Source organism: Molothrus ater, chromosome 6 (assembly GCF_012460135.2).
Source record: "Molothrus ater isolate BHLD 08-10-18 breed brown headed cowbird chromosome 6, BPBGC_Mater_1.1, whole genome shotgun sequence".
In the NCBI taxonomy this organism is placed as follows: Eukaryota; Metazoa; Chordata; class Aves; order Passeriformes; family Icteridae; genus Molothrus; species Molothrus ater.
Window position 1 is genome coordinate 51,495,636 of NC_050483.2, and position 144,179 is coordinate 51,639,814.

Here is a 144,179-nt window from a genome sequence, read left to right on the forward strand (position 1 = left end):
TGTATTTTACAGTATTTTTAAAGTTTCTTGAACATAAGCAATGTGTTTTACTCAGCAACATCATACCATTTGTTCCACAGTTTGAAAAACAAGTGCTCCTTTTAGCCATTGCTTTTTCCAGACCATGGGAAAATACCAGCAGTGAATTTAAGATTCATGTTCCTGAAGATGTATACATGTTGTTATGATCTCAAGTATGCTACTGCTTGAGAACTTGATTACACACTTTATGACTGTTTGTGGAAACAGTGACATTTTCCTCCAAAGATGAGGATTTACTATGAGTGAAAAGGGTTGCCTTGCAGCAGCTTAACCAAAACAGAAGTTCATTATCATGGCTATTGAAAGGCTAGAAAGAGACATTTTAAAAAGCAAAAATAAGAATCATACTCTTCCCCATTTCTCTCTCCCATTATTACTCATTCCCATCTTCTGTAACATCTTGCCATCTGTATTCAAGTTCCTGTTTAGCCCCCTATTTCTCAACTTATCAGTGTTTCTAACTTATATCCTCTATATTTTCTTTCTTCCTCTCAGCATCCTTTGCTCATTGCTTCTCTTCTTAGTATTTCACTTCTACATTTCTTGTGGTACTGCCTTTGGATTTCAGGCTCCTGAATCAGTTTGGTCGTAGCATTAGAGAGGTTTTATCCCCAGGTGAGCATTTGTCTGAGTAGCAAAAAAAACACTAAACCTGGGCATAAAAGCATCTATTATTTACAAAAACACAAAGTTCATCTGCAGGTAACATTCCCATAATAAGACCTGGAGTTCGGTTTCACAGCAAGGAATGAGAAAACATGAAGTGAAATTTGTCATCTCATATCTTTAAAATGGGGACATTTTTCTGGGTTCCCTGCAGCATAGCCTGATCTTCAGCTTAGCTTTGTTATTTTTAGAGTACATATTTTTCATCAGCTGAACATTAGTTATCCCCAGTCATGCTAAGAATTATCTAATCCTAATTTTACTCCATTTTTCTTATATTTTGAATACTTACCTACATTTTTGCAGGATTTTTCCTCCTGAAGTTGTGAATAATCCCACTACCATTCTTTCCCAGATGTTCAGATGCTTGTCTCTCAGAGAACCCACAATTCTATTGTCAGAGATTTTGTCAATGTGCTTCCACAGTCCTTTTGAGCTTTTTTTTTATATATGACCTAAAACCCTAGTGCTGAAGATAGCCAGCATAAGACAAGTGCTCTGTGACATACTTATTTATCATCCCTCCAATACAAGCTGAGGCAGCAGATGCTCTCTAGAGTTTTCTCTAGGCTGATGTCTCCTGCAGGACACATGCCCAGAATCAGTGAGGACTGGAACTTTCAAAGTTCCTAAAATGCTGTGGCTTATCTAAACTTGCTTCATAATTAGCAACACTATTTAGGGATGAAGTTCCTTTGTACTGAGTGCTGTGGTAACATAAGTAAAACATACGTACTCTATCCCAATGAAATTACATTATGGGCATAGAACAGTTGAGAAACAAATACCAAAGGCAACAACACAGCACCAGGTAGTCCAATGTGTAAGGAACAATCACTACAGACCTAGTTTTTACCAAGGTTTCCTTTAGCCACCCTAAAAATCAAAAAGAAAAGTTTTAGAGTGTAGAGTAAGACTACATATTTGTTTAGTGGCTGGTTTCAGGAAATTCTTTTCAAGCATTGGGAGCAGTAGAAAGAAAAGCCCAAAGGTAATTGCTTGAAATAAAAAATTAGAAATGAAGATTGGAATCACTTGCAAAATAGAAGGCCAGTTTGGAGATAACATCTGAAGGTGAAGCTGAAAATACAAAAAAACCAAAGCAAAATACAAAAAAACCAAAGCATATTTGTTAGGAGACATGTGGATGATTGCAGGTAAAGGAGAATAGCTGATCTTAGATAATTCTATAAAGAAAGGCATGAAGATCTGAAAGTGATGACTTAGAACAAAACTTCTGTTTGATATGAATTTCCAGGTCAAAAGCCTGAACATTAGGAAACATGTTGATCAAGTAAGGATGTATAAGAAAGGGTTTGGGTGAAAAATTAAAAAGCCCAAGTTAGGCCATGGTGGACTTATGCTGGTGGCAAATACACTCAGGAATTTCTAGATGCAGGCTAACATGTTTGTTATCAGCTATGGTAGAGGAAAATAAGTATGTTAATTGTCTGGGGAAAAAAATCAGAAGTTAAATTCAACCCTGCATAAAGGAATAGGTCCTTCTAATTTCAGTCTGTTAGTTTATATGATTCTTTTGCTTTCATTGTAAAGTATATAACTTCTAGTCTATGACTGACCACTGCTACATTCAATTCATGAAAATACCAAAAAGAAATAAAAAAGATGATATCTGCTGAAAAGGATCATCAGCAGATTCAGTGAGAGGGATTTTGCAAATGAGAAGCATGGCATATATTGGCAGAGATCCATTGATTCTAAGGGAAACCTGTCATTCTGTGTCGAAGCATCAGCTTCTTCCTGTTTCCAAATAAATGGAAGTGTTTCTGACCCACAGGTTAACTCTGAGATTCGAGCATTCATAAAAATGTTCAATATGCTGGCTTTCTCTGTGCCTAGATATGTATGGCAACTCACAGAAATATCTACAGATGATAAATGGACACATGGAGGGTATCTGGAAAAACTGGACAGCTCCAAAGGCTTTCAGTTGTTCCTGGTCTTTTTCTCTCTTCAAAATACCTGTCAGGATGTATGGTAGAAAACAGAAGATGCTCCTGGTAATGAGCAAATATAGTGAACCATCTGGAAAAATCTGGCCTGGCTTTTTTTTTTTTTTCCTCTTTAACATGTACAGATTTAGAGATCAAAAAGTGTTCCATGTAAACAGAAGAGAACCATTTATAGCATACATGGTTCTGGTGTAGTATCTCTCCAAAGAGCTGTAAAGCCAGTTTTTCTTGCAGTACTGGCATTTTAAAGATATTGCCTTATGAATTATCAATAAAACAATGGGGAGCAAAATTGAGATTTTTTTTTTAACCCGTGGTATATTGAAAAGAGAATATTTCCCTTCAACTTAAATAATGAAGGCCACCTACTAAAATAATCCAACTGAAAAATAAGTTAGCTGAAGATTGAATTTCATTTGTCTCTCAAAATTAATGGCCTAGTCCCAAGCATATTCAACAGTGGCCTGGAAGAAACAGAGTTGAACCACACATTTTGAAGCAAACAGGAAAACTGTCAAAAGTATCTACCTAATCAAAAGCATCTACTAAACAATAAGTATTATGACAGGGTATTTAGCAAGAATTTATGAACCAAATGAATCTGCTACTCCACAATCCTGAATGTTTTACAGTTGTCTACATCTGTGCAAAAAGATTGCAAAATGTGCAGATAAGATCACTTTGCACTGATGCTGATTACTATACAATACATAAAGCAGCAAAAAATCAACCCTTGTGTCTCCCAGTTACCCAACATGGATAACCAGTGATGTTGACTCTGTGACTGTTCTCCCTAAAACTTTAATATATTTGTAAGACTGCTATATGAAAAACACATTCCCCAATGGCATAATACTTAAAAAGATTCAACAAATAAATTAATTTAGCATGTTATGAAAGAATTAAACAATGCCAACATATTTTTACTGTTCCCATGAGAACTACTATTTTCTTATAGTCTTGCTCTTTGCCTCTCGCCAGAAGTCAAGATGGCCCCAGAGAAAGCCAGGATAAACCTGCTAGTCCTTTAGTGAATGGCAATTGCCATTTCTGAGCTTACATCTGGTAGAGGCCACCTTCCTAAAAAGGACAAGACAGGGTGACATTTCTTCTGACACCAAGGGTCAGTGAGTTAACTACAAACACACTTACACCTTGTTTTAATACTGTTTTAACAAGCAGAAGCAAAGTATTCATATTTTTAAATATATATTTCCTTAGTAAGGTTAAAATTCTTCTGTGATTGTTCTAGCATTTAAAATAATAATAACAAAAAAAAAATTAATGGCATTTAGCTCATCCTACAAGTTTTTAAAGGGTTTTTTCCCACAGAATCATGCAAGATAATAAAATGTCACTGTACTGCTACAAACCAATGTCACTTAGCTAAAACAATTGGCATATTTAGGGATAAATTCTTAAATACTTTATCAGAAGTTCTAAGATATACCAGATAACATGATTCATCTTCTTACTGGTATTTTCAGAAATGCCTGTTGGTTTCTCTGGTCCAGAAAGGAAGTTTTCCATGAACTTCTCTTGGCCCTTTGCAAACTCCCTCATCCTGAGTCCCAGGTCACAGTGCCACTGCAGAAGAGACCCATTTACACATATGTTCTGAGAAAACAGATCTTTGGACATACTGAAAAAATTTTTACAAATTCTGAATCCAACAGAGTCAGCAGCAAAACTATCACTGACTTTAACAGAGCCTAGATTTGTCTCTGAAGTCTCTTCACTGCACAGCAACTTTGCTGGTTGACCAGAGGTGACTTCTGTGAGATGGCCACCTTGACTATCATGGTCAGAATGGCCAACACACTAGGCAGTTCACTCACAGGTAAGTGAAATTCCAACATTTTAAATTGAATGCACTGCTTAAAATAGGTAGAAATTAGCTGGGTTTGGATTTTGCAACATGTGAGGAAAGGGTCATGAGTCCATGAGGGAAGTATGCTACAACATGATTCCCCCTCCCTTACCTACTCAGCATGTATACATCAGCCAAGTGACACAGTGGCATCCCATAAGTACACAGTGAAATGTGAATTAACTCATGGAAATGCTGGTTGCAAACGCATTTGTACTTTGTTCTCTAATTCACTTCAGTTTGCCTGTTGTGTTGTTGAGAAGATAGCCTTGACACAATAGTTAAACTTTTACTCAGTGTGATTCTGGCAAATAAAGGGCCTGATACATTTTCCTAAATTTTTTGAAAACTGGAGACAATGTTAAAGCTACATTTGTAATGCACATAAGTAAAAACTAATCACAGAACCACAGGAAATGGTGGTTCATTGCTCATGGCATCCTGAAATGATGAATACTACATTTTTTTGCTTTGATTAGAGACACCAGTTGTTTTTGTAGCCTAATACACAATGGTAGGAGGAAGGTAGGAAATGAAAGCATACTGAAAACATATTACTAATATACTGTGATTTGACACACATGTCCTGGAGCTGTTGTGAACAGCCTGGTAACAAATTCTAATGTGATTCATGTCTTTTTAAAGTGATTTTGCCTTCCATTGACCGAATATACAATAATGATCAGAACTAAGTGCATGAATAGGAAGAATATCATCACAGAAAGACACGCAAATCTACAATTTCAGTTTGAAATATCACTACAAGACAATGTCAGTAATAGCAGTATGTGTATTTCCTATGCAAGAAGATGTATATGTTGCAGTTAGATGCAAAACAGGAATGTTTACATTTAGAAAAAAAATTACATACTTTGAGCTACACAATCACAGAAAGACTTTTCTTTGCAAAAGTAACTTCACTACAGGAACAATAACAGAAGAATAGAGAAAGTGCTTTGAGTGCAGTTGGAGAAAAGGCAGAAAATTGATTATGTTTCAAAAACATGAACATTTTTCCCTGGACACAACATAATTAACATATGCCATATACTTGACTGCACACTTTTGAGGCACTGTAGGTTATTTCTTCCTCAGAGGAAAAAGAAATCATAATCAATGCAACAGTACATTAATCCATAAATTAGTAAAATCTGAGCACAAAAAACTTGATAAACACAGCACCATGGTGTCTTACAGAGCCAGTAAAACCTATGCATGTGAAAAAACCATGTAAGACATGATACTGCCCTTTAAAATAACTTGGGAAAGATTTTTTAAACTATGTGATACACCAAAGCTCTAATAATTTCTTAGAAATTAACCTTCTGACTGTTTTGTACTCAGAAGCACTAGCAGCTATAAATGTGGCTAGATACACAAACACCTACCTTATGGGTAGGTTCTCTACTGTTGCAAAAAATAGTGCAAAGCATAGCACAAATCTCTCTGAGATAATAGTTAATAAATTTTAATAATATGAGCAATTATTTATATCTGAATATTTTGGAAGCAGGATAGCTTTGGCATTTCTGAACCACAAAAAATAATTTCCTTTGCACAGGCCTAATCAGATAGACTTCAAGCAGGCAAAATATAAACTGATAAAATCACAAATTAAAAAACAAGGACATTACGTTGTTGAATTTAGTGACCTGAGCAAGTAAAATCCCCATTAAAAGAAAATTTGTCACCAGATTTGAAAAGATGGTGGTTACTAAGCACAGAATTAAATATTTTAGGCATTCATTGGAAGATTATTCTTTTCAACAGTGGCTGCATTTTTGTTATTAATTCAACAATCCAACCACAGAAAAAGTAAACAATTTAAAGTATTCCTTTGAAAAAAGGCATCAGAGAAGAAAGATGTACTAATTACTGAACATTTCTGCCTCATCCATATATGTGGCTCCTTGACTGAATCCAGCCCAGCATAAGGAAAAATAAAGAGCACAAATTAAATACACTCAGGAGAGCTGGGCTTGGCTTCATGCCCACCATCATCATAGTTAAACTCCATTTCCAAGATCCACCATAACACTTTCCTCTTAAGCTTCCTCTGGGTCACAGTGACCTTTGTTAAACGTTACAACAAGTGATAAAATGAAGACTGGGAGTACATTTGTTGTACAGTTAAAATTGAAAGGAACCAGGGGATCTGAACCAGATTGCAGATAAATATAAAATATTGCTCAGCTACATTCCTCTTTGTTCCAGATGTGTGATTTGTTACTAGTTATAACAGAAGGCAAGCTGTGTTTTGTAAAGACTAAAACCAACACATTACAGAATGCAGAAGCACCATCTATCAATTTTCTAAAAGGAAATTGCACCTGCCTGCAATCTTGTCCTCATTTGACTGAGCCCTCTGAGAAGCACAATGATTTAATGCAACAGCTCTTCACATTTGAAGGGTGTGGTTCAGCTCTGGCTTTGCAGAAATGAGTCTAAGAGTCTAAATTTAGCAGGTAGTAAAAGTTTATCCATGAAAAATAAATACAGAAAAACTCTCTTCACGTTAACTGTGTACATCAGTGCAATTCACAGATTGTGCCCTGCCACTTCCCTGGGACTGACCCACATCAGCTCTATTTTCAGTCCTGCAGTTCTCTCAGGCAAAGTGGGCAGCATAGTCACTGCTTTGCACCAATGCCATCCTTCTCACACTTTCAAAGACGTTGACCCCCAAGTTCTCATTAAAAAGTATGGGAGTTTAGCCACGTAGCTGTAGCCCTAACAACTGGCTGTGATCAATGTAAAAGTAAACAGTTATTCAAAGTTACTCTGTTAAAATGTCCCAGTTTATCTTCAAGCAAAAACGTGAAGCTTTGTTTCTATTTGCTCTTTCCAAAAGACAAAGATAAAGGATGTAGTAAAAATAATCATACTGCAAAAGGAAACAAGGTCTGCCATTCACAACATCTCAATTCCAGAAAAAGGGAGACAGGTGACAGGGAAAAACTCATTTCATTTGTTATTACTATGGACACTGTTACAATTTTCATTCTCATCTACTCTCAGCTACTGACATTTTTTGATGATTTAACACAGTCATTACCAAAGCAAAATTTACATGGGGTTCAGTAACATTCTTGTGAGAGCAAAATTAAGTAAAACAAGGAAGAGCTGCGCATGCAGATGATGATGGTCTGGCAGCTGGGTTACACTCAGAGCCATGTACTGCAATGAATGGGGCTATTTGTGCCCCAAGGAGCTATTCAAAAACCTGTATTGGCACATTACCCTGCATCCCCAAGCAAACTTCAAACATACACATGCTGTCTCCAAAGCACAGCAGGAACTACCCTCAACACCAATACAGCTCAGTTCCTATCCATCACAGCTGCCCTCCCGTTCTGTGCAGGGCTCACACCAGGACAGGACCTTCTATTTTGTGTACCAGCATGTTGCCACTCTGCAGGGAGAAGTGCTGCACGCAAAATACTTGCAGGAACTCAGCAGGAGCCACTGCCTCATGCAGAGTCAAGAGACTGGCTAACAGTGGGGCTCACTGAGGAGCTGCTTCCCAAGCCCTTTGCAGCAACCCACCTGTCCCTTTCTGCAGATGCAGAGGAGCAGACTGGTTCATGGGGAAATTTGGAGCCAGATTTTGAATTCCCATTATTCTTCAGACTGTGTCATTTTCCAAATGATTTTCTGTGGAAAGAAACACACCGCTGATCACTTATTAGGGCAAGCATTATGCTGGAAGTCTTATGCAGAGCTACTTATTGGGGAGGCCACAAAGAGGCCTGCCAGAGGAAAAGACATGGGGCTGCTTTCAGCCTACATGAAGCAGATCCTTGAACAGGAACCAGAGAATGAGACAGTAACTCTGAGGGAATGCAGAAGTCAACCTCAAAAGATCAGGTGACTGGTGGCATCATGTACTGGTATGAAGCAAAGTCAGCCAGCTCTCACCAAACAAAAATCTCAGCAGGAACACCCAGGCAGGAACCCCTACGCTGAAGAACAAGACACCATATCCCAGTAAGATACCACATGGGCAGAAATTGCTGCATTATATAATGGTGAGCTTGGCTCCTACCTCTCTGCATGGTAGGGATTCTCAGCTCCCAAGGAGTTCACAACTTGGAGGAGCTGTGAGATGTTGCCTCTGGCCATGGGTGTGGCTTTAGCACTACCATAATTTCCTGGCTCTTCTGTCTCTGTTGTCCATGTCAAGCGTTTTGAAGTGGCACTGTTACTTATTTCTAAGCGCAGTTGCCACTGATGCTGAACAGTGATCCATTGTTCTTATTGTTGCTTCTTCACTCAGTGGTTCATAAAAACAATGCTTAAGATGCAGCTTCAGCACAGGGAGTCCTAAAACTGCCGAGTGTCAGAAGCTGGAAGAATCACTCTGTACTTGCCCTGCTTCTTGTGTTTCTCCCTGAGCACCTTCTGCTGGCTGCTATCAGGAAAAATGTGCTGAGACCTTTGGTACAAGCATGTACTGCTTCTCTTATACCCTCTCTCTGATATTTCCCCACTCAACACTAATAGCTAAGGTGCAATTCTTTTGACTGACCACATTAATGTTCTTCTCCTGTTGTTTAAAAACTGCTTTCACAGTGTAACACCTTGATTTTCCATGTCAGCATCCTTCCCAGATTGTACTGCATTGACTGAAGTAACCACATCATGGGAGTGAAGCAATCTTTGCTTCACAAAGAAAAGCCTGAAATAAATATTGGAACATATTGATATACTCTGGTTTGGACATAACTACCTAAAAAAAATCAAACATATCCTCCCCCTCCCCCCCGCCAATGGAAAAAAAAAAATGAAGACAATCCAATCTGCATTCTGTCACCAGGTTCTCACAAGGATTTACAAATTCAACAATAACAAGAGGGATTTTTGAGGAAGGGGAAAATTAGCAAAGATAAATTTTACCAGCATTTTCCAGCTTTTGATAAAATGTCAAATGGGTGTTTATTTAATTTTTTTTCCCATTTTGAAATCCTAATTTCACCAGCTGTTTTCTTTCTCCCCATGGGAAAATGAGATAAACATTTCAAAAACATAAGCAAGTGGCACTGTTTTCTACCAACAGAATTCCCCATTTCATTAAGAAATTCTGAATCAGAGGGTTTCTAATTTTTAAAAATAAAAATTAAAAAGTCAGAAACTTTATATTCAAGAAACAAGTAAACAAGAATTTTTCTTTGCTCATAAAAAAGTAAGAGTATAATGTACTATATGTGGAATAGAAAAACTAATGATCAGAGCTGCACAGCAACTCTGAATTTTAAACATATGGTAGAAGAATACATAGATTTCAAAGCAAAATAAAGCTTACTAAAATGACCTGATAATTTTGAAGGCAGAGACTTAAGATGAGAGAAATCAATACCCACAGGACCCAAACAGGCACACCAGAAAATGTGAGGACTCTGGGGAAAATCTTCTATGGTTTCTGAAGGGAACTTTTCTTTAAGCTATTTAATAAAACAATTGTTCAATAGATGCTTGCCTTTCTCTTGAGTAAGAGTTATTCCCAAAGAAACAAACCTCAATATGATTGAAAATATTTGTAAACTTATATACTTTGAACAAACAGAGGAATGTATTTACTAAGGAACAGATAGCTTATCTATAAGGAACAACTAATGAAATATGCTGTATCATTTGTTATCACAATAAATAGCAATACTTGAATATAAAGCATATTCAATGCTTTGACACAGTATTTTTAACAATATAACTGTAAACTGCATATGCCACAGCAAATTGACTGAAAAAGGAAGATACTGTGTTATTCCTGAACTAGAAAACAAAGCTAGTTTTTAAAAAATACATGAAATTAATGACAAATTAAATCCTAAATCTTGAAAAAGGAATTCATAAATATTTCACATCCATTTAATATTTTTTAAACAACTAGATTTTTAAGAAAGATACTTGCAAACAGATATTACGTTTGAGATTAAATTTACCAAAACTATCTCTGCGTATTTAAATGCTTGCAGAGGTTTGTTTCTGGCTAACAATTCAAATCATACGTCATACCACAGTTTTGGATAAACAATGATCAAAACATACTAGAAGAGCAATCATGAAAGGACTAAACAGAGAGAAACAATAATGATGAAATGTTGATTTGCCCCTGTATGGGAGATTAAGGAACCTGCACAGAGCGGATGTCACATTTTTTTAGCAATGCATGTACCCAAATTTGCTTTTGGCAAACATTGCTTAACTGCTGCTGTTTTTCATGAAGCCAATGAAGACTGGGTTAGATAATGAGCTGGCATGCACTTTTGAAATGTTTACTGTGTTCCTTAAAGTAAGGGGAACATGCTGGTTCTTAAACTAATTTGTTTTTTGTTGTTGGCTTCCCCCATCTCTCCCCTAGTATTCTGTTCTCCCTGTCTTTGGAATAAACAGAAAATGACTGAATCTTTTTATACTTTTTTTTTTCCCCTCTTACAATTATACAACCAAAAAATCTGTAGTTTCCAAATGGCAAACAACTGAGCCATGTCAAGAGCCATGGTAATCTCATGTGTTCACTCCATTGTTAACAATGAAGGAAGGGGGATGGGGAGGACAAAATAAAATCTGGCTATTCTGGCCTAAATGCAGGACATGAACGAGGAGACATTCCACAAACAATGTAGTCTTTTTCTTCTGGCAGGGGGAGGTGATGGGGAAGATGATGGTAGCTGGACTTTTGTGGAAGGAGAAGCTGCACCCATCTTGACAGTCAATACAGCATTCAGAAAGCTTACATGGTGGGAAGAATTTCCCACCCTTTGTTAAGTAGGAACTTGATTTGAAAATGCAGTTTTTAATTAAAATTGGCACTTCCAAGCTTCATGCTGGCATCCACCATCTTGCTAAACACTGAGCTCATTTGTGGTTCCAGCAGTTTGCAAACGCAGTCTCGGAGGTGACAAATCATTTCCCATCCTGCCACCCTTACTCAGTCCTACATCCCCATCTTATCATGAGTACATGGGAAATTTACTCCACTAAGACAAAGCAAGGACTGTAGGATGTGGCCTCATTTGGCTAGAATCCACAGATCCTAGTCTTTATTACTTTTAAGGCCTTATTAACAGAACAGAATTCTTCAGAAATGTTTGGAGAAAAACAGGGTCAGTTATTTTTGAGGCTTCTACATGCTTCATTTCACTCAGACATCCACAGCCATCATAATGGATAGAGATTTGTTGCTTAGCTCACATTTCATTCTCTTCCCACCTATGCTCCAGACAGTGGAATTCAAAGACAGAAATTCCAGACTATTACCACCACCAACAAAAATTTCTGGGTAGATAAGATGCAGAATTTATCTATCTGTTTCACATGGATGGACAAAATGGCTTATTTGTTTTATTGATTTAATGAATAGATTTGCATATGTAATGCCTTCTGACTTGAGGGATCTCAAATGAAAATTCAATTTACAGGACTACTGAAGAAACCAGCAAAGCATCTTCATAGTATCTTCATCAGGAGATCACATATCATTATTTAGGACCTTTTTCTAAATAGTCCTCTGGGGGAAAAATACTATTTTTTTTTAAAGTCTATTTTTTCTAGCCATGCATATTCTGAGATGATGAATAACAGGCTGGGAGGGTAATTTTTCTGCTTTTTAAATTTTATTTGGATAGATGTCTTTACAATGTCTAACATTGTTAGGTTCACTACAAAGGATTTCACTTCATCTTACAGTAAAAGAAAAATATTATGCAAATTGCATAAAGGACTTCACAAGACTATCCAGTTCATGTGAATACTAGCTAGCAAAGCAAACTGTTGTTGGCTTTTGAAAAATCTGTCAACAATTAAGCTCATCAAAAGGAAATTCATAAGCCGATTTAGCAGAAATGTCTCACAAAGCCTGAGCCCTGTAAGGTACATTCATGTATTTATTTCTGTTAAAGTTATATTCAAGAATTAAAGTAATTACCAAAGATCCATATATTTGTACTAAAAGCTTGCAGAATGTACAAATCCAAATATAGAAAGAACCTCAAGATTTCTAAATTACTGCAATTTGGAGTCATTTGCAGAATGATTTTCCAACAGGAATAAATCAGTGTTCCAAGCCTTCTCACATTATTCTGAGAAATATCATCTTTCAAAAAGTAGACCAAAAAATGCAATATCTAACACCTACACTCAGTGTCCACTTACCAACATACATCCTATGTACCTCTGTGCAACAAAACCCAGATCTTCATTGCTGCATTTAAAACATTCTAAAGTTTTTATTTAAGCCAGAGGACAAGGTTTTAAGAGGGTTCCACAGAAAATGAGAGTTCCTCAATCTGAAACCAAAGGAAGTAATCCAACAAAAGAATATGTCTGCACTGCAAACTGTCTCTCCATCTCCCAAAATCCTATTACAGAGCACACAGAGCCTTGCAAAAAAACAGGAGTTCTTTTGTCTTGTGACTTGTCCAAACCATGCTTAGCAATCTAGAGAAGTCTCTTCAGGAAACTACAGACTTCATTATGGAAATTCTCTCTTCACTGCATGTTAATTTGATTATTTTTATTCAGAATTTTGCACGTATACACCACTTGACCAGATCTGACTCATCACACTTGCCCTGTGCTTAAGATTTTATCCTAGCTTCTTCCAGTAATGAATTTGTGTTGATTTTGTAAGATCCTGTTCATGACCTTAAAGCTAGTTCATAGGGTCAGACCTTTCATTTTTCTGTGTTCAGCTATTACTTTCTGCCACTGCTCTTCCATTATTCAACCTCCAGTCTTACAGGAATAGGACTTGGCTGATACTTATTTTTGCGAAATTCTTTGCCTTCCGATCTCAGGAATTTTGTAACTCTGTGCTTCAGAGTGTCTGATTAAATCTGCATTAGGATTCTGTCCTTAATCTAGAGTTCAGCAAATGCTTTAGCTTCGGTCTGAGGAAACTTGCAAGAACAAAAACTAAAAACATTTATGTTTTATTTGGAGAAATCTATTGAGAGCATCTGCTACACTATCTTTCTACATTTGTAGATGACACTTACTCATTGGCTACTGTTTGTTTCCTTTTACATATGAGCACAGTGCAGATATTGCCAGAAAAAAATCAATGTTGAAGTGAATTCAAGGTTGCATGACTGTACTAGAAGTTTTAAAATTCAGTAGTAATTGTGCCATTTCTCCCCAGATAAGCAGCCCAACACTTAACTTTCTCTGACTGAGTCCAAATATTAAGATAGAAATCATATAGGTGTGAAACAAGCAATTTCCATCCCATCCTGTAAAAATACTAGACATGAGCTGTACAGTTCTGATTAATCACAATACTGTTCATCGTTCCAAATCAGACTCAGTGATTTTTATAGACATCTGTTTTCTTTCACATTTACCACATACATGGATGTAGTGTCACTATTACAGAGATTTGACTCATTGAAAAACATCACAAGTCAACCACTAAATCAGTGAGGAATACGCAGCCCATCAGAAGCCATGAATAATATAAGATCCATATGGGCTTGGATAAAATTACCAAATTTGTGAGGCCATCAGGCTTTTTGCACCCTGCCTTGCTGGAGATGAGGTGGTGCTCAGCAAGCAAGCTTTCTGAGCAGCCAGCAGCCACAAAGCTCCTGGAAGCTGGTGGACATAACTATCTTCTACTCAGTCTAAGTGAGGGAGCAAGAAAATACTCCTTTTGTTTAGCAATAAATATAACAATAGAAGCTACAGGCTAAAGCACGAATCAGCATGACAAGGTTGGAGGAGGAACTGGGCGGTGCAGCCTGAGGGATCTCCTCCAGAGTCAAACACAGAAGCAGGAGTTGGACTTTGCTTGTTATAACTACTTCTTGTCAGAAGAAAGTAACACGCAGGAGAATGAGAAGACAGTCCAGAGAGGGGTTTGCAGAGGCTGGTCAACACAGCAATAGAACCCTCAAAGAAAAGCAGAAGGCTTTTGGGGAAAAGTGATAGCTGCTGGAGGACTGATCATGGCTGGGACCAGGGACAGTACAGCCATTGTGCTGGTCACAACAGGGACATGCTGTGTTAGAGCCAGCAGTACTATAGCACTAGAGTACCACAGTGGAGCTGCTGCTCCTGCCTCCACAGTGCCAAACGTTCTCTTCTGCCATGACAGAGGGCCTGGGCTGCAAAAGTGGGACACCAAAGACCCAGGAAATTCACAGCTGGCTGTTCCTGCCACACTTTTTCTCCCATGATACTGCCCTGTACGATACAAGAGGATGAAGGCAGGCTCAGCTCAGCAATGCCAAGCAATAGGACAAGAGGCAATGAGCAGAAACTGAAGCACAAGGGGTTCCACTCAAACATAAGGCTGAACTTCTTTATTGTGTTGGACAGATTACCCAGAGAGGCTGTAGAGTTAGTTTCCTTCTCTGGAGATATTCAAAAGCTGTCTGGACACAGTCCTGAATAATGTGCAGCAGGGCACCCTGCTTGAGCAGGGAGGTTGGACTAGATGACCTCCAGTGGTCTTTTCCCACCTTACTGATTCTATGTTTTACTTCTTTGCCCAGAAATGTTCTCATACCAGGAGGAGGAGCGGGCACCAAGCATATGCTTCCATTGGAACTGCTCATCAGGGTTCAAATCTGAATTCAAAGTGGGAATTCCACCTTTGGAGCACTCTCCTCTCAAGAGAGACAGCATGGTTATTACCAGCTCCAAGGCAACCAGCTGGCACATAGCAGCAGGGGATACCTGTGTACATCCTTCTCTGGAGCACTATATCCCCCATGTCCCTCCGTGGATCCAGCTGATATTTTGCAATTTGTGCTTAAAGCAACTGAAAGACTCTCACTGACTTCACTAGGTTTAGATCAGATATTTAATAGAAATTCATGATGGAGAATGGCTGACTAAAGGCTGCTGGATTTAGCAAGTATTTTTATGAGGGAATGCACAATTGCTACTTGCTGTGTACCAAAATGCATACCTGAGAAGCATAAAAGTAACAAAAAAACTTCAGGCTCCAAACCCCTATTTTATCTCTGAATTCAGGTATTTTAACCAAAGGGACAGAAAACAAGCTTGAATTTCTTTTCTTTAGCTTTTCCTACTGACTTTTCTCTGATTTTTTCTGCTGTGCATCCCAAGCTGAGGTTCATCTCTCTGCCCCCAGTCAGAGTATAGTGTTGGATACATAATTTTAAGTTATTACCTTTGTGATTCTTTACTGCCATAATTTTATTTCCAAATTAGTTATTTTAATGTGCTTATACTAGTACAACAGTATTCAATTTTTACAAGACACCTATTCGATATTTAAGCTGTGTGCAACTCTTGGCAGCCTACTGACATAGCAGAGAGGCCAGGTTTGCAGAAAACTGTCTCCTCCTGCAGACCTTCTAAGTATCTCATATTGAGCATACTAAAAAAAAAATGTTAACATCTTCTGAAAACTAAGCAGTTATGAAGGAAAGAAAAAACAGATTGGAGTTACTAAAGAACAGAGAGAAGGAAAGTAATTTGTGCTAAGGCAGTCAGGAAATCACAAGCCTAGAAAGACCATGCAGAAAACTGTCTGTGTTTTGCCAGTGCTACTGAACAATACCCTACTGCCTGGCTTTTTAAATAGTTTTTAACATTTAGCCCTTTTTAAATGTGTAATTGTGTTATGGATACTAATTTCCTCAGAACTAAGTATAATTATTCTTCTAAATATTTGCTTCATCTCTATTGTAAACTCTTCTTACGACAGCTACAAAATATTGCTAATATTTTTGAGTTAATAGTGTATTTAGAAGGTCGTGTCAGGTTATTGCTGGGAGGATTAAAAGATTTTCTTTCCTCCAGAGCCCTTTGTTATAAGAAACCAAGGAAATTTAAAACAGGATTTATTCCTTAGAACCACGACAAACCAACAGAGTACCGTGGCAAGAGCATGAAGTAAGAGCACTCTGGGCCAGGAAATTTACAAAGAGAGCTTTCTTCAAACTCAAAAGTTGAGTTGAAATTTTAAAGCTCTTAATGGTTCTACATTAAGAGCAGCAAAAGACAACTGGTTTCACAGTCATTCCCACTTACAAATTCTCTTTCAAAAGACTCTGGTACAATAACTGGTAAGCTAGTGGCTGTCACTAACACAGGCAGACATTCCTGGCACATATAAGCTTCATTTGGTGCTTGTCAAGCGAAGCCCAGCTGGCTGCTCCCACTGCCACTGTCAGGAAGAAAGGATAGAGCATCCCTTCAGTGGAGAAACAGGAAAGATAGGCAGGAAGGAAGAAAATAAAAAGGAGAACCTGGGAAAGTTTGGTCTCAGATGTCAAAACAAATCCACTGACAGATATAATGGATTTTCCCAACAGATGTTACTCAGAAACAAACAAGTCTCCCAAGCCTTAGGATCATGCCTGTAGGAGGTTTTAAGTCAGGTCTGCATCTTTATAGGAGTGCTGTCATTACATTAATCAACTGCTTAGACAGAGTAATGATGATATCAGGATGAATGGTAGGTCAATTGAAGTGGATGTGCCCTCTGACTTAGTTTCAGATTAGAATGCATCAGCCCTATGAAGTAACTGTGGATGTCCCAAAATCAGAAGGAATTTATTTGGACCATGCCAAAACCCCCCAAATCCTACCAAAACCAAGGCATTAGGTATTGTGGTGGCTTCCTCTTAATCTTTTAGAATGATCTCTCAAATAGAGATAGCTTAGACCTTGCTTTCTACATTACCTTATTCTGTCTACATTACCTTCTACAGTATCTTATTCTGAAAAAAAAATCTATGTAGATATTTTTTTCTCTCTGTCATTAAAGTTACTTTAGCATGAGAGTGACTTCTAAACATTGCATCAAACTGGTTTTTTGAGCAACTGAAAGTAAGAGCATTGGTCACATGCTCATGTTCTACTGGAACTGGGCCTATAAATACTCTGACCATTTCCAAATGTATGTGACATGCCATAATGGATATCCTGAAAAAGAACTGATGCAACAGCACCAACAGAAATATTTACATATCATTTTTAAAGATTTCATCAACAGGTGGCTTTCATCTACGACACAGTATTCCTAGCTTAGCTACTGCAACACTGTGAACAGATGTTTTTAGGCATCATCAATGGGATTACTCTAGAATTTGCTCATCATAAATCAGCACACTGCAATGTCCTTTGTGGTGGGCAGTTAATATATCCTGCTTCCATCGGTTCATCTATATGATAGTTCACGGGAGGATGAATGAGCTCACTCCTATTTGAGATGACAGCTTGATGCAGCATTTCAAGGCTTAGCCTAACATGCCCTTACTTGAGGTCAGCCAGCAACCAGTCCCAGAAAACATGTTTGTTAGATGTAACTGAAAACAGTTTAGCACTCGCATTAAAGTAATAATTAAACATGAACAGTGTGCCTTGATGTTGTTTAAATAAATGACACATTCCATGCCCAGAGCAGTTTTCAACCCAGTTTTGTGACAGACAAAACACAATAACTGATCCAAGAAAGAATTAATGAAAAGAGTACCAAGAGGTTAAGCAGCTATCATTCTGACTGAACCATATATTATGGTGTCTCACATATAACGTACCTCAAAAAAGAAGGTGGAGCTCAGTCACATCCAGCATGCCTCCACTAAAACAGCTGGCACAAACAAGCAGATGGGCTTGTTAGCAGCTTCCTCTTGAGAGCTGTTATATAAGCATGGAGACTGTAACAAGAAAAAGAGAAAGAAATGGAAAATAACTAGATAAAAATTTCAAGGAAAAACATTATTTATATGCATCTACCTTTGTAATTCTAACTTAGACAGAAAAAGGAAACAGAAGTTTTTTCCTCAACTGTGTAAACTCTACTTTAAAATAGCTTTTCATAGAGATTTGTTTGCACAGTTTGTGTCAGCTAGATATTTCCCAGAAACCCAGAGCAATTGATACTATTGACATCTGTACCCAGGAGTTTCTTTTCTCTCTCTAAACCATATTGCTAAGATGAGAACCCTAAGTCAAGTGACTCTAGACACACTGCAAAAATCCACTAAGCAGTAGGTGAGCACTTAGAGAAATTAACTTTTATTTGGGCTGGAGGCAGCTGCAAAAATGGGGCAGGAACAAACAGGTTAGAATGCCCCATTACTTGGCCTATTTGAGTCATTAGAAATGCTCTATACTGTAAAAGAGAATCCATTTCTCCACTTAGAGTTATTAAAATAGTCTAAAAACAGGTCCAGAAGCAGAGACATATTTAAGTGACTGAATCCCAGTCTCTGGTGTGTTCCTTTCCCAGTGACATTCCCGAGGTGCCCATTTTCAGGTACACTCCAAATGGGCTTTCCTCATCTTAACAATGCTCCCCAATTTAGCATCTGCAAATGAGGCTTCTCCTTTTACACAGAGTTTAGGCATTTTCATTCAGATGAACTATACTAGAATGGCTACCTTCAGCACTGTAACATTTACTTCTTGTGTATCTAAGCTATATTCAAAAGGGCACCTGGCCACAGAACTGCTTTGTGCCTGGTCTGTGCCATGTGAGGGGACACTGGCTAACATGAACAAGAAGAGATGGCTCAGCCTCAGGCAGCTGGTGAGGTTACTGTGCCCAAGTGTCCCCCTCACTCTCCCTGAGCTGATATTTGAGCTGTTCACAAACCAGCTGCTGAACCACTGGAGTTATTTAGCTCTTTAAGAGTGGGGTAAACAGCTAGAGGTGATAACCACATTAGCTGTCTCAAGCTGGCAGTAACACATAAATCAATCAGAGGCCTCTAGGCACATTGAAATGGAATACACAGACACCAGCAAACTAAGCAGGAAGCTGCTTAAACCAGCCCTTAGGAAACACAAAGACAAGTGCAGTATAGATTGCACACACACATACCACTCACAAATGGCCCCATCTCAGCCTTGGTTTTCTGCTCTTCCTCTGCTGAGAGACTTTTAACCTCCATCTCCCAGCAAAAATTCAACCACCAAGATGCCAGAGCAGGTTCCCACTGTCCTGCCCACCATCTGTACACACACACACACCCTTTTATTTTCTTCCTTTTTAAAAAATACTATTTCATTTTCTAGATGCCTATTAGTTACATCTACCTCTCCTTCCTCTGTAGTAAATATACTAAGATAGATTTTCTAGAAATCATTATTTTTCTTATCCCTCCAGAAACTGCATAGGGAAAATTCAGCAGGAACATAAGTAGGAGGGCATCAAGTACAAAAACCCAGCCCTGGATAGTGTTACATCATTCTCCTGGTGAAATGTTTTAATTCACCAAAACAGGCAAAAAATCTCAACATCTACTGACTGAAAGGTAAGAACCCCAAGGAATGCTTGATTCAACACCACAAAACAGGCCTTTTTCTGATGAAATTATACATATTCTCTACACACTTTTTTTTTCTGTAACCACAAGCAAGACAGAAAAGAAAGAGGATGAGAACACATTTCCCTCAGTTTTAAGATGTGGGCTGAACCCCACAGGGATTGATGTGGTCAGGACACAGGCAGGTGGCACAAACTCAGAAACAGACTGATAGGTTCTGTGGGTATTTCACTAGCAGAAACTAGCCCAGAAAGGATTGGCATAGAGAGACAAAAGGTAGGTGGGAAGGCAGGCTAATGCCAGTGACACTAGAGATATCCTAAGCACTAAAGAGACATTTAAATATAATTCCTCACATTAACAGATAAAATTCCTCACATTAATCTAGCCCACTAGTTCTGGTGATTCAGTTGCCTGCACAAAGAATTGTGCTATTCTGCCAAAAAGCTGCATATCTATGGAAACATATGGAGAATTTCAGCCATCACCTTATCTGCACTGATCATTTATTTTCTTGAGATAAAAGCAGCAGCTGTAATGGCAAGAAAGTAAAAATATTATGCTTGTTCATACCTTCTTTTCATCCAGTTTAGACAGCACTTCCCCTCTTCTTTATGCTCAGCACTGGCAGATAGTCTGACTTCCCTTCTAGAACCACACACACTGTGTGTACAGTTGTGTCCAACACTAACCTACAGAACCATTCTAAGGAAAAACACATAAAAGAGAAGTGTACTTAAAAATAGAGTCATAGCCACGTGCTGTACTCAGCGTGCTTAAACAGGGCACGTAATACAGGTCAGTGTAATAACCACTCACTACTCAGGTTTCTAACATGAAGGAAGATACAGAATGGAACCATAATTCAGCCTGGAACTAATTCTGGAGTACAGCCAGACTCATGCAATCCATAAAAATTCCTGTGTCAAAATGATGCGTCCCATTGTCTTGATGCCTTGATCAAGGTTTCAAAGTTTCTCATTTTTCTCCCATCTCCCACACTAACAAACTTACGGTGAACATATGTTAAACTAACTGCACCACCACTGAAGTTCTGCTCAAGAATCCACTCCTTTGAAATTTTTTAACCAGCAAATGTAGCAGTGAATGCTGTCCTTCTCTTCTGTACAAATTAAAGAGTGCCTTGAAAAGGTAGTGAAAATGCAAACATTATTGCAAAAATTCCCTTTGCCTGCAACACCTTACCAAGTTACATTCTTTACTTATCAGCCACTGATGAACTGACTACAAGAAAATAACAGTAACACCTAGCCCTCCTGTAAATAATCTAAACACATGAGTTCTCAATGATCACAGAGGTCTTCAAAAAATAAATCACCATCACCTTGTTATATACTTAATACTTCCACATTTTTACTTAGGCTTCCCATTGGAACAGAAACAAGGAAATCAACTTTATTAAAAGGATTTTTTAAAGTTTATTTTCCCACCTCTTGCAGTTATTTGCATGACAGAATCAGAATGACAATTTACCAGAGCATATGGAATATAGGTAGAATGCACAAGTACCCTGTATTTTCATGAAGTCTTTCCTAATCTCCTAAAAAAGACCCTGAAATAATAAGAAAAAACAATTAATATTGTAACACAGTAAACCTTCTTAAGATTGTTAAGTAACCTCTGCCCTCCTGGTGGGATATGGGTTCCCTCTTCCCCCAGCCATCAGATGGCAGATGCTCTCAAGCAGAGCAGCAGCAGTGCCCCTGGCAAGGGAGGAGCCTTGCTGGGAGATGTGTGCAGTGCCACACCTGCCTGCCCCGCTGGTGCACCAGCCAGGGGGGATTGGATTCCACAAGACAGGAATGCGTGGTTAGAGACCTCCAGTTCTCAGAGACTGAATACATATGAGGGCTATGATTTCTGAAGCCAAATTCTTATTAAAAACAATAGAAATTTGGGTGTACAAATCCCTCAGTCTCTGTCCAGCCAAAGCAATTCCTCTCCCCCCAGCCTCTAGCTGCTACCCATTGGTTAGCACTGCTGGTACCATTTTTTAGAAGGATTTGTTGCACAAAGAGAGAGACTTATTAAAAACAGAAAAGAATGTGTTGTGCCTCTGTAGCCAGAATCATAGTTTAAAAATCTGTGTGCCGTATTTTCCTGAATGCTCAAATGATACAAAAGAGTTATAAAGCCATAGGAACCACCTAAGCTCAAGCATATGGCTGGTTTTCATCTCCAGTGATTCAAAGGAGGTATGTTTACTACTGCATCTGGCACAGCACGCTTCCAGAAGAAACATTTTAAAAAGTCATGTTTTCGCTAGTATTTTTTTTTTCTTTTTAAACACTCCATTATTTATTGGTTCAAATTGGTCGTGATTTGTTTCAGTATAGCAGTCTAAAACAAAAATATTTTCATCTTATTTTGTGATTATTCTCTTTTGCTATAAATAACCACCGAGTTATCAGGCTCTTCAGAGTCCTCTTTTGTCTTTCCACTTCACTCTATAGCTGGACTGACTAAAATACAAGAAGGATGGTTACTTTTTTTGAGCTAACAAGGTGTAATTGTTTTCTCTGTTCAAGGTGAAATTCACCCAGGAGAACCAGCAGCCTAGTGCATATTTGTGACCAGACCCTGAACTACTTGTACGACCATTTCTTCTATTACTTTCTATTTAAGTAATGTGAGTTCAGTTAGATATTTGTGATTTTGCCAGGAATGAAGGAGAGGAAATAAAGCAGCCCTTTAAAAACTCTCAAAGCCGCTGGAGGACAAGTCAGCTGATGAGTATGTTTATTGCTCTTAAATAATTTGGGAAGAAAAGAGGAACCATTTCAGTGTTGAGAAACCTGTTAGTGAATAGACCAGACACTAGGTAAATTGCTATGTTTTCTTTTAATTTTTTTTTTCTGCTTTGTAGATGACTATCACACCAAGATTTTTTTTTCTGTTACAATTATTTCTGAGATGAACAGAGACGTCCATTGTCAAAGCAGTGTCCCAGGGTGTCAGCTGCCTGCCTGCCAGAAGCCCAAATCCGTGATATTGCAGACATCCTGCCAAGTTTCAGCCAGTGATCCAGCCATTGCCCAATGCTGTTCATGAGCACTAATAAAACTGTCAGGTGTGACTCAGACCAGACCAACCAGAAGTGACTACTGGCTCTAGGGAAGGGCTGGGGAAACAGGGACACAGGAAGTATTCTGGACAATCTTCCTAATGGAGATGAAAAATAAATCATCTCAGACCATCCTATTTTGTTCCATGTTTATGGCCCACAGGTTAAGGGAGAAAAAGAAAATAGGATCTTAAGTTTAGAAAGATTGTGACACAAGCTGCACAACATGCCCTCAGCAATTTCATCGGGAAACCAATAGAAGAAAGTTCTTCAAAATACATTACCATATGATTCCTGGATGAAAACTGTATTATTATCACTTTGTTTTGAAAAGATTGACTTAAGCCCAGCAGAATGGTGGAATACAGACTTCAAATTTGCAGAGCATCTGGCTGTGAAAAGTAGAAAAACCTTCACAGGACAGGTTGAAAGGGTTGTCAAGTAACCCATTGCCTGTGAAACTGGTGGGATGAAATAAGAAGACCAAGCTCTGCCCTTCAAGAAAATCAAATGAACAGCTACAAAGTAGAAAAAAGCAAGTTAGCTAGAGAGCTGTAGATGTTTGAAGTATAATTCTCTTGAAATATGGTGTTCTATGAGAGGTAACTAATCCACACCTTCTGGCACTTGTGATACCTCAAACCAAAAATAAAGCCCAGTTTTGAAATACATCTTTCCAGATTCATGCAGATTTAGTCCAGAAAAGAAAAAAAGAAAAAAGGTTGGAATATATAATCTAGGAAGAAAAGCTGAAAGATTTGGGTTTGTTTAGTCTAGAAAAGAGACTGAGGGAAGACATAAGTCTTCAAATATGCAAGATTCTGTAATAAATATGACAGTGATCAACTGTTCTTCAGGTTCAGCAAGGTTAGAAGAAGAGTCCTGCTTGCCGTGTGGTAAAAGAAGATTTGTTGGCTATTAGGACAAACTAACTAACAAAAACAGCTCACCAAGGCTGGTCATGGAATCCTCATCACTGGAGTCCATTATGGAAAAGTTAGACACATCACTGTCAAAAATAGTCTTGGCTCAGCCACAAAACAGAGAGATGAACTGGTTGCTTGAGCTCCCTCCCATTCCTACACTTCTATGATTTACTAGGGAATATGCAGTTTCTTGCACAAGTCACTCTTTTTAGGGGTTTAGTAAGTCACATTGACTAATATATTGCATGCAAAAACCTCTATCCCGATGCCAAGTATTTCAAACTCTATTTAAAACTTTACCACTGTAAAAACTGTTATGTTCTAGCAGGAAAATACAGGAAGTAGTACTCTGCAATATTATCGTACCAAGGGAGAAGCCAAGTAATTTCAAAAGACCTTTCAAAATCTCATGTGTGACAACAAGGCAAGGTCAGAAAAGGCCAATGACATTTGTCTCAGAAGGTAAGAAAACCCCAACACAGTTGGGGTTGTCACAGTCTGACAAAAGCCAACACACAGCAGTGGCTAAAGGCTACATGGAAATTGATTCAACACACTGCTACAGCAGAAACTCTCTGGTGTCCAGGACATCTTGAGTATAAAAGCTAACATCTAACTAGGCTGACACATTTCAGAAGCTTTCATCCTAAAGGTACCTGGGGATAACCCTGGTGAATTTATTAAGCATGTCAGACACTTAATAAGGAATCCCTGAATATTTAGAGCATTGCATTAGAAAAGTAATACTATTTTCTGCATCAAACTAGAACCAGCTCTTTGCAGAAAAGCACAGGAAGCACTCACAGATTTTAAGACCCAGCAATGAGTTCATTACAGACCCACTGACAAAGGCATTGCTTCATACCATGTGTGACACATCTACTACAAAGAACAAAATTCCTGTCTCAGACCTTACACATCACTGAGTAAACCAAAAAAAAGAAAAGGAAGTCTTCTCCTTTGCCAAGAATGAGAAGAAATGTTAAAGACAGCCATACTACTGACTCTGGCAGAAAATACTCTTTGAAGAAGCGTGGTGACTCCACTCTACTCTAACAACTAATGAAAACATTAGCAAAGGCCACTGAAGGCACAATATCATACTGTTAAATTCTAGGACAAAAATCAATTAAAGCTAAAATCTTCAACACTTGAGAGATGTTATCAGCTCCACAAAAAATCCACTGAAATATCCATGATTATCTGGCGAGGCATAATTCATAAAAGTACTTCAAAATCTTGCAAACTTCAGTGGCAGCCAGGCAATTGGTGTATGCTGCCTTGGTCAGAAACTGTCTCCTGAGTTATTTGCCTTCAAAAGCATTTCACAAAAGTGTCTGATGACAGTACGGAAGAATGCAAGCTACCTGCAAGGATAATTCATAAAAACAATAGCCAAGGGCCTGAAGGAGCCCAGTTTTCTTGCTAAAATGTTTCAGGCAAGCTTCTGCAAAACATCTTTCAGTTTTAGAACATGTCTACCATACAGATTCTGTTTTTCAGAGATCCCATTCCTGCATTCCTTGCAAACCCAAAAACACCTGCTGACATCACTGGGCAATGCATTGGCATCAGGAATACAGGACAAAGCCAACAGAGGTTGTGGGTAGCCAAAACTGCGCTGGAAACAGTTCATCCTGGTTTGGTAAAATCAACTTTTGAAATCACAGCTGGTTCAAAAATTCCTGGGGTGACCTTCCTGGGGTCCTAGCAGACCCCGCTCCCTTCCGTGCTCAGTGCAGATGACAGCTCTTCTCACCTCCTCAACCCTCACAAGCTTGGACCCAGAAATCCCTTTACCTGCACTTAGGGAAGCAGTTATTCCTGCTTCCTGGCCCAGCCCCATTCCCTTACTCCCTGGCCCCACTCCCGGAACCAATTCATATGCAATGGGCTATGCATCCTGCTGGTGAAGAAGGACTAGGAGGGACTGTCTCAAAAAGATTTAAAATCTTATTAATGAATACAATATGAACTTCAAAGTCCTACTGGGGAGCACTATTTGTGTAATGGCAAGAAAGAAAAACAAATGTATCCTGAATCCTGACACTACTAAAGGCAGTGGAGAGAAACACCCAGGGAACCAAGATTTCAATCAACAATTGATTTGAGACTTATTCTTGTAGTGGATGGAAGGAATCTGCCTGAGAGAAGCATAGAAAAGAAAACTCTGGATGGAAAGAAAACAGAGATCACAAAGGCAAAGTGCAAGGGTTGAGAAAAAGCCAGAGTGAATTATAACAAAAGCAGCTAAAACAAACTAACAAAACCATGTTAGTTAAAATGGAAAAAATAGCTTTGTTGGTATTAGCTTAATAGGCTTCCTGTAAAGAGTCAATGGGCCCTTAATTTTCTGTTATTAGTGCTGTGCTTAAAGAACCTTATTCATCTTTTTACAACCCAGACATAGGACCACCATACAACCCCGGGCATATAAAGAGCAGGGACACGGCAGATTCCGGACTAACTCTGCTCTCAAACTGGCGAACTAGTTTTGGCCACTAGCTTGCAGGGGAGGGAGCAAATCCAGCCCTTGGCATGAAAATGTCTTATTCAGGTAATCAGGGTCAGTTGCTCCCATGCAGCTGTCAGAATCTTTGGGAGGTTAACCACCTCTCTGTCCTGAGCATGTTATGATCAACTACATTTCTGAAAAAACCCAATTCTTAGATTTAACAGGTCTCATCCAGCTAATTACTGCTGAAGATTGTTGATGTGTGACCTGTGATGAAACCTGAGGAAAACACAGACTCTCAAACACAAAACTCTGTTGAGAAAATCCCTTTAATGCAGGGGGATCACTCTAAAGCAAAAGTCCTTTTCCTTTTGTATATTAGAAAAGAGTTGGCAGATCAGTATTATATTGTAAACTTGGTTTCTCCCTACCCTGCACAGCACTGCACCAGTCTTTCAACTATAGCACACTCTTACCCCGTGAAGCAGGAAGATAGAAACATGATTATTACTTTCTTTACTTTTCAGGCAATGATAGTACACAGGGAGAAAGAAGAAGAAGACAGGTCAATGTCAGTATCGTTAAGAGCTTTAAAAAGATCAGTTACAGTTCTGAGTATTTTTTCTGCAAAACCGCCACCGAAATACAAGGACCAATTCTTGGTAATACAAGCTGTTTCCCCAGACAGCGTATCACTGGTACAAACTCTGTCAGACTTCCTGCCAGTCTCCTCAGATTTTGGATGATGCTCAGAGATTGAACCCTCTGGATTACAAATATTCATAGGAAGAAATCCCATTTTGCAGTTTTCCTCCTATTTGCCTTCTCTGCAATTAAATGTCTTCTGCTACTTAGTCTCTTCTCTACCTGCAGCAGAACATTCGTTTTCGTGCTTCAGTAGAACCAGTGTTCAGAGGTTCCAAAGAAAGAAGTTAAGACTCTAAAACCTCTCAAAATTTCTCTATTGTACTGTTTGATGGACAAGGAAAACAAGTTTTGACACTACGGGTGTTTTTCATTATGATGGGAAGAAAAGACCTGAAACTATATTTCCCAACAGGCATGACAAATTGATTTTGATGGTGCAGAAGACTGTCATTAGCTGGCCATGACATTATTGTACTCATGTCATAATAATCATTATTACAAGTGGATCAAAAATAAATCACCTAAAAATTAACTAAATAAAAAAACCTTCACATTTCAAAAGCCAAATCAAAATCAGCAGAGGTAATACCATATTCCAGCAGCCTTGCTTTCTATGAATACATTTTATGCTTAATATTCTATTTCCATATTTATTTTTACTTAGTTGCTATATTCACTTGCAACTGAAGAACAGGAAATAATCCTTCAAGCCTTCTTAAAGTCTAAAACCAATTGTGCAGCTTTGCTTTTAACCATATATTTGGCTTTGGAGAAAGAAAAAAATCAAAATACCAGAGTGTTTTCTTCAATTTTTTCATTAATTTCACAGAATTTCTAAAGAAATGCAAGGCACATACCAAAACTTTAAATAACAAAGTTCCATCTTGGGATCTGGAAGAGTCTGCAGTTAGTATTCACTGCAATTAGAATTCTTCATTGTGCAGTGGAATCTGTGTTCAATGGCTCGGTTAGAAAGCATTTTTTACATGGACTCAGGCAAAATTTTCATTAAGTATTTGATAGTCAGAGGAAAATGTTTTTTGAATTAAGCAATAGATATAAAATTTCACAACCTTCTTTGACAGCAGATGAAATTCACCTTGTGCATCCTTGACCAAATCTGAAGTAAATGGGTTGATACCAATGGAATGAAACTGATGTCAAAACACTTGGGGCAGTCCTACCTCTTTTGAAATTAGTTGCAAAACTCCCAGTGACTTCAGATCCATCCCATACATGTAGCTCACAGGCACAGTGCTGCTCTTGGTTGGCCTACTAACCTTTGTGACTCTACACATGCTACGCTTCCCCTTCCAGTCTCTGAGGAAAACCCTCTGTCTGTTGAAGGTTCCTGGCCTAAGGTATCTTTTTCTTTGTTTACTGTCTGGCTGCATAGATGTCTGGCACAGATTTCAAAGTACAGTAGCTCAAAAATATGCTCTGTGCATATGTGCATAAAGCCTGTAGTGGATTGCATCACACATCCTGCATCTGAAACTAAAAACCTTTACCTGGTTCTCCCTGCTATTTGTGGTTTACGAAGCAGGTAATAAAATGCAGCTGTATCAGTAACACACCTCAGTAGTTTAACATCATTGATTAAAGTGGATTTATTACAGAATTACCTCAAGTAAATGAGTTCATTATATTTTTCTTCATGTGTGCAAGAAAAAAATCCAAAATACTCTGAGTTCAGCACTGTTCACCTAATCCAGTTTCAATCTGTGCCAACATTCACAGTACATACAAGAAATTCTATACTGTACAGTTACTGAATTACATTTCTTACAGTTTTGCAAAGCTTGGCACAGTCAAATGCTCCAAAAAAATTCAAAAGCACATTAAAAAAGTACCAACTTAGTATCAACAAGTCCCTCAGATCAATAAGAAAACTGTTCTCTGAGCTTCCAAGGAGGTTGCTTAACGTGGATTGCACTGAACTTGCTGAGGTCAAGAATTTAAGCAATACTTATTTTACATAACCTAGTGATACAGAATCAGAATTAAACTGCCCAAATGAATGAAGGCAGCAATGGGAAAACAGCAAGTTAGATTCTAGCCCACCCTTTATATATCCTTTTATATATATGGCATAAATATATAATTTTATATCTATGTCCAGCTTCAGCGAAGCATTGTAATCACTCCTGCCACTACTGTCCTGAATTCCTGGGACAGAGTTAATTTTCTTCCTGGTAGCTGGTGCAGTGATGTTTAGGTTCAGTATGAGAATTATGCTGGTAACACAGATGGTTTAGCTGTTGCTGATCAGTGCCCACCTGAATTCAAGGACTTTTCAGTTTCCCATGCTCTGCCAGTGAGGAGATGCACAAGAAGCTGGGAAGGGCATGGCCAGGACAGATGAAGCAAACTGGTCAAAGGGACATTCTATAGCATAGAAGGCTATGCCCAGTATATAAAGCAGGAGAGCTGGCCAGGAAGGGCTGGGCACTGGTCAGCAGGTGGTGAGCAACTGTATTGTGCATCACTTGTTTCTTTTGGATTTTATTCCCCCTCCCTCTCGATTTCATCACCATCAACATTATTATTATTATATTATTTTACTCTTTTTTTCAGTTTTTAAAGTGTTCTCTCCAATTTCTCCATCCCACCAGAGTGAGGGGGCAATTAATGAGGGGGAAGGTTATGAGGGAAAAGTCAGGTCCATGATACTTACTTGCCAGCTGGGATTAAACCACAAAACAACCCCAAAAGCCACAACAACCACAAATTTATTTTTCATTAAATATGAAAAAAAAACCCTATTCATATTTAATTGTTGATTTTTTACTGCCGTCTACTATTGCTTACCTACCAGCCTTTCTAAAAAGGCTGATGCAGCTATGGCACAACAGCAGTACTGGAGTCACAGCAAATCCTAAATTGTGATAGACTGTTGGTACAGGTGTCTCTTCTCAGACCTTGAACTTCTCACACATCATGGATCTTGTCAATTTAGACACAGGGAGAGGCGAGTTCCAGCCTTTTTATTCCAGGAAAAACAGGACAAACAGAGAAAGTACATGGTCCTGGGAGGATTAACCAACTCCTCCTTTACTCTGGACAGTATGTGCTGGCCCAACAAGAAAAATCCGACCAACAAGACTGAAATCTGGCTTTTACCCACTCCCAGTGAAAGCAAAACTATTATGCAGTCTAAATAGATGAATACATTTCTTTCAAGTCAATTAACATCCTTGATTTTAAAGCATTACCACATCATAAGTTGTTATTACTGTTACTCAAAGAAAAGCAAAAATCTGGTAACTTTTAGAGAATAGCTGGGGTTGGGAGAGACCTCTAGAGATCACCTAGTCCATCCCTGCTGCTAAAGGACCTATGGCAGATCCAGGCAAATTTTCCATACCTCCAGAGAAGGAGACTCCACAGCTGCTCTGGGCAGCCTATTTCAGTGGTCTGTCACCCACACAGCAAAGAAGCTTTCCTCATATTTAGATGGAACTCCCCTGGTTTCAGTTTTTGCTAGTTGTCTCTTGTCCTGCCACTGGGCATCAGTGAAAAGTCTGGCCCCATCCTCTTGGCATCCACACTTAGATATTTGTATGCACTCAGGTCCCCTCATCTCTTGTCAAGGCTGAACAGGCCCAGCTCCCTCAGCCTTTCCTCAGAGATGCTCCAGAGTCCACTCATCATCATTATTGCCCTCTGCTGGACCCATGCCAGTAGTTCCCTGTATTTTTTGAATAGAGCCCAGAAGTGGGCACAGCATTCCAGATGTGCCTCACCAGGACCGAGCAGAGGGGCAGGATCACCTCACTTGACCTGCTTGCAATGCTCTCCCTAACGCACCCCAGGAGACCATTGGCCTTCTTGGCCCACAGGGCACTGCTGGCTCATGGCCCTTGTGGTCCACCAGGACCCCCAGGTCCTTCCCCTCAGAGCTGCTTTCCAGCTGGACTCTGTGCTGCTGATCACAAAACTCTGAGCTCTGACATGCATTCAGTTCTCAGTCTACCCAACTGCCCACTCATTCAACCCACACTTCCTGATCTTGTCCATGAGGATGTCAGGCAAAACAGTGTTAAAAACTTTGCTGAAGTCAAGGTAGACAACATCCACCACTTTCGTCTCATCTACCCAGCCACGTAGTCCATCCTAGAAGCCTATCAGATTGGTCAAGATTTCCCCTAGGTGAATCCATGCTGACTATACCTGACAACTTTCTTCACTCCCACATGCTTAGAGATGACATTTAGAATGAGTTGTTCCATCCCCCCCCCGAGGTGAGGCTGACTGACCTTTAGTTTCCTGGATCCTCTTTCTTGCCGTTTTTGAAGACTGGAGTGATATTGGCTTTCTTCCAGTCCTCGCATGTTTCTCCTGTGCTCCATGACCTTGAGAGTGGCCTGATCTCAGGCACCTCTTCTATTCTCCATCACCATGGAGAGTGCCTTAGCAATAACATCTGGCAGCTCCCTCAGCACTGGTGGGTGCATCCCATTGGGGTCCTGGGATTTGCAGGTGTCACTTTGCCTAAATGATCTCTAACCTGATCCTGCTCAACCAAGGGAAAGCTTTCCTTGCTCCAGACTTTTCTCTTGCCTCCATGGTCTGGGATTCCTGAGAGCTGGCCTCAGCAGCAAAGACTGAAGCAAACAAGACATTCAGTAACTCCACATACTCTGTATCCTTCATCAGCACAGCACCCACTCCATTCAGTAGCAGGTCCACATTTTCCCTAGTATTCCTTTTTCTACTGATGCACTTGAAGAACTCCTCCTTGTTGTCCTTGACACCCCTTGCCAAATTTGATTCCAAATGGACCTTTCCATAATCCCTACTACACATCCGAAGTTGGAGAGAAACACAGTACATGTTTGTGAGTGGACATGCATGGATTTCCACAGGTAAAAGGGTTAAGGATGCTATGTTTCCCATATTTCTTGATCAGCTGATCCTAGAGAGGAGCTCTAAAGCCTGCAGTCCAATTCTGGCTTCAAAACATTGCCAGTATGCCCTCACTGCTTGGCAAGAAACAGCAAAATTGTGTTAACAGTTTCTTTCAAGAATACATGTTAGTAAGTGCCAAATGACAGTTGTAATGACCCTGATGCATTTCTCTCCTTAGGGCTTTTTTGTTTAGAAGCTGGTTGCCGCCCACGAAGAAAAAGATCATTCTTTGTCATGAACTCTCCCATCACCCAGAGCTTTCTCCACTGCCACCAGCACTATACCTAGTAAAGAGAGTAAAGTAAGAAAACACCTCCTATTTAACAAAGAGCTACTCCCCCCTGGGATTATAAACACCAGAGTATGCATTAAAGACCTGCTAAAATTCAAGGAGTCTTTCCATCAATTTTAACAGGCTCTTGGTCAGGTCTTGAGAGTCTATTTTTATGAAATCACTCATTTCTTCCCTTGTTTATGTAAAGAACCTTTTTTAAAATCTATGTAGAAAGACTCTACTTGGACCTGTATCAGGGCAATGGTTTAATCATAAGTTAAATTAAGAAGTGTCACTGTCTGCAGCCAAAAGAAAGAAGCTAAGTCTGACACGGCACCTGTGCACTGCTTCTCTGGCTCAGCATTGACCTTGGTTGACAGGAACATGTGCCTGAAAAATGCACCCAAGGGGAAACTCATCACAACATGAACAATCACAGTAGAATGATAAACACCCACACTGCACAAGAAAGCTGCCAAACCCTCACAGCAGCCAGGACTCCAAGTGCATCTGGAAGGAGGTGTACCAAAAGAATATGTGTGTAGGCACACATATGTGTTTGCACACAATCTCTTGCCCCACTTTGTGCCTAGAGCACGATGTTTCATTATGTAATAAAATGCAGGCATAAAAATACCTTTCTGCTCCCTTATGACAGAGACAACTAAAATTACTGAGTTCCCCACATGCAATCACAACAGAAGGTTATGATGTCCTGCAGTGATTTAATCATACCGATCCATTCACATACATTTTTCTCCTTAACAAGATAACTGATGTATTTAGCTTTGAGCAGCTTAGCATTCCTTTTAATAATTTATGATTACATGCTCCCACAAGATCATCAAAGCTGTGAGAAAGCCATAAAAACACATTCAGTAAGAAATTAGTCTGTGTTTCCTCTTAACTAATGGAAGAAACAATGGTTTTAAATGTTGCATGGATGATTTTCTTGCACATGTGGTCTTACGCAAGATCCCTGCTGTAAAAGTCTAAGGTTGGCAGGCATCAAGGATGAACTGAAGAGCCAAAAGAGTCTCTATGGGCTCAAATCTGTTCACCCACACAGGTAATTGCACAAGCAGAACTCAATGCATTCATGCAAAGATCACTTAAACCATGAAAGATCAGGTGCATTCAGTGTTCACATTGTCAGAATAAGCCTTTCTTAAAGTGAAATGCAGAAATGACCTGCTGTGCCAATGAAGACTGAAAACAATTCTTGCTTTCTTCTATCATCTTTCATCTAAAATATTTGCCGTCTCCTGCCACATGCAGCTATCCACAGACCAAGAGTAATGAGGGAAATAAAAGAAGTTGAAGGTGCTTAGTTTTTCAGCATGAGAAGTATATTTGTAGCAACCCAAGCAAGAACACAAGAAATCCATTTCTTCTGATCTGTATGTCAATCACAGGAGATCTGTATCACTCTTGTAAGAAGGAGGATTGGAAAAGAGTTGCACCTCTGGTGAAATGTATGGATATTCAGGGCTAAAGCATAGGTGTAATTGCAATCTGCCTGTAAGAATGTCTGATAAACTTCAATTTGGAATGCCAAATCTGACACCTTTTAGGTAGCTTTCACATTGCAAATGCCAACTCTGCTTAAGATGTGTGAAATCCTTGATGTGGCTAGAAAAAGCTGTAGATCAGCTCAAGCAGCAGATCCTGCAGGGTGCTGAGCCACTAAAGTCCCTTCACAAATCACTGGTGGAGTGCATTCTTCCTGCTCCTGCCCACATGTGTGCATTGCAGCATTTAGTCATGTAAATATGGGGAGAAACAGTGCATGATCTTGTTTTTGTTTCAAAGACTGACTGTGCCTGCAGCCTTGCCAGAGCCAGATGCTGTAACTCTGCATAGTTGCTATTCTGCAAGATGGGCCAGAATCTTCCAGTCGCTGGGTGTGGTGGGTGCGAGGTCGCCTCATTAGCATTGTTTGAAGCTGCGTGGGTAGTTTCCATTGTGGTCTAGCAGCCATGCAGGACACACCCAAAGGAGCTGGGTATACTGCATGCAGGAATTAGCCCACGCTAAATTCCAACTTCCACAGCTGGATTGCTACCCCCACTCCAGCAAGTTAGTTGAAAGCCCAGTAGGTACATCTCCAGAGAGAAGAGATGGGTGAAGTATTGAAACAGGAGGCCCTTCTTTTTGCATCCTGCAGCACTTGAGATAAAGGTGAGTTTAGTAGAAGGAGACAGATCTGTTCAAGAGAATGTCCCTAAGAGAAAAAACATCAAGCTTTCATGGTTTCAGTCACCTAAGCTGGAAATTCTGGAAACCCTGAGCGTAAAAGGGTACAGCGTAAAAGAAGTACTTCCTACTAAGGGTACAGAAAACATGGAAATCCCAGTATTTTCCAGACTTTCTGATTGCTGAACAGTAAGAACAGATTGCCAGCTGGGAGCTTGGAAGCCCTGCAACAGACTTCCAGTCAGCCCACAGAGCAGGGCTGCCAGAGCACCACTGATAGTGTGTACTCTGCAACTACTCTGCAGAGCTGATAGTCAGAGTCACCTGTCAAATGCCATTTTAACTGAGAAACTGCAGGAACCAGAGAGCATATTGATTTCAGAAATAAAGTGTTTGTTCTTTCCAGCAGGAAATTATCACAAAATTTCTGGTTGGCAGAAAAATTTCTTTTCACTTCCCAGATCAATTTTGATTGATCTGGGAAGTGAAAAGAAACCCAAAAACCCAAAATCAATTTTGATTGATCTGGGAAGTGAAAAGAAACCCAAAAACTTCTCCTCCTCCCCCCCTCAAAAAAAAAAAAAAAAAGAAAACAAGATTTCCATGAACCAGAATTTCTCTTCTTCTTCTTCAGCCAGTTTAAATATTTAAATCAGTAAGAAGTAAAAGGGAGAAAAGGAGAGAGGAGTACTGTTAACCAGTATAAAACTTCTCAAGACCTTTAAATTGCCAGACTTGTTTTCCTGTAGTCAGAGATGTTAATACCAGAAGGAACAACAGCAATTTCTTATCTCCACCTTTACATGAGCTGAAGGCTTTACAAGTTACCACATGCCAGCTGAATCAAGCAGTCTTTGTACATCCTCAGCCCTTAAGTAGCACAAGACAATGTGGTTTAACATAACCATTTTTGTTACTGGCTAAACCAAGTTTCATTGCCTTAAATATACCCAGTCTAAATATATAAACACCTCTATTTTACCTATAGAATATCTCAAGTTAGGGACTGACCTCTCATTAACCTGCAGCAATTAAAAAAAATATATATATATATATGAAAAGAAGCATAATTGATTTGCAGCACCATTACTTGGCTGTGGTACTACAGCACCATTAGGAGCACCACATGAGAGCAAGGCTCCCAACTCCCTTATTTAAGGTCTCTTCCCAGGCCATTCTGTGATTCTACAATTCCCTTACACAATAAGCAGGAGCAACAGATGTTCTCTATCAGTTACTGATTAACTGAGCTAATTAACTAATAATTAATTAATTACTGGTTCTATTTACCCAACTGTTTCAGATCAAACTTATGTCTGAGTCTTACGAGAAATCTCTCCCAATCACAAAATGTACTACAGATCACTATTTGAGCACATCACTCTTTTCTATATAAGGATGTGCTGTTATGCCCAGTTTATAGATTCAAAGGGGAACCATATCAAGTTCTCTAAAAGCCATGCAGGAAATCTGTGGTGTAGCAAAGCCTCAAATCCAACAGAATTCTACATCCCTTTTACACACTGATATCTCCTCAATGATCTCTCCTTTGAGACTGCAGTCTGTCTCAGTTTACCAAGTTAGTTGTCAGGAGACCTAGCTTATGATCATTGAAAATAATAAGATTGCTCCTATTGCTATCAACTGGAGCTTTGCAACTAATTTTAACAGGAAGAGGCTCGTTGAATTCAGAAATCTAGAACTACCACAATGCTTCCCTTATATTGCAAACAGAGCAGTAGATTTGTTAACAGTTAGAGGGAATATGTATATACATATGTATGTAATAATGGAAATATGTAAATTTAGAATATGTATGCTGTTGTAACAACATCAGACTTAAGTTTTACTTCGTAGCCAGAAACAACCTGCAGACCCATGAAACATCCTGCATCTGACTTTTCCCTTATTTACTTTCTCAAAGGCCTCTGTTAACTTATCTCTCAGTCCATAACATTCCTAGTCTATAGAGATTTCAAACTGCTACCATTAAAAGGTAACTGCAATGATTTAAAAGGAAAAAATAGCCTACATCTACGGAAATTATTCTATTATTTTACCTTAAAATAGAAATGGGGGGAAAAGGCACATTTCAACACTGAGGTCAATATACAAGAGTCCTAGCTCACCCTCACCATTTGACAGGACTGTCAAATGTAAGGATCAAATATCCCATGGTTTGCTGTGATTAAGGACATGCTCATTTCCCAGCATTTGCTGCAGTTCTGGCAAGTCGTGAGACAGCAGACTTTAAATCTGTAACATGACTGATAGAAGTGTTGTTTTTAAAGGTTGAAAATGTTTTAGCACTAAATATTAAGTCACTCAGAGATTAGAATATGTATGGGATCAATTTTTCACCACATTTCATCAGACTTTTATGCTGTGAAAAATAGTGGGGTTACTCTGGCATAAAACCAATGCAATGGAATGGAGATTCATACCTGTGGTCACTAACATGGCCCAGTTGTATATACAAAAGGATATGGGGGAAAAATATTAAGAAAAGGTGTCAGAGCCCAAACATGTTCTAAAATTACTTTCCAGTGCAACACTAAGTAAAATCAACATTGTTTTTTGATAAACACTTTGGTAGCATTTGTTGGAGAGTCTACAAGTCTCACTTTCCACTCATCATTGGTACTGCAGAATTTGTGTCCCTATCAATTACAGAAAGTTGCCCCATCTTGCCACCAAGATGCAGGTGAGCCTGCAGTAGGACAAACTGTGTAACACAGAGGTCACATGCCATGCAAAGTTACAGATGGAAGTAGATTCCAGCAAAAAGCCTGACAGCATTCTAGCTGTTAGGCTATGCTGTCTCCATTTCAATTCTCTCTCAGACTATTTCTTACTGAATCCAAGACTACCTTTTGAGTTTTGCCCTTGGTTTATGCTCTCATAATAATTACACTCATTTAATGTCAGAGAAGATTCATGAAGGCCACGAGAAGATCAGCCAAGCAGTACAGAAGAAATTTCTGCATTAGACAAAGCTGTGAGACACAAATCATGGAAGATGGTAGTCTGGAGAAAAATGGCTTGGCAAGTTGAAATGAAGGCCCTAAAGTCATAGAATTATAGAATCATTTGGGTTGGGACAACCTTAAAGCTCACAGCCTTCAGTTAGAAAATTCATTTAAATCAACCAAAAACGAGAAGGTCCACATTGCTCTTTGCTCCTATGGGTTTGTTTTCTCCAGTTTAGATCAGCTCTGCCTTTGAGCTCTTTCTGCCAAACTCTTGACAAGTTTAATTTTAAAAACTGACAACAACAAGGAAGCTTTTAACCGTTTTTATATTAATCTACTTCAACTCATTTTTATCTAGCTAGAGGCAGGGTTTAATCAATTACAGGTTCTTTCTCTAAAGAAGGCCTCAGCTCAACTTAACCACAGTTTACACTGTGGCCTACATTACTAAATTCCAATGGCATTTAACTTTTCAAGGTCTTTCTTTACAGTGGTAACACTGAGTTTTACATGATACACAGTCAAGGGTTTAGGAAATGCCAGATGGTTACTCCTGAAAGGATTTACTGATGGACTACGCCACCACTAATGGAAAACTGAAGAGCACACTTAGCCAGAACATTGTCAGACATCAGGATTTCTCACTACTCATCACACACACACAAACAAAAAAAAAACCCTTTCATGCTTACTGGGAAGCTCCTGGAAGAGCCCAGTTCTGCATTCCCTGCAAACCCCCAAATTCCCTTGGATTTCACTAACAATTTTGAGTTGCACAAGCATAATTCCCTCTCCAACAAGTAACTTCTGCCAGAGCCACAAAAGGCATGACTCTACTACAACTGTTAGCCAGAAGATTTAGCCTTCTTGAGCTCAAATTGTCAAGCTATTCTCTAGCTCTGGTAGTTCCAGGTTCAATTCCTGGTAATGATTAGGCCAACAGTTACTTCACAGGGAACCCAGAAACCATCTCTAAGTACTTCAAAAATTCTTAATATAGAGGAACACCTTTAGTTTTATTTTAGTAGGCATAAATGTATACCAACATGCTCTCTCAATATATGATTGGGGGAAAAAAAGCATTGAAAACTGATTTGTAAGAGGAGATGGAGATGAATAATAAATGCTTATATAACACAAAACGGCACATAATATTATAAATCATTAACTGCAATACAAACCAGATGTTGCTGTGTCTGTAACAACCCCACAAATTTCTACTTGTCTGCTACCTCTGGGGTTTTTCTTTTACATATACACTTGCATGTTAAAACTTGCAATTTCCATGGCAAAGACGAATCAAGGAGCTTTTATGTCTGAGCTTATGAGGTTTAATAATTTTCTAAATTTGCCTAGCATAAAACACATAACAGCTTCAAGCAGATGACTCAAAAAATCATATAACATTATCTGTGTATGTATTTACAGTTTATGTTTAGGAGGAAAAACACATTCAGCAAGAGAATGACATCTTTTCAGGGATTTAAACAAAACACACCAAAAAACCAGAGTGGAATTTAGGCTTACAAGCAGGAAGATATACAGCAATAATTGCATAACAGCCTTCCTGATTTTTTGCACTGGCTCAAGGAAGCTCACTGTATAAGCACACACTCTTTGGTACACTGTAGCTAAACACAGAAACTGCTTAAAATCCCAACTCTGGAAAAACTTCTGAAAAAACTTAATTTGAAATTCTGCTGCAGTCAGTGGGACATGCTTATCCATATTTATATGCTTGGCAGCTGAAGACCCAAAAGATCTACAGCAGGTTCCTCTTTCCCCTTGCACATTGAGGTCCTTTCAAACCCCACCAACCATTTACAGAGCTCCAGCTCTCAGCTGAATAAAATGCTTACCATAATCTGGAGAGCACAGTCTAGACAACTCTCATCCTGAGAACATATTTGCTACCATAGGGTACCAAAGTTGTCAAAAAATTGTAAAGAAGTAGAGAATTTCCTTCCCTTTGGAAAGAGTGAAGTCCGCTGCATGTTTTAACTCAGACTCACCCTAACAATTGCTTTTTCCTTCACAAAATGCATTAAAGGCCTAATATCATACTCCATTCCTATAGTGATCAAATTCTACAGACACATAAATTATCAAATATCAGCATGCAAATTCTTACAATCCTTGTTGTCGGGAGCAGTAAAAGCCTATATGTTTATATGTTTAATCAAGATAAAAATTATTATCCAAAGCAATAGGATGACTTGACTTCTGTCTTCATAGAGAAGAAAATGCAAGTTCCTTTTCTTTTTTGCAGAAAAAATAACACTTACTGATGATATACAAATGTTAAGAAAGAAAAGTATGAACAAACAAAAGCTGTTTCATCAAATTCTCTGACAGACACAAAAAGGAAATGCCAAGATGCTTTACATTTATAAGATCCACTTTATGACAAGTAGTTAACCCTTTTAAAATCACAGAATCATAGAATGGGTTAGGTTGAAATAAGCCCTAAAAAATATCCAGTTCCAACCCCCAGCCATGGGCAGGGACACCTACCACTAGACCAGGGTGCTCAGGACCCTATCCAACCTGGCCTTGAACGCTTCCAGGGATGAGGCACAGCTTCCTTGAGCAACCAGTGTGTCACTATCCTCACAGGGAAGAAATTGTTCCCAATATCTAATCTAAACCTGCCCCCTATCAGTTTAAAGCCGTTACCCCTTGTCCTATCACTCCATGCCCTTGTAAAAATTCCCTCTTTTCAATCTCTTTAGGTACTGAAGGTATCTAAAAGTACCTCAAGATCTTTCTTTTTTTCAAGGCATGAGTGATGCTGAAAACCATGAGACTGACTTAACTCATTTCCCTGCATAGTACAATTTGCTTATTCTACAATGGGAAGTTCCCCTTTTTTTTTAGTCGACTTCAAAGTTTATTTTAGTGCAAGATTCTCCTCAGATACAGCAATGTGACCACCTGACCTAAGCTGGAGTGTGGTAATACACATCCATACTGCCCTTCCTCCTGCAGCATCTTTTACAATGTGTGCTCTTCACATGCCAAACACTCTTTCACCGATAAATTCTTTATTGGGAAATTAGGTAAACTGACTAACTATGTGTACCAATTAAGGGTAAAACTGATAAAAACTGTCTAGAGGAACACACAAGCAGGGGTTTATAATAAGAGAGAGGAAGCCTGCTGGAGAGGAAAGAGCAGGGGTAAAGATAAAAATGGTCTCTGAAAATTAGAGCAATTTAATTTCTGTCTGTATATACCATGTATTTGCACTTCACCATGATAATAACAGGACCCACCAAGAAACAGTATCATTGTATGAGGAGAGATACCAACAGTTTTGTACAGGACTCTGCAGGGGAAACTTGTTCAGGAAAGGTCTTCCCCAAGAATCCTACCAGAACCTGCAAGCAGTTTGTAGCTTGCTCCCTGGCAGAGCTCAGACACTCACAAATTGAGATGACAGCTGGGCATGGTTTTATGGAGCCTAGCAAGGCCCACACAGCGCAGTTGGGTGCCTGCATCCCTCTGCAGACCTATCTGCTAGAATTTTACTCAAGTTTACACAGGCCATCTGTGTAACAGCCCAAGTGACGATGCCGGTGCACCGCCACCCACCGCGCCAGTGACTGAGCAGCAACGCCGTCTCGCTCTCTCCAACCACCTCCTGCCACAGATCTCCCCACTACAGCCACTGATTGGGAAACAAAAATCCATGCAGGGCCATTTCTCATGGAAAGCAGAGTTAAACACCGTGGGCACCAATCTGTAAGGCACTGAGGGTCTGAGAGGCAGATGCCCCAGCAGGGACAGATCTGGTACTGGTTAGAGAGCCATAGCCTGGAGTACATTTTGAACAGCTTACATATTGCACAGTTCCTTAGCTACTCCACACTGTGCTTCTGTACACTGCACTATAAAATCTCCCAGTGCAGTAGGTGGGCTGGCTATTTTTAAAGTGCTTTGGATGAGTTTAGGCTGATTATTATGCCTCTTTGATTCTCCTCCTTTTTGCAAAACAGACTGAGTTTTGACTCAGAAATAAATACGTCTGGCAAAAGAAAACAAAGTCAGGCTTTATGTAAAATTTACACTGAACATAAACCTAAGTCTAAGTACAAGGCAAATCATTTTGATAAGTGGTTAATAAGTTAATAAAGATACTATTCATCAACCTACTGGAGTTGAACATTATAGTGATTTATAATTCTCTGGAATGTTTTTTACTGGTGTATTTATAACTGCTTACACCACATGGTCCTCACATGGCTAACCAGCTCTGCAGGATCTGTTTGTTATTTAAGAAAAGCATATTAATGAAATCTTAACATAAAGTGAGTGACCAGAAAATATAGTGACAGATATTATACTTTATAATCCATACATGAACTAAAAAATTTACCAGATCATTCTTTAAATAACTGTTAACATATTGAGCCAACAACAGTAATTCATACATATTAAATAAACAAGAAAGTAAAGGTTACAATGGAATACTGTTCTATTGCCATAAAAGTGGAACCTAGTGAGCTCCAAAGCTCACAAGATGCTGCTGAATCCATTCTCAGGTTGAAGAGTTTGAAGCTCAGCCTCAGGAAGTGCTTTAATTCAAAGTTAATTTAATAACAAAATGTCTTATTAATTCTTCCTGGCAGGTTAGAGGAGGCTGTTGTATGCACTATCTGTGTCCTTTGCCATGCAGCTGGCAGCAATGCTGGACTTTCCTAGGGCTCTGCAGGAGCACCTCAGGAAGACCTCACCACTTTTCACTACAGCAGGCACTCAGGGATCAGACTGCACTCCCAGTTGCTGCAACAGAAGGGTTATGAACTCTTGCACTTCCACAAGTCCATTTCAAACAGACATTCAGTGCCAGTAGTCTTGCACAAAAGCTTGTTTGCAGATTCAGAAAATGAACAGAAAAATAATGCAGTTGCTCTCATGTCAAAATTTAACTGGACTCTAAATATTTTAGGATCCAAGGTCCTAAAATTCACATCCAAATATAGATGTAGACACATAAGGAATAAGGTAATTTCAATACAAAGATAATTCCTAGAACATTGCTTGAGCTTTATTGACTGGTTAGAAAGACAAACTAAACAGCCAGCTTATCCTGGAAAGAATGAGACCTTTTTTCCAAATGACTGTGATCTGTTTATTGGGACACAAGACAGGACCCAGCATATCTAAACTGCATGCACCCTCTGGGTCTGAACTTTGGTTACCTTCCTCCTTGTCTCTATTCTTTTGAGATCTAGCACTAGCTGTATTAATACTTTTCCCTAGTTTCATCTAGGTGGCTTAACTTTGAACTGGAGCAGAGCAGAGGAGACTTGTTTGCACAGTAGACCCCAACCTTCAACCGTACGGCAACAATTAACAGCAATTTCTGTCACCACCTCTTTGCACTGAATAGATATCTCTGAGCAAACAGACCCTTGCACAGTAGCCCCAGGAGCCTGAGAGGCTGCAGAATCATCAGTAAGAAAACCCACAGTCCAGAGTCTGACATGAGCTGGGTAGACTAACTAAAGTTACATCACAAGCTCAAATGAAGTTGAACAAAGTGCAGCTACAGGCAACACCTCTGTTCTGTTTCCAGATCAAATAATAAGTTGTTTGTGTGTTTGAACACTTCAGTTGTTTGTTTGTTTGCTTGTTTGTTTTGCATCTCTTTCTGAGACCCTCTTTGTCTGACCTGAGTGTACTCCCAAGAGTTCTATCTGGACCAGTATATTTCTCACTGCAAGTGCTATATCAGCAGCTTAGCACATTGGAGAGCTTCTTTCTAAATTCAAAATTGCCCTTGTACTTGGAGGCGTATAGAATGTACTTGAGAGCATCACAGGCATATCAGTTTTCTCTCCGTGTAGCCAAGGATGACGTTGCAGGGTACCATCTAAACCATCCCACTTGCAATGTAAATAGTCCAGCACTGCTTGCCTTCTATGCACATTGTGGACATCCCTATGACATGCAGTGACTGCAAACCTTTCTGCTGGTAAAGATGAAATGCTCACCCACAATCCTATGGCTATATGGGACCACACCCAGTCAAAACCTGGTATTTCTGCAGCACAAACAGACCCTGTGTGCTTATAAAGCTTGGAGCATTTTGATATAGTTCTGCATCATTTTGCAAAGTTGTAAAGTCCTCCAGGACCACATAAAGCCTCTGGAGAAATGGGGGAAAAGGCAGGAATGGGAGGTAAAAAAATTAAGAAATTACTAGCAGTAGTCTGTGAACTTCATGAACCTATTACAGAAACCCCAGACACAAAATGCAGTTTAGGGCTAAATTCCAGCACCCATTACTCACCCTACTTTTGAAACATGAGTAAGTCATGTGTGGAATAAGATACTGCTCTGTATGAGACATCCGTGGTTCAGTATAACCTGGACCACACTGCATGAGGGATTCTCTGTCCCAAAAGCAAAGAAGCAAATTGAGTGAAAAAGAAAGTAAAAAATATGACAGTGTGAAAGTTCCAGGTAAACAATATCAGAAGAAAAAAATATGAGTTATATATATATACCCTGAACTCTGATTTCAGAGTAGATACAGATGTTGTTGTCAAGCATTTGCCATGGGGTAGATGATTTTGTTGGACCTTCTGGAGGGAGAAGGGAGAAAGAGTGGTCAGATATTTTTTATCATCTTTAAAATTACTGGAATTTATTTCCAACTTTGTTCCAGCTGCAGCTTATTTTTTTTTCCAAGATTCTAAGCATACCCTACCCGATGTGTGGGCTCGGCAGGCTTTAGAAATGCAAAAGAAACAAATTAGGGAATTGTCTCTTGCTTTTTCATTCTGTCTTTACTTTCTCAATCTTTCACCATTTCACACAGATTCCAAGCTGTATCCCCACTGAGAAATGCAGGGCATGTTAAATAAGGAGTAGTTTGATCACATAACAAACTCTGAACACAGCTGTCTCCACAGTCAGTGGTCTGGTCTCCTCCTCTCCCATCCCATCACCAGTCATTCCACTGCAAGCCCCACATTTCCTATCTTCCTTCTGTGCCCTCCAAACTCTCTCTTCTTCCCTTTTCTTCTTTCACTTGCTTCTCTGCCTCCTGTATACACGAGGACCCACCTCCACACTATCATACTCAGTTTCTCAATTAAAAAGGTGACATTTTGTATAAAAATAAAAAACTCAGAAATTGTGAGCAATGACAAAGGAGGTAAGACTTCAAGAATAATGCACCAAGGAAGCAAAAATGTCTCTATTGGGCCAGTGTAATCTCTCTGTCATGGCCTAATGACAAAAAAAAAAAAAAAAAACAAACTGAAAATGCTGTTTGGAGCCTAACCTGATAAGTTCCCAAAATTCCCAGTTAGTTGTTTGGGAATTTCCTGTGTGGCACCCAAACTACCATGTTTCATATCCATACATAAATTTCCTCAATTAATTTTTCAATGCCCTCTCATTTTGTATTTGAGAGTAACAGTAATTAATTGTTGCTTGAATCTTTTCACAGAACTAATTCACAGTGCTTCCATTAGCAGCTTGTATGACTGCTGAAATACCACATCCAATCCATACAACCATAAAGTTTTGTTTCACATCCAGTCAGTACTCACAAGCTGGTATTATCTTCCACAATAAAGCCAAAACAGCTATCATTATATCAGGTCTATTTTCTAGCTTCAAGCAAGTGTATAAGGGCAGCTTTGGAAAATATTCTCAGAGTACCTTTTGCAGTTCATTACTCTGTAGTGCCAATGGTCATGTAGTGCAAATTAACTTGTATGTTTTTGGATGTAAGCCTGACAGTGAATGTCAACCACAGCCCAGACTATACACATTCACAAATCATTGTAATACATATAATAATGCTTTGTTAAGTACAAGTCTTAAAAGAGGGTTAATGTTGCCTTAAGTAGATCAGATGAACAAGGCAGTCACTGCAGCAGTTTTAGCCTACTTCTTAAGAGTTACTGGACAGCATGTGATGTATCTATATGCAGAACAGTGCTTGTATTTGGAAACGTGATTTTCAAGAAATTTCAAGTTTTGTTTTTCTAGAATTTGTGTCATTTCTGCAGCTGCATATCATAGGGTTTTCAAAATGGGTTGACTCAGACACACCCAAGTATTCTTGTAGGGGTCTGTTATTTACAAGCCATTCTGTTAAAATGGCAGTTATGATTTGGCTATACTCATTACTTTGTTTTCATTGTCTTCACATACTTTCATGTGTCTTTGTCTTGATACTGCTAGGCTTCCTAGCAACATGGAGAAACTTAAGATTTGCTCCTTCAAAGAACTCATGGCCCCAACCCAAAGAGTCCCACTGACCCCAGTGAATTTTAAGGTTAAACAGACAGAACACCTTCAAGAGCAACAGCAAATTCTAAGTCTGAATTAGAGGGATAATACAGTCTATCCTTGCAATTTTCTGCAACAACAAACCTTCACAGTGGCTGAAATCGTGACCTCACTAACACTGACTAACCCTCTCTGGAAGAATTCACTAATATGGTTCCACTGGTACATGCACCTTACAAGTTAATTCACTTCTGCTTTTATTTGCAATTTGAGAGCCAGATGCCTAGAAAATTACCAGAATGTTTACTCCTTAAAAACAAGTATTAAAGACAGATATGAGGGATGGAGAATCCTGAATATATAAACTAAAAAGCTTAAGCAGTCAATTCCAATTTTTCATATATCTGACACAATTTTCTTAATTGTTGCATCACAATTTACTAACAAGGCATTTGTCTTCTTCATTTATTTTCTTTCCCTTTTTTTCCTTTAAATTCACAGCTGCAAATCAATGCAAACTCATTCAGCGATTACCCAGGAGAAAACTTCTATTTTGTAAAGTGAACATTGTGCTTTCAGGACCTCTCATTTTTAACAATGTTACACCCTTGGGCCTTTCTGTCTTCCAATTCCTAGCTTGAAAGCTTGCATTCTCACTAGCTGTCCCTTTTTAAGTATGCTTTTGTAAAACTGCACTGAAGTGAAAAAATGTTCATGAAGAACTTTGGTTTATTATTTTAAATAGCAAAGCCTGCTATTTAAAATACCTGCCTCAATCCAGGTATCTTATCGATTTTTTTTTTTTTTTTTTTTACATTTTGGCCAAAAATATCAATCAAATAAAGTAATTCTCAGTTTCCTATGTTACAGCCAACAAACTGATTACATTATTACTGGATAACATCACCTCTCTGGAATTAGGCTGCTAGCTGAGGTTTTATTATAGTAGTGAATTCACACTGCCATGGTTAGCAATGTCAGCATTTCAATTAAAATAGTCTCTTCCTCCTCCTCCTCCTCCTTCGCCTATCTTTTCTCAAAGGGCTGAAATTTGGACTTAAAAATGAACTTAAGGTAGAAGGACTGACAGCATAATCCATGTCACTAAATCCATGGCTTATCATTTTAGCACATTTCTGACAAGTAGCTTTAGAGTATTTTTAAGTAAAGGCCCGACTTCATGCCTTCATCCTCTATCCAAAACTTGAGCGTGTACGCAGAGTATGTCACACTCATTACCATTCCCTTTGTGGCTTGAGCTTCTTAATAAATGAGCTTTTAATAATCCCCTCATTTCAGGGAGCCACTGCTTTTAAAACTGTGCATCTAGCAGACAGCTTGGACTGAAAGACTTGTGTTTCTACAGCTTCGCTTCAAAATTCTGTTTCAAAACAGGGATGTCATGCACGAAGCATGTTTCTCAAAAGCACTGCTGGTGCTGCGGCACGCAGTGCAAAGGATCTGAAAGCACTCCACCTGAGAGCTCTGAGAAAAGGTGCGAGACCCGCTGCAGGCTCGCCATGAGGACATCCTCCATACGCTTTTGCTGGGACGTGCCAGGAGGGCTCCATGGAAACCGCAGGCAGCTAAAACCCAGCTGCGTGTTTGCCGAACAGGGCAGAGCACAGCGGTGATGACACCGACGCTGCCCGTCACTCGGACTCCGAGTCCCTGTCCCCGTGTGCGCCCCGCGTCCCCTCCCCGCCCCGCGTTAAGGTTCTGTGTTTGCCTTTGTCCGTGTGCGGGCGGGCGGCTGTCCCCTGGGCACACGCCGGGCACACCTCGGGGACAGCGCGGGGCCACGGCCGGGACTGCGCTCGGGGCCACGGCCGGGGGTCGGCCCGGGCCCGGCCCGCCCGCCCGCACAAGCCCTGGCGCCGAGGGACCGGCCACCCCCTCCCGGCCCCGACGGTCACTTACGGTGGGGGCGGGTGCCGCCGGGAGCGCTGCCGGCCGCGGGGACGGACCCCGGCCCGCCTCCGACAGGGGTGCCGGCCGGGAGGGGGGCGGCCTCCCGTTCGGTGTCGGAAGGGTGAATATTTGCCGGAAACCCGGGCGTTTATTCCACTTGGCAGAAGCGCAGGGGGTCGGGGAGGGGGCAGGGGTGCGGCGGGTGGCACGCGGTGCCCGGGGAAGGGGGCGAAGAGCGGGGCCCGAAGTGCCCGCTCGCCTCTCCACTGTCGGATCCGCTACCCGGCGGCTGCCGCCGTGAGTCACCCCCGGCCGAGGCAGCGTCAGCCTCGCCGCGGCGTTGGCAGCCAGACGAGCCGCGGCGCGGAGCCGCCGCTGTCCTCGGATGAACCCGGCGGGGCTGCCAGCGCCAGCCGAGTGCGCGCAAGGCGAGAGCCGAGGCTGTGCCGGCGCGGCGGCGTGCGACACCCCTGCGGCGGGGATGGCGGAGACGGGGCGGGGGGCGGGAGCGGGGGGGGGCAGCCCCTCGGCGGCCGGGCCGGAAAGGTAAGCGTGGGACAGGGAAGGTGCGGCGGGGGCACGGTCACGCAAAGGGCACGGTGCGGGGGGGAGGCGCTGCCCCCAGGGCCGCGCGTCCCCGAGGATGCGGCTGTGGCGGCCCAGGGCTAGAGGAGGAGGCGGAGGGGGGCGTGGGGGGCGAAAGCCCCTCCGCTCCAGGCACGGGTCAGATGGCTTCCGACAGCGGGGATGCTCGTCGGTGCGAACGGCAAACCGCACACGGGCCCTGTCCTGTTGAAAAAAGAAAAAAACAGCATCCTCTGCCCCGCGGCGCAAAGATCCGGCTCCTCTTGGGCGAAAGGTGCCTCGTTGCCCAACAGCCTTATCTCCCTTCTCCTGGCCGCGGGGAGCGGCAGGAAATCGGGGCAGCTGCCAGCAGCTGCTGGCGATGTCTCGAAAGCCGCAAGCAGGGTCACGGCCGCTGCCGCGCTCCCACCGCCGTGTCCCGAGGTGGCGTAACCCGGGGAGGGGGGTTCATGGGCTTATCCATAGCCTCTTCCTTTGCTCCCACCTGTCATCTTTAGTTTTTCTTCATTTCTTTGCTGTCCGCCCACCCCATCCCCTACAGCTGGAGTGACCGAGTCCCTAAGGACAAGGCAGGTTGCCCACGCGAAAGCACGGAGAGTTTGAACCCCGGGAGGACATCTTCTGCCCTCTGCCCCTGCCCCGGGCGTTCCCAGCGCCGCTTTCCGCGGGGCTTTCGACGAGCCCTGGGCACCGGACTGGGCTCTGCCGGGGGCGGTGAGGCACCGCGTTACCCCCGAGGAGCCGAGCTGGGAGGTAGGATGAGCCGGGGAAAAGCTCGACATCAGGGAGACGAGAGCCGGGAAAAAGGCTTTTAAGGAAATTCTCCCTCGGTGATGTGAGGTCGGGTGGGAGGGACGGAGCCCCCTCTTGGCTCCGGGAGGGAGAGACCTATCCGCACACGCAGATCAGGTCATCGCAGTGCAGCAGGTGCTTCCGAACCCCTTCGCTTCTTCCCCCCGCTCCGTCTCTGAGAACAGCGCGGGAGGGAGCCCAGAGACACCACCTTAATAGCCGTAATAATTAAAAACAACAACAACAACAACAAAAACCCCCTTCTGCCTGGCCTTAATGATCCTTTACACACATTCCCCAGCCGCTCCCTCCCCCGTCCCCCCAGTGAAGGGCACTGATTATTCGCACTCCTCTGTTTGCCGAGAGCGCAGCCTGATGAAAGGACTTTATCCTCGAGTGACTCCATCGCTTGCTCCTCCTCCTCTCCCCAGCCTCGCTTCCCTCTCAGCCCTAATTGGGCTCTTGCTAATATGATTAAAGCCCAGTTAAATGTTTCTTGATAAATCTTGTCAAGAGAGGATCCCCCTCGTCCCCTCCCCTCTCTGTCGGTTGTCAGAAGCCCGGTTATAGACAGGACATGCCCGGCTCCTGCTGTTCATACGCTGGTGGGAAGTTGGCATTTCACAATTGTTCCTTTAACAGGGTTGTTTTGGAGCCGGTCCTGGGGATTGTTCCTCTTTAGGCCGGGCTTGCTGATAAGAACCGCCCGTGGCTTTTATGTAACACGTTAGGATTTGGTCCCAAAATCGCACGGTTTCTTTAGCCTTTTATTTCATACCCACCCTCCCCCTCCTGCTCTCGCTGCTCTTAGTAGCCTGTTCCCGGAAAGGCTCTTGCTCGATGTGAGCCGGCCAGGCGCGATCGCCCGTGTAAAAGCCGCGCAGGTCCCAGCGGAGCTGCGCGGGGGCGGAAGGTGCGCACCGGGGCCGCTCCCGCCCCCGCTTCCCGGGAAAAGCCCGTTTTCTTCGGCTCCTCTGTCCGCGCTCGGAGCCCTCGGGCGAGGCTCTCCCTTTGCTGCCCCTCGTTGTGTGGGGCGCCCCGATCCCCCGCAGGTTTTGCGGCAGCACCACGGCAGCGGGCGCGCTCTGCCCTTCACCTGCGTCTGTTTCCTTGTGGTTTCACTACAATTGTACTCGGGGGTTAAACCCTATCCCGCCCCCGTTATCCCTAGGGGAATGTGGTTGAATTCGTAGGAATTAGGAACCAGCAGTCGGCGTTGGAGGGTGAGGGTGGTCCCCCGGGCGCCGGGCCCCCTGCGGCCAGCCGCGGGCTGGCAGCGCTGCGCCGGTGCTGGCGGTGCCGGCCGGCTCCCCCACAGTTCGGGGGGGCTCCTTGGTGGGCCTGTTGGCTCGTTTCCACTTTGGTGTTCGGTTTTCTTTGGGGTTTCAGAGGTCCGGCAGGGTCTTTTCGAGGGTGTTTGGTGGCTGCTTCTTCAGCTTTACTGGGTTTGGAGGCTGCGGGGGCTGTAGCTGTCGAAGGGGGATGGGGACGGGCTGCTTGCTCCCCTGTCGAGCCGTGCAGCCACGGCCTGGAAGCTCTTCGATCCGCGGCTGGAGGTGACATTCCCGATGGCTCACCCGGCCCTGGCTCCAGCAGCAGCCCGTGCCCCCCGTACCGGCAGAGCCGCTGCCTCACCGCGTTTCCACGGGGGGCACACACTGCCTTCACCGGTGGCAAGCAGGGACAGGGGTGGCCGAGGGACACGGACCGCTGCCTCTGTTCCACACCCGGCGAAGTGCTCCCGAATCCCTCCCGCTCGCCACCGTTCCAGCCCCACAGGCTGCTCCTCTTCGTGCCCGAGGCTCTTCCTGGGGACAGGCGGCGGCGCTGCCCCGTCCGCCCTCGGGGCCGCCGCTGCGGGGACGGGCCTGCGGGAGGCAGCGGAGGAGAAAGGTCAAAACCAAAAAACGAAAAATCACCCCCAGCCCTGGGGAGCGCAACTCCAACAAAGGCGCTTGTTCCCTGGGCAGGGGAAAACCCGAGCCAAGGGGCAGAACAGCGATGTCCGTCCCCGCCGAGCCCCGCTGCCTCCTGCGGGCGGCGGAGCCCGGGGCCGCGGGGCCGAGCCCGGCGGGGCGGGCGGGGGGCGCGGGGCCGAACCCGGGCGGGGACCTGCGTCCCGCCGAGGCTTCTCCTCCTTGCTCCGACCCCGCGGAGCGTCGGCCCGCCTCAGGCGAAGTTTCAGCCGCGGTTTGAGGATGGTTCCCTCTCCCTACTCGTTCCTTCCCTTCTCCCCTGTGTGTTCCCCCACCGGGGGGGTCTGGGCTAGTGCGAGACCACAAGAGCTGCGGCCCCTTTGGCCCGGGACTGTGGATTTACCCGAGAAGAGTCCTAAATAAGCAGCTGTTTGTGCTCTAGCTGGAACGCTGGAGGCTTTCTAAGAATGGCGCTTTTCTTACACGAGGGTTGGGGTTTTTTAATTTAATTTTATTTTTATTGGTACATCGAACCAGCCTACAGCATTGCTGGCATCTTTCCACCAGGTGTCTGGGGCTTAGAGAAAAATTCAAATGAATCTGAAAATTGTGAGACAGTTTCCCTCCCCTTCTCCCAAATAAAATATAAGAATTGGTACAAACTGTCCAGGAAGGGATTCAAGATGGAAAAGAAAGCACCTTCACTCCACCAGAGTGGTGAGGACCCAGAAAGGCCTTCCGCAGTCAGGAAGGAATCAAAGCACCTGGAAGATGGAATTTGACTGGTTTGAGAAACAGCTTCTGAGATGTGGTTACCACCCACAGCAAGGAACTTGACCCCATGATCCAAAATATCCCTTTTAATACTCTTCCTAAAAAATAATAATTTGCCTTTCTATACACCAAAAAAAAAAAAATTCAAGTACATTGCACACATAAAACTACTCTGCTCCACAGCATTCTTGTAGGTACGAGTCCCTATTCCCATTCTACAGAGGATTTGCTGGTTTGCTCCAGGGGTCACACTTGGAGCTGGGGGCACTTGCTGGGTCCTGAGACCCCGAGCTCCCACCACCACCCAGCACTGCTCTGCTCACTGAATCCCCCCTGAAACTGATGCTGTTATATCTGCAAATATAGGGGGCTGCTTTGCAAGACCCAGTAAACATCAATTCTGGATGTTGTTTTAAATCAAGTATATGGTATGAGGAAACAGACATGCAACTGGGGGGGTTAGGTTTTAAACTCTCCGTGTTTGACTGTTATCATTATTTACTTAAACACCACTTAGTCTTAATAAGTAGTCCTTGTTACTTTTAGAAGAACCTAGCTGAACTGACTGAAAGATTTTCTACTCACCTGACTTACAAAACAACCGTTTTCTGTCTGAATAAACTGAGAGGACTGACTGATGCTCATGCTTTCGATGTAGACAGCAAAAGCTAGACTCAAATCTACTTGCTTTTCTTATGCAAATCTTCTCACTGGATTAGAAGGGAAAGTAAACAGCAGTCCAAACTTAAGATCTTTTTTCTTTTTAGAGGCAGCCTGTTGTATAAATCTGAAATAGAAACTGTTTTCATTTCAAGATCAAATAGAAGCTATCTAGTGAAGCTGACAAACAGGGCAGTATAATCTGTTTGCATTTTTGTGAAAAGGATAGCTCTGGTTTGGTTTCAAGGCAAGGAACTTTTAAATAATATTTAACGAAATAATTGACCTTGATGTTTAAACTACAACTTCCTTCATGTCATTAAGCTCACTGGTTTTTAAAAAAAATGTTCAGTATCTGAACTCTGGCGTTCATTCTACTAATCTCATAATAACATTTGTTTCTTGTGGAATTTTGTTTGATGAACTCATGGTGAAAGAGGAGAGAAAGAGTTCAGAACAACATGAGCTTTACAGCTCATTTATACTTTTTCTCTCTGAAAAAAATAGCAAAAACACCCTTATGCAGAATGACTTTTCAGGAACAATTTCTCAGATGGATGGATCAAGAAGAAACTTTCTACAGCTGAACCATAAGCCTTGGGACAAACTGTTCTTTTAACATGTATTCTGACTTTTAAAAAGTATTCCAGTCCTTGACTACAAAAAAATGATTTTGTGGAGTTTGTCCTCGTGATAACTAGGCTCTGAGTCTGCTTTTGAAATGTGAGAGAAATGGAACTAACTCCATAAAGTGTGTCTATCACATAAAGCTTTAAGGACAGCCTAATTCACACTATATCCTGCTCTTTGTTCAACTGACAGATTTTCAACTGCAGAAAGAGGCATATATCTGGGGACTGCTATTATCTAAGCTAAATATGTACATTTTGGATCAGTTCTATTTTATTTGAATACTCACAGTTTCTGTTTGGGGATCTTAAGCATGAAAGGATTGCAGTGATGTGCATTTTATTAACTATCCATCATTCTTTGTAGATGCACAAAGGTGCATAAACATACACATTTACTAGTCTCTCTGCTCTGCAAGAGTTCAGAAAATTACATGCAAAATTATTTCGAATAAAAGCAAACAAGGAACCAAACAACATACACATTACCATACAAGAAAACAGGGAAACAAACAAGGTGGGGAGAAATTACAGCAATAAATGAACAGAGTTTAACTTAATTTTTATTTGTTTGTAAATGAAAAATACCACGACAGAAGTGGATTTTTTTTTCCAGTCATGTGATCCTTGAATTGCAAAACACTGATATCTACCAAAACACTGTTTTGTACCCTGCACATTGTGTACTCACTCATAGATGAAAGCTCTTCCTTTTTCCCTGTTGGCACACATTTTTTTCTCTCCAATGAGTACCTACTTCCAGAAGAAGTATGACAAATCAGGTTGCTTTACTCCCGACAAAGGACACGTAGTTAACATTTCCACTGATAAACAATATTTGAATTCCCACCCCAGGGTACAAACAGTCAGCTCAATAATGTTTTAAGACCTGGTATCTACAGAGCATGGTGGTGTTACACAACTGGAGATGTGATGTTATCTGGCAATCTGAGCAGGGTCACACTGGTCATGGGACAATACAAATTCTGTGTCAGTCATCGTGTTGATGCAGGTTTTCTCAACTTCACACAAGTATTATTCAGTACAAGCAAGAGTAAATGGTCAGAGCCATCTCCCATCTCATCACTGTCCTCTGTGTCTGCCTCCCCTGTGGCTTACTTGGCATAGGACATCCCTCAGAGCATGCCATGGCAGTCCCTCAGGTTCCTGTCCCCAAGTGACTAACTGGTGTGTGGGACACAGGGCAGCACCCACGTCACACCAATGATGTGTTTGCAGGAGGTACAGCCAAGGGGCACTTTCTGTTACCCCCTTAATACAATCCCCCATTGTGACTCAACACTAGCAAGGGAAGGGAGGAGGCACCCCCTGTCCTGTGGGGTTATCATGCTGTTCCCCTCCACAGGTTGCCTCTGTGCCTGCCAAGTTATATTTCTACTTATTTCTACTTATGCAGCTGCTGCTCTTCACTTTTACATAGAACGAGAATGTGGCACCTGGGCATGGCAGTTCTTGACCTGATAGACTCCAGATGCTGCAACAGAGTAGTAGCTGTCATTAAGCTGTAGTTACTTGCAGAAGCTACTGACTCTACTTATTTTTTTTTTTTTAATATTATGAGCTTCAAAGAAAATAGTACAGTAGCTCTTCCCAGTGAATTGGGTGCTGTGCCAGCCACAAGTCACATCAGACCTATAGCCTGTGTGTTTTGGGGTATGCAGTCAGCATCTAAGCTGATACATCTTTTCCCAACAACCAAACTTAGCTTGCAACACACAGGCAGAGACAGAAGATGGCATTTCTGTCATACAGGGCATACATGCTCTTTCCATCTTCTGCTCCTCTGTTGATGATTTGTGAGGAACCAACCTGGCATACTGCCTCAGCCCAGGGAGTGAACTTCCTCTCCTCAGCACAGGCGTTAAGCAGGCAGCTGTGGAAAACCAAACTTCTCTGTGAGACTGAATGCACTGTTCTTCCATATTCTCCTGAGAATGTTTTACCTTGAGATTGTGCTAGACTGTGTGAATTCTCAGCCCAATATTTATATCAACATCCCCCACTCTTGATTAGGAAACCAGAAACAGTGACTGTGTCCTAAATTTCATCAGTCTCTGGTTATCTTGCTTTAGTCTTCTATCCTAAAAATGTTTATCAGGCATGGTTGTTCTTTGTATCCTCTGCTGAACTGGTATAGAACATTTCTGCACACTGCAAAAGAAGCAATGAATATTTCCCCCTGTGCTAAATTCAGTGGTTCTTATGGAAATCATGTCAGTCAACTTGCAAAGAGCTTCAGGGTCTGTAGGTAACATGAGCTTAAACAACACCTGCCTGGATACATCTCCTTACCTTTTCCTCCAAACATACCTGTGGGTCTGTCAGAGAACCCTGGGGAAGCTGTAGCCACGATGAAGGTGCTAAGGGTGTGAATCCAGAGAGGATTAAGGCTGCTAGCCACTGCATCATGTCCCTGCTGCCTGCGCCTTACTAAAGCACTAAAGTCTTGTGACTGGCATGTCCTCCACTTCACTGGGTTACATGACACATGCCAGAAAATGTGTCAACCCACTCCCCATCTCTTCAGCATTATTAGCCTGGGGAGGGAAACACAGCCAAAGAACACGCACACAACTTTGACAGGTTCTGCCTAATCCACCCACATAATGACATTTCTTATGCTAAGTGCCAGAGCGGTGTAGGGAGGCCACTGTCTGTACCAGCTGCTGGCAAGTCAAAGTTAGTTTCATGGTTATGTTTAAGATATAGCCTGATGTTACGTTAAGAAGTCTTTGTCTCCTGTGGTGCAGTGCTCAGAGAATGACATCAAAAGCCTTCCTAATTCACCCCCTGGGTCATCTGATTATAGGCATGGCACAGAGCCATGCTGCCCCAGGAGCCCATGAGTCAGGGTGACATCCATGACTATCCTCTTAGTCCGTGGAAGGAAGTAACGTGCCCTGAGCATGAAACAACCAGGAGTAGATTACATCCTTCCTTGTGTCAGCTTAGCCCTGCTGGCTGTTGGGGCAGGCACTGGGGAGGCAAGAGCAGCCTGTGATTCCCCAGCCTTGCTCCTCCCCACCCTTACCTCAGGGAAGCTGTTTCTCCCGTGCTGGGACACGCCATGCAGGCAAACCACACGAGAGGGTTTTGCTCAGCCAGGCAAGGAAGAGGACGCTCAGACTCTCTTCTCCAATGTGGTGCAGGGTTACATCACACAGTGAAACATCCATCCCTCCTCCAACAGGCCAGGCATATCTGATCATGAGGGTGCTGTGTGTTCTCCATCCCCTGGCATTTATTCTTGTAATTAGTCTATCTGTTTCTGATTTATTTATTTTCAGGCAGTCTTCTGCACCCTTGCTCCCTCACTTGGGCATATGGGGCAAACCACAGACTTGCCCTTAAACTACACAGAAAAATAAAATCAGAAACAGACTAACCACAAGAATCAATAGCAAGGGACAGAAAGCACATGATTGGATAGTGGAGCTTCCTTCAGAGATCCATCTGCCTTGAAATGTGATGTAACTAGGCTCACATACCACATCTGCAAAAGGGGGTAACAGATTCATCTTCATAACCTGACTGGCAGGGTGAAACCATGCTGGTTCAGAGAAGCCAAGGCATGTTTAAAAATCACTTCTAAGGAAGAAAAAGAAGTCCATTTTGTGTTCACAGAGCTAAAGCAATCACTTTCAAGTCTGACGTGATTCCTGTTAGTGTTATTGTTGCTTCCTAGAATTTAGGCTTGAATTTGGCAGAAGTCGAGAAGCCAAGGCATACACAGAACCCTTTGTGAGAATCAGTGTGTCTGGGTGCATGGGCCAATTCTTTTCTGAATAAACACCAGTCCCTGGGCTGCTGGGTGAAGTGTCGATATAAGATGGCAGTCAGACAGGTAGGCTCATACCCATAAGGTAAGGCTATTTAGGGATGCAAGTCACCTTTTTTCCCTACAAATAAACACAAATAGACAATGAACCACACCTCCCAATGCTAAAAAAATATTTTTGTTACCTTCCATACTGTTCCTTGCTTGTCTCCCAAAAGTAGCATCATTGCCTGGGAGAGGGTATCAAGACATTAATCAAAAATAGATGAGCAGTACAAAAAATGAAGGACAAGCAGACAAGTATAAATATCTTCCTGCATATCCAGAATACAGAAGCTGTCTGAAAACCTTGTGATTAGAGCAAATACACTCAATCCAGCCATACAGATAGTGTGCCCTGCTGTCATTCCTATACTGAGCATCTCATTGGATACCCTGTGATTCTGCAGCCCTCCATCAGGTGAATGATGTGAAGTCATTGTTCATGAGATAGATCAGACAGTTCAGAAACCCTCCAGACAGAAACCTCTGCTTGTTTCTAGCTAGGAAGAATAAATCTTTTCTTTTGGGATCCGCAGAAATACAGATGCAAAAGCAGGACGTGGGTAAATGAGAGAAGATAAGGTATTGCTCCTGCAAGCTGAACATCCTGTCTTCAAAATGGGTGAGTACTTCCAAACTTTCCAAATATTTCATTGCCCTCCAAGTAGATCATAGATCTAACACTCTTTCCTTTCTAGATACTTTCCAGCATTCTAAGCCATAATAGAGGCAGGTAGAAAGCTGAATTTTGAAAAAAAAAAAAAAAGAGATAAAAAAATAAATGGGGGAAAAAAAACTTGGGGATGCCCTGATTTCCATAGCCAGCCTTCTGAACACTGCCACAGAATTTTGTACATCTCCATGAAGATGTGGCTGATTCTGGTTGATCATTAGCAGAACTTGAGGCAGCTGTATAAACAGCAGATTTCTACACCTACAGGTCTTCATTCATTTCCTCCAGTGAGGTTTTTAATTTGACTGGCAGCTAGCCTATCTGTGCAGCTGATAAGAGAAGGAAAAAATCACCCTCCAGTGCTTGCATCGCCACTGCCTTTCCTCTGGTTCTCATCACAGAAGTGTACAAAGAATTAAAGAGCTCTCAATACATTTGTAACCAAATATTTACCCTAAGTGAGGTAGATTATATTTGCTTATTGTACCCATTGCCATGCTGGCACGTGTTCAAGACTGCCTAATTCCTTGGAGTGCTATGGAATAGTTTTAAAACCCTTTGTTTATAGTAAACTGTTTGGCAATGAGTGCACATTCAGTGTTGTCCAGGGTATAGTAGCTCCAGAGCTCACACGCCTGGTGTTTGGGCACTTGGCGTTGTCTCACTTCACAAACAGAGCACTGGGGACAGTTCTAGGATGCAGCCAATTTACCTTAGTCTCTTGCAGGGTTATTAAAAGTATTCTGAAATTCTCTCAGGCATTTCATGAAGAGAAAAGATAATTAAACCATGTTCAGACGAAACGTTCTTCAAGGAAATACAACTTCATCTTAATCAGCTTGCTTTTTTGAGAGCATACTCATTTTGACAACATTTTTAATGGAGACAAATTAAAATATTATTTACAGTAAATTATATTTAAATTATTGCTTTCCATAAAGTGAAAACATATAAGTAGTTCCTTGTTTTGTTTAATCTTGTTTTGAACTTTATATAGCATTCATATATTTAACATTCTCCTACTAAATTGAATATTTTAATGTCATTATAACTTTCGGGTTTTCTGGTGTGAGAATGATTTGACACTTACAGAACACTTCCACCATGCCAAATATATTCTCTTGGAATTCTCAGTCCCTGAAAACTTCACCACCTTCACTTTTTCCCCAAGTGTTGGAATTTCCCATAGGATGGAAATTCTGTTTACTGACCAGCTCTGCTAAAATGTCTTTCTCTATCAAAAAAAAAGGGGGGGAGGGTGTCACAAATACACAACCGTAAACTTGTCAGGATGCATTTCTTATTGTTGGCTCATATGTTGCCCTCTTTTGGTAGCTTTTGTATTGTACTGCACATAAAATATTTAACAACTGCTGCAGCAACTCAATATCCAAAGGGGACTGAGAGCTGAATGTTAAAAATAAGCAAATGTATGAAGAGAGCAGCAGGTTGTGAGTTTGGCACATAAAGATCTTATAGAGACATCCTGTTGGGAGAGGCAAAGCACTAAGGTATTAATAAAGCAGTACAGCATGAAACTGGACTGTAAAGGTTAGTGAGAAAGAGGAAAAAGGAGAAAGATATGTAGATACTCACTCATGTGAATAATTTAACCCTATATCCTGACTTCAATCCTCTGATGAGAAACCTGACTTTGAAAAATTTGTTCGATCAAGACTTCTAAAAGGAAGCTCTGCCCTAATCATCACTCATTGGGTCTTTCCCTGTTACTTATTTCATAATCTATGCAAGGGTTTTATTAAATTCTTGTGGCTATTGACTAGTAAAGCCCAGAAAAGTGCCTCCTAATTTTCCAGGACTAAATCCCTACCAAAGTCAACACTTTCTTCACTAATTTATTTCTGAATGATGAAATTAAATCTGCAGTGATTTGCTAATACTAGCTATAAAATCATGTGATAGTTACAGTATTATAAGCCTAGAATCATTATTTAAGCAAAACACTGAAGTGTTAATTTTTTCCAGAAGAGAGTTTTTTCCCCTACTATTTCTGACTAAATTTTATAAAAAGCCCCTTCTCAGTCTGTGCTAATGATTAAGAGTCTAAAGAGATGGGTATTCACCTCCTCTTGACTTTGCAAAAGAGCTGAGTGCTAACACCCCCAAAATACCATTCTTAGAGAACAAACTGCTCTCTACTTCAGATAATTCTCAGTTATAAGCACAATAAATGGTTACACATGAGAGATATTCCCACCGTATCTGTGATTCCAGTTCAGCATTCCACAGCCCTATTCTTTAAAGATTAATTTTCTTTGGTTTGAATACCAGCATCAGGAATTCAGCCTCACAGTAACTGTTTTATGAACAGTCACAGAGATCATTTCAGAGTTCAGAAGGGAACTCTTCCTCCCACCTTGAATTGTGAAGGCTCTGTGGTAACTAGAGGAATTCTTGGGATAGGGAAGAACACTGAGCCTTCCAATGTAAAGACATACATTCTCTAGTGCTTCACTCAAACCTAACCTAAACCCCCAACAATATGAACTCCTCTTGAAAGACCATTTGACAGCCTTCCGATTTTCACCTTAAAAAAATACACACGAAGGGCATGATTTAGGTGCCATCCTCTCTCTTGTATAATGTTGGCTGGTTTTAAGATTTCACAGACCTTTGTTCCATATCTTGTGGCAATAAATGACTGTTTGGTGGGTGATTTTGATGCAGCCAGTATTCACCTTTTGGTGGCCAAGGGCTCACAGATTTTGATCAAGTTTCCTCCCAGATCTAACCAAGCTCCTTCCTGCTCCAGGCTGATGAAGTGCTTTAACATGTGCACTGTTTAACCTGATATGTAGTTCCTTTGTTAAAGCCACCAAGCAGGGCTGTAAAGGGAGTTGTAAATCTGCAGCACGGCTCATACACTTTAAGTTAAGTTTATGCTTAATGAGATGTTTGGTTTGAGCCTGAGTCTTTCCCCCAAGTGTTTTTTCCAGCCTTTGAATCGTTGTGGGATTTCTTCCAAGTCCTTCCAGTCAGTCAGTGGCTGGCAATATTGAACACAGAGTTGAATGTAATAGCACAGATCTTTTACAGAGGCACTCTTACCTCCCTGCTTCATGGTACATATCTGTATGTGCACAGCTTTTATAACTGTGCAAATACATACCTCTCTCCCATCTGGTCTTCTCCTCACTGTACCTTGAAACTCTGTCAGAAATACTGATGGCCAGGACACGTACATTGCAATAAATATTGGTGTTTGTTTTCCTCTTTTTTTTTTCTTTTAAATTCTGAATTGTTTGGGTGATTTTGTGCTTAGCTTTCTAGTATCTCCCATTCCTTTGATATCATTATCTGCTTTCTTCTGTTTACATTCTTTCCTGGTTTAGTATCATCACCACATTTCACTATTTTGCTGTTTACCTCTACTTTGAGATTATCATACAGTTACTAAATAGAACAATGTCTGTCAAAAGTCCCTGACATGACCTATAGGACATTTCCACAAGCTACAACAATTGATCATTGCTCTTTGTTTACATTCTTTCTCCCATTTCAGTCTACACAGCAGTGTTCTCCGCCAAAACAATTGAAGTTCTTTCTCTCAACACGAATACCTGAAACTGTGTCAAATGACACATTCAGTGCTCCACACAGCACTCAGCCCCATTCCCAGCAGGCTGTGTATCTCTCAGTTCACTCACTGAGCATACTGCCTTGCTTGCTCAGTGCCAACTTGGAGCATCCTGGCCACAGCCTACAGCCTTGGTCCCCAAATCTGTACTATATAGAATTTATATGTTGCATACTAACATGAAAGGCATATTTAATATGTTTTACTTTTTGCAAGACCATACTACTTGCTGTTCCTGATACTATGTGCCTCAGTGTTTCCTTGGGATTAGTTGAACAACTTAGCTGTAAGAAACAAAAAGAAATCGGTCTAAAATATTAAAGTTATTAAATATCTAAAATATTAAAGACATTGTCCTTGATTTATGGCCTTTGAGGTCAGAAATGTCCATTAACTGTCCTGTCTAACATTTTCTGTCACAGACATTACCCAATTCCCTATATATGGAGCCCAAAATTTCTGCTTGGCTGACATGTGTTTTCCAGAAAGGGATTCAGTTTTGACATGTACACAATTGCTTTCTTGGGCTGTTTGTTTCAGCAGTTCATCACACTTACTGCTACAAATCCAAGCCTCAACGCTCGCTTAAATTTACTTGGCTTATATTTCCACCCACTGATTCTTGTAATATATTCATCTGATGCAAGATACTTTTTTCTTGTTGTGAAGGTAATTATACACTGTAATCCAGTCATCTCATTTTGGTAAGGGAAACAAAACGTACTTTCCAATCTGCAAGCAGTTCTTGTACTTTTTCTCCCACCCTTTTTCAGATTTCTAGCACCCACTGTGCTGCAACGCACCCCAGCCACATAAGTCAACTCATACATCCCTGCTAACTTGTTCAAAGAGGATGTTATTCCTCTTGCACACCATCAGATCAAGCCCTGTGTCCAATTGCTTCCCTGCAGTGATACCATGGACTCTTCAAGCACCACCCTTTGGATATGATTTCTATTGCATCAATACAGACACTATTTGTGCATGATATAAGATTCTTTTCTGCAGAGGTCCTGCTTACCGAATTTGGGCTGCTCCATCTTCACAATTTATTTATCATTCCACCAATTTTAATTTCCTCCCTAATTTACTAAGCATTGTTTAAATAAGGATGTACTTGTCTCTCAACCATTAAGGGCACTACTGGGGCCCGCCAAGAGTAACACCCATTTCTGCAAAGTGACTCCAGAGCTTTCCTTCAGAGCTGACAGCTGCTTTTTGACACCTATCAGTTAGTCAGTTCTTAATCCCCTCAGCAGTCACTCAATACCTGTTGTACAGTACTCATTTGTATTAAATGCTTAGGCAGAGAAGGCAAACAAGTGTATTTGAATGCTGAAAAAATGGACTAAGAACTTAAATCCTGGAAAGTGTTAAAAAGCCTAATCCCGACTGGTGCCTAAACACTTACAAGCACACAGACTTATGTGACTCATTGTAGGTCCACAGTTATGAAACCTCATGCTTTGTATATTTTTCTGTTGATATTAATTTCTCTTATCTGTGAAAGAAAAACTTAGACTGTTGGATAGATCACACATTGCCTTTTGTAGTCACACACACAGAGCTTCCCTTTTGTTTCTCTGCATCTTCACAGGTAACTATTCTTTTTCAAAAATAATTGGCAATGTCAGTGTAAATCTTTCAGATAGTATTTCTAATATTATTGAGTTCAGATCATGCAGCTTTGGTGACTTTCATCCATATATTCAAGTATTCCCTCATCTGTTTCTATCAATAGGATTTATTTATTTGTGTCACAGTGTTTCTTTCTTGTTAATTGCTTCAAGTTATTTTATGTAATTAAAGACAGATGGTAAAGCAAAGTTCAGTATCTCATCCATTTGTTAATCGGTGGCTTATGCAGCTCTATAAATGTAGCAGGGATGTTATGATTTTGGTGTTTTGTGTGCTGTGCTTTAAATTAAATACTGGGACCAATTCCGAGTTACACTGAAGCCAATGACAAAAGCTGCCATTGACCAGGATCTCACAGTGGGAGACCATGGATGAGGAAAGCTGTGAGCCAGCTCAGTGTGGTGTTTACGCTTTACAGAGGCACACAGCTCACTCCCTCCTACACCCAGGTCTCACCAAGGACCTTTGCATCAACAGCTTCCACAATGTGTCAGGGGCAAAGGGAGCAGCAGGTCAGGACATTGATGAAGAGGTTTATGGAAATCCATCACTGCTTTCAGCGTTCTTTCAGTTTATTCTATTTTGGGGAAATTATATTTTTTTCATATGCAAGGGAGCAAAACATCTGTTTTCATTAAGGACATCTTGTTCTTCAGATGAGAGGAAATAACCAGAAAAGGAATAACAAACAAAAGTCTCCAGAGGAAAAGAAGCCTGCCACGTGCTCCCTTGGGCAGCCATCTTGAACTGATCCAGAGCGTTGGCAGCCTGGGAGCAGCCCATCAGATCCCAGATCCCAGCACAGATCCCTCACTCCCACACAGTCCATGCATCACTCACTGCACACCCAACATGTTCATGGGCTTATTTTACCCCAGCTATCTCCTATCTGCAGATCAATCTGGAGAGTACTCTCCTCGCCCTGCAGGCTCTAGCAGACTGTGTTATTTTGATGCCCTTATCCTTCCTCTTTCATAAAGAAAAGGTTCATGGCATTCTTTCTGGCTTGCCTGTCTGTCCTCCATGCTCCCACACTGAGCAAGTACCCTCTGTACAGGCACCAGCAATGGCTTTCTGACCAACTTACTTGCTCCCATCTTTCAGTCCAACAAGCAATTTGGCTTTATCTGTTTTGACTCAGTACAAGCCTGCTCCTATTGTTTCCCACATTCTTGCATTTCCACCACAGTATGTGACTGACAGAAAAGCAATTCCTCAATTAGACTACAAGGGGTGTGCTGGAAATCACAAGTCAGCCTAAGGATTTATGTGCTAGACCAAATTATCGTAACTGACACAACACTTCCAGCAAGTGAGTGTGGAAATACCAGAATCTCCCCCATCCCCTCACCACCACCACCACCCACTCCCCCCCACCCCCACTCCCCCTTTCTTCTTTGGGAAAGGCAAATTAGAGAGAATAAGGATTCCTCATCGCTACTGTGAGTCATGCTCACATTGAGCACATGGCTGGTGAGGTCAGTGGCAAGGGTTATTGGGCTTCAACTACAGAAAAAATGGATTTTTCTAAAAGGCGTCACAGTCAGAGCAACATGAAAGAAGAGGAATGCAGAAGCCACCAAGGCCCCTAAACCACAGGTGAAAGGCAATCACAGTTGGACTCACGTTTGTCAAAAGAATGAGCAGAGACAGGTGGCATAGGATACTGTGCCCTTTTATTCACCTAATCTTTTGGCCCTTAACATAGACTTTTATTTCCTCACCATGGATGTTCACCAAAGCAAAAAATTAACCTATTTTACTCAGCCTAAGATAGAATTTTAAAAAATGTTAGCACCACTTATTCTGGGGAACAAGCAGTGAGGCATATTTGAAAATAACTGAGTAATTTCTGCCAAGCAGGTGTCATGCCTAAACCCTATTTAAAATTCAGACATTGAACTTTAAGCACATGCTTAGGTCCTGATAAGAGACAATGCAATTTAAGCAAAGTGGAATTCAGCGTGTGCTTGGCTAAGTGCTTGAGTCGGGTCCCAACCACTGAAGGATTACTGGCACCAGCAGTCCAGCCATGGATTGTAGGGTGGCACTTAAACTGCTGAATCTGCTATAACAAGTGGGTTTTTTTTCCTTTTACTCATTTTTACTTCTTCTTTTTTTGTGTGTGTTCCTGTAAAACAGGTTTCACCCTTCAGGAAACCATCTGTATTTGGCACCTATTTGGCACATTTTTGCCTATTGTAAAAGAATGACAGTTGAAAATTCCAAGCTGCTTTAACTGTAGAGAAAAAAATCTTCTAATGTTGATGCTGAAACAGAACTTAAAGTATTATAGGTTGATAGTTCTTTTTTTTCTTTCATTTTTTATTGTTAAATGCTAAAGCATCAGGCAAATACACTTTACAGTCTATTGCATCGGGCTCTTTTTCAGTAGGTTGGCTCCTGCCAACAGCAGGTTCAGAACTGCCAGTTCTAATTAAAAACTTTATTTTAAAGATACATTTCACAGTTTATTCATGGCATCCTGAGAAATTTAAATTGCTGGATTGAGCAAATGGATACAGTTTCTTTTCTATTGATTCCCAAGTAATGGCTTTAATTAATAGTTTCAGCAATTCACAATTGATGTACTGTGGCTGTTGAAATCAATTTCTTCTTTTATACGAGTCACCTGGAGTGAATTCCCCTAGTTTTGCCTATTTCTTTGCACAGGATTTATCTAAATTTTATTTACTTTTTAATTTTGCATTGCATCAGTCTAAAAATGGCCAAAGATTATTCTGGCCTCAAGAATTTCAGTGACAAATCCTTTTAGTAGTCCCAGTTGTAACAAACAGATAATTGCCATCATGAACTCTGTATAAGCATTGTGTATAGCATTGTGAAATCTCTGATTTATAAGCATATTGCATAGCAAAAGCTATTTTGATAACCCATGCTTTTCCCTGCTACGTCCAGCTCTCTAGTTGCAGAAAAATATGAGTGAAACAGTTTCTGCCTTCTAGATTTGGTGGGAAAATAGCGCCTTCAAGAGCTGAACACCAGATCTAGAAATGCCACACCTATGGGTGGCTAAATTTTACTGTGGCTTATTTCTCTGCCTTAGGTGGCAGAGAAATAACTTGAATAGCATGTGATGGAGTTAAAAAGGAGAAAAATATAGCCTAGGCTTTTGATTCACTATGTTTTTATAATTGTTAACCAAATGCACAGCATATATTCTACTTCAATGACTGCCACTTTTAATCTTGTATCCTTTATGAGCTTTTCAGATTAAATACATGGATTGCAATGTTCTATTAGGTGATTAAATAATATATCATACCTTTATTTTATTATTTGGTGATCATTAGCTGCTGTAGAGCATATTACCAGCAGCAAGTCCTCCAAATAACTTGTACTAACAGTATCACATCAGAAAAAATCATTACAATTCACAAGCACCCTGTCTGCATTCTCACAATTATATAAATACACCTCAGTTGCTTAGTGAAGTCAGATGTTTGCATTTACCAACAGGTTTTATCAGGACATAGGCCAGAGATTCCTTAAGTGTTTCAGACTACAGGCAGCATCTTCCTAAGTTTTCTCATTAAGACTCACCCCTGCTTTCTGATCATACAGAAACCTTCTGGTTTTGGTGGCTGAATAACAGCCCTGAGGCAAGCACAACTGTTAGCATTTGAAAGTGCTAGCTAGGAAATATTTAATGCGTTTTTAGCTACTTTTAGCACCATTAAACTGTTGGGGGAAAAAAAACAAATCACAAACAAACAAACAAAAAAAACCAGTCAATGCTATCTGATGAGCCAGCTCTTCTACAGACAGTCCTCAGGTCTTTGGTGGTCTGCAGACCACAGTTTCAAATCCACTGGAGTGTTTGAAATCTCACTCTTAGAGCAGCTGAAAGCTCTTAGCACCTGTGTGTTTCTTTTTACAGTAAGAGCTGGATCTGGCTTCAAATGCAGGATAAACAAAGACGTATAATTTTGACTTAAGAGACATTTAACTAAACCACCAATATATTCTCTTAATTCAAAGCAGGAATAGGATGAACATCTCCAAATCCAAAGAATGTATTATATCATCAACCCCTTATTTTTAAGTGGTTCCAAATCATCAGAAAGATTGTGTAAGAGCAGCTGATTCCCAATATAGATATCCTTTTCTTGGGCACCAAGTCATGCCAAGATGCTGGCTGAAATTTTACAAGCGTCTCAGATTGTACTTTAAATAATAGTTATTAGTCATAAGGATTGGCTACCTTTCTTTTCTTTGAAAAGAAGCTATAAATGTATCATCATTTATTCATTTCTGAAATCATCATATTGTTCTCCAAAAGAGTTGAGTTAAATTTACAAAATTTAGAAACATATGTTGTGGGACGTGTTTAGGATGTTTCTACTCCTAAACTCAAGTTTAAAACTATGCGTCCCATCCCAGTTGTGAATTCTATGAGAAGTATGTTCAGTCAGAAGTACAAACATTTCTGCAAATTTCTGAAGGTGGGATTTCCTCCTTATTTAAGTAAAACATTTTCTTCTTGAATAAAAATAATCTGATAATTACTTTTATTCTTGCATTGGTGTACCAGTTCCAAGGCCCAGTCATTAACTAGGACTCCAAGTTAATAAGTGCTGTATGAACAGGGAGAAAGCAAATTTTCCCTGCCCCAAAGGGTTTGTAATGTAAACTCCTAATTTAAAATTCATTAATTTTACACATCACCTTACATAACAATCACAATGCCATAAAGGAGTGAACACATGCTAGTAATTAAAGCCATGGCAGTCTCATCCCATTGTATGAAAAATAGCTCTATCATAATGGTTCTGAGTTTGTGCCAGACTAGCAGCTAATCATGGGAGAAAGATGATCTAACACTTACAGAACATGAAAATAGAAATGAAACGTTCTGGTTCCAGCCTATTTTCTCTAGACTTGCTGGGTGATCTTGTGCGTGCTACTTGAGCTTTCCGCCCCTCAATTTACCCATGTGCAGAACAGCAATAACAGTATTTATCTGACTCAGAAATGTTTTGTAAGAATAAATTCATAAATCATTAAGTCTCTTACGCACTCTCAACATGCTTTCTACACAGCACCCATTATAGACACTCGAGAAGCACACATGAACTACTGGTTTTAGTCGCAAAATGCCCCTAAAAAGTAGAGTTCAGGGGATGCATGGCAGGAGAATATAGATCCATCATGGTCTTTCTACTCCTGTGCTATTTACATTTCACCTGTAATATGCAATAAGGATAAAGTCAATCAAATTCATTTTGTAACTTCTTGATTTACAACATGTTAACAAATATATGTTCAGAAACTCAGATCAAGATTTTCTACGTAAAACTTCTGGAGAAACTTCTTTGACTCTTAATCTGTATACTGTTTTCATATCAAATGCTTTAGAAATTGAAAAGGTCACAGTAATACCTTACAAGGAGAAAAATTCTGGTAAATGCTACTTTGGATAACTCTTCATCTTAAAAGAATGCAGGGATATTGCTCAGTAGTCATAGCATCACTGTGCTTGTACCTAGCAGGAAATGCCAATACTAGATCATCAAGGTCAGTAGTCCCATTCATTGACAAAACCATTCATTATATGAGAATGAATGAAGTGTCTTGAAAGTTAGCAGTCTCAGACTCCCTGTGCAGATTTCACAGTTCAGGACAGAGCCACTCTATCAGTGGAATACTTTCAGCATGTAATCGTCTGTAAAGTCACGTCCCAATAGAGATAATGAGGTCCCATTCATTATTTGCCAAAGAAGTGCAGCAATTTAAGCCTGACTCTCTTCTGCTGTAAAATTAAGTGTTTGAAATTTGGACCTGATCCTACCTTCACTGAAGTCAATGATAAGGCACCACCTGATTTCAAGGGAGCAGCAGCAGATTTTTTGTAATGCAGAGATCACATTAAATTCACTCTACCCTTCTCTCACAGAGTGAAAAGCAGGTCATGGGTCTGATGTTTGCAGCAATAATGAGGAGGCTTTAGAAACTAAATGGGATGTAGCTGATTATTTTAGCACAAATTGAACTGAAGTACTAATGACTTACCAAGCATTATTCTTATCTGTTGCACAATCAGCACATGATGATGTCCAGAAATAGTATAATATCATACTTTGTTCAGCAAAAGGCTCAAGGGCTGATTCACTCTCTATGACATAAATCGGGAGGCAACCTCACTAAAGTAATTGAATTACATAAGACTAAAATTAGTGACAGGAGAGTTAGACCTGAAAAGGACCTCTCCAAGCAGTGAAAGGGAAGGTACCACCTGCCCCCAGCACTGTCCATCTGAGCCAAGGACCACCCCAGCCTGCTGTGCTTGTGAAGGGCTGAACCCCAGCAGGGACTGCAGCAGCCCTTCTGCCACAGTCTGTGGTACCTTTGCTTGGGGAAAAAAATGGTTTGAGACCAGAGAAAAAGTGACTTGATGGGGCCACCCCAAAGGAAGCCACAGGGAAGATCAGATACTTGGATTTTACTGTGACACCAACTTGTTTCAGTCAGACCCAGGGCAAAGAACAGGGCTGCTCTGAGCCAGTTTGCCTGGCCAAAGAGCTGGCACACAGATTGCAGTGAATATCCTGGAGATGTGCTCTCTTTTTGACACTTGTCCTAGCTCCCTGACAAGCATAGCTGGCCCCAGCAGAGAGGCATTAGCTGCTTCTGACATTGGCTCCTAATTTCCATATTCAGTGCAAGATATTAATTTTTCTCCAGTTTTAATGCAGTTTACTCACATATGTTATTCAACTCTCAGTGCAAATGCAAATTTCTTGGTCCAAGTATTCAGCTCCACTCCTTCTTAGCCATGTCACATTCTCCACTACAGCACAGTGATGTGCTCTGAGCACTGCCCTGCCATGTCCCCTTTATTGCTCACCAAGATCCTGCCCCCAACTGCAGGGTGCTACCACAAGTACCTGAATTGTCCAGTGGAGATTATAGCCACTCATAACATCCTGCTGTGAGTAGCAGCAGGACACACAGTAAGGCTACAGGTGGCCATACAAGATCCCATTTGCCAGTAAGTCAGAGAGCATTTTTCTAACACCAAGAACCAAAAACCAACCTTTGAGCAGAACTTTGAGGCTGACAGAGCCATGCCCTTCCCTATTGAATGAGTGTTTCTACATTCTGAAGTCAGAGAGACACTGACAGTATCACCAAGCAGCCCCTTCCATCTTTTTACACAAGCCCAGCATCATGTTCTAGCAAGAGAGCCACAGTATTTCCAAAGCAGTAGCATGTTCATCAGGAGACCCTTAACTTATTCTTCCCCTTATGCACAGCAAACATTTGTACTTCTACAGCTATTAGCATCCTCTTTTATGTACAAAAAGCTAAAATTAAGATTAGTAGTTCCTGTGCAGAAAATCAGCATCGATTATAATGAACAATTCTGGCTTGTAAAGTTAAGGGGTCTTTTATATAATGAATAAACTGTTCACCAGCATTATGTCTTTAAACAGTATTTGAGCTATTGTAGAACTATCTGCAAGTCAGCATCTTACATGGCTCAGAGAAATTAACTAAATTGAAGACTTAAACTAAATCAATGCTCAGCAGAACTGTAGCCTTATTTTTGGATGCCAAGCCACACTACAGAAAACTTTGTTAGAAAGCAAAGAGAATGTTACAGAACATGTGTGTGTGTAAAGGAAAACATTATTCACAGCTAAAGTTACCCATGAAATACAAATGCAGAAGATCAGGAAATCTGAAAATCTTATGTGTGCTTTAGGAACAATAAACTTTCTATAATGCCTTACACTTGAGAAATTTTAATTAGATCACAATAATTAAGTCTGTCTGATAACATCACTGTGATATACGTCTTCATTGACAAATGGGTAAACTGAGACTGAAAGTGGTCCTTTGTGCCAATTTGTGCCTTACCCAATCAATCAAAGAACAAAACAGCACAGAACTACTGATGTCCTGGCTTCCACTTCACTGGTCAAACTTTTACCAGATCACATCTCATGCCAACAGGACCTCATGCTAACAACCTCTTTGTATTTGAGAGTGGGACCCAGAGTTTTCAACTCCATTATTGCAGTAACACTTCATCACTTGTATTCCTGTCTATTAGTTTAGCATATACAACTGTTTTTACAGCCAAACAAAACAAGTTTACGAATTCACATATTTTTATTTTAATTATTAATTACATTGTTTTCCAAGAACCTCATTTAAAATACCATTGAAAGTCTTTTTCTCATTTGTCAAAAGCCCAGTAAATTTATTCCCCTTTTATGTGGTACTGGATTATTTACTCTTCATTTTCTACATGAAACAAGCCCTGACTAGTTACTAGATGGCAGACATGTCATGTCCAAATCCCAGAAACCTGCTTACTTTACTTCATAGGTCTTTTGAGGGTTTGGCTGTTTTCCTGATCTTGCATATGTGAGCTCCATCTTTCTGAGAATGCATCAGCCAGCCTGCCTGAGCTAGTCACAGGCAGGATTAGTAAAACCAGGCATCTGCAGATCTTAGGCTACCAAAAATGAATACCAGTGTTGTATTCTAGGGGCTTTCATTTGGTGTAGGACTGTGGGCCTTAGCAGGGTGAGTTGGGATACTCCCTCACGATAACTTATCTGCAGGAAGAGGAGTGCCAGGGTTTATGGGATTCAGCAGCAGCGTGGCTAATGAGGACAGAGCAGCCTGACCCGTGGAAGTGTTGAGCAACCACAACTCCCATTTACTTCAGCACTTTTGTAGATCAGATCCTCAAGGTTATTTGCTTTTTGGAATAAGCCACTTGTGGTCTGCATCAGCCTTTTCTCTTGGCAATGGTGGCCCACACCATTTGTTGTTGGCTTTGGTCAGCCGTGACCAGCATGGCTCCTGATCACAGACCATGTGACGCAGTTATTTTTAGCATATCAAATTCGCAGAGAGACTAAATGCCCAGTTTTTGCAAAGTTGTTGAAAAGACAGTTTCGTCTTGTTCAAAGCATTTCTGTCTCCAGGTCCAGCAAACTGCTGCTTTTGACAAACTACAAGTCACCATCTTGCTACTGAGCAGACTGTGCCTGGGAGAAAAGAATCAATTAGATAATAAAAGTGTCAGAGGATTTGCTTATTTTATCACTTCGTTTATCCTTTCAGTGTTATTGTTCTGTCAAGAAACCAAAACATGAAGAACTACATCACAATTACTCTTTGCTTTGACTCACACAGACCAAGAAAGATGGGTCAGTGAGGGCTGTCACGAGCTGCACCCATTACCACTGCTGTCCTTTGGAAGGAGCCTTTGTTCATTTTTCCTCACTTCTGGCTACTCATGAGGAAGGGCCAGTAAGGAGGGAATCTTCTTTAGTGAGCTTCTGCATTGTTTTCTCTTCTGTATTAGTAAGAAAGAAAAGAAACTAAGCAACAATATAGAATTTTGACTTACAGAATGCTATGTGGTTTTTTCCCACAGATTTTACTACCTCCCTCCATCACTGCCATTGATTTATCTGTTTCACTGTGTGAAAAGCTCATCCTCTACTAGGCTGAATAGCTGAGTACTGCACAATTCATACCCTCTCCCAAAGAGCTTATTTTCAGGGTTTTCATAAGGAGAGGAAAATAACCTGACAACCTGACTAACACAGCTGTAAATTGATTGATAAAAAAAAAGAGTTTTCTAAAAAAACTTCCTGAAACATTGCAATGAGTTCAAGCTTTTCTACAACAAACGAGACACAAAGGGGTCTATGCAACCAAATTCAATTGTATTGCAAATTACCTACCTACCTGAGTAGAGATCCCTCCTTTGTCTGATTGAGAATATAGATATAGGCATGGGACTGCCACATGACTACGTTATTGCAGAGTTCATCTGCCTCTTTCCATCCCCCTTTCCCCATTTTCTGCCAATCTGTACTTCCTCCCTACTGTCAAATGCTCCCCTGGTCTACCTCTAAAAATGTAGCCCTTAAAATATCCTAACAAGCTCTATGGACCTGTACAGCAACAAGGAAGATTTGGCTATCAGAGGGCTATTTGTCACACACACTGAACTTAGCTCAGAGCCTCATTAGATACACATATGGAGCTTCAAGGGTATTTGTTTGGGATGGGCTGTGAACTTAACCAAAGGTAACTCCCATTCACTGGCAGATGGAGGAGGTGGTGCCAGTAACATTACTGGGTTCAGAAATACAACACAGCTTGTCATAACATGTTGCTCTGGCAACATCTGTTAACAGCCCACAGAGCTATGTAGCACTTAAGCCAGATATAGCCATAATGTAGTCTTTTGCACTGAGCTGCAGCTATTTGTACCTTTCCCAGACAGCAACATGTATTATTTGCTCCTGGCCTCAGAAAACCCCACCATCTCTTTCAGGGTTTATTTTTATTTTTCTGGGATTAGGCTACAATGCCGTGGCAAGTACATCTCAGTAACAGCCTTTTTGGAGATGTGAAACTCAGAATTACACCAAATTCCTTCAGGCACTCCTGACAACACCCAGCTAGAAGCAGAGTTTGGTCCAGACAGCATTGCTCCTCAATCAATGGAGCTAATTTCTTACAGGAACTCCTCCCCGCTTCACCAGCATCACTCCAGATCCTTTACAACATAACATCCACTCCCATGTACTCTATTCAGCAATGGGGAAGCTAGTCTGGCACCACCAGGAAAGATTATAGAAATAAACATTTTTGCTTTTGAGTTTATATTTATGACCATTTTGATGTGTTAAAGCTGCAAATGGACCAATGTAGTCTCCTACAAGCCATGAGGTCATATCAACACAAATTCTCTATGACAAATGTAGTCTATAAAGAAGGATAGGTGATAGGGAAGGAGACAAGGACTTCTGCTTTCTTGTGCACCATCAGGATTTTATCACAAATCACAATTTTTTTATACTTTTAGAATTTTGCATGTTCAATGCATGAAAAGGATGACAATTTGCAGAGTGATAATTACTCGAGAATATTTCTGTTGTGATAAGGGAGCCCTTCAGGGTGGCTACAGAGACAAAAGTCAAAAGAGGTTAATGCATGCCACAGCTGTGCTATACCCTTCCTCTGGATCTAGTAAGTCTGGTGGGTTTTTCCACTGAAACAGCAAGGGATTTTCCTATCAGAAGGCAGCTGGTATCAGCAGATCTCCCAGCTTATCTAGATGTCGCATCTCTTCCAATTTAAATGCTACATCAGTGGTTATTAAGCCTGCGTTGCAAAGAAATAAAACTAAGGAAAACATTCTGGAGGGTGCTCTGGATTCCATTAAAGGATTGAATTTCTCACTATGTTACACTTTTTCCATATGGCTGAAACATGGAGCTGAATACATTCATATACTGCTAGTGGTATAATCCCAGATGGTGACAAATGACCTCATTTCAACAGCAACGTATAGATCTTTACGACACCAATGCTCAGCCATGCTCTTGGGATATTCTCTCCAAACAATGAATGACTGGCAGATAGCATAATGTTTAACTTCTGCCTTCACTTTTGCACACACTTTATGGCTAACGCTGCAGAGCTGCTCGTTCATTAAGTACTCAGCCTTGTAACAGCATTCAGATGACACGAGATATTCCCTGAGCTGCCAGCCAAGGACCTCCTTTGGCCCACGAAGGTCAACTGTGGTGCAGGCAGTGTGTCACTGTGTGTGTGTAAAGATATGCTCTGGCAGGGTAGAAGTGAGCTGATAACGTCTTACCCCTGCTTGGGCCCTTCAGCTGCCTCTTGGGGAAGCGTGAAAGGCTGCCAAGCTCAAGATGTGCTGCATCCTGCAATTTGGCTTTCCAGAGAAGAACAACCCCTCCCCCCAAACTCACCCACGCAGTTCTTTACCCCAAGAAGAGGTCATCACACAAAAAGTAGATAGGAGAGAAAAAGACTGCACACTTGACTGTAACTGCAAAAGAGAGAAGTCTGGAGTCCTCTTGAGATGTTGTGTAAATGGAAAGCAATCTGGGCTGTCTCCATTTTTTACAGAAAGACCTCTGTGCTTTTGTGGACTTCATGGCCTGCCAGATGGAGACGGCTCCAAGTAACACTGAGATCTTATTGCTGCAGAAAACCAAGGAGAGCTATAACCCCAAGTACTGCAGGTGTAGGAGGGAGTACTTGCTCGGATGATGATTCATGTCAGCATCTGAATAAATAAGGTCAGACAGCCAGAGATTATTCCAGTGAAGGGGAGTTGATTTGTTTGGGGGGCAGAAAGGAGGGGCTGTTTGTTTGTTTCGTATCATTATACTGTAACCCTGGCCTACTCTGACTTGGTTTTGGTTTTTTTTCCCAAGATTTAGTACTCATTTATTTTAATTAAGACCTCCATTCAGCAGAATATATAACTGGGTGCAGCCTACCTGAACTGGAATAGCTGTATCAAAAGCATAAATCCTAATGTTAGCATCCACTATGTAGTCAGCATAAAGTAGCATTTATAAACATATCTGCAATCTGTTTTAAGGAAGATGTCTCCACTACAGACCATAAAAAATAAAAAATCACTTGCCTCAAAGGGGTGAAAAAGGATTAATTAGTTAGTGCTTGTGTAGCACTGTGGAGATACAAATCATGGGACTGTGTTATTGGTAAGCAAAAGATGCCAACAGGAAGCAGCATTGTTAAAGACACGAGGACTAACAATGGTTTTGTTCTCGCATTTGTAAATGATTCGTCGGCTATTGAAAGGTGTTGGCCTTTCAGCCTAGGAAACTGAAATCCTCTTTCTTCAACCAAAAGAGCCTTCATGGGCTGTGCATAGTTTCTCACACTCCCTCACTAGTGTTCCTCACTCTTAGCTTATAGATGCTAGACAGTAGCCCATTCTCCATAGTCCTTTTATTGCTTGGCCTCTGCCTCAGCTGCCAAGAGGGGTGCCATTTAGACTCATTGTTATGGTAGCTTTTATGATCTAGACATGGTGTCTAGGATCAGAGACTTCCTAGCAATTTTGCATATGCTGCTGCACTGCCGTCAGAAGAGAAGAACTCCTAGTAGCCAAAAATGTGGGCAGAATTCAAAGCAATGACCTACAGATGAAAGGCACCCCATCTGGGCCGGTTAAGCCATCCAGCCCCCGAATGCCAGCTCTTCACTGAATGAAACTGTATTGTGATGTGATGCTCAGAAGGGAAAAAAAAAAAAAAAGAAAAAAGAAGCAGTTTTAAAATATCTGTGGATAACGGCTGTCTAGAGCTAGGGCTACAGACATTCAAACCTTGCTTACATAATATTTCTATCACGCACCATCCTCCCACCCAACTCTCCACATCATGCCAAGGTGCTGGAGGGAGGTCTTGTTCTTATTTATGCGGCATGAATACAAAATCAGAGAGGGTGGCAGAAACTTTCCACAGAAAGGTATGGTGCCTTGGCATGCTGAGTAAAATAGTAGAGCAGGAACAGCTTGTAAATGAGGGGGGAGGAGAAGGATTAAAGAAATTGAAATAACGGTATTCAAGTATTTCCTCTAAAAAACAGGATGACTGCAGTCCCTTAAACCCAAAAACTCAGGGAGAAAAATACAGAGCAAAGCATCTTTTCTCCCTATATTTGTTAAATTGCTCACTTAGACAAGGAAAATCTTTTTTTATCCCGTTGTCCTCAGCTTCTTTTTCACCCCGTTGTCCTCAGCTCCTTTTTCACCCCGTTGTCCTCAGCTCCTGACACACATATGACCTCTGTCCCCCTTCCTTGCAAACATAGGCCAGATGAGGAAGGTGGTTTTGTCACCTGGAGTTAATTTATTCCAGTCTCTGCTGTGCTGTGCTGCTGTGCTGGGGTGGAACCTTTTCAGATGTCGGGATGACAGGAGAAAGAAAAACGAAGCAGCAGAGTATGTGTGGCGGGTGGCCGAGTCATCCTATCACCACGTATTTGTGTAGTTTCTTTTAGTGCCATCCAATCTTTCCTTCTGTCCCTAAATGGCCTGTGTTGAAAATGTCCCTGCTTACAGTTGCTCAACTGGAATGAGGACAAATTGTTTGCAGTGGCCCCCTTCCAAATGCTTGTGCTGTAACTTTTGTCTTGACTAGTCTCTGGAGATATCTCTAGAGTGAATTTCCTATGACTCGTTTGTGCTACCCCTAAGTCATGTCAGATTTTCTTCCTCTAGTCTTTCAACTTTGCAGCAGAAATCTTATTTAAAACACCCCCTTCACAGAAAAAGCCAGAGCAAGCAGAGGCTTAATGCTGTTATGTCACAAGTTCCCCAGTGAATTAAAAGCAAGGGGGTTGGGTCCCAAGGGTGCCCGAGGTTACAGAGGGGTTCTACAGGGCAAGGAGACCCACAGGCACAAAGGAGATGACCACACCAAGCAGCTCTGAGTTATTAAGTCCCAGTGGTGTTAGGGACTGCATTGCCTTCCACACTAAGATATTGGCCACTTTTGTAAGTAGGAATGCCTGGCCCCTTGGCCCTCCAGACCACTTTAGCTCAGCACTGAAGGGGTGGTGAAGGTACTCTTCCCCCTCACACTCACATGTGAATTAGTCCAGGATGACACAGCATCAAAAAAAAGTGGGTTAGCAAAGCCTGAAGAACTAAGCCAAGAAAGGAAGGGTTTATAGTTCCAAAAACCATTTGATGGAGTTTTGCACGTAGACTCATTAATAGATGTTACAGAGTTACAGAAGAAAAAGTTCATTCCTCCCCTGTTAGATGCATGACCTGTTAGACATGTATGTGTATATATCTATAATATTTTCCAAGGATAACTGATTTCAAAGGCTATTGTCTGCTTAAATATTAGTTTTTCATCAAATGTGCAGTCTGCTTTTAGAAAATAAATACAGAATTAATGGTATGAAGTGGTCTCCTTCAACACTACTAGGACAGAAAACCAGGCCGGCATAAGGCATCTTCCCTGTCTCTTTACATGCTTTGCAGAAAATTATCTGAGCATCCTCAGAGTGAGGGAGAGTGAAGCCAGGAGATGACACTGCCATGGTTCCTCACAGAGCCCCTGGGCATACAAGGGCCATGATGGGGAGCAAATTGCAGGACCATCAACCCTTCCTGCCTCTTGGCTGGAAGTAACCAGCCATCACACAGACCCATGGCTGGTTCCCCAGGGGGGCTTTTGCCTGCTTAGATTTCCCAGGGTTCCCAAGTCACCAGACAGCCCCTATCAAAGCACCTCAGCACCTTTTGCTTTGTGTCACAGGAAATAGGAGTGTGGGAAAAAAAAGAACAATGGGGTTTAGTGAAGGCATCCCATGGTTCCAGTCATGGGATTGTTCATGTTGCACATTGGGTGGTGCATCACATTGCAATCACATCTCCTGCTCTTTGACCATTTTCTGGTCTCGTGACTCAGCAGAGAGGTTATCTCTTCTGCAGACATATCCCTGTATCTCTGAGATAATATTACCAGCTAGAAGTGGACAGAGCACAGCCAGCCAAGGCATTCCAGACACTAGAGCTTGCTCAGTGTTATGAGGCTTAGCAAACACAAGGATTTTGTACGACTTTGCCATTATTCTTGGGATTTAAAATCTTTGTCACTAGCTATCTTTTATTCATTTTTTTTCTTTTTCTTTTTTTTTTTTTCCTTTTTTCTTTTTTAACACAACCAATGTCATACTGGGCCTCTGCCTCCCAGTTAGCCAGCCAAACGATTGCTTGCATTGCACCAGGATCTCACAAACACTATGACTACTTTGTTTTTCATTAGCACTAGAAAGGAAAAATAAACAAGCTGGGCTCATGGTTTATAATTGCATATGTAATTACCGTTTTAAGACCACTCTTTGCAATACAAATTAGCTCACTGCCCTTTGTATCATCTCTGCAGTGCCTCTCAGAGCAAATGTAAGCCACCCCTGTTTTTGTCCATCATGCAGCCAGATTCCAGTCTTGGATGTGCTGAAAACAGCGTGATGTACCTCTAAAAATTATCTGCTCTGCTTGCAAACACAGTGACCAGTATTTGGAGCTATGCCTTGACATTCGCTATGTAGTTGGAAGAAGAACCTGTCCAGGCCAATCTTTGGGTCCAATCCAGCTGGCAAACATTTTATAGCGCAGCAAATTTTTGTAGAGTTACTCCTGGTTTGCTTTGTTTTCAACATCTCAACAGATCCATGGGAAGAGATCTGCTGATACCACAAAGGCAGTCTCCACTTGGCTTGATTGGTTTCTTCCATATAAGTTGTAGGGAAGATGAGGAGCATATTGTCAATAAAACACAGACATTATTTACAGTTCAACTTCTAAAAGATGCCATAAAGTAGTGAATAGCAATGAATAAGTCCAAAGCCATTCTACTCTGTTTTGGTTACTACTTTATGCTCCCAGAGCTCATATGTTCAAAGGGACAAAGCAGAGACGCCCAGAGGAGAGGAAGTCTCATTCTAAAAAAACATAAAAAGAAATGCATGGCCACAGATCAGGGGATAATTTTATGTCTCACATGTTTTCTGACCCTATAAAGAGCAGCTTTAAATTGTTGCTCTCCTTCTTGATTTTAGAAGAGGCTGAAGCAGACACCGTAGTTTACAAAATAACAGGTGGGCATGAATCCTGAAAAAGTAGATCCATAACAAAATCTTGGTCACTGAGGCCAGAAGGACCCTACCCTTCTGTCTGTGGCAGGATTGATCTAATTATTCTATAACTGTTCCTGCAGATGGGTGTCTGGCCTCAAATAACTCCAACGACAGTGATTGTCCAACGGCTCTTGGCAGCTTGTCCAACTGCCGAACAGTTCTTCTTCAGTTTTGCCTAATATTTAACCTAAAACTTCCCTTCTGCTTCAGCCAATTATTATTTGTCCCATCTTTGTTGACTAATGAGAATAATTGATCCTTGTCCTCTTTATAACATTCCTTTATGTCTCCCGTTATTATGTTCCCCACACTCTACTTTTGCCTTTTGGCTAAAGGTGCCAAGTTATCTTAACCTTTCCTCTTAGATCTGAATGCCAGACTTCTTACCATCTTTCTTCCACTCTAAATTCTTCAATTTGTCCACATTTTTTCATACAGAATTGAATGCAGTTTCTCCAGTTATGCTTTAACCAGTGCCAAGCAGAGCGCAATAATTACTTCAGTAACCTTACTGACCCCATCTAATAACAAAGGCAAAATGCAGCATGTAATTAAAATCTAAAAAAATAACTATTTTTAAAAGCTAATTGCCTTAACAATCAGAACATTCTAAAGCTCAGAGAACACACACTAAAGAATTTAAAGGTTATTGTTCATTCAAAAAACATCTTTTTCAATTATATTCCCAATATTATATTTTGAGCTACATTCAGTTTTACTCCTATTAGGAATGGTCTGCACTGCATCTCCCGCACTCCCTTACCATCTTTTTATTTCCTGCAGATTTAACTCCTAGAAGCTCCATGGTGTCCTGTCTATAGTAGGGGTGTTCACTAAGGATTTCCCACTGTTATTAGACCTTCTCCAGCTCCACCAGTATGGCACAGCAGAGAACTCCCACTCATGCTTTTGATCTTTTAGGCTATTACCATGTCTTCCAGCTTCACTAATGTCAGTGGAGCAGAGCCAACAGTGAGGCATTTTTAGAAAGCTTCCTTTACAAGGACAAAATATTCATCTCCTTTGCCAAGTCCATGGTGCCCTACCTTGAATCCCCTTCTCTCTATGGTCTGGCTGCTGTTCTTTTAAAGGGCCTTCTGTCCTCTTTACATCATCAGCACCATACATGTCCATCACAGTCTGTAACTGCATGTACTCCTGCCTTTCAATGGGCACCTCTTCAGGAACAGAAATCCTTGTTACAACCAACACAAATGATTCAACATTATTATCAGTCTGCTGACAACAGTCATTCTTGGAAAATGGTTATATGAATTTCTAGAATCCCTGAAAATAAACAAATTTGGCTCCATTAACAGGAATGGCAAATTCAGACTGCAAACTCACTTGACTGAGCCAATGCATTTAATTAAATTGTTTTGCTATTATACTGATAAGCAGAGATATGACTGTTGTTAGTAGACGTAATAGTTTCTATTCTTGTTGCCTCATAGCACCTTAATTAAATTACAATTGTTCTGTTGGAAAACATGTCTGTGAACACCTCCAGAGAGACAACATGGGAAAATATTCCTAACAGTATAAAAATCAGGAGTGCAATACTGCATGGTAGATAGGACAAAAAGGGCTGAGATTGCAATAGGGAAGATTCAGATTTGACTTAAGAAAAACCTGACTGTTAATCATTGGAACATATCACCTTGGCATTGGAATAGATCATCTTGATTTTCCTGTCCTGTGTTGTCTTCTAGCACAAGTTAAATGAACAGCTGACAGGAATGACCTAGGCATAATTGGTCCTACATTTTACACACAGATGATTGAGGTTCTTTTGAGGATCTTTTCACCTCTGTTTTTCTATGGTTGTATTTCACATTAAATTTCTAAAAAATGAAGTAAACTCCTGATCTCATTTACACACATCTGAGCCTCTCATATTCTATAAAATCTGTACATTTACAAATGAGGTCAGAATTTGGCTTCCAATAATAACACATTGTAATATGCCAGCAATTCCTCCGTAACATGGAAAAGAGCAAAGAACCTTGTTGTATAGGTCCCTAAACCAGTACATACAAGGCAAAATAATCACTGCTTTTTATGGCCAGACCTCATCCAAGCACTTGTGTAAGACCCTCTCATATAGCTATGTAAAGTAACACATGCACACATTTCCACCTGGAGAAGAGATAGCTTTGGAGGTCTGAATAAAATCAAACAGAAATACCACCTGCAAATGTATAGTGTACAGCCAGGCATTGGTTGGAGTCCAGGCAAACAAGAGCCTAAAAGACTTATGTTTGCAAACTTATGTTTGCATGGTTCTTTGGTATTTAGGTATTTTCTTCCTTCTTTGTTTATAACAGTGTTCTGGATAGAGATTAAATTTAGCAGCTCGGTGTTTGGTTTTTTTCCACTTACCTTGAAATAAGATTTGTACACATTTTTGTAGCAAGATTAAAAACTGCCAGGTGGTCTTTTAAACAATCCTCAGTGCTTTCAAAGGAGTTGTTCATGGCCTCTTACACACAAGTACGTCCCTGGACCCACATCAGGAACTGATCCCATCCCATACAAATAAAGCTTTACCCTCTTTGTCCAGCAGAAAAAGCACTCCTTAAAACATGCCAGGACACAAAATCCCCATTGTATTCCACTAGCAAATTCTACAATAAGACTCCATTTAAAGCCTATTTAGGTTGGTTAAAGGCTTGCCATCAACTCAGTGAGGTTTGGGCCAGGCTCTTAGCACAGGGGTCTTAAGGACAGGAAAGCCTCCCTATACACTATAGGTCTTAGGGAAATCACTGAGGTCAGCAGAGGCTGATGGACTTCAGCAGGTCACTGAGGTCAGCAGATGCTCAGTGGCAAAAGAATTTTGTGCTGATCCAAAGCTACCAGAGATATAAGAAGGTGGGAAGACTGAAGAGAGTGAGTCCTCCCTACATGTCATTCACCTGCAGGCTGCTAGGTCTGCAGCGGCTGGAAAAGCCAACCAGAAATGTTCTTTGGAAGTGATTAAAGAAGTCAGCACTCCCACATTGTGTAGAAATGACTGGTTTTTATTTTTAAAATAAATTTAAGATTCCATCCCCTAATTCACACAAAAGCTAACAAAATAAGGTGGTTTTTTAATGATGTACATATCAATATTATAAAAATAAGTAAATATTTTCCTTGGCAAGAAAATATCAAATACCTCATCCTCGTAACATGCTAGTTTTGTATTTACACAGGGTAAAGTGTCCCACATTACCATAATATGTTAGTAGCATGAAAATTTTTTATCTGCCATATCTTAAACAAAGCTTGAGTTACTGTCTGCAGTGCCCTTAAGCTAAATGTCATAGTCTTCACAAGATTGAAGCAAAACACAGAGAGCAGTGAGCAGTAACCACATTAAGGTTTAATGCTTATAAACACAGAAGGTTTAACACTTGGCAAGCCAAAATTCCCCTATGACCTGAAGACATGCAGATCATGACCTGAGAATTAAGTGCTGCGTTAAGCAGTCAAGCTGTCTCCCTAAAGAAAAGACAAAAATAGCCAAAGACTAGCTGAGCCATTGGGTTGGCATATGTCAGGTGAGACCAGGCCCAAATCAGAGCTGACCTGTAGCCATGTGGGCCAAGCCTGACCTAGCCCAGCCTTTCTAGCCAGGGCTTCCTAAGAAGAAGGATTTTCAGAGGTGCTCAACACCCATTGTCCCCACTGACCATAGGGAAGAGGAGCACTTAAACTGTCATGCAACCAGTCTCAACAAAAAAAGCTTCTGGTATTAGCTGGAGGGAGAGAGACAAAGTGAAATTACTTTCCCCTGTGTTTTCCTAACCATGAAGATGCCCCCTTGCTTGCTCTGTCTCCCTTCAAGGGCTTCTCCTAAAAGCAAGTGCCACAGTCTTGGAAAGCTTGGGGATAGAGGGGGAAAGAGAAGGAAGCAGGGAAAGTAAAACGTGAAACAAAGGTTTTGAACTTATGCTTAAAGATACATAGGTCAACCTTTGTTTTAAAAAAAAGAAAAAAAGGAAGAAAATGTCTGCAAGGCAGAGAAGTTGATTTAGAAGGATGAAGGTCAGCAGAGCAACAAACATCAGAGATGAAGAGGAGGAATGCAGCAACAATAGGGGAGTGTTAAACAGCTGCCATGGGGGGCTTAAAAGGGATGTTCAGCATGCTCAAAACACTCTAATTTTGCCATAGTAGATCTGCTTGTGCCAAATTCCCACACAGAAAAAAATCAGGGACATAAGACTGACCTTGGTATCATGGTTTTACTTCTCTTACTTTCTTCACCACAAGCTGTGTTTAGCTTGTAAATACATGAGTGTTCTATTCTCAAGTATTTATTGCATTCCTTACAAGATATTTTTGAGGGCTGATCAATATGAAGCTTATCCATGAAGTTACTATATAATTCCTACAGGACTAGAATTGGACATTCTCTGCTTGTTGGTAAATTGCCAAATGCTGTTACAAGTAACACTCAATTGTAATAAACTTTTATTTAGGGTCCTAAGGTGCTCATTACAGAGAGATGCATATATATATGTGTGTGTCTGTGTGTGTGTGTGTGTGTGTGTGTATGTTAAATTAGGCAATAAAAGAATCCCATGCTGCATAAGACCTAATCAAAAGACAGAATTTCCAATCTGGAGGGAATCTTGCTATTTCGACTTTCATTTCCATCCCTAAACAGGTCAAGAAATCAAAACATCAATTAAATTAATTGGTGGAGCACAGATAGTAGAATAATTTAGGTTTGAAAATGTCTGTAGACAAAATGCTGTTTCTTCCAATTGAAAATATAATTGTCCCAGGCTGAAAAGTCCTGGAAAATGATTCTCTTCTCACATGGCTAAAAATCAAGGCTATTCTGCTAGAAATCCACGAAGTTACGTTGGTGGAAACCTTCACATGGCTAATAAAAAATACACAGAATTACAAGCATTTGATAAAGCCAAGTGCTTTGGAAAGCTTTACGCTTTCAAGCTTCAGGGCATAAAGTAACCTAGGAATCAGGAGGAAATTTAATGGCTTATCCCCATGGCTGTGATAGTGGAGGCCAGGCAGTCACACTGCCTCACCAGGACTGTGGGGAGCACGTCTGCTCAGCAGAAATACAGGAGCGTCCATATTCTCTTCCGTTTAGCAAATGCTGGGATTGTGGCACACACTGGACACAGGCTAGTGAATAGGACTTGTGAATGGCAGAGTCCAAACTGTCTGCTGGGCTTCACAGGCAGCTGAGAGACAACAGGAGGAGGCAGCAGCTGGCCTTGCAGTGGGAAATACTGGCTGTCAGAAGCAGCCAGGCAAGATCTGGCAATGCACTCCCAAAGAAAGTGGAGACAAGCTGTCTGCCCAGCTCTCTGAATGCAGAAGTTTTGGACCTGTGAGCAAAGAAACTCTCTTCAGACATTTGACTCCTCTCCAGAGTTCAGGAAATTAGAATTTAGATATATTCATTGTGAGGGATACAAGGTGTCACGCCATTCTGCTCCCAAGTGCTCCTTTTACTGAAGACAGCTCAAAACTACTCTTCTTGTTTGGGCCTTTCCTGTTGTTTATTTTTGGGGGTTTTTTTAATGAGATTCTTTCAAAACACCATAGCCCTCAGGCCGCAAGGTTATCCTTAGCCATCCGCTTAATTTTTTCTGAAAAGCCTGGTACCAACCCTTGTTGAAAAGTGCCCCTTTGGGGGAAAAATACATGGATATTCCCACACAAAGCTCCTTCTGCAGGGGACCAGGAGACAGTTCAAGCTCTGGACAAAGCAGACGTCTTATCTATATCACCACAGAGTCAATACCAGCAAAATTGCCAGCTTCTGATGTAAAAAGCAGAAATTGAAGAAGAGTGCTACTGCCATGTCTTCTAAGAGTGAGGACCAGAGTGTAACATTTGCACCACCAGCTCTGAAGATGGTCCCTGTGTCTGGAGCAGCAAAATTACAGTGATGGGAAGCTGTGATTCCAAGTCTAGCGTACAATAAATATATTAAATGCCATAAAGTTCAGAGCTGAGCATTCAAATTCAGGATGTTCATTTGTCCCAAATCTAGTCACTTGAACATCTGAACATGACTACAGCTGCTTCTTGTAGAGGATTGTTAGAAAAGAGAGAAGAGCCTCTCTTTGATGGAGTACCTCATCTGCAGGCACTCATTGGTTGTTCATCATTTTTTAAAAGTTGAAATCACCATCTGGTTGTGTGTAATATGGTAGTGCTCTAAGGATTATACTACAAGGTAAAAGAAAAGACTTAAGGAAATTAATTTCCCAATTTTAAATTTGAGACTTTTAGAGGCATTCAAAGGAGTTAAAACCCAATTGCAAAAGAAGAAAAATTGGCTTTTTCAGAGAAACTATTATCACAGCCCAAAAAAGAATGCAGAATGCACTGAAGCAAGAGTTTTATACATAACTTCAGAACTAAGCTGAAAAAACAGGTTGATTTGTCCCCAGCTATTTATATTTAGTTGGGGGTAAATCACTTCAAAGACAAATTCAGTTACCACCTGAGTGAGAGAATGCAAAGGAAGGATCAGTCAAAAATCTTTCTGTATAGAGACCTGCATTGTTCATTCCTGACTCCAACCTTGCAACCCTACTCCATTCTACAGTCCTGTCTAGCCTCCACAGTTATTTCGTAAAGTCAACACAATGGAAGTGCAACAAAACCAAAATTCAAGTCATTGAACCCTCACACAAAATATGGACAGATTTTTCCACATAATTTTACCAAAATTTTTCAAATCTCAGGCTGGGGCATTGGCCATCAGATCATTTCTGCTGCCCAGAATAGGAAAGAGCATCCATTTCAGAATTACTGAGAATGCTGGAAAATCTGAAATTTATGAAATAACTTGTGATCAGGGCAAAAAGGAAAAAAAAAGTCTAACTTCAGAAATCAGCTGGATGGATCCAAAACTCAAGGCAAAATTCAAGACAACTTTATTTACTGGAGAAAAAAAGGAAAGCCTGATCTAATCTCTCACCCAAAATCCAACCACAGTGTCTGGACTCAACAGGGTCAGGTTATTTTCCCATAGTATCAAAACCACAACTAGAAATAGTCAAAAGAAGCAACTGTCAAAAGAAGCCACTCGTTTCATTAAGTTTCCAGTACAGCTCTGATCAAAGTGACAGTTACACTTCAACAAAGTCTTTTGATCTTGTTGATGCTCAGATGAATGGAATCATCACGTCTTCAGAGCCGTGCCCAATGAGAACATAAATTCTGACTGCTCATTGCTGAAAAGATGGCTTGCTATTTTTATCCTGGTTGTTTTTTGCTTTAAGAAAAAAGTTGAATTTTCTCTGTCAAAATCAACAGAAGAGTTATTTAAAGGTATGGCAAGGTACACATTCACTTAATGGAGTACATACAAGAGTCTTTACAATAACTTGATGTTCCAGAAGTGGACTCAATACTACACAGCAAAGTCAATCATGCTGGTAGATACATTAAGCTAAAAATGCAAAACTGATTCAGAGGAGGATTTCAAGAAATAAAAAAATCCCACCAAAAACACAAGGGAAGAGAAAATACAAGGTGTGCATGGAGCAAATGGAGATAACATCAGAGAAAGAATGCAACACAAACCAGCTAATGGGTTAGGAAAAATCACAATTAGTCTTGCAGTTTTGCATGCTGAAGTCTCTCAGCCTGCAGTTCCTGAGCCATGATGTACAAACGACCACTGGCCAACACATCTTTGGTGGCAGCCTGCTGTCAACTTAGCATTATCTTTCTTGTCCCAGATGTTACCTCACACTGAAAATGCTGTTAATGTGTGTCAGACGGAACCAAGCTGTGCTATCATTGCTACAGAGGCATTTACAGAACTGCACATGAGAAATTAATCAGATCAAAGGGCAGAAAGTAAAAATTTATCTCTCCCCTCTCTCCATATGGAGATATAGAGCATTGCATGTTAAAAAATTAAAAGATTCTTGTGTCCGTTCAAAAATTTGCGCCAGAAAGTTTGAGAGATCAGCTGTAGACCAAACAATGGCTAATACATCAGTCAATACAGCATTTAAAAAGAGTTCACAAAGGAAAAAAGTAATTTTGATTCCTGACTTAGAGAAATTCCTGGCAAAGGAAGTAACTATGCTCAACCCCCAAATAACCAAACACCCATCCACTGCATGTGGAAATTATTCTGCCATCATTTTACTACTCCAGCAGAGGTGGTGCATGGCCTTTCAAAGTTTTGGCTCTTTTCAAAGGCTGTTATTTTAAACATTTTAGTACTGGGAACTGCATGGAGATGGCAATTATGGAATTAGAGTGCAGTGTGGAGAATGTCACTTTGAAATCATTAAGCTCAGTTAATTTCCTTTTCAAGCGCAATAGAAAGCAGATGGAGCAGGGAGGGCCAACATGCCACAGAACTCCCCAGGCCTTGGCCAGCACTCTCTTCCTCAGGTCTTACAGAGGGGTCACCAAATCCTCATGGAGTTATTATTCTTTAGGAGCACCACATGCTAGAACTCTGCCAGGATCCTGGTCTTTGGAGCAAGTTGCCTCAATCCTAGGTTTGTGTTCAGCATCAAATATTAGACCTAAATTGCTAACAAGGTCAACAGGGACACAAGGCTCACACCAGAAGAGCAGTGCAGGGGAGCCAGAGAGAGGCCAGGGGAGCAGAGCAGGAAGATTAAGTGCTATGGAAAAGAGAGGCCTTGCTAGAGGGAAAGAGGCCTCCAAAGAGTTGTCCAATATGAAGGAAAGGCTGTTACCAAAAGAAAGCATTGCCATATGCAGCAAGAGTTGGACAAGAAATTTTAATCTTGACTTGCAGCAAAGATACACTGAGGTCAGGAGAGCAATAATAAATGAAGTGCAAGGTGCAAGGGGAGTGAAGCTTTGAAGCCTCAGTGTGTAATTGATGCTGCATCACTGGAGGTGGCAGGGAGGAGTTAGAGGAATTTCTCTCAGGGACAATCTAGTTAAGTGTGATCTTTCCTCAGAGCAAGGGGATGACTTCCAGGGATACTGTCCTGCACAACATCTCTTGGATAACTTAATAAAGTCTGTTATGGCTTATTCTTTGTGTTTCTTATGCAGAGAAAGAGGGATTCCCCAGAGGAGAATAATGTACAATAAGAGAAACAGATTGAAGTGCTGGAGTTGCAGTAGAGTCTAACAGAGACTTAGGAAGTCCAAATCCATTCCCTGTTAATGTAACAGCACAGATATTCCTCTCTCCGAGTCAATAATGCAGAGAGCTCAAGCCTCACTGGTCAGGGTTACTTCCACCAAGCAGAAACCAGAGTGAGCCCCAGCCTCTGAACCACCTCATGCACAGCTCCAGTTTGAGCCACGCACCACACTCATCCCCTGTGCTGGGTGTTCCACAGCACAGCAAGCACATTAAAGGTGGGTTGTGCTCCAAGGTTTCTGGTATCCCTTGTCCTACATGCAGGCAGCAGCAGCATCACCACTGCTTCCCCTTGCTTCACCTCTACCAAACAAGTTGCTTGTGCTCATCCATACAGCTCTTGCTACTATTTCCCACCTATCACAAGATCTGCCTTCTTAAAAACAGTGCATGGTGTAAGTTGGGCAGACTTGGTGAGGTGGACCTCCAAGGCATAGACAAGACTGATGCCAAAGATAAGGGCAGCTACTCCAGAGTGATGGCAGACATGGGACACAGTGATATCCTCTCTTCATGCTCACAGGAGGTGTCCATTCTCCCTGGAAGGGTTTGTGCTGTGCATCTAGAATTACCCTTGCAGGAGGCAACACTTCTATATTCATCAGAACAACTTCCTGCAGTTCCCCTTCTAGAAACCTGTAGTGAAAGAGAAAACTTTTGCAGTTGCCTTAGAGAGTTTTGCCATTCTAAGTTCTCACCAATATTACGAGTCATGGGTGCAATTGTGGTAGAGGTCTGTGAGATTAGCTTGTTGGTCTGCTTGTGCAATGTGTCCACTGAAAATACAGAAGGCTGGTAAAGGTTCTTACCCTATGTGCACTCTCCAGATACCCAAACAAACTAATAAAACTCCTTAGTATCCTCCAGAAATACCTCAGCAAAGAGATTTCCTCTCTTCCCCTTTCTGAGTCTTAAACAGAAGGCTCAGAGATAACTGGCAACTTCACCAGACACCTGCAAAAGAGAAGCTATTTGAAACACTGCTCTGTGCCATGGGAGCTAAGGTTTTCATCCTACCTCAGATATTGGCAAGAGAACACTTTTCAGCACCTAGGCAAACTCTACTGACAATCTCCTACAGAGATTCAGACCCTGTATCAATACAAGTATGGGTCTGGCTGCCTGCGAGCTCCCAGCAGAGCATGTGATCAGCTACTTGACCTCAACATGACAAATCTGGGGCGACAGGCTGGACAGGTCATTGCAGCCTCTTGCATAACCCATTCCAGGCCACCAGTAAGCCACCCATAAGCCAGGTCACCAAGAAATCGTTCTGGCAGTGTCTGTTTTTTGCTCCTCTGTCTTTCCTCCCCACATGCCCTTCAGAGGCAGTGTCCCTTTCCCTGTCCTGTAGCACAGCACGTACAGAGGTTTCTTTCTTCTGTTCCAGCTACCAGGAGCTTCAGTCTCTGTTCAGACCAGAGAGGTAGCACTAAGGCTACCAAAACCTCATATGTCTCAAGATCCCTAAGCCAACACTATGGCTATTGCTCCCTCATTTCTTTTCTGCCTACTCTCTCCTCCTTTGAAGTGTGTCTCATGTTCTCCCTCTCCTTTTTTAACTGTCACTATAAAGAGACCTGATGACCCACCACTCTGCAGAGAGGTCCAACTCACAGCAGGCTGTGGGTGTCTCTCCAGCTTGAGGCTGTTGCACACCAGCTACATCAAAACCATAGAATCATAGAACTGCTTAGGTTGGAAAAGAGCTTTTAGATCTGAGTCCCACCATTCATGCAGCACTGCCAAGTCCATGGTTAAACCACGTCCCTGAGTGCTACATCTACATGTCTTCTAAATACCTCCAAATGTGGCGACTCAACCACACCCCTGGGCACCCCCTCCAAATGCCTAACAATGTTTTTGTTGAACAAAGCTTCCTAATATCCATTCTAAATCTCCCCTGGCATAACTTGAGGCCATTTCCTCTCATCCTGTTGCTTACTTAAGACAAAGAGACTGACTGATCTCACCACATCTCCTTTCAGGCAGTTAGCTGTAAAGAGCAATAAGGTCTCTCCAAGCCTCCTTTTCTCCAGGCTAAATACCCCCAGCTCCCTCAAATGTTCCTCACAGGACTTGTGCTCCAGACCCTTCATCAGGTCCCTTGCCTTTCTCTGGACATGCTCCAGCCCCTCAATGTCCTTCTTGAAGTGAGGGGCCCAGAAGTGGACACAGGACACAAGGTGTGGTCTCACCAGTGCCAGTGCAGATGATCACTTACCTGGTCCTGCTGGCCACACTATTCCTGATACAAGCCAGGATGCCTCTGACCTTCTTGGCCACCTGGGCACACTCTGGCTCATGTTCAGCTGTTGTCAACAAGCACCATCAGGTCCTTTATCATTGGGAAGTATGCTGCCTGGAGTGGTGGGGACGCTGGTAACAGCATGGCAGTATCACCATGGTGTCAGTGAGAGCTGTCAGCCTTCCTTCTAGGAGCACACTTCCAGCGCTGTGTCTTCCTTCTCATCTGGCATTAAGAGGTCTCCACCTGCATGTCTCCTTGCCTCAGGCCCACATCTTTACTGGTCTTAGGTATTTTTTCTACAGGCAAAAATCCTGGTGAGAAGTCTCCTTACTTGTGGGCACACACCTGTTTACTTTAAGTCATTATTAAAAGTTTCAGGGTGGCCAGGGCAGCAACCCTTCCACAGAGGGAAGGTGCCTCATTGCTCTGGGACTGCAGCAGTGCTAACCACAGCCCCAAGATCCCAGACATGCTCCATGCAATGCCAGAGCACAAAACTCTGCAGAAACCTGACCATGGAGTAAGAAGGTTGCCCGGGTGTGACTGGATGGGAATGGCTGGCAGAGGGAGAGAGGGGAAGGTGTCTCCCAGAAAGCTGGGGCTGCAAAGGTATGAGCTGAGGGACAAGACTGCTGGGCAGGGAGTAGATGCATTGGGCTAAAATCATCTCAGTCAAATAAGCTCCTCTCTGTTTGTGATGGTAGCTTATTCCCATCTCTCCTGCCTCTCAAAGGGCTGGAGCACATGGGAGAACATGTACTGTCTCACACATCACTTTGAGCAGCCACTGGGAATAATCTGTGTTGGGTGCAAGAAGACAAACTAGGTATTTCCTTCCTCACTGTGCTTCTGAAGAGGTTTCAAGAGACAATGCTCCTTCTGGATTTTGTTTTAAGGGAATCAGTTCATTCAACAGGGAGTCCAAAAGCAATTTAACTAAAGAACATATGGCATAAGCTGTCAGTATAGTTTCACCCTCCCTCTACTGCCTCATCAAAATTAACATAACCTTCTTGATGAGGAGGAATGGCTAAATCTTTAAAAAGAGGCAAGAAGGTGCTTGAACTCAAAGGGAAATATTAAAAATCTTTATTCAAGCACATTAATATGTATTAAGATACACGGACAATAATTGCATGGTGTTTACACCAAGTTATTTAAACAGGAACAGAGTGCTTGGCACATTAACATATAGAACAATACTGCTCTGGTAGTTCAAATTATAATAAGACCTAATAGGATTTCCCTATTCCTAATTCTGCTGAATCCGAGTAAGACTGATTTAAAAATTGTAAATGTGCAGGAGGTGGCTTCCAAGACAACAAAAGGCATTTCTGTGCTCTGAAAAACAAGCTTTGAGGATGTGACAACACATGAAAAATTCCTTCACCTGCACCTCTGTCAGGAGAAGCTGGGTGAGCTGAGGCTGCCCTAGCGGCAAGTCTGTCACACCTTGCTTCATTTCCATATGCATGGCGCTCCTGTGGCTTTCTTGGCGGCTTGCTCCCGGCTGGTGCCGCAGCCCAGCGCCGCAGCACACCCAGAGCGAGTTCCTGGGCTGAAGAACGGGCGGAGAAGGGGCAGCGCTGCCGGGAGGCGCCGGAGCAGCGTCCCTGCCCGGGCTGCACTCAGCAGGCTGCGGAGCTTGAGGCGGGCATGCGGGCAGGACAGAGGGGAACGGGCACGTGAAAAGGAAGGAAGAAGTAAGGAAATAACTCAGCCAGCACAGACACAGCTCAGCTAAGTCTCCTGAAAGTTCCTCAGAAAATTAGAAAACCGGCAAGATGAGCGCATATGCTTTTCGTGTGTGAAGGGCGCGCACGCACAGGTGCACCTGCGGGGAGGGCTCAAGTGTGTGAGCGCTTGTCTGAACAGCAACAACCTCCTGGTTCCATTTGGCTACCACATCAAAAATAAAAGAGGTGCTGGAATCTATACAGGGACCAGCATAACAGAATGGATCTGCACAGGCAGCAGCCACTCTGTGTTTAAAGAAGATGGAGAGGGATGCAAGTTTAGAAACATAACAGACAGCAGCACTGAACAGTTTTCAGTGAAATCCACGCTCATGTAAAATTCCAGCATCTTGGACTAAACACCTTTGTTAGAAGTGATTGAATCCCCAACAGCTGCGGCAAAATGCCTTCATTTGCAAGTGTTACTGGTGGATAAGCAAAATTATCTTGTTATCACTGCTATTTTTAGCAGCACCCATAACACTAGCTGCTTTCCAAACAGATTTCTCTCCAGTGAGCTTGCTACAACTGTTGTGTGCACGTGGAAGTTAAATTATTTTCTTCTGTAGTAAAAGTTGCTCACCGTAGGTTTCAAAGTTCAAAAAGCACCATGGTGGGTAAAACTGAAGTTAAACAACCCAAAGACTATAATTTCATGAGGGATATAAGAGCAATTCTCTCCCTGCAATCACCATTTATCCTCTGGACAATAAGATTTTTAATGTTGAAAAGCATGTTTGATTTTAAATTCATACTTAAATTTGTAAGAAAACACTGTGGTACTCTATGTTTGAACTAACAATTTTATTTTCTTTTATCACTGCTACAACTTTTGTGGACAATATAATCATGAAATACTTCTGTGAATAAAAAGTAATAAGTGAAAGCTTAGAGATTTAGAGAATAATATTTCAGGAATTTTGCCTCAAATAACCAGGTCTTTTTTTTTTTTTAATGCACTTGTATGCATGAGTAAAAACAGTGGTGTTCTGTCAAATAAAAAAACATCTTTCTCATTAGGACTGTGTTTATCACGCTTTCAAATGCTCTGCAAACCAATGCCCCTATTTGTCACTGTAATTCAATATAATAAAAGCTGTCAAAACTGCTCACTTTGCTCGCTAGAGACAAATTTGCTGAAGTTTTGCAGCATGAGCCAAATAACACAGCACCAGATCCTCCAGCTTTTATTTCACTTTGCTCTAGGCACTATTCATACTGGTTTCTGTGCAATTTTTGCTCAAGTAAGGGCTGAAAGTTTCAGGGAACATGAGACTTTTTTAGAAATAAACAGCACAGAAATCCCATTTACAAAGAACATTGAGTGACTGGAATGGTGCTGCTTGTGAGCTTTATCTCTGAAATGGCAAGCTTATTTCCTTCAGATTGTTGCAAAATACAGACTAACTACATCCTTGATGAAATTCTCTCAAGGTCCATGAGGTCACTCTCAGGATTAAACACTGCCTGACCTTTTTTATACAGAGTCCAGAAGTACTGTATTTTGGTGCCTACTAGCCTTCCAGAGATGTTAGTCTGTTCCACTAAAAACAAAGATTATAGATCTCTTCTCTCGTGGGAAGAGGTTTGATGAAGCAACTCTCAGTTATTACCTTGTCCAGAGTCTCAAGGAACCACACTGTGTCCTTCTGGCAATAGACAAAACAGACAAAGTTATCACTCAAGGACAGCCTTGAGTAATGGCTACATTTCCCATGGTTTTAAAAAACATGTTTTGATGCATTAAATAAAGAAAACACATGAAGAGCTATGTGTTGGGAATAGGTAGATTGGCAGGTCATGAGAAAAGCAGCCGGGACAGTGGTTAGGGCAGAAGATTAGAGTCAGCTGCTCTTTTTAGTCCTCACCACATTACTGACTTGTCCTGAGATATGGAGAAGACTTTTATGGTAAAATCTCTATACTAGAGTCCTTCGTCTCACTCTTTTGAACTGCCTTTCTGCATCTGTGCAGACCACAGCAGTTTAACATGTCAAAACACTTTCACAGGCTCAGATAAAAGCTGCGAAATATTAACAGCTGTACTGGCCAGTCAATGCATTTTTATCTCTTTTTGAGCATGTGCCCAAAGACCATTTGATGAAGATGTGTTCTACACCTGTAAAGAAATAGATTTCCACTTAGACACGGGGGGCCTAGTAAGACCAGAGAACATGAAAAGCAAGATGAAATCTACTGATGACTACAGCTCCTCTGACAGAATCCTTTATTGCAGCTGCATGGACAGACCCCTCCCTGAGTTTTTACTCCAGCCATTATTCCTAACTTGGCATCCAGAAGTCAGCCTTGGCTTCCAACCTAAAAAAAAAAAAAGGGAGATAGGCTAACACACACTAGCCTCAGTTAAGCATTCAGGGTATTGTGCATGTGATAAAGGATTGGATAAAACAGTGGCAAAAGTCTGCTATCTTCCAAGGCTCAGGAAAATAAACCACAAAGACAATTCAACAAAGTCCTCTTTGTTCCTGAATAGCACCAACAAAATCAAAGGAATCTGGTGGAAGGGAGAAGGCAAGAAAGAGGTCTGCTGCAGGGAGCAAGTACAGACAGAATCGCTCTTTGCCGGCTCCTCTGACAGAGCAAGTGCATGATTATCACATGAGCCTCACAAAGACTGGAATTAAAGGGGCTGACTCGGCTGTCACATCGCTTAAGCTGCACTGAGGTCAAAGGAGTCTGGACTAACCGGGGTCAGCAACACACAGCCTGGGAAGTAGGGGTCTCTTTTTCAAAGCAACAATTGCTTAGGTTGATAAAAATAGATACCTAGAGCCCATGGTGGCTTACAAAGCTGTCCCTTTATATCAGATTCCCACAAAGTGCTGTATATAATCAATAGCGCTCTGAAAAGAACAGAACCACAATGAAGGCAGTCAGGTGGTCACTAGAAACAAGTGTAAAGGGCAATACACACAAGGGAAGTCACCATCTGTGCTAACCCCTTAAAACCAAGGGAAAAAATAATAAGTCTGAACTACTGGCACACAAGTATGATAGAATCCAAATGCAAACAGGTGTCAATGGCGTGACAGTAGGGGAGTCTGTTATTTGCAGGTCGCCACATGTCTTCTGTATATTATTTCATGAATCATGTCCCCAACAGAGACTTCTCTTTGCTGATTTCCAGTGATGCCAGGACTACTGATAAATGTCTCTGTGCTAAAAATAGTATCTATTCTCTCCCATGCCCTCTGTCCCCTTTCAGCCTCCACTTCATATGAATCAGCTCCAAGAGAGGGGCACTGACCTCATCTCACCAGGAATATCAAACATCTCCACAGCTTTGATGAACCTTTTGATGAGAGTGGAAAAAGGAGAAATGTACACATCAGCTGTGTAATCATGTGCTGGATGAGTCTGTATGCATCCTAAGGTTTGTGTTTAAAAGCAAAACCGATACACATCTCCTTTGGTATGCAAGCACAGAAAAGCACCCTTTGTTTTTGTGTGGTTTTGCGGGGGGGTTTTCTGGAGCCTTCAATAGTACTTGGATGGGGTCCACAAAAAAATCTGCTAATTTTGTCATAGACGTAGAATATATCATCTGTGCCATTATCATCACTTTCCAGATAAAATCAAGATCAGGATATTAGTGGGCTTGTTGCTCCACAACATGGATTAAATAATTGTTTCTGCCCAACAAACTCATATTGACCATTGAATCAGGATTTTCTATTGTGACACTATTTGTGGCAACATACCAGATTTTTATTATAATTTTTACAAATACAATCTGTGTCCCCCTCATTCCTCAAGCCATAGGACTGGGGCATGCTGGTAAAAAACTAGATCTGCTGTGACAGTGATAGAGTGAACAGAGACAGGTTTTCAAGCATCATTCTTTCTGGACAGGAAACTTGCAAAAAAAAAATCCTGAGAGCAAGACAAAGCAAAGAGGGCAACCTGCATGACTGCTGGAGCATCTTCACATATGTGCTCAGGCTGATTGTGCAGATGAACCTGAGAAACCAAGTCCTTGGGTAAGCTCAGTTATCCTTTACAACCTGACTGTTAATGGCTATGTGTTTACCTGTCCTTGAGGAAAGAGCCTCTATCGTGGCTTATCAAACACAGAGGAATTCCTGGTGTCCTCAGGAAAGTCTGGGACAAAAGTTAAGCTGATAATTCCAATACACTATTTGTGCCTAATCATTTGACTGAGTTTAAACTGGAAATCCTGTTCTATGTCCAGTGCTGTAACAGCAGAAAACTGCAGGTCTTTTTCATGTCTGTTCTTTTAATCCAATTGTACTGCATATTTTCTGTTCTTTTGCAAAGCTTTAGGCACTGCTGGTGCTGTGCCCCCTAGGTCAGGATCACCTTGCAGAAGGAGATGCCAATGCCTGTTGTTAAGGGGTTTGTGTGTGTGTTGAGGCCAGGTGAAGGACAATTGTCTCCACTGATGCTACCTCAGAGGATCCTGGACAAAACAACACAGAGAGATTCCACAGAAGGAAAGCCAGCACCTACAATGCTTGTGAAGGGAGTGGGTAAAACCACAAACCATGGAATTTGGGCTTTTTGATACAGATGGAATCCTGATTGATGAGAAGATGAGAAGCAGGCAATCCAATCATGTACAGCCTGGGTGAGGTGAGGGGCTTGTTCTTAGGGACCTGGAAGTGTTTACTCCTGATCTGCTGGACACTGAGAAGGGTGCAATCCACCAAACAGTAGCACTCTCTGTTGAGCATTCTCCACTGAAAATGTTTTGGTTTTCTCTGTAAGCAAGCTTATTCTTGTATCTCCAAAGTGATGGGAAGTAATGCCAATTTCTCTTTCTGCGTATTGTCACCAGCTCCTCAACTCAGCATGTCTTGCTGGTAACTTATCCTTCCATTGCAATAAAGCAGCCTTGGTCTTTCACACCATGTTAAAGAAAATAACCAGCAGAGTACTTAAACCAGGCTTGGCTTGACTGCAGATTTCAATTGAGTTCAGCAGTAAAAGGAAACCCCATTAGTACTACTTCCCCACAGCTAGCTTTGCTCAATGCCTAGTGTTAAGATAAATTATGTTCTTCAGTGTGTAGGATGAAATAAGAGTTGCTATCACAGCAGGATGAGTTTTTCAAATATTCCTTACATTAGGCAGCAATCTTTTGTTCCTACAGAAGGAAAAATTTTGAAAATAGATAACCAAGCTTATCTGGGAGATCTATCACTTGGGGCCATAATCCATGATCTATGTAGCCTCACTTAGTGCAAAGTATCTCATTTTGTCCAACAGCCTTTAACAGGGACTTTGAAAGAACTATTATTTTGTTCTGAATGATATACAAACAAATCCAGTTCTACAATTTAATCTCCAGTCATCTCTCTTCATTGTTCTTTTATTGCAAGTATTCCTTGGCATGGATTAAGAACTACTGAAGTATTTAATAGCTGTTTACAAGTAGCAGCTATTACTACTTAGACTAGAGGACATAATAAGAGGACAACTAAACAGGTCATTACCTTTGCAAGTAAGGTGTGTATGGAAAAGGATTTAAGGGAAATGAAATTATAAATCCAGTTACTTCATTATTCTTTGTCTTTTAAGTGAGAAAGCAAAATGAGTTTGCAACGTTAAGTACAGGGTAAGACTGAGTCTAATACAAATATGAAAGTACCGTTAGAGAGAATTTGCCAGTGGCTTAGCCCTTAGAGAGCCACTTCTGGGACTGCTTAGGTAGGGATTCTTGGCTCTACATCTCAAATGTGTGCTTGTAATTCTTGGTCACTAAAGGGTATGCCAGTTGTGAACAAGAATGTATTTTCCATTTAGATGGAGAAAGTAGGGGGAAAGGTATAAGATGGAGTGTCTCATTTCTCTTGAGATCTATCCAAGGCCTTAAAAAACCAATGGAAATCTTTCTGTTGAGTTCACCATGCTCTGGATCATATCCTTACAAAACTCATTTTATTGTCAAGTCCATTCTTTCTTCCCCATTCTGTTGCTCAATTTGCTCTCTGCTGTTGGGAACTTAATATTTTTGCAAATATTAATAAATCTGTATAATCTTTGGCCTTTAGCCGAGTCTCGATTCCATGGCACACTGTTGCACTGTGTGCGTGACTGCATGGTTGAGGGTTGCTCTGGAAATTACTCATAAAAATTAATTGTCTGGTAATACCACAATTGTCAATATGTGTAGGTTGCAGCATTCCCCCTGTGGGCTGTTGTAGCAGATCATAAAACTTCATTTCCAGGAAAGTTTCAAAACTTTTATTTTCTAGGGAACATTAATTATCAGAGTCCAGATGACCTGTCCCATTTCTCCATTAACTTCATCTCTTTTTTCTCTCATCAGACATGGTAATTTGAAGGCAACTGGCAACAGATCACATGTCAGCCTCCTGGTTTTATATCAATGTCAGCTAAAGTGTTTAAAAGCAGTCAGACTCATAAGCCTAATCCCCAAACGAATGTTTATATGTGACCATTTCCCCATTGTTAAACTTTTGTGCCAACAGCAGATTTACAAGTCTAACACTTATGCAGACATATGCTTTGGCATTCTGCAGGCTTCCTGAGACTCATGCCCTCCAGCACTGCTTGTTGACCTCCCCTTCAAACTCAGGGCCTTGATGGATCATCACAATGGACAAACCACTCTGGACCTACATGGTCGTAAGAACTCCAGTCATGTTCCTGTTGGAGTTTACAGCGATGCATTCTTTCACAGAGAAATTATATTCCCTTGAGACCAAACCTTTTGCAGGTTTTTACCAGTTCTTATGAAGTTCTTACCTGGGGAAGATTCTCATGCCTAGGATGAAATACATCAAAGAGCAAGAAAACTTCCACCCCTCCTAGATAATCATCCTATGATCAAGACACTGACTGGTGGCACAGGAGTCCAGATTTCAAGTTTCTGTTCGGCAAGATGTCAGAATCCTGTATTCCAGGCAAGCTTCCTGGCCACCAAAATATCAAGCTCTTCTTGTATTCTGTCTCTCCTGTTGGACCTGTTTCATTTTGTATAAATAAATAACCATTAATTGAACAAGGGCTTGAATTCAGGCTGCCCATTGAACTATTGCATTGGTCAGTCCCCAGGTCAGTGAACAGGTAACTGCTTGTGTGAAGTGAGCAAGTTGCAGAGCAACAGAGGTAGCTGAGGTGTCCCAAAAATGCAAGGAAAGCAAAGAAAACCACTTGGTAAAGTCATCTAGTAGAGTATGAATCACCTGTTTTTCAGTCCTTGACCTGAATGAGGAAGAAGAAGGATTTCTAGTTGTTCTAGGAGAGGCTTTGTCCAATCCTCTGAAAGGTCATAATTCCACCACACTTTAAAAAGAACTAATATTTAAAAGTCATATTTTCTTCCTTTCTGGAGTAAAAAAAAGAAAAAAAAAAACTTCAGTTAAATGATCCTCTAAAAACCTCCTTGCACTAGAGTGAAGGTGCATCACAATACCTTGAGTCTTAAAGGTGCTGGAAACTCTGTCCCAGACATGAAAAAGGACCTCACTGTTCCAGTTCTGAGTGATTTCTTCACGTAACATTCTTCCCAGCTTTGCCGGCATTTTTCAAATGAAGGATTAAGTCTTTACTTACACACTATTTTCACATGATAAATATGAGTTTTAGTCATATTTAGTCATGCAGAAAGATTACTGAAAGCAATAGGGAGAATTCAGTGATTTAGTGTAACATTGCTATAAAATATCATATAAAAGGTAAAACAAGGACTGGAGAGGTTGAGTCCCAATCTTCTTACTTGCTGCTAGATAATATATCGCAATAACTTTAATATTTACATTTGATGGTCAAAAATATTTATTTTCAAGCATCTCTTTCATAAGAACTTGGATTAGTATTTGATTAGGAACGAAAATCCATGTTTTAGTCAGATTCACCTCTCCATAAGCATATCAACAAATTGGTATTTCTGTAGACATAAGTCTGCTTTTTTTTTTAATGTTATATAATCTTTCTCATAAGCACTTGCATAAAATCAGTTAAGAGTTAACCAACTAAAATATACAAATATGCGGGAGGTTTTATGAAGAGCTACAACTTCAAAAGGACTTGGTTTAGGGGTCATGACCCCATTTTTTGCAATAACTTATGCATCACGAACTTACGTAATTGGCAGCAGATAACATATCACACTCTCAGTTTTATGTCCTTGGTTTGACAACAGTGTCAATTGAAGTATTTGCTAACTGCAGAACAAATGGAGCCTCATAGATGAAAATGTTTTCATTCCAAAACTGATGTTTGTAACAAAACATTCCCCCTTTATTGTTCTTCTTTAACATTACAAAATTCATTATCAGAAATGGGTAGGGATAGACACATAATTTTGGACATCAAAAAATATTTCTGAATATTACTTATCCTTGCAAAATGGAAAAACCTGAAAAAGCATGTATTTTTCTAAATAAAATATCATCAGTACAAAAGAACACATATGAAGTGGCCTTGGATCTCTAAATCTTTGTTATCTTTAGAGCATGAATCAGCTTTAAGATAAATTACTGGAAAATAAGTAACCTGGATTTTAAAATATTTTAGTAGGGTAGGTTTAAGTCTACATTTTCCCAGAGACTGCATTAAACAGCAGCCAAGAGGCAAGTCTAGACTGCTTCTCTATGTCAAAACTGGACATTTATACCATCCTCTTGGGACACTGGAATCTTCACAAGCTGTAGCAGAAAATGCATAAAGCAAAAAAATTATTATACAGAAGGGAGGCATTTAAAAGGAACCTTAGTGACTTAAGGTCTTAATATCTATTAAAATTCAATGGTACAGAGGCCAAAATTCATTGAATCTCTTTTTGAGTGATCTGAGGCTTGGGAGTAGGATTTGTTTGGGGTTTGGCTCTAACATGTGTATTTTGTGGGGTGCAGTCCTCTTTCAAGACACTTCTTTCTCAACAGTGAGCGTATTGACACACACTATATTGACCATAATTCCCAAAACTGTACAATAGAGAAGAAGAGAATGGTGGCAGTTTTATTAATGTGAAGTTTTCTGCTTGACCTAATTACAAATTAACATTGGGAAACAATTATATGCCATCAGTTTAGTGAAACATTTGTGATTATTTCTCATCTGAACCTGAATTTAAACTGACCTAAAGAAAACATGATACGTGTTTTGAAATCTAGCTCACAGTAGATTATCACTTCTGATGTATATTATTTGTTAGACAAGATTTTTGAGTCAACTTTGTTTAAAACCTTTGGTGTCTGGGAGAGTAAATTGCCGGCAGTGAGACTCCATGATGTAGCTAAACTAGCACAAGTTATAAGTTATAGACAAGGAAAAAAATTATGGCAGGAAAGATGGACAAAAAATTTTAAAAATGGAAAAAAATTAAACTGATATGCATAAGAAAAAGCGATGCCCATTATACAATCATAGAACTGTTTATGTTGGAAAAGGCCTTAAAACTCACTGGGTCTACCACTAAACCGTGTCCCCAAGTGCCAAATCTACAAGCCTTTTAAACACTCCTAGGGAAGGTGATTTCACCACTTCCCTGGGCAGTCTCTTCCTAGGCTTGGCAACCATCTCCATGAAAAAAATTTCCTAATACCCAGTTTAAACTTTGCCTGGCACAAATTGAGTCCCTTTCCTTTTGTCCTACTGCCTGTTACTTGGGAGAAGAGCCTGGCTCCCATCTCGCTACAACCTTCTTTTGGGTAGTTGTAGAGAACAATAAAGACCCCCCCACAAGCCTCCTTTTCTCCAGGGGAAATTTGGCCTGAAGGGATGCCATAAACTGACCAAAATCCATTTCTGTTTTTCAATGTAGGAACAACTGTATCTTTCTTCTTAGCAAATTATTTTTTATTTATCCTGTTCCTAGAAGCATTTCAGCATGGATTTTATTCAACTTCCATAGTGCTTTATTGCCCTTATCATTACAAACATTTTCCTGATGTCTGAGTCAAATATCTCTTGTTGGTATATAATGTTGCATTCAGCTCTGAACAGCACACGCTCAAAAATATCTGGATTGTATCTGCCACCAGTATTTTAGTTCATCCTTACATATTACACTCAGATTCACATAACAAAACAAACTCAAACTCACAGACTTTCAGGCAAAACTAAATCAGAAAATGCATTCCAGAAGTCCATATAATAATCTCCAAACAGTACATACATGCAGTTTGAGGGACCAGCCCAGAACAACTGCAAAACCTTAAGGCATGCATGACTGTGGATGTTAAGCCATCAGCACCAACTATTTTATTCTATATAGTTTTGTTTCCACCCCACACTCTTACAAGACCACACTACTTACTAAAGTAGATACAGCTGCTGGCAAACACAGAAGAACAGCAATAGCTGTGATGGGATGGAGAAAGCTGTTAATTAGGAAAGAGGAGGCCAAATACAAAAAGGCAGCAAAAGACATTTTACAGCCATTGCTTGCTCTGGCCCTTGTAATATAGAATAATTATGGTCATGCAGCTGTGCAGCCCTTTGCCATGGGGTGATCAGCATCCTGGGTTTGAGGACACAAAGGTAGACTGTAAGAGCCAAGAACTATATTGCCTTTAATAATGTCAGATTTTGATTTGGTATCTTAGAACATAACCAAGGATAAGATGTAAGTAAGATAAGAAAAAAAACAAATACTTAATTTCAGAAAACAATGAACTGGCATGATGTTTCTTAAACAATGGAACAGTCTCCCAGACTCTTCCCAGTAATGGAGCCTATTTGTTTGGTGCTTTTATAGCCAGATTGGCAAATGCTAGGAAACAGCCTGCAGGATATAATCTTGCTTTGGCAAGAGATTGGACTGGATGATCATTTCCATCTAAGTTTCCTCCCAGTTCAGGCTCAAGTTTTGGAAACAGAATCTTACTGTCTTACTTTGTATTTACCATTTGAAACCATATTTCAACTGGAGCTCCTAGATATAACACTTAGTCTCAATAAATTCTGGTTAGAGTTCTTGGGATATGATACAAACCTCCTTAGAGATGACTGGACTGCTTCCACTGCTATGGGGACCCTCAGAACAGGCCTTTGATACTCACAGAAATGGATGCATGTCTGTGAATGTATGAGAAGTCAGAGTCACTCAACCCTTTAGGCTGGCAAGAAGCAACCCAGCATTAGCAGAAACATTGTGCAGCACTGTGAGCAGGTGACTTTGCCTGAGCTACTATCTCCTGCAAAGCAGTGGAACACTGACAGTGACACAGCTTCTGGATTCAGGCTGACTTGTACCTTGTCAGTCTGCTACGTGCTCAGAGGAAGCTTTCACCTGATCTCATAGAAATGTCTTCAACTAATTGTTAATAAGCAAAAGTAAAATCCCAAAATCCAAAAACAGCTTCTCCCTTTTGACTCATAACATGGTGCCTTATCTTTAATGCCTGCCATGAGAATGTCAGCACACTGAGGCATGATGCAGTATTATTTAATGTCTAATAAGAAACAAGCAATCAAGCATCTCGACCCAACAAAAGCAACAGAAACCAAGGGAGGTGCACTGCACTCACAGACAGCAGCTGACAGTGTTACTGGTTCTTTGGGGCCAGCTTGTCCTGTCAAAATTTCTGTAGTGTTGAACATCCTTCTCTAAAAATTTATTTCTTAAAAATATCCCAGTTTAGCCAGCTATAAATGGGTCATCTAAGCCTTACAAGTAAATCTGAAAAACTACAGCCACATTCTTGAATGGAGAGGCCATATTTTTATTTCAGCAATATGGATATAAATTAGAACCCTTCCTTCTCTCTTTCTCAAAATAAAGAACAATGCTATTTACTGGGCTATATATTGTAGCCCTTCAACACAAATACATGCACACTAAGACCAAGACCACCAGTACTAAGTGCAGAATAATTTATTGCCATACGAAAGATAAGTACACACAACACAGCAAACAGAAAAAAAAAAAAAAACTGAAAACAAGTTTTAAAATTAAGATTACAGAGCAGAAATAACAGGAGAAGAACTTAAACACATTGCTGCCCCAAGAGGATATGAATTTCAATGGAAAATAACTACCAAATGTTTCCAAAGCCAACCACAAAAAATCAAATAAGATTCAACTTAAATGTAATTTATTCTGAAGATTTTGTTGCTATAGAGTCACACATGCATGTTGGATTCATGGTTATTTCTCAAAAATTAAACTCTTCTGGGCTCAGATTTGTGTAACACCAAAAAAGGGTTTTAAAAAGAGAAATCCCTCTATTCTGTGAAACAGTTTCTGGGAACCTTCCTGGAAATCCCAGCAAGACCAGCCAAAGAAAATTATCTATGGGGAATTGTGATTGTTGCAGCAAATGTGAGCTTATACTCTGATTCATTTAATTAAGCTCTTTGAGTGAATACTGGGATGCAAAACAAGGGATATACTGAAGAAGAATAATCAAGCTATAACAGGATCTCTCCAGTTATTAACTGTAAATTACACAAATGTAAATCTAGATCAGCAAAAAAGCCCTACCACACTCACATATTATGATTTTTTAATAGAAGCTTTAAAGCAGCATTTGTCAATGGTGTTAATTTTAAATTATATGGCTAGTGACAATGCTGTATACCACCCAAGATTTCAGCATGCTGGGAAAATCACATTTCTCTTTTGAAGTTATATTTCAAAAAGACCCAATCATTTTTGAACTATATTAATGGATACAGAGAGAGAGAAGAAAACATACACGGCGAATAAGCTAAAACAAAAAATAGATGTATAAGAGACATATTAAATGTCCATATTCCAAAGCCTGAGTGACTTTTTATTTCTATTTCAATTGAAATGAATAGTAATGTGCAATAATTGTGGTAGGAAAATAGAAACTGCTCTCTCATGAGCAATACTGCTGCTTCCAAACAACAACAGCACTGTTAACACATTCATTTGTATTGTACTATATTAGTAATATTCAAAAATTGTTATGAACTTGTGGTTATTGAGTGAAGTGCATTGGTAGGTCCATGAATTCCTCTTGGACAAGCACATGAGACACTCAGCAACTATGGATCTGTGGCTATTATTAGCATTGTCTTTGAGTAGGTCAGCAGCTACATTTGGGGGAAGACTGGTCTCCAGTGTTCCAGAAGTAGATGTACATCTACCCATGCTTATTGTGGGACAGCTTGGAGAGGAGCCACTTTAGAGAAGTAACACTACATGCTGGGAAGAAAGTGTAACAGCAAGAAATGCAGTACTCAGAGATGGAGACTGAGATGCTGCTAAGTTAGAACTGAGGTTGATAACCTTTTAATGAAGCATAGCAACAGAGATTAAAAGAGGCACAATGCTTTATATTCATCCCTGCAGTTTCTGATGTACCATTCAAAACACCATAACTAAGGCATGCCAGCTTGGACCAGGACTTCCAACTGTTTTTTTTTAAAGTATGTCATGCCTCAGTATGGCCTTGAAATTTTGCCTTAGTCACACCTTGTGTTTCAGATTACTCACAAGTTCCTTTGACATTTTTATGTTCAAGCTGAGAAAGATCAAACTGGCCAGCTGAAAAAACTTAATGCACTTCATTTTTCTTTCTGAAGAAATTTTTTAAAAATTAAAAAAAAAAGGCAAACCAAAACTTCAGCAAACAAAAGAAAAACCTACAAGATATAATTTGAACAGAAGAGTTGTATTTTGGGCATTTATAACTATCCAGTTAAAAATACACCAAATTCTGGAGTGATTTTATATAGCTCAATTACAGCAGAAAAGGAAGGGAAAATTTACACCCCACACTTCAAATGCGTATGGGGAGAGGAATTCTGCATTTGAACAGCTGTCTTATGTGGAAAGGAGTGACTTCATCCCCAACACACAAGATATCTGAGCTGTCAGAAAGCTGCTAACAACCTCTTTAGTACTGCCATCCTCATGTACCTCGGGATACAAAGACCTGGGCTGAACTCCAAAATTACATTGTTTAGCAGCTGAATGACAAAAATCCATCTAGAATTAAAAAATTATACATCAAATTAGCATGCAGTAAATAATTAATTTTGTGGTCCTTACTTAATTAAACAATTTCCTCACAACACCTTTCCCAGAAAGTAAAGCCTGAGACATTACAGTGCTAAATTAAATCTCATACAAACATTACTTACATGTGCAGAAGTACCCTGCTTCAAGTGCTTACTCATTGAATGCCATTCAAACAAATGGCAAGTTATTGGGGGTCAGGGGCAAGCATTGCATGAGGACTTTTCAGCTATTCAGAGCTGTGAATCTAAGGTGATGTATTGTTAAATTGAATATCTATACAAGAGGGCTGTGGTTACAGAGTTTGATGGCAGTGAGCACTGTACTGAATTTAAATGTCACCTTATTTATCATCCTGTATTATTTTTAGAATGTTTAGTGCTAGGAAATATACTTATGCAACTTTAATTCTATACTAAAAAACTCTCTATAAGAGAAAAAGGTTGATGCCAGAACTTTCTAGAAAAAATATTTTCTGTTTCTACAATTCCCACAGCTGTGAAAATAAGCACCTCTTCACCTATAGTCTATAACCATATTCACCATATCAGGCCATTTTGGGAAACTTCCATGCAGGTGTTTCACAGATTATGGCTTGATGTCCTAATGGAAAAAAAAATGCATCAAACACTAAATAAAGTAAATCATTTTTACACACAGAATGGAGAATAAATGTTTTATAAAATCCTTCTCTGATTGATTAGAACCTAGAAATGAGCACAAGTTCCAAACCCCTTTAAAAGTGATCCATTAAATGCTGGAGGCAGCATCACTGCCTCCTATTGCCACATGTTCAAATTTCATCATCTTCTGTCAGACCAACTGGCCAAAGTGATGGTGGCACCCACTAACTAAGCAACTCCTGTCCTGATTACCCAGATGAGCTGATTCTCTCAAAAAACAGGGGTGCTCAGCACAGGACCCCCTCCTGTTTCCCCAGTACACACAATTTTCCAGCTTTGTTCCCCCTAAAAAGGGTTCATATTCATGGAGCCTGCTAGGACTAAATTTGGGTGGTTCTTAGTAATAGACAGATATTAGAACCAAAATACTCCCATTAAATCAGCCAGATCTAGGATCCTGCCCTTCTTGCTTCTTAATTGTCACCATGACAATGTCAACACTTCAATCATCAGTGCTGAACATATGTGAGATGTGGCCCAGCTTGTCTCTTGGAGTCGTTACCTAGACTGCTTTCAGATTTACCACTGCATTCAGTTTATATTGCTGCAGTTTTCTTCACAGTCAGAAAGCTGGAGAAAGGAGATAGGAACCAGACAGCCCTTGTGGCATAGAGAAAATAGCAACATAATGCCCAGCTCTTAGGTTAACAGAACAAAACTGCTTTAAAGGCCAACTTCAACACCACTGTTGGAAGGGACTGATGGCAGGACTGATTGTTGCAATATCTCTTTGGCGTCTGATTCAAAAAGAGGTGTGTGCTTTGTCACAATAGCTGGGGTCATTGTAAGTCATATGAGGAGCAGCTGAGGGAGCTGGGTTGTGTAGCCTGGAGAAAGAGAGGCTCAGGGGAAACCTTATTGCTCTCTACAGCTACTTGAAAGGAGCCAGCTGGGAATCAGCCTCTTCTCATAGCAACCAGTGACAAGAAGAGAAAATGGCCTCAAGCTGCACTAGGGGATGTTCAGGTTGGACATCAGGAATAATTTCTTCTCTGAAGGGGTTGTCAAGCATTGAATAAAAGGGTTGTCAAACATTGAAATGGACTTCCCAGAGAAGTGGTGGAGTCATCATCCGTGGAGATGTTCAAGAAACAACTGGACATGGCACTTAGTGTTATGGTTTATTTGACAAGGTGGTAGTCAGTCAAAGGTTGGACTCCATGATCTTGCAGTTCTTTTCCAACCTAAATGATTCTGTATATAGGAAAAAGTTGAGGCTGAGTTAAACAAGGGCAAATATTTCTCATAATGGAAATCTAAACCTTTAATATTGTAGTTCCTTTAATATTATGTTACATCCTTAGTGTTAATTTGGTATAAGAGTAAGTGTTTCATAAGCACAGTTTTATTTTTAAGCAAAGCTTTTGGAATTCTTTTAAAAGATGTTTACAGTAGTTAAAGAAAGATCACATTTTAAAGGTACATTTCTAATTACATTCTGGCAGAACCTTAGCTGGGAACACTACCAGCACTATTTTGATAGCAAAAGCTGTGACAGTTACATCAGCTAAGGTTATCTGCTGTCTGCTTATTATCATGATCAAATTAAAATACAAGAATATGGTCAGCAGACCAAATATATGACATAGAACACTGGGGCACAAAGATTGGGAACAACCTTAGGAAATCTGTAAGTGTACAGAACAGGACTGGAGTATGTCACTGGAAGAACTAAACAACTTCAAGAACTGAAGCAGTATGAACAGGATGAAATCCAGAGCTGCCTAGCTCAAATTCATGAAGCTGGCAGCAAAAAATATCACAATAAACTGGGCACTTGCCAGCTGCACGTGGAGGAGAAAACTCTAGATGGTTCAATCAAAGTCAGGGTTAGTATAAGCCCCTAAAGAGATGCAGCAATGGTAAACAAGTACAATTCAAAAACACATGGGGCATCCAGCAGTGAGGGATGTGCTGGTCATATGTCACTGGAATACTGCGTAGAATTTAGGTCACTCCTTTCAAGGACAGACACAGCTGTGCTCCATATGGGGAAGTTCCACAGCCACAGCCCTGTCACACGGCCCCCGAGCATGTGCCTGGGCTCCCATGTTTGTGCCTGGGAAATCCCATGCCATGAGCAGGAAATCCAGCCTGTGGAAATGTGAACACAGATGGCCAGCGAGCGCACAATCCGCCCAGGCCTCTTTGGTCACACCAGGCTCACCAGGATGGGTTGACTCTGTGGTGTGCTGACTGATACAACAAGAGAGGCTTCAGAACAAAATGTACCCAAACTTTTCATTTGTCCTTTGAGTTTCCAGTAGATCCAAGCCATATGCAAAGCAGTGCTCAAATAACACAGCACATGTAGGGTACACCCAGCATGTCCCCAACACGCCACACTCCTTGCCCAGGTGTTCAGCTGTCAAGCTGCATCTGTGTTTGTCTGTGACTTCCAGATGCCAACCTGACTGATGAGAATGATTGTGCTGAACCAGTGACCATATGGTCTGCCAAGCATGCACATGCAAGGAAAAGGAGGAGAGGGTAGAGCCATCTTTTGTTTTCCAATTAATTCCTTCCTATATTGATGCAGCAAAATAGACTTGTCATGAAACAGGTGCAGAAAATTGCTTCTAGAAGGATCAGGGAAATGGAAAATCCATCTCATGAGAATAGACTGTGCTCACATCTGAACAAACAGGTGCAGACCAATGTGAGCCTCAGTTGGCCTCATACTGTCCCAAAATCTACATGGCCTGAATTAAATCATTGCTAATGAAGTCTCCAACAGAACTCACAAGCCCAGGCTTAGCATTCCGCTGCCATAGCCCTACAGGCAGCAGGAGAGGCTCAATTCATATGCCAGCCCACTGAGATCATTAGCAGAGAGCCTGGGTCTGCCTGTCCCCATCAGTGCCAGCACACCCCACAAGAGTTTGGCTTGACAGTCCCAGCGGAGTGGTGCCCCAGGGGGTAGGACTCTCAAGAATTTTAAAGATCTTTTCCAATCTAATGATTCTACGATTCTTTAATTCACAGAGATATGGGAGGCAGGAAAACTGCCTCAGCAAAGAGACAACGTTGGCACACCAATAAGCAGTGTAAATATGCCATAGATAGAGTTAAGCTGAAAATATGAATAATTCTATCCATTATAGCAGCAAGATCCTGGAAGAGCTCTCATAAGTAATGGAGAAAAGCTGTAACAAATTTTAAGGTGATGCTTGATTTTTCTGAACACATCTCTGAGCCACAGAGGTGTCTGAAACACCCGCAGATGCCCCATAAGACCCCATCCTGAAAATCTTGTTAGCTGTGAACTGCAAACCAAAATCCAATTGAAATCAGAAATTTAATTAAAAGCAGCACTTCTGAGCCAGCTGCTGGCAGGCACTGTGCTGGTAAAAAGTGACAGCTGCTTCATTGGCAGTGCAATGTCAACAACTGTAGAAGAGGCCAAGGAATAGACATGGGCCACAACTGCTCAAAGATCACCCCACTTTGAAGAAGGTACTTGTAAAAAGGCTTCAGAGGCTTTTGTCTATGATTTCATCAGCTAAGACACTTTACTCCTAGTTTATATTTATATTTTGCTACTGTCTTCCTTGTTTGTGTGGGTTTTTTTGGCTCAGGGGGATCACAATGCCAATTAAAATTAGTTAAGAGAGAAAATGTCAAGTTTTCCAAATACAACATAATTGTTCTTAAAAAACTATTCCCTCACTACCTAACAAATCCAGGGTTTGTTTGCAATAAATGTGCACTTCAGAGATCTTTCCCTTTTATACAAGTGGACTTAGATCCCTTTGATCCATTTTATTTGCATATGTAAGCATATGATTCCCATTTTTTAAAAGGAGTTTTTAATACTTTTCTTAAAAGGCAGCATTTTCTTGTTTTAAGAAATACATTCTTGGTTTCAAGTAAGACAGAGTAGCAAGGGAGTGGTAGTGTGGCCATTAAATTAATGGTCCACATGGAAGGGTAGACCATTCCAGGCATGCAGAATAATTCACACATTAAAGACAGTGAATTGGAACCCAAAGTTTCATATCTAAGTTTAAAAGTAACCATTTAGTATTAGGTTGGGGTTTTTTTCCTGCTGGAGCTTCAGGTAGATGTGATGTGCCCTCAGAAATGATGAGCTGTATCACATAGATCAGCTTGTCACAGTTTCTCCCTGTGAAGAGACTATACTGCTTAGTCTAAGAATAACTTTAAAATTCACAGAAAGTGAGAACTGTTGAGCAGTTAAAAATAAAAAGTCATAGGAGGACACACTGTTAGGCATAAACATTAAGACCCTTCAAATCAACTTGAGCTGTTGAGCTAACCTAAACATTTCAGGTCAGATCCTGATCCCAGTGAATTCAAAATGATTGGCAGTGATAACTAATGTTTCTCCTTTTATTTCTGTTTTCCTGCTAATGAGTATCAGATATAACATTGCAAGACTACACTGTAAACAAAGTGCAAAGTTAATCATTTTCAAAGGAACACTTTATTCACAGTAGGCTGTGTAGGGAAGGAATTAAGCATGAGTAAATAAACCATAAAGGTAGATGAGAATATAAAGAGAAATCAAAAAATAAGAAGATGCAAGTTGAAAAATTAGTAGGTATATGGTGAAAGCAAAATATACTGATTACGAGGAAAATTCAACAACTGAGTAAAATGCTGAGTAATTTCATTTGTGCGTTAAATTATTTGCAATTTCCTGCATAAAAGTAAAAAATAGAACAGAAATTCAGGATTGCCATGCCAAAGATCTTTTCTTCATCCAAGAGCAGAGGAGCTAGAAGGTTTACACAATTTTATGTCAATTAAAATATTCCATATAAACAATGCATACTTGTCCAAACTAACTGACTTCCAATTCTTTCTGGGCAAAGTCTGAGAAAGAAATACTGCATCACAATATAAAATAAGCAAATTTCATCTATTTTGGAACAAGTGAAGAATTACATGTAGTTCAGATACATCAAAATCTTTCTATCTGGCTGCAGATGCCTATTATTAGGATGTGTTAAACCTGTCCAGAAACTTCTTTCTACTATTGATAAACAATCCACACATTAAATTAGAGATTAAGACATGTATTCCTTCCAGTCCTTATGTATGTTTGTCATTAATCCAAAACAACATTGCCAAACCTCAGCCACAGAAATAGTAAAAATAAATACCAAAGGTCTGGGAAGAGAAATCCTGAGGTCACAAAGAGAAGGTAACTTCAAGGGAGTATCCTGGAAATTAAGTCCTATAAATCATCATGGTCTGAAAGAAACAAATTCAGCAATTGCATAATGCCATTTTACATGGCTAAAAATAATAAGAGTCGTGGGGTGAATGCCAGGAAAAAAATCACTGGAAAACTTCACAAACATTTATGTTCAAATAAAAGGCTTGAAGCAAGAAAGTTGTTTGATGAGAGCCTCAGTGCACAGCACTGGTGCCTTCCTGCCTCCTTGCTTCGAACGAGTCAGTCATGCTTACAGCAATCATTTACACAAAACCAGACCCCATTATGTTCATAATATACATTTTAGTGATGGTGGGGATAAAAGGTCAGCAGAATAATCATCTCCATTCTATATTCAAAGTAGGCTGATACTCCTGTCTTTCTTGGTAAACTCCTCCATTCTTGCTAAAATGTTTGTTCCTCTGCTCTACAGCTTATTCAAAACCATTAAACCACTGCTGGGTAAAACCATTGTATTGTAGAAAATGAGGGTCACCCTGAAGAAGATTATCCTATACATGATCCCTAAAGATTTTCCTTGAATAAATGTTTTTTTAAATGCTATTTTTTCCTGCCTTCCCCTCTGAGTCTGTTAGAGATTGAAAATTCAAACGTGTGTATCATTTCAGGCAGGGCACATGCAATCACCTTAAAACCTGAGAATTATTAAACTATATTATATTGAAATTCTTTATATTCTACTGAACTTGCTAAGGAAAGTGAGATGATGAATATTAGACCCTGAGTTTCCAGAGCCCCTTTTTTCTGTTATCATGCTACATGGCTTGGGCAAAATCACAATCACAAGGGAAGCACCAGGAGTTTTGCTGCTGATCACTCACAGCTTTCATCACACAAACCCTGGGGCTCTGAGGACCAGCCTGTGACAAAGACTGACGGACAGCAGTGAGAGCCCCCCTTGGCAAAGGATCTCAAAGGAATGGTATTCCCTTTACCCTGACATAATAGTGCTCCCTTTACCCTGACAGACCAAGTCTTTCAACTCCAAACCATCCCAGTAACATTTTGAGAAAACACTCTTGCTAGGCTGCCTTTTGAAAGATAAAAAACTAATCTGAGTTATCAGCCTGCTGTCCCCATCTCTCTAGTGTTAGCATATTGAATTTTTACATCGCGCACTGAAACATATCCTGTTGTAAAACACTGCACATGGTGAATTTTGTTACAATCTTCTTAGAAGAGATTTAGATTCAAGCAAATTTCATCTCCTTATCCTCATCTACAGCATACCTGAAACAAAGACAATGGTAGAAGTATTTTCTGTTTTCTGACAAGGACTTCATCTGTATTCACTGTGTATAAAGTCACTGCTTAAGTATAACTCCACAGGGCTCCACTTCTGGACTAGACTGTTGTCTTTGCTGCAGAGCAAACCATTCAGATGGTTGTAATTGTACTATACTACCAGGGGGTCCAGCCTGAGGTCTTGAGCCACAAAAGCTTTTGAGCTGTTTGCTTGACGGGTAGCAGGGATGTGCTTGGCACAGGGGGTTCTGGATAATCTGATTTCCTACTGATGGAGGTGTTAGCAGTTAGCAGCTGCTCTTGAAGTTGATATTGCTGGCTTCCCCCAGAAGCCATCTGTGCACCCTATCCAGCTACATTGCCCAGCAGGACCCTGTGACAGCCACTGTCACCTCCTGTACATCTCCTATGCTCTTCCACTACATAAAAGGGTAAGACTATCCACATTCGCAGTGAAACTTGTTTCTACTCTTACACATTCTCACTATGCAATTCCACCAAGGGGTGGATGGATAATATTGCTAAGTCAGTCTGATGGGATGGTCCTGTTAGCCCTGCCTTGGCCACAAGCTGTGGCCATTTCTCTTGTGCTTCCCCAGCACCACAGATGATCATTTCCTTTCATCATTAGCAAGTTTAGGGAACTAACCTGTCAGGAAATAACTCTTTTTTTCTAAAGCCAAGCTCTTCTGCCTCCTTAGTCCCCAAAGCAGATCACTGCAGATAATTTCAGGATCACACAAGACGCAGTGCAAGCAGAAGTGAGGGAGAATTAATGGGATAGAAAGTTGCACCTTTTGTCATTCAAGTTGCACTGAAAGTTATGCCATTAGACACTCTTTTAGGGGTTCTAAAGTAAACCCACTCACCAAAACCATCTGGGTTTAAAACCAGAATTCTCTAATCCAGAACCTTTTAGTTATCTAGTTTCTACCCCAGCCTGACAGGTTGCTGGCACAACAGGGGCACTAGGGAGCAGCCATGGAGAGGCAGGTGCAGAAATCCACTAACACATCAGGGGAACTGTACACTTGGTCACATGGCAAAGCATTGGTAGATGGCTCACAGGCTCAAGAAAATGTGTGTTTCCACTTACTCAGGGTGAACATTGCGCTTACAGACCTTTGGCTGTAGAATCAGATCTCCCAAATTAAACAACTCTTTCCCAGTTCAACACAGAGTAAGCAAAAAGTGAGGGGAAAAAAATTTGAAAGGTTCAGTGCAGGGAACCTCTTTGTCATATATGACATGCTTGTCATGTATTTGAAGGTAAGAGTGACAGGGTGGGTAGGAGATTCAAAGGCAATGGCTCTACTAGTGATTTTATAGACAAATCTGCAGCACAGCACTTTTTTTCTTTCCATACTCAAACCTACTTCAGGCATTGCCTGGGTGCTTGGATTTCTAAGTTTTTTTCTGAGTCATATATATTTTATTAAAAAAAAAAAAAAGACAGAAGGGAGGAAAATAAGAGCAGGTGTCATCTAAAAGTGGTGAAAGATTAAGCGAGAAGCAGCTCCAGAGACAACCAGACCCATGCACAGTCTCCAGCATATGGTAACTTTTCCAGAGGTGTTGCTCCAAGCAAACAACTGCAAATGGAGATTATCCACCACCAATTTCAGTAATATAACATTTACCCACTTCTTACAGATACCAAACAGGTGAGTAATTTACCACTTCATCTCTCTTCAGTCACGTGGTAGCCACTTAGAGGAGTAGAACTTGCCCAGCTCTTATTTCAGGAAAGTCTTTTTCATTTCCTTCACATAGAGTTCTACCACATTAATGACATGGAGCTTAGATGACATGAGAAGTGGAACTCTTCCAAAATACATTTCAGTTCCTGTCAGAAAGTATTGCGTGCCTTTGTGCAGGAAATTATAAAATAGAAAATAAACATGTAAATATACCATTTCAACACATCCTCTACATCAAAGCAGACCTGATGGTTTTAATTTCAGCTTTTTGAGGTTTTGCTTTTATAAGTTGCTGAATTTATTTTGTAGCTCCTGTTTATGAAAAGAGCTTTAAAAGAGTTATAAATTACATTTATCAAATGAAGAAAAACTACAGCCATAAAGTTCCCAGAAAAAAGGAAATAATGTGAACCATGTATGTGCACTTGTGCGAGGACACACACACACAAACTTATGTATTTTTAAGTTAGTGACTGCTGAACCACAGACCACATGCAGAAGAGTAGAAACCACCCATAACCAGATGTGCCACTGTAAAACCCATATTTTAGGATATATTCTATGAAATCCTCAGTATACAGGAAGACATAAGTTCCCACACTATTAATATCAGTGATATGGATTCCTAGAAAGACTGACTACCTTCACACACCTAAAAATAATCCAAGTTCCAACTGGGAGGTACAGCCTTGGGGAAGTAGAGAGGGGGTTTAACGGAGTTAAAACACAGGATTTTGAAAACCATCCAGCTTAACACAGACATGAGAACAGCAGCAAGACATCACTTCAAACCTTCTGAGAACCAAGGGGCTGCAGAAGGAATTCCACCCTTTCCCACGGAGTTAATACATGAGCACTGCACCTCAGCTGAGCCCATCAGAGCATGGCTTGTAGGGCCATGCAGAGCCCTCCTTTGTTCCACCTGAAAACAGTGGCCTCGGGACATGCTTGAATTTTCCTGTGGCAGCAAAGTGTAGCACTGGGCTAGTGAAGCAAAATGCTTCAGTTCTCTGCTCTATCCACAGCTGAATAGGAAACCCCAATTCAAAGATTTCCTTCTAGCTATAAAAACAAAGCAAAGCTGTTTACAGGGAATGGAGAAATAGTCATTTCTAAAGGCCCTATCCAGCTGCAAATAGAGCATATAAGACTAGATAGCATTTTTACCTCAGAATATCTCTCACTGATCTAGTAGAGCAAAGTTTGTTGATATTCAGGGTTGCAAACCCATCTGTTTACTCAGGCTTTTGTCTGTCAGCATAGTTTGAAGAGGTCACTTTGAGAGATCAATTTTTTTTCCTGGGGGTTTCTTCAGAGCTACCACAATTTGTTATTGCATCTCTTTAGAGGCTTTAATTTGTGGTTTTCAAGATTGCATAACTGCACAGAGAGGTGGTGAGAGGCCCACATGAATAGTTCAAAATAAGTTTGACAATATAGTAAATATCTACTCAGTAATTTTCCCTGGACTGAGCACCGTGGAATGCCAAAGAAGTTATTAATCATGCTAGTGGATGAACGTGGCTTTATGAGGGCTGGAGCATACGTTTCCCCTCAGATGTTAAAATGCTGAATTACCAATGAAAGATGACCTACCAGGGCACTACCAACCAGCCATCTGATTAGATTGCTCTAAACCAGCCTATTCAGAACCAGATAAAGAAAAAAATAAAATGGGATTTTAATTTTGCCTTTTATTTAGGGTTTTTGTAATAAGTTACATAAAAATTAAGCAAGCTGCCTAGCCTCCCATGAGGAGGCTCAGCATTCATTTTTCCATTTCACAGATGATAGATGGAAGGTACAGACATGCAAAGTCACTTTTGGAGCACAAACTGTACCTGGGGGAATTGCAGGTGCTCAGGGTCTTTGGGAATCTGCGGCCAGAGACCTGGCACTGGCCACAGGCAGAAACAGAGCACTCAGGAGCCACAGGCACATTGGGTTGCATGTCCCAAAGTCAGTGTGACAGGCACCTGGATGAGTGGCAGCTGCAGCAGTAGCTCAGGGTTGCATGAGCCACATTTGCATAGCAGAGGGCAGTGTTCAGCATTTTGGACAAGTAATATCCCTTTCTGAGGAAGCTGGTGGGAAAATGAAGTGCATGCTGCAAGCTGGGAACCCTTCAGCAATGGAGTGGCAAAGTTCTGAGCAGAGACACCAAATTACGTTTAAGCTCTGTACTTCTGGGACAGGTCTCCATCTAGTTCAGCAGGAATTTGCAGGCTATAAATTCCTTCTGATGGGTGAAGACTGAAGGTGGCCAGTCAGTGTTCAGCCCTGCATAGTGAGCACTTTGCTGCTGATACATAACGATACACAACGACTCGCGTATCCACTCTGGGGACAGCACACAGGTCTGCCTGGCCATGCCCGTGAGGTGATGCTTCAGTCCTCAGTTTAAGGATTTTGCCAGACCCAGTCCCGTGAGAAGCTTGTGTTTGTCACTTGACAGGTGCAGAGAAGTACTGCCGGCTCCTCCTGGGACGCCGTAAAGGAGCGTCTGCCCTGACTCGCTGCTCTCGGGGATGCAGCAGGACCCCAGAGAGCAGCGGGACATCGCAGACGCAGCGCTCTCCTCCTGTCGCCTCCGCCGTCCCCTCTGCCCACCCATTGTAGTGCTTCCCGCAGCACCGGCCCCGCAGCGGCCGCGATGCAGCCCCGTACTCCCGAGTGCCGTGTGGGGCAGGTGGCGCGGCGCGGGCAGGTGGCGGGGCCGGGGCAGGTGGCGGGGCCGGGGCCGGGGCCGGGCGCGGACGCCCCGGCCGGGGCTGAGGGGCCCCGCGCTCCCGCCGCCGCCGCGGCTTCTCGGCCAACAGCTCCCTCTGGCGGCCGCCCGCGCCCCTCCTCCGCCCGGGGCAGCGCCCACCGGCCCGCGCCCACCTGGTGCCCCCCGCGCCGGGGCCGCCGCTGCCGCCGGGGCCCGGCCCGCCCAGCGCGGGCCCGGGGGAAAAGGGGGGCCGGGGCAGCGCCCGCCGCCCGTCCCGCCGCCGCCGCCGCCGCCGCCGGAGGATGTGGCGGCGGGTTCGAGAGCCGGGTGCTCCCGCGGCGCCGGGGCGTGCGGTGGGGCGGAGGCTGCGCTCAGGGGGCAACGGGGCTGCCGGGGCAGGGAGGGGAGAAAGGCGCGGGAAGGGACGCGGCGATGGCCGCCTGTCCCTGTCACCTGCAGGCGCTGCCGGGACGGCCCCGGCCCCCGCTCCCGCCCCGGCCCGAGCCCGCACAGCCCGTGGGGAGCCGGGCCGGGGCGGGCTGTGCCTGTTGCATTGTCCTTGGCGGGGCTGCCCGTGAGCGCCCGCCGCTATCTGAGGCCGGGGACCCCGGCGGTGCCTTGTGTCGGACTCTCTGCCCCGCCTGATAGCGGCTGCACCCTGCTCCGTTGCACGTCCCTTGCGGCTCCCGCCGGGGCTCTCTCCCCTTTTGTCTGTGTATTTTTAGGTCATTAGAGTGGAGGGGTAGGTAATCCCCAGGCTCAAGTTCCAGAGGGGCGGGTTCTGGACGGAGGTGGAGTCACTTTTCATTTAAATCCCTGACTATAAAATGGGCTTAAAGAGAAGCGGGATCTCAGCTGTGCTGCACAGACCCCGGCACGCAGGGTGCGTGGGGGCCCCCCGGCAGCCAGCGCCCTGCAGCACAAGCCGCTGCGATGCTCCACTCCGTCGGCGTTCACACCTTGCAGCTGCTCACCCAGGCGGCCGCCTGCATCCTCCTATTTCCCCGCTTCCTGCTCACCGCCGTGATGCTCTGGCTCCTGGATTTTCTGTGCATTAGGAAGAAGATGCTGACGATGCCCACGGCGGAGGAGGCGGCCAGCGCCAGCGAGGAGCCGCCCCCCGACGACCCCCCGGTCTGCGTGTCCGACTCCAACCGCATGTTCACGCTGGAGTCGCTGAAAGCCGTGTGGCACGGGCAGAAGCTGGACTTCTTCAAGTCGGCGCACGTGGGTTCCTTGGCCCCTAACCCCGAGGTGATCCAGCTGGACGGGCAGAAGAGGCTCCGCATCCTGGACTTCGCCCGCGGCAAGAGACCCCTCATCCTCAACTTCGGCAGCTGCACCTGACCCCCGTTCATGGCCCGCCTGAGGTCCTTCCAGCGCCTGGCCGCGCACTTCGTGGACATTGCCGACTTCCTGCTGGTGTACATTGAAGAAGCACACCCCTCCGACGGCTGGGTCAGCTCGGATGCAGCCTACAACATCCCCAAGCACCAGTGCCTCCAGGACAGGCTGCGGGCAGCTCAGCTGATGAGGGAAGGGGCGCCCGATTGCCCCCTGGCCGTGGACACCATGGACAATGCTTCCAGCGCCGCCTACGGTGCCTACTTCGAGAGGCTCTACATCATCCAGGAGGAGAAGGTGATGTACCAGGGAGGCAGAGGACCAGAGGGCTACAAGATCTCGGAGCTGAGGAGATGGCTAGACCAGTATAAAACCCGGCTCCAGAGCCCCAGCACGGTGGTCATCCAAGTGTAAAAAGGACCTGGCAAGAAGCGCAGGGGTGGAGAGGCGAGGGAGGGCGGGAGGAGAGGTGGGGAGGGAGAAGGCACTGCGTCGCGAATGGCAGGAGCTGTCTTCCCGCGGGGACACTCGAAGGAGGCTGCTGTGCGAGCTTTCGAGCAAAACGTGCCATAGTCCTTTCTCTATTCAAATCATGTTGATTTGCCAGCCACGCTCTGTCAATACTGTATTTCCATGTGCGTTTTGTAAATAACTCTCTTTTTTCCTTTTTTTTTTTTTTTCCCTAGCGTTTACTATTTTTTAAGGAGGCTCTCTTCCTACGGGATCTGTTCCCGACTGCGTGTGTGCGCGGGTGTGTGTCTGAAAAGTTGTGTACAAGTGCTCCGTGCTGCCTAGCAAGTGCTAACTGGGATTTCTAGTATTTCTTTGTGATGACCGATTTTGAAATGGGTTTCTCTAATGCCAGGAAATCGCGTCTGATGTTGTCAAATACTAGAACTGCCAATAGCCAGAGCTGGACGGAATGTCCTATTTATGTGGGGGGGTTTTGTAAGACGTTCGTTCACCTTCCTTTTTTTTATGAATTTTTTTAAATAATAAAGGTTGAGTAACTACACGTCTAAGGTTGACTGCCTTTCTCTGTCTTCAGACCGCTACGCTCACTTTCCCTTTTGCCTATCTCGCAGCACCCCCCCGCAGCCGAGGAGGGGCAGGCGGAGCGGCAGGCGGGAGAGGATGCGCTGCCGGGGGCTCGGGGGCGGCGAGCTCAGCCTCGGCAGCGGCAGGAGCGCGCACCGCCCGCGACCCGGAGGAAAGGGAGAGTACTGGGTGTCCCCATGGGGAAATCCAAACCTCCGGGGCTCCTGGGGGGGAGACCGGTCAGGAGGACCCCGTGCTCTCTCAGTGACCCCGGCGAGCCGGCCCCGGATTGAGCCCTGAGCCCTGGAGGGCGAAGGTGCAGGTCTGACCGGCGCCGAGCAGTCAAGTGAGTCCTGACCGAAAACAGGCTGGGGAAAGCCGTCCTGGGCGGGAGAGCCGCCCCGCCAAGGACACCTCGTCTCGGGCAGACTGTGCCGGACCGGAGCCCGGCCGGGGCAGCGCGAACCGCACCTGCGGCGAAGCGCGGCTGAGGGGCTCGGGCAGGAGGGCAGCGCCCAGCCCGGCCGTGCGAAGCTCAGCCCCACCCCCGGCAGATACGCTGGAAATGGTGCGGGGTGCCGAACCTTGCTCCCTTGGACCCCGACAGGTGAGACAGGGGGTGGAGAGCATCCCGCAACCTCCGCAGGAGCCATACAAAGCTTCCCAAAGACAGTGGGTCTTTAAGGACCACCCGTGGCGCCTCTGAACGCCTCCACGTCCTTGAGAGCAGCGGGACGAGGCGCTCGAGCTTTTAAGCCCCTAAGTTTTGGAGAGGGGTGCACGGCCCGAAGGCAGGGCGAGCCGCGGACGCCGCTCTCCGCAGCTGGGCACCGAGTCGCGCCCGCAGTGCTGAACCGAACCAGCGGGAAGCTGTTTGTAAGGGCGTTAGAGCCCCTGCCTTGACAACGCTCCTCTGGACCCGCAGTGTTCCAGTCTTTCAACATTCACGGTTTAGACTAGCACGCGTAACTGCTCCCGCCCTTCCCCGCAACAAAAGCAGCACCGAGTGGTCCCTCACAGAGAAATCAGATGCTCCAACCCTGCTCGTCCGTCCCCTTTGCCCCCGCAGCCCCCCTGAAAATAGGGCCGCTCTGCTGAGGTGTCAAAGGATACGGCTCAGGTGCCCGCTTCGTGCTTCCCGACCCGCCCGGCCACTGCGCCTGCTCTGGCGGGGTCGAAACCCTTTCAGCCCTTCTTCACCTTTCCTGTGCCCCCAAGAGCGGACCCCCCGGCACCGGGCTCAAGGCACCGCTTCCGCCCGGCTCAGGCGCCTCCGGTTGATGCTGGGGCGGCGGGGCGAGAGCCCGCCCTGAGGTGGTCTTGCTTCCCTGGCCGGCCGCCGGGCGCAAGCACAGAGCCCTCTGCGAAGTCCCGGAGCGGAGGGGAGCCTCGGCGGCAGAGCCAGCAGGACAGGCTGCGGCAGGGCATCATCCCGCTCCCCCCGGCATCGCCCCGCTGCCCCCGGTATCGCCCCGCTGCCCCCGGCATCGCCCCGCTGCCCCCGGCATCGCCCCGCTCCCCCCGGCATGGCCCCGCTCCCCCCGGCATCGCCCCGCTCCCCCCGGCATGGCCCCGCTCCCCCCGGCATCGCCCCGCTCCCCCCGGCATCGCCCCGCTCCCCCCGGTATCGCCCCGCTCCCCCCGGCATGGCCCCGCTGCCCCCGGCATCGCCCCGCTGCCCCCGGCACGGGCAGCGCCCGCCGAGGCACGGCAAAGGTGTGTGCGTGCCTGAGCCGCGGCCAGCGCCCGTCAGTGCCTCCCGCCTGCATGGGCACATCAGCCTCGGCTCCCTCCCGGCACCCCAGGAGGGAGAATGAGCGCTTCTCCCTGGTACGAGGCTCCCGAGCCCCGCAAAGCTCGCCCTGCCCCGCTGCGGGACAGCAGAGCCCCCGCTCCGCCCTGCTGCCCGCGGATCTCAGCGCGGCACCAGCCCTGGCCCTGCCCTGCTGCGCCTTTCCCAGCCCCACGCACGTCGTGCCGTATAAAACAAAGGCAGAGGAGCAGCGGGTCTCCTCTCTCTGCTACAAGGGCAGACTGTGTACGCGATTGCTTCTTTCTTTTTTTTTTTCTTTTTTTTTCTTTTTTTTCTTTCTTTTTTTTTCTTTTTTTTTTACAGCTTAGTTTTCCTGACTTTACAATAAAGCCATTCTTTGCTTTCTCACCTCGTTATCTCTTTCCTTTATCCGCTTTTGGCAAGCTTTAGTTGTAATTCTGAAGTTACGGCAAGAGCCGGGCACATCCCCACCCCGGCCTGGCCCCCAGGACATTTTCCGGTCATACAGACAGAAATGGTCACTGTGGGCTTTAATAATAACAGAAACAGCCTCATCTTTACTCTCTACTACTAGCAGATCTTGGTCAAAGGCTATATGAGGTCAGGATTTTTTTTTTTCCCTAAATAAGTCAGCTTTCTAAAGCTACATTCCTCCTATAAAGCGAACACAGAGATCTTATTTATCACTTTCTCTTTAATCAGCAACAGAAGAAAAAATTGCTATGAATTCCTGGAATCCCTGAAAGAGATCACACTTTTCCTTTGCACAAATCAAAGTTATCTGCTTCTATTATATCCTCCACTTAAAATGAATCATAAGCCTCCATCCCACTGAGCTTTCTCGGGGATACTTGTTTAGCACAGACGAGAACAATACGCTGTACATCTAAAGAGCCCCGGGCGGCAGAAGCCTCCCCGACTGATACAAAGGATTGAGAAACGTCCTATCTTTAAAACGCATTTTTAGTGCCTTTCCACCTCCCTAGTGCACTACAAACAGAAGTCAGAGAGTGCAGAGAGATTTATCAGAGAGAATTCTGAGTGGCAATTACATGTTCTGTCAATAATTAATTGAATTATGTCCTCATCATAATTACATACAGTCCTCTAGCCAGGAGGAGAAAGGAAAGAAGGAAGTTGTGGTGTGATCAGAGGGGGATCTCAGGTCATGGTTCCAGTCATTAAAAATGTGATGTAACATTGCAATCTGGTGTATTCTGAGACACAAATGGGGAAACACAAACGAAACCAACTACTAAAATCTTATTTGATTTACAGCAGGGAGACAGAAAAAGCACTTGCCTTCATTAGTTGTTTTCATTACTACTTTCTGCTGGGGATTTAAAGGTACTTTGCCATGCAAAGACCAAAGGTCTTGCTCATTTGAACTGTGACCTATATGTTGTAGTCTTTCTGTTGTTCACCACATACTATCTGACTACATTGGGTGTTTCTGACGCTTCGAATAAAAATTTAAATTGGTCCAGAAATCAAAATTAGTCCAGCAAAGCATCCTATACTCAATACAAATGACATATTCAAATAGTCTTGCGAGAAAATTCTTACTCTGACACTTATTTCTCAGTACTTCTTCCAGTCATAAGGGAGATCATCATATCATTATTAATTTATTATTTACTAAGAGCTGTTAAAGTACTCTTTTGGTACACAAATGCAGGAAAACAAAGAGCTTGATTCAGTTCTCACACAAGTTTTGCACTGGTGTAACTTCAATGACACGGGTGTAGTCACTTCAGAACCACCTGGGTGTAATTATGATCAAAATCTGGGCTATTGCACTTCCTTTGCTTTTCTAATGGTTCAAAACCTCTATTTTTCTACAGCATGCTGTGGAAGACAGACAGCTGTTTGCATATAGAGCTCAAAAATCATTCTCAAGTTCCTCCTCACTGCCAGTGCCAGGGTCCTATATCCTGCCACAATTTAGACATGTCAGCACATTTCCTCACCATTCTGCATCCTCCCTACAGCATGAGAGCTGTAAACCCCATCAATATGTGTTTTCTTCCACTTGTTAAGGCAGATCCTCCTGGTGTCTGGAGCTTTAGATCAGGTAGCTTTTCGTTCTAATTGCTTTTAAGACCCAGCTGCCAAAAGGGAATTTGACACCTGCTTCCCTCTTTGCAAATCTCTCTTTTCAGACAAAAGTTTGATGATGCCTCTTGAAAAGGGGTTCATTTATGACCTCCACTTAATTGACTAACTCATGAATTTCTGATCTTCTTGGCCTTCCACCTGCTTCTTCAGAGATTTTGGAAATGGTTTACACTGGTAAATGTACTAACACTTAATGGCAAAAAACATCTTAACTAGAATTACAAACAGTATTCAGTACTTCCTAAGTGAAAATGCATCACAGGACAAGGTTAAAATCCTTCAGCCAGTATGTTTTGCATACTGCCTGTTTTGCATAGAATCCTTCTCAGGGCTTGTGCCCTCAAAAGTAAGGCTCCCTCATTCTGGTCCATGGAGTTCCTGTGCCAATCAATCTTATATCAGGTCTGTATGTTGTTTCATCCCTCTTTGGCAAATTAATAGCTCCGTCCTTACTTTGCTTATGGAAGCATTTGCTTCCATTTCCTTTCAAGTAATAAATGTCCTCCATCTTAAAGGACCTTTAGGACATGGCCATATGGGGTAAGGTAGCTCAACCCCCTACACAAACCCCCAGTGGCCAGAATTACCCAACATGAAGGTGATCCCTGAAAGTCTGATAAAGGTATCCAAGAGCTGCATTTCTTACTGGAGTCTCCAAGAATGAACTGGCACACAGTTCCCAGCAGAAGAGCATTCCATTATTCATTATAAAGCAACGGGCACCATGGAAAATTATAAACGGATTTGGATTTTACTGAAACCCCTAGCAATGAGGGTAAGAACCATGACTAAGCTTTCATTCATTTATGCCCATCTTCTCACCATCTTAGGTTTATAAAGCATCTAGTGCTTCAGTGGTCTGCATTTGATGACATTTTCACATTCCGTTCCAAGTCATCCCAGGCTGGAATTTTAGGGTCATATTTCTATTTTTCTTGCATCTTGATTTTCTTGCCTGAAGAGTCAGTCATGATATATATTCAGAATCACAGCATATTCTGAGCTGGAAGGGACCCACAAGGATTATCAAGTTCAACTCTTATACGAATGGCCCACATGGGGATGAAACCCACAACTGTGGCATTATCAGTACCATGCTCTAACCAGCTGAGCGAATCCCTTGCAGTGACAAAAATTCAGTATAGTTATTTAATCACTACAGGTTGTCAGGCACAATTTCTCAAATTATGTACCACCTTACAGAAATAAAATGAGGTGTCATTGCATAGAACCTCCCTTCAAGTATCATAAATTTTAAAAACTTTGTGTTGAAACATCTTCCAGAGCTTTATCTAAGTTCATATAACTTCGCAAGCATAATTATACCAAAGATATCATTAGTGCCAAAGACCTGATAGTGAGAATAATTCCTAAGAATAAAAAAAATCAAAACATCTGGATAATTTTTTAATATATGCTTATTAAAAATACATTTTATTAAGTTATAGGTAATGTTTTAATGTATATATTATGACTTTTAAGAATTGTTCTAATGGAAGTGACCCTTAAAAATCTATGCAACTGAGTTGAAGAAATTCTGGAAGTTGCACAATTCCATGCAAGAAAAAAAATATTGTTTATTTGATGATTTTCCATTTGCGATGAAGGACAATCAGGAAAGAATAGGGTGCAAGGCTGCTGTCAACTAGATTTGCAGCACATGGACATAAAGAACATACTGTGCCACCAACACACAGACACATACAATTGCAGAGATCAAAATTAGCCCAAAGTGTATTTGGAACATTGGAAAGGGAGAGGCAGGGAGTTGGGCATTTTATAGAATAAAATAGTTATTTCAAGAAGTGATAAATATACAAAATATTTTTTAAATTACTAAGTTAATTTCTGTGTATTCTCACTCAGAAGTGGAACACATCCATTGCATGGTGAATAATGAACAGCTTTGGGGAAATGGAAGACATTAGACAAAACTCAGTTGTTTAGTTCCCTCTATTTCATTTAATCATTTTTTTTTTTCTTTTAACTTTATATTGCCTTCTCTAGAAGGCATACCACTGGAATTATTATGCTGGGTTCTAGTTTATTTGATGCTCATGCAGATCGGTGTGCATTTCTGTCAGTGTTTAGTTGACTGAAGTATTTTTGATACTAAATAATCTACCATGACATCAAACTGAGTCAATTGTTCTATCTACCTGATAAGAGCAAAAGTATGGTAAGCAAATGCAACAGAAGAATTTGGAACTGTTCCCCAGAACTGACCGTCCAGACCTCTCCTATTCCCATGAGATGTTTTCAGTTGATTCATTCAGCCATAATAAATTCCAGAAGTTATCTATTGGGAGGAACAAAATGGAAGAAAAAAGAGCAGACTGAGGAAGAAATGTCATGGATCTTGCATTTCAGGTTTTTTACTAACTGAGTAAAAGTCTCCTGCTGCCTTTTCATGAACACAAAGACAGGTTTGGAGGAGCTCTATAGTGATTTACCAGTAGAACTGAAACAAATTGGTACATACCTTAGAAGTACATCTGTTTTCTAAAGCTGGGGAGGAAGCTACCCAGAAAGCTGTATATTAGCACTTCCTGCAGCTACTGCTGGGAGCTGGATAGATATTTTTTCTTTTGCCACATATTCTGTGTCACTTTGAAATCACTTTGAAATCACTTTGAAATCTTCTGGTTTGGTAATAAATCTAATCCCAAGAGAAGAGACTTGACAAAAAGGAAAATCAGAGTTTATTCTGTCTTTCCAGTTATCGAGTGTGCCCACTGACTCACAGTTCATCCCTAGATCTGTCAAGCCCCTCTTGCTCAATGCAGCAGGGCAGTGGTTCAGGGGCTGGACAATGGGGAAGAAGCCACCGAGGGCTCTGAGAGGGACCACAGCACTGCACTACAAATTCCTGAGATAAGGGCCAAACTGTGGGACAATGAGAAGAGGGAGAAGATTATCCATTCCCATGCGCAGCACTGACAGCTGACAGACATGCACAGATAAATACTGTCTCTGAAACCTGGGGCTATTTTTGCTACCAGGTGAGAAATCAGGGTGTTCTTTGCAATTCCCATGTCATTTGTTTTTAGACGATGGATGTGTCATCATTGCAAAATGGAATTTGGGGGTTTTTGGAGAAGAAATCGACACTTAAGTCATACTTTTGAGCAAGTCAAAAGACACCCAAGGGTATGATTGCCTTGTGTGCTGTTCTTCTTAATAAGGCCAAGGAAAAGCATCACTGGATGGGGTCATAATCATCTGCTGCTTTAATGCAGACAATGGAAGAATTCTCCTTACTGATGGCTGTAAATTCGTCATTATGGATACCACTCAGAGTCATTTGGCATGACATTTTTTATGCATAGAACAGAAAAGTGCAGTATTAGTTCCTGAGTGATTGGATGAGTTGTACATCCATTAATGTGCATAACAGAAAATGTTTCCAAGCTCTGACTTGTCTCTCCTACACAAACTGAAAGATGCAGATTGACTTGCTGCTGTTTACTCAAATTTTTGGTGCATTTTTTCATTCTATCCAAAGTCCTGTATATTTGAGAACCTACTATCACCATGCATTGTAGATTTTACTGCTGACTCTGAGATTGTAGCAGTCTGGCTATGTTCAGGTATTATGAAATTTACTGTATGACAGGGAATAGTTGCACTAACCCTAAAATGAATAAACATTTCTCAGTTGACTGCTTTGGGAAATGATGGAATTGGTAGACTATAAGCCCAGGAAATTTGGAAAAAAATTAATCAAATTTTTTATCCACCCAATTGTTAGTTCAACCTGGTTAAAATCCATGTGTCATTCATCTGAAAACTGCAATGTAAGTCCACCAAGAATCCATTATAACATAAAAACATTAAAATTAAAACAAAACACCTTATGCTGATTTTCATAACAGACCACCTTTTTCATTTAAGATGTTTCATTTCTAAATGTAGCTAGATTAAATTTTCCAGAAAAAAAAATCATTTTCCATTTTGGCCAACTCAAAAATATACATTTTCCAGTTTTTCAAGTGAAATAACATATACATTATTCAAATTCCCTGGTCTGTAGTGTGTCTTCCTGTTCATGAATTGTTCAGGAACTGGTTATAAATTAACTGATCAGTTAATTTATGCAAACACTTCATCAATCAAATTACATGAAGAAATCTCAGCCAAGAATGTATCAACTAATTGTTCACTTAGGATATTTATTTGACTGTGATATAGAACTGTCACTTATATGAATGGTGTCATATTTGCTCCCCTGCTGATTACAAGGCTTTTTTTTTTCAGAGAGGAAATACCAAATATCAAAGTAAATATCAAATATCAAGTAATGGCATTTTTTAGATGTGAATTATCAGACAAATAATCATTAAATGTTTATGAGATATACAAATTTTCTATCTAGACAGCAGCATTATCTCTGTTTAAGCCATTGACACATTTTCAGAACTCTGAACCAACATCTTTTATTTAATGATATGCACAAACTAGAGTTTATAGGAGAGACCTAGATTATAAGAATGCTCATAAAAATAATAAATAAAAAGCCTACATTTCAGCATTTAGGCTTCCAATATAAGCAATAAGGAGAACTCAACCCTATCTCAGCTGCCAGATAGTGAAGACACTCACTTAAAGGAGGATATTATGGTACAAGCCCAGCCCATGTCCATGGATCTGAACCTGGAAATTCCATAACCTGGACAATGTCATGGCCTGTGAAATACAGAAACCATTTTCTTGGAACCTTAAGGGAAGAGGTACTGGTCAGCACTTGTGGCAAATGGTTGGAGAAAGACTGTTCATTTTCCTAACAAAGCTGCTTACTGAGGATATAAAACAGCTGTGTTACAGTATTAAGCAAAATATCAGGTACATGCCATAACTGTGAGGCTACTATTTAATTCCAGATGACCAACATTCTTCTTTGTTTTATTCTGACCAGAAAGGCTCTTCTGACTTGAGAAAGCTTCCCAACATTTAACCAATGCATTCCCTCATAAAAGTACTTAACTCACCAGAAATTTACACACACTCCAAACAAAACGAAACAAAACAAAACATAGAAAAAAGGGGAAAAAAAGAAAAAAAAAGAAAAGAAAGAAAAAGAAAAGAAAAAAAGAAAAAGAAAAAGAAAAAAAAAAGAAAGGGTTTATCTGAAACTTTAAGGTCAGCTCTAGGATAGACTTTTGGACTCACTTGTAATTGCTTTCATTGTCTGACTGGTCAACATGGTTACTTATCTTCCCCTGCTGTGCATATGACCAAGTGTTGTGTAGGCAGGCGTGCTGGCCAATAAAACCTCAAAAAGCAGTGAAACATTCCCATCAGTGCAAGCAACAGCTCTCAGTATAAGTAATTGTCTTGTCATATCTCCCCAGGCCCATTCTTTTCCTTTCTCTCCCTCTTTCACTTGAATTTCCTCAGAAATGTTCTTTCTCCATCAACATAGCCTCATGTTACTTCTCTGCAGCTCTGCTGCCCTCCATTCTAAAATCTGGCATTACATTGAAACTTCCAAGAATTCCATTCTCTGAAGCATTATGAGTCACACTGTAGTCCTCAGCAATATTTTTAAAACACCAATGTTTTTTTAATCACTCTTGAGACCCACAGAAGAAAGTAAGGATATTATCTTGCTAACTTACAGTCGTGGTTGTTTTTTCTATTGCCACCCACACTCTCTCATCTTTCTCCAGATACTCTGCTCCAGTCTCTCAATAGTGCAGGCATATGGTATTCAAGCATGCCAGAGTCTGACTTCAAGTTTTAGTCATTTTTCTTCCTGTAAAAAGGATGGAGGGACGTTGAGCCTTGACCATTTGAGAGCTTTCTTTATGGGACAGTTTTATTCAGGTTTATACTTCAAAAAATTATATGCTGTACTGCAAAGCTAAAAAAGAAACATCAGGTCTAAGCCATATTTCATCTTATCTGAATCCCAGCAATGCCATGTGTCTGGTATGTCAGAGGCAACACAGAAATCACTGGTCCAACTGTGAACATAGGAAGGGGAGAATTTACGCCTGCTTCTGGCAGTGATTGCAAAAAAAGGCATTTTAACAGAGGAGATGGTTATCTTCATGAGCTGCAGTTGTAAATACTATCCCTGATAAGAAAAACATAAACCTATTTTCTACTGTTTGAAGAACTTTCCATTTTAGTTAGAAAAAAGAATCCAAGTTACTAAGCTATTGTAAAGTTATCTGTTCATTTTCATTGTGTTTCAATGCTTGCTTTTTTTTTTTTTTTTTTGAGCACAAGGATGAGGCAGCTTCTATTATGAAAGAGTTATTTGCATCTTAGGACTGAAGTTCCACAAATTGCTGTTATCTGCTGTGCAGGTGCTCATGTGACATACTGAATAAATATACCATAAGGTAAGCACATAACACTGGACAATGGGTGTTCAATAAAGAGGATCCCTAAAGACAACAGTTATCTGAGTTCTGTAGAGATCAGCTTTTGCATGAAGCACTTGAGGATGGCTGGCTGTCCCATGATAGTTTTTAGACAAAGCTGCCAGGAAATAAGAGGATGAAGAGACCTAGATTCTAAATTACCAGCTGATCATGTGAAGAAAGTACATACTTAGGTCTCAAAAGTTACTGAAAAATGGTCAGTGAGCTTGCCTGTGCAAGAGATGGTTGAGAGAACTGTGAAAATAAACACATCATTGAGAAATGGAGGTAGGATGAGTGAGATTTACTTAAGAAAAGGTGAGAACAGTGTTAAACGAGATAGAAAAGAATCCATATTAAATAGTAGCATTAATGCAGTAAACCAGGAAGCTATGAGTGATCAAGACTCCTCAAGAGTCACAGTTAGACACGTTTACTCATATATTTATTTGTCTACATAAAATAAAACACAATCATACTGAAACTGCTCATTTTACATCCTACTCATACAGGGCTTTTCTGTCTCACTGCCTCATACCAAAAGGTGTGGAAAAGCAATAAAGTTGTTTTTCATTTTGGTCGGATTTTGCTTCTACTCTGTGTGTCTCTAAGAAATCTTGACCAATTTTTTTATTTGATTGTACCAATACTAAAATTTGGAGTAAGTTTTAACTCCTGGGCTGCACCCAAAGCAGTGTGGCCAGCAGGTCAATGGAGGTGGTTCTGTCCCTCTACTCTGCCTTCATGAGACCCCACCTGGAGTCTACATCCAGCTCTGGGGTCCTCAACACAAGAAAGACATGGACCTGTTAGAGTGAGTCCAGAGGAGGGCCACGAGAGGGATCAGAGTATTGGAGCATCTCTCCTGCAAAGAAAGGCTGAGAGAGTTGGGGCTGTTCAGCCTGGAGAAGAGAAGGCTCCAGGAAGAATTCATTGTGGCCTTCCAGCACCTAAAGGGTGCTTGTAAAAAAGAGGGAGTGCAACTTTTACACAAACAGGACCAGGGGGAATGGTTTTAAACTAAAAGAGGAGAGATTAGTTATAAGGAAGATAATCTTTACCCAGAGGGTACTGAAACACAGGAACAGGCTGCCCAGAGAAGTTGTGGATGCCTCATTCCTGGAAGTGTTCAAGACCAGGTTGGATGGCTTTTGGAGCAATGTGGTTTAGTGGAAAGTGGCAAGGGGATTGGAACTTGATGATCTCTAAAGTCCCTTCCAACCCAAACAATTCTATAATTCTGAGATGCTGTAACTACCAGACCAAGACATTTAAAAATTGCTTTACTCACTGTGGGCGTTTTTAAGATAACAAAAGAAAAATTTCTAGGAAATAGGTCAAAATATTAACACATTTCTTAGCCTAATGTTAAACTTTTAAATCCATATTTAGTCTCCCTCATGTCATTCTAGGTGACAGATATCCACAAATCTCAGTGAATGACTACGAGCTACAACTTGGCCAAACATCGCACTATCTAAAAAATTAATGATCATTATAGATTCAGGAGCCTATTTAAATACAGGCATCCAGTTTTGAATGTTTGTCATAAGAGTGTTGCAGTGATGAGCTCAAACATTTGGTAACTGCTGATGTCATTGATGAGCTGCAGAGATTTCAATTTTCTGCAGAAGATGCTGTTACCAATAGAGCACCTCCTTAATCCATTTGTTTCTTTATTTTTATTATTTCTAAGAAAAATAATATCTTCACCATCTCTGAACGCCTATCAGTGTGATTTTGTGCCTTGGGCAGAAGAGACTCTAAGGACAACCTGTGGGCTGGGCAGCACACTTCAGGCTTAGCAAGGAGAACGTCATCAGTCAGAGAACAAGAGCCGAGGATAAAGACTCAGAGGTTACTCTGAATCATTCTCCTGAATGATACTTCATACTACCTCTTACTGGCTTTTCAGGAATAATTAGAAACAGGCAGCAGTTACACCATTTCTGTAAATTTAAGGCAAGCTGAAAATCAGAATTGAATTGTGTGCTGCTACGTTTTCAACAGCAGAAAATGTCAAGAGTGCAGGCAATTTCCAACTGAATTTACCGATGCTTTATTCAGTGCTTCACAGGCAGAAATGCCAAGTGACACAATAGGGAAATCCAGCACAAAGTATGAAGTATAAAGGCCTGAAAATGAAGATTGTTGTGAAATTTAGAAATGTGATACTGATGTGAATGTGCATGTCTCTAAAGCAGCCTCTTCTATTACAGATCTCAGATGTGTATATGCCAGACGTAGCTGAGTGAGAGCCAAAGCCTAGATTAATTTTCTTTCTGTAAAAGTTGGATACATATGTATCTGAAAATCAAAACACAGAAAATAAGATCAGAAAGCCCATAAGGACTAATGTTTAATTAGTTACAGGTTAGTAACTAATTAGTAGAGATGCAGGACCTTACATTAAATGATTTTTTGTTTCATTTTGTTTCATTTGCATAAAATAAACTTCTGGAATTTGGTTTTCATTATAAGCATTCTTTAATGAACTCTCTGGTGCTAATTATTTAGTCAGAAAAATAAGTGGTATTTTTTCACTTTTACCTTCTTTTTCTATGACAAAAACAAAGAAACAAAATAGGGGGAATACTAGGGGGAATCAAAGGGTAAGTATCCAAATAATTTAGAAGATAAAGACTGCATATTTTAACAAGTCTACCCTAGTATGGCAATATGATGGGAGTTACAGCTGTGACAGAGATTTTAACTGGAGAAGAATCAATGCAGATCTGCAGATGGAAGTCATGTCTCAAAAATGTATTAGGCTTGCCCAAAGGAGAATGTGGATAGGGCGATCTGGTAACTGCAGTGCTGCAATTCTATACTTGGATACTCTGCTGCATATGTCATGGATTTCCATGGGGCTTGGGGAAAATTCACAGGCCTTTTAGAGAACAAACTTACCATGGCACAAGAGGAATGGTCCTCTTGAATATTATTAGCTTTTTTCAAGTTAGGAGGGAGAGGAAGGGATGAGCAGCCAGTTGTCAGAAGGGAAGAAGCTGCTCATAGGGTGTTACAAGGTCTCTGCTGGAATCTCTGCTGTTCCCACTCCTGAGTAACCTCAGACACAGAGTAAATAGAAACTTCATATGTTCTGCTGGTGATCCAAAATTACTCAGGACAGTCAAAACCAAAGTTGTGTGAGGCAGAGTACAGAAGCACCTCGCAGTCCCAAATCACTTGATGGTAAAGTGACAGATGAATTTAAATGCCGTTTCTAAGTAGGGAAGAAAAAGTTGTGTAGACATTTTGCACATAATGCCTGCCTGATATAACTCGGAACAACAAAGTCTACAGAGATTTTAATGACTTAATTAAATGAAATATTAATTTATGTCCATGATTCAGGGTATTCCTGTCAGTGCCTTTTAATTTCATTGGTGCCTTTTGGACTACCACAATATTTTTTATAATTCCATTCAGAGATTAATCTTCTCTGTCTTTAAGTGCTTCATAAATATAAACTAATTTTCTATATAACTATCATCGAATGAAAACTGAGATATTTCAGTTAAAGGAATTACACAAAATGCTAAAAATATGTCAGATAGTTCTCTACCAGAAAACTTTGATTTCCATTGAACCCCTTCTTCAAAGAAATTAAATTAAATGTATGCATTTCTTGAGAAAGTGGAAAAAACTTTTAAAATGTATATATATTTCAATCAGACATTTCTGGAAAAGAAAGGTTCAAATTTTCACAGTATAAAAAATTGCAAGTGTTTAAACTGAATGTCTTTATTTTAACCTAACAGTACATTTCAAATAACCCAAAGTAGTTTTAAATTGCATCTTTCCCCCCCTCCAGGAGGTTTTAAAGAATTTCTCTTTCTTGTTTCCACTTGGGATGACTTTATTTTACAAAGTATAAATTTATTTTTTGAAAAACAAACACGTTCATTCACTGACCAAATCAGGATCTGTTTGTTCATTACATGTCTTGAGTAGACAACACCACAAAAGCTGCCTTTGAGAAATTCCTAATATCTCCTGTGTATAAACATTATCTGTCTAGAATTACCTCTTCATAGATTAACTTTCCTGGGTAGAGTATGTCCTTGTTGGTTATTGATCCCTGAAATATCTTTCAAGAGGTTTGTGCACTTGTAGTAGATACTGAAACAAAAAACTGAAGTGTCCTGCCCCAGACAAACCTAGGCTGAAACTAAAACTTTTACTGACAGATGAGGAAAAATACTGAAAAATCGCCACCTAATTTTAATAGAGGATTTTATATTAATCTTCAAGTTTTTGGCAGTAAAGCACTGAACCATGGTCTGAAAAATTGGCTTCACCTGCTCAGTCAATCTGTAATTTTACATACAGCCCAACTAAAGCTCTAGGCATATGAATAGTTTATATTAACTACCTGTTTTTAGATTTCTTCAGCTGCTGTTCTTTACCCTTGCAGGCCCTCTGTTATGTATGAAATTAAAATGTCTTAAAATAACCCCATGCACTAAAAAATGCCCAGAGAAAACTGTATAACCTGGGGAAAAGAAGGTTCCTAGTGTAAATAAACACCTGAAGGTGTGCAGGTTTTCAGTGATGGCCAGTGAATAGGACAAGAGGCAATGGGTATCAACTGGAACCTGGGAGTTTCCATCTGAACATCAGGAAACTGTTTTTGAGGGTCACTGAGTGATGGCACAGATTTGCCAGAGAAGTTGTGGAGTCTCTATTCATGAACATATTCAAAAGTCATTTGGACAGGGACCTGGGCAAGTTTCTCCATTTGGTCCTGCTGGAGAAAGGGGATGGTACCAGATGCCCTCCAGAGGTTCCTTCCAACCCCAACCATTCCGTGATCCGTGATTCTGTGAAATATCACTCACATTGACAAAAGATTAAAGAGGAAAAATGAAAGAATAAAGGAATAATTAAAACAATCATATTAAACAAGAAAACTAAGGAAAATATGCCTGAGCAACTAGAGCAGCAGAATCTTACTGCTACATTTATGTATAATAAGTACTTAATAAACAGCTAGGAAAAAATATAAACTGAAAGGAGGGCATATGCATCCACAGATCACAGAAGAATTACTGAGATAATTTATGAACCACTGACAATTAAACTGGTATGGCAAGAGAAACAGGTACTGAGAAATGAAATAATTCCAAAGAGAGAAATATGGTTAATACTTTTCACAAGGAAGTCCAAGGAATTCCAGTACTTGCTTTCCACTATCTCTTCTCCCTCCAGAAAAGCAATTGGATACATACTATTAGGAAAAAAAAATTATGGACCCAGTGAGAGATCAAGAGCAGACTAGGACCATAAGCAACAGTAGAAAATGAATAGGATCAAAAGATCACAGGATAATTCAGGTTGGCAGGTACCTCTGAAGTTTATCCAGTCCAGCCTACAGCTGAAAGCAGGGTCAGCTGTGAGATCTGCCCAACTTATTCATATGCAGCTTGGTCTTGAAAACCTTCAAGGACTGCGCAATTTCTCTTAGCAATCTCTTCTGATTCCTGAGATCCTGATCTGTTCTTGACTGACCAAACTGCAAAAAAGCTTTTCCTTAAATCCAGCCTGACCTTTTCTTTTTTTCAACTTCTGCCCATTATCTCTGATCATCCCACTATGCAGCACAGGCTCCATCTTCCAAGACCCCCTGAAAGCAATATCTTCTCCGCGTTGAACAAGCCTCAGCTTCTCCTCCTGAGGCAAATCCTTCAATCCCTGACTGTCTTGGTGGCCCTTTGCTAAGCTTGCTCCAGTTTTAAATTGAACTCACAGATCCTGGGCAAGATGTATAGCACTCTCACTTCAGAGATAACCATAATGCAGTGATGAATAGTCTTTCTGGATCACTTTGGAATTTTTCATCGAAGAGAACTGATAATATATAAAAGACACTATATGAAAAGATCTCCCTATTCAGGAATGAAGATAAAGTATTCCTTAACTTTTAATGAGATTGAAGTCCCACTTACACAATTGCATTTAAGAATCTAGTTGCATTTATTAACAGGGATAGACTTAAGCACATGTTGAAGCACTTTCCTGAATCTGGGCAAGAGATGTTATATGTAAAATACAACCTGTAACTGGACTCTATATCTGATTACAGAGCCTTTCAAAACTTTACCCACAAATTATTCATATTTTCCCAAACCCTTACAAAGCCTTATGAACTGCAAAGTAATTAAAAGACCAAAGCAAAAGGTAATGGAAGAACATATATCAAGTTTGGAAAGAGGTGGTACCAAATGCAACAGAGTTCACTCACTTAACTATTACTTAAGATTTCCATTAGCTATCCATGGTGACAGATAAACAGCACTTATATTTGTAAATTATGTTGTGCCATTACAAATGTTAGTGAAAAGAGTGAAATACTTTGCAAAGGAGTCTGAAAATATCAGAGTATGGAAGCCAACACTGCTTGCCTTGCTGATACAAAATTCCTATTAAACAATAAGGTGTGCAGAATTTGGCTTCTGGAAATAGGAAATAAAGGAACAAATCCAAAGCTCACTGAAGTAAAGAGGAGACATTATTCTGACCTCAATGGGCTTTGGAAATCACCCAAAATGAGATTCATTCTGGAAAAATGCAAGCTGAAGGAAATAATAATTCAAAAATATCTGGGAGAGAGATGTTTGGAAAACCTGGAAATCAAGGAATACCTAGGAGAGTTTGTGTAATATATGATACGTGACAAGAGCTTATGAACACTGTTACAAGACTTTTCTAAAACCTTATTAGTCTGGAAATGAAGAAAGAATAGATGATAGAAGAAAACCCATTCCATCCAATGAGGGAGCAGAAGTTGGAGGGATATCACATCACAGTGCAGGCAGGTTGTTTTGTATGGAATCTAAAATGTGACAAGCATCAAATCAAAACACATCACCAAAGCTAGTTGTCCCATTTAAGAAAACACTAATTTCTCAGCTGTTTTCCCAGATTAGAGTCTGCCAGTATCTACACAGATCAAATGCACACAGTGTTTGCATACAGGAATCTATGGTCAGCCTTCAAAATGACATAAGTGTCACATTTATGATGCGGTCCTCTTCTCATTTCAGTGATGGAGGTCGACAGAGATTTTTAAGATTTCATTTTTCCCATTACACAAACATCCTGTGCTAATCCAAGGATGACCCCCTTTAGTGGAAGGACGCCCACTTTCAACCTCCTGTACACCTTGCTGCTGTCAGATGGAGAAAAGGTTTCAAGGATATGCATAGACCTCAGTGGAATGAAGGTCTGACCTTATTGTCAGGATCAAATAGACTCAACATGCATGTTAGAAATTCTCAGGATTCCTGTCCTCAACAATTATTTCTTACAATTTCATTGATGAGAAGTGGATAAGGATGTCTGCAAGCACGTGCTATATAGCAGAAGGTGATAAAGGTAGTTTCCCCCCAGCTGGTCTGCTGAAAGAAGCACCTCTTCTATCTCCCCTTATTCAGTGAAAGAACCTAAGAATGGTTTGTATAAAGAGTAAACTGGTTATTTTGAAAGACTGGCAGGCTGACTAATGCACCTACTGAAATTCAGAGTGGTTTGATCCTTCCTCTCTGTCTCTACTGTTGCTGTTGAGGAGAGGACTTGATTTCTCACCAAAATAACCAAACAAATCACTCAAACCCAAACTGCAACACAAACCATGTGTAGCTCAACAAGTAAGATTAATGTGGATTGCAACTTATTCCTTCATTGGTCCTATTGGTTCTATATAATTTTTCTTTTAAGACTTAGATAAGTGAAGACAAGCAGAAATTTCTGAATAAATATATTGGAATAAATAATGATAAGATGATTGTGATAATGATTACAAAGCTCCAGGTTAATCTAGAATGTCGTAAGGGTCATACACTGTAGATTATATGCTATTTAGTACCATCATTTCTGGTTTAAAATCCTTCTATTCTTAGATTTTAAAACAAGAATCTTTTTTTTTTTGGAATTATATAGCTGACTCTTCAGAGAAAATGTTGGAAAACATATTATTTTGAAATATTAATCCTTATGCTTCATATATTCTTGGACCACTTCACACTCAAAGCCCAAAGGCTTTTGTTAGAAAATTATGCCTCAACATGACTGCAATTCTATCAGTGGTCTCAATCCTGTGAAATTCTGAGCACTAATTTTGATCAATCCTCATGTTTTCTCTGTATCTAATCTTTTGTGACATCATAAAAAGTTTGATGGAATGAAATCACAGAGAAAGAACTAATTCTCATGGGCAGGAAGAAAAAGGAGCACATGGATTTTAAAACACAAAGATTGTAAAGTTCTACAGTAAAAATGGGAAAAGAGAAATTGTGGATAACATGACATACAAGAGAACCCTTCTGATTAAACTGCTTTGGAAAATCTTTTTATAATTCTTCAGTATGTTTTTTAGAAAGTAGAGTCCTATGCTCTTACTCTAAATCCTCCCTGATTTTATAACATTAATACTGGAAAAAATCAAATCTCTTGCCTGAAAGCTATAGTTTCAATTAACAAGGATGTTAAGCATTTTTTTCAGATACATGAAAAGAGTGACAGGATTATAGACCACCAAATTGGTGGTATTTTAAGAATCTGACAGGCTCAGCACCATGTGCCATTCTAGCCTCTCTGTGTATCCTTTGTGGTTAAAACTCTTAAGCACTTTAAATTCTTTTGGTCAGTATTTTTTTCCTTTTAGGGGAGACAACTAGAAGCACATTCCAAGTAACTATTTATGGTGTACAGAAAATTATAAGATACTAAAATCACCTCTTTGAAGGTGTTTCCAGGCGTTGTATAGTAAAACAAATATTTTATTTGTACAAAAAAAAAAAAAGTTGTTGTTTTAAATCTAGAATATAATTATCTATGTTCCAAATCAAATGAAAGACAGAAACAGCACAAACACACAGCAAAATAATACATGTCAAATCCTAAAGCCTTTACTTGGACAAATCTCCCATCAAGCTTTGGTGGCAGCTTTGCCTGATGAAATATGGCTGAGCCAGACCTGAAATAAGCAAAAATTTAAGAAACCACATGAGTGGAATAAGTTATGGAACAACAAATGAAATATTTATTTTTGTTGTCTGGGAAATAATGACAATTTAGTGCATTATTAGTATGAAAGTAGAACTGCACTAAACCAGCAGTCCTCAGATACATTTATCCAGATACAACAGAGGACCAAAAAGATGTTGGAAGAAGCAGATGACTTTCCAGAATATTTGATACAGGCTGGAAGAAATATGGGAACAAATTTTTCAAATCATCAAGCTCTGGCAAAAAAAATCCGACTGTAGCTTTGCATAACTTCACTTAAAAATGGTTCCATCCTCTCATGTTTCTTCTTTTCCAATGAACAAGACAAAACTGTGGACTGGTCCTGTGCAGATGACATATCTGCATGTTGGGGTTCGTGGTGGGAAAGAGGCCAAAGCTGCTGTGCTGCAGCCAGGAAACACCCCTGGGAGGAGGTTCCCTGGAGCCTGACACCTGGGCAGGAGCTGGGGGACATGCAGACTGTCCCACTGGGCAGAGCAGCACTCTGGGAGACAGGGATGAGAGGAGCTGCCAAGCACCTGCAGCTGGTATATCAGGTCATGCAGCAGGAGACAGATTCTGGCACTGTGCTAGGAAAGTCTGTAAGACATACCCCTATCTGTGGGGGTGAGTGCGTTCTGGAGCCAAATCTATGAGTCTCACACTCGGTGCACAAAAACTTAGCAGCTCAGATGGATGGGTAAAATCTGTATCTGTGTAGAAACTGCATGGCATGAAAGCTTTACAGTTCTGCAGAGGAATCTGGTTCTGCTCTGTACCATCTGTGCACCAATTGTGTGGATTGTTTGTTGAGCTTTGTTTGGTTGGGTTTTTTCATTCGAGAAAGATACATAAGTCAGTAAAAAGAATGCATTTCAGGTCAGTTTAGTTCCTGAGCTACTCTTTTTGGACCTTGCCACTTCTGATTATAGGCTCAAATTTTGTAAAAGAGTTAAAAAATTGATGTGTGCCTAATTAGTGTTTTCTGCAATTTATTTAATTTCAAAGACAACAATTTAATTTCAAACTTTGCTCAAATTAGAGGGAAAAGTAGAAAAAAATCTGGAAATGCAGAAAATGTAAGATTAGAGATCTGATTTTCAATGTTAGATCCTTACAGCTGACAGTATATTTCTATGTGCATGTAATACAGTCTGTTGAAACGCAGTGACCATGTGAGAGTAAATATTTGGCAGAGCCAGACCATGAAGTGGATGCTTCCATTAGGTTTGTGCTTATACCAATACTGAGATAATGTGTTTGTTTGCATGTATTCTTACAATATGCACACAAATTAGATCGAACCATTCTTAGCAAGGAAATGCAACAAGAAAAAAATTAATAAAAGCTTATACATACATTAAACATTTATATAACAATGCATGTTCTCTGCACATAACAATAAACACATTTCAGTCTAGGAGCATGAAGTAAACACATTGCAGATGACAATTTAAAATTAATGTCCTCAGGTACTCCAAACATACTGCGGCACTCTTGGAGTGAAATCCAAAGCTATTAAAACAAATAGGAGACCTTGCTTAATCAGGATTTTGCAGACTGCAGAAGTCCAGAGGAGGATCCAAGGGAATCCTTGAGGAAATTTAAGATCATATGACATGAAGGTGAAAAAAGGCATCACTCCTATCTGCTTCTCCAGAGGCTTCTCTTGACTCACAGGAAACACAGCACCTTATGCTCTCAATCAACTGAAAGCATGATGGACTAAGTCTTGCATAAACACTGGTAAATGTCTTACAGGAATGTTTTTTAAAATCATGATGTTCTTTTCTGGCTTCTGGGGTTTTGGCAGGAACTCCAGTCTCTAGGCCCATTTCTGCATACACAGTTTAATGATGGGCTTGATTAAGAGACAGTAATTCCCAAGAGGTTTTGCTATCTTACTTATTGACATGAACACGAGTACAATGCCAAAATCAAATGGTTACATCACAAACCAATGAAAATTCACAGATGCAAAAGCATGATGGATTCTCTACTTTTCAGGTTTTGTGTATTTCTATTGTTTCCTACTGCATATAATCTATAATGCTTCATAATATAGGCAACAACCAATCTGGCCTCACAAGACCTTTTGCCAAACAACAAGTAGCAAAAATGTCAGCCTACATCTGCCCATGAGGGAATTACATTGAGGTCCAGTTATATTTGTCCCAGTAACTCTGTCTGCCAAGTGAGCCAGCTTCCCTCAAATGAGAATTTAAAGGAAGAACACAGATGTTGGTTCTGGGATAAGCTAAGACTAGACTGCAAAGGCAAATTCTAGACAGTGAACTCTGTTGCTGGGTAGTTCAGGAGTCAACCTCAAAGGAAAACAAGGCAATGAGTTCATAAAAATGAACTGGTTGACCTCCTACACAGGATTACAAATTTACAGCGAGGTCAGTAGGATTTTTAAGCATATAATATATCTCAAGACAGGACTTAATATCCTTTCAAAACTGGCTTTTCATAACTGAAAGGCAATATAAAGAAAACATCCTTGACATCTCCTGTATTTAACTAATGACACTGAACTTCTGACCAGTTCACCATTTTCTTTTTCCTCTCCCTGGCAGACTCAAGGAGAAGAACCCTCTCCTATGGCTCTACATTCCATAAAAACTCAGTTTCCTGAAGTCTTCTCTCTTGCAGGAGAAAGTGGAGATGATCCACAGCCTGCAACTCTACCATATATTCCTTTGCTGGAATAAGAGATGTTTTTAGATCAACAGCTTAAGAAGCCAATGGAGCATCTGTGTGCCAACATTTAAGTCTCTTTTCAGCTGTGAGAATTCCATGCTTTCTAAAAGTCTTGCCTTCTCATAGGAAGATGGCCAAAATCTCCCAGATAGGAGTTTGTGGCAGAAATCTACGAATTTGGATCACTAATTACTGCTTTTGAATATATATATCAGCATACATGAATACATTATTCTGTACTTCTTGATTTCTCTTTTATTATTTCCTTCAGTTTGACCTCCATCTGAATTCCAGTTTATTATGAAATTTTGAATGTTTTATTTTTCTTTCTTTTTCAGTCTTGTGGTTGTTCTCATTCTGGCATTTAGTGACTTTTCCCTTCACTTGTTCCTTTGTATTTCTTTAAGGCAACGAGCCATTCCTGTGGTGCTGGATGGGGATGGGGAAAGTTGCCAGCAAAATTTTTGGTGCACGTGCAGTAAAAATCCTCTCCCCACAAATTCAGGTTTGTAAAAGGTAAGTCTAGGTGGAGTTTCCACAAACAGTGGCACATTCTTTCAGGAGGTAATTGTAAAGTCATAATTTGTCTCAATTATTCACACATATTATATGCTTATGTATTTATCACTTACTATGATAATTAACAAGTATTTATTAGACATATGAGGCATATTAGACATGTGAATATGAGTGCAAGCATAATATTTTTCAATACTCCAAGTATTCCACAATATTAAATATTCCAAGTAGCACAATGAATTCTCAAACAGCTTAGTGCTGCAAATACCATTTCACTAACAGAACAAAAAGTATCTGTCAACCAACTAAAAACATTCACATACAATAAAACACAAATATGTTCCTTGTATCTTATAACATTTGTAGAAAATTTTTAGACAATTTTATTTCTCACAAAAAATATTTTCATCTAATCTATCTATATGAAATTTTATATTCCATTTGCTGTACTAGAAACTCAACAGTATTATAATCGCCAAGAAAAAAAATAGTGAAATGAACTAGATAGATAAAATCCTTGCTTTCTTTTTCATTATTATGACAAACTGCAAAACTCAAATATTGAATCTGAGAAATATACATTACATTGTAGTTAACATAAGTGTGATGCAAAACTCACTGATATATTTGGAAAACAAATGAGTTTTACAACCCACACAGAAAGTCATCAAACTGAGAATCAAATACAGCAGAGAAAAAAGCTGGAAAGCAATATAAACTGTGTAAAGGTTAGTGATGGTGCAATGACACTTTGACTATTGTGTTCCATGCCACTTCAAGAGATGTTTAGCTGAAAGAGAAAGGTGTCAAAGACAAGTAATGAAAATGTGGTTACAGGCACAATATGACCCTATTATAAGAAGAGACTGAAATGAATAAGTGATAATATGACACAGACATCAGATAATTAAATTTTGGCAGTAAATGCCAAGAGCAGTTATGTCCACAATGTTATTTCACAGGAATTCTCAGCAAAGAACTACATAAAGGAAACTTCATGGTTTTGATCACTACTGTAAATGTAACAAAGAAAGAAAATGGAGGGGCTCAGTCATAACCTTCAACTGCCTGCCAAAGTAAACAAGAAGGCGTTTGGTTTTCAGCCAATAAAGATGAAGTGAAAAATGAAAGTGGGAAAGCTCTGCATAGAGCTTTTTCTGGTAGAGAAAGACAGGCAGATGTGCATGATGCTTTATTTATGACTTTGGTAGAATACAAATGATTTAAAATGAATCGAAGCCTTTTTTTAAAAAAATATTAAAAATTAGAAAGTATTAGTCCCTCAGATGTCTGCTGAAGATGTTAAACAAGGTACAGAAACTTGGCAAAAGTGGAAAATCAATTGGGAAAGTGCACTTTTCTTTATCATTGTTGTTTCCCATAGAAGTTAAACTCAACTATGGCATTAAGCTTCCAGCTGCATTATCAGGTTATCTAACATACATTTTTCAAGACAAGACTGCCAGAGAACACTGATAGATGATAGATGAGAAAGAGTCAGCAAGACAGAGGCACAAATTATTTCCGGAGTTAACACTTTGTACAACAGGACATAAATCAGCGAAGTAATAAATTCTGCAAAACACTTTTTAACACATTTCATGATAACATAATTCATATTTCCACAGATGTTTGACAAAAAGTAA

The 144,179-nt window shown here is 41.2% G+C and overlaps 1 protein-coding gene and 1 long non-coding RNA gene across 3 annotated transcripts; one reads left to right on the forward strand and one right to left on the reverse strand.

Moving 5' to 3' along the window:
• Positions 1–8,106: 8,106 nt before the first annotated feature.
• On the reverse strand, positions 8,107–47,696 carry LOC118687087 (uncharacterized). Its single transcript, XR_004980287.1, has 3 exons — positions 47,443–47,696; positions 18,066–18,185; positions 8,107–8,205 (listed from the first exon to the last, which is right to left on the reverse strand). It is a non-coding gene; the product is annotated as an uncharacterized LOC118687087 (long non-coding RNA).
• Positions 47,697–57,161: 9,465 nt separating this feature from the next.
• Positions 57,162–119,445, forward strand: DIO3 (iodothyronine deiodinase 3). Of its 2 annotated transcripts, XR_004980241.2 has the most exons (2): positions 57,162–57,252; positions 61,675–62,796. XR_004980241.2 is itself a non-coding variant. In XM_036383161.1 (1 exon), exon 1 carries the CDS (start codon positions 118,588–118,590, stop codon positions 119,410–119,412), a length of 825 nt encoding a protein of 274 aa, XP_036239054.1. In that variant the 5' UTR covers positions 118,544–118,587; the 3' UTR covers positions 119,413–119,445. The 2 variants fall into 2 exon arrangements, 1 of the variants encoding a protein (XP_036239054.1); XM_036383161.1 differs by lacking the exons at positions 57,162–57,252; positions 61,675–62,796 and adding an exon at positions 118,544–119,445.
• Positions 119,446–144,179: the final 24,734 nt, after the last annotated feature.